The sequence below is a fragment of the Dasypus novemcinctus genome, chromosome 8, assembly GCF_030445035.2.
Source record: "Dasypus novemcinctus isolate mDasNov1 chromosome 8, mDasNov1.1.hap2, whole genome shotgun sequence".
Taxonomy (NCBI): domain Eukaryota; kingdom Metazoa; phylum Chordata; class Mammalia; order Cingulata; family Dasypodidae; genus Dasypus; species Dasypus novemcinctus.
The window spans coordinates 18,682,349-18,826,527 of record NC_080680.1 but is presented as its reverse complement, the minus strand read 5'-3'; the positions used below and the strand labels follow the sequence as shown (position 1 = coordinate 18,826,527).

Genomic DNA, 144,179 nt, shown 5'->3' with positions numbered 1-144,179 from the left:
ATGAAGATTTAGGGGGTTATTTGTTATAGCAGCAAATTTAGCCTATACAGATAACACTGCTGCTGGGATAATAACATCTTCAGCTGGGATTTGGAGGATGGATAGCACAGGATGAAAGGAGAGAGCGATCTCCAGTGGGTAGAGCACAGAAAGGAACTTTGGTATATTGACATGACTGTTGGCAATCACTCACTATGTCTAGGAAAACTATGTTACTTGAAAAAGTCCCAACAACAAAATGTCACGTCTGCCTATTTAATAAGCGTTAGCCTCTAACTGGTTGATTTATAAGAGCACCCACCTAAGCTATTCCTGCCTGGGCATTTTAAGTGAAAGTCAATGTGTGCAGCAATAAATTTAAAAATATAATTTTGAGTGTGCCTATTTTCATTTGTAATAGTATGTCATAAAACTTCTTCCTAAATAGCAATAACAAAACAAAATAAAACCACCACCATAAATTGTGTATTCTAGTTTTCAGAAATCACTTAACTCTAACTCTGTTACTGAGTTAAGCCCATGTAAATTATAAACACTCAAAGACATCATATTGCTCAGCCACATATGGCAGTAACAACCCAGCTCTGTTTACAGTTGGGGCAAAGTCAAGTCCATGGCAGCTCTGTGGTTGTAAGTGAAAGTGGGGAACAGAGCACCTCTTTCATTGATGCACAGGAATCTGAGTTCAGGGATCTTTCTTGCCCCTTACAGATCACAGCCCCCAAGAAAAGTGCCCCCTCCCCAAGTAATAGTCCTTCCTTTCTTTCAAACATGGACCAAGTGCCCAGTTTTCTTTTGTTCTTTCTCCACAATTCCTCCCACATAAGCCTGTCTCTGTACCTTCTCAAAGAGGAAAAGGTGGTTAGTTAAGACCCAATTTCTGTTCTGATGCAGCTTCAGGGAGTAAGAACGATCAATAGTGTTTCTGAAGGAAGTGGATGTGGCTCAAGTGATAGGGCTTCCGCCTACCATATGGAAGGAGCCAAGTTCGATCCCTGGGGCTTCCTGGTAAAAACCAAAAAAAAGAAAGTGTGCCTGTGCAGCAAGCCAGTGCCCACATGGCGAACTGAGTGCCCATGAGTGCCCGCGTGGCAAGCCAAGTGCTCTCATGGTGAGCTAAGTTCCCATATGGGTGCCTGCACGACAAGCCAAGTGCCCACATGGTGAGCTGAGTGCCTGCACAGTGAGCCGAGTGCCTGCGTGGTGAGCCAGTGCCTATGCAGCAAGCCCAGTGTCCGTGCAAGTAAGTTATGCAGCAATATGATGATGCAGCAAAAGGGAGATGAAGGAGAGACTCAAGGTGAAGTGCAGCAGAAACCAGAAACTGAAGTAGCACGGGTGACAGGGAACCTCTGTCCACATCAGAGCCCCCAGGATTGAATCCCAGTGAATCCAAGAGGAGAAAGGGAAAAAAAATGAGAAGGGAAGGCAAAAAGAGAAATAGATACAGAAGATGACACAGCGAATGGACACAGACAGCAAAAACAGCAGGGCAGGGGGAGAGGAAATAAATATATTTATATATATATATATATAGTGTTTCTGAGCAATCAGTCAGGGATCCCCAGAGAAACAGAACCAACAGGGTAGATTGTAGATGGAGATGCTGATGATGTAGATGGAGATGGAGATGTTGATGATGTAGATGATGTAGATGTAGATGTAGATGTAGATGATGTAGATGTAGAGGTTGATGATGTAGATGTAGCTGTTGATGATGTAGATGTTATGATGTAGATGATGTAGATGTAGATGTTGATTATGTAGATGATGTATATGTTGGTGTTGATGATGTAGATGATGTAGATGTAGGTATATATTAAAAGTTTTATTTTGCCTGCCAGAAGCTCCTGGCAAATTTAGTGTTTCATGGATTTGGAAGAAAGACTGAACAGGGTTTTGTCCACATATTGCCAAGTTTATAAGGTAGGGGGAAACAGGCATTAGGCCATGGACAACCACTTGTTGGAGTTGCAGGAGGAGAAAAAGCTAGAGTGACAGCTCCTCGTGCAGTGGTTGGGAGGTGAAAGTGCAGACAGCATCGGTGCTATGTTAAATAGCAACAGAGAAATTGCAGAAAGGGAAACTTGCAGGCTTCCTATGACATCTGCTCCAAATGCAAAACATAAGTATCTGGATGGAGAGACAGATGAAGACAAAGTGGAAAAATACAAGGATGAGCTGGAAATGCAATAGAAGGAAGAGAATTTGCTAGATAAAGAAGAGATTTACTAAGCTTCTACCAGGTTTCTTAAGGGGACATAGAGCTTAAATGATTATTGTCAACATTTTGCAGACCTGGGACACAGACTTGAGAATCTCATCAGGGATGTGGGTTTAGCTGACAGATTTGAAGAATACCCTAAACTGAGGGAGCTCATCAGAATTAAGGATGAGTTAATAGCTATATGTAATACCCTTCCTATGTACATATGAGCAGATATAAATACTTTTGGTATCAGAGAATTAACACCCAAATTCAATGTGATACTTCTTTAGAAGAATATTACTGAGAGACTGGCATCACTGCTAATGAAAAATGCCGGACTTGGGATAGCATTATGAAGTTGGAAATTGATGAGCTTGCAGCACCTCAATCTTTTATTTTTCTCTGGTGTGGTTCCTGGGAGGGATGGGGCCTTGGAAGAATGCATTTACACAAGTGGAGCTACAGAAGCTATGAAGATATTTGTTGAATTAAAACCAATAGAAACAATCCTGCAAAGACTAAGACTTTAGATTCAAGGACTGTCTTCCAAAGAACAAAAGAAGACTGTGTTATGAGAACCAAAGATATTGTTAAATGTAGCACAGATGGGGACTTCATCAATGCTATTGTTGACATTGACTTAATTATCACATAAGAACTTGAAATTGGCAATATAGAAAAACCTGTAGAAATATTCAAATACTTGAACATGTTTGCCTTGGTAGAAGAGTCCTTCAGCTTTATGGAAGAGATAATACAATTCAACCATGGTGGCTTACTGTTGGATCAACTCTTACAAATAGCAACTACAATGCAGAAACATATTATATGTATCCTATTTCAGCACCCCTAATTCCTACTTGACTTGATATATACAGAAGAAATTGAGAGCCTTTGACCAAAGTCACCTCCTCCCAAATCTAAATCTGATCATGGAAGTGGAGTTTCCAGGGGTAGAAGGAGAGATGGGACTTCTGCTGGCTGTGGAAGAGAAAGAAATCAATCTAACCTCCCAGGAGAAAGAGTTTGCTTTAAAAGTGGCCGCAGAGGAGCCCACAGGGATGGCTCTCCACTTCAATAACTTATGAAGACACTGACCCTATTAATTCCCCGCTACCTTCTTAATTTCAGTTTGAGTTGCAATTGGGAGACTTATTTTAGAACCTAATTTGAGCTTGCACTTTGCTTTAGTTTCTCTAATCTGCAGTAGGACTGTCTCAGCCAGCCTCCCTTGCAGTTGTCACACATGCTATTTTGTCTGGGATCAATGAGTGCTCACACCCTTTGTCCTGTGCATGTAACTCAACAGAATGGAACAACGCAAATACGTTCACCTTCAGAGGCTGACTGAGTTTATTCTGATAGGCTCCAACTAATTGCAAAGGCTTTTGCTTTTTAGAAATAGCTGGAGTGAACTGTGAGAAAGACCTCCTCTGTGCTGCTGACAGGAGTTGAGACAGTGCACATCCTGCTACTATTGTCACAGAAAATGGGAGTCATTATAGAACAGAGTTGGGACAGATGGTAAAGCTCTGTCTGGATTTTAAAATTTTATTGATGAAACAACAGAAAGAGATAGACTCCTTTTTCTTTTCTTTTTAATCTTAAATAAACTCAGGAATAGTTAGAGTATTTTGGCAGACTAAAAAAAAGAAAAAGCTCATTATCATAATCTTAACTTTGCAGCTACACATGATTCTTCACCAAGCCTCCTTAGAAGCAAACAAGGACAAGCAGCCAAGTGCTAGAACATTGGTGCGGACTTGAACTTGGATTGACCTTCAAAGCACTTTTGTATTCCTCAGCAAAATAAATGTAACTGCAACAATAGCAAAGACCCCGGTTTTCAGGTGCTTGTGTTAAACATTTTGAGGAATAAAGTACTCAGTGAGGAGGAAAAGATTTGTATCTTTAAACTTGTTATAGAGAAAGTGTAATGTGCAAGCCAATTACAGAAATCTCTCAATTTAAGAATACAGCTTGGAAAATAGAACTGCAGTTGCCCTTTATTAAAACCGTATGGTGTGTTGTTTGTCTTTCAGGGACTGGTGTTGCCCATCAGTTTGTTGTATAAGACTTTATGCTGTCATTTCTCTTTCTATATTGCAACTCATGTTTTGTTTATTTGTTTTTTTTTGAAAAAAAGGTTTGTTTTAAGGAATTGGCTCACACAATTGTAGAGGCTGACAAGTCCAAAATCTGTAGGGCAGGCCAGCAGGCTGGAAATTCCAGTAAGAGTGGATGTTCATGTTTTGAATCCAAAATCCTCAGAAAAGGCCAGCAGTCTGGAAACTCAGAGAGGACTAAATGAGGCAGAATTTCTTCTTCTCTGGGAAACCTCGGATTTTGCTCTTAAAACCTTCAACTGATTGGATGAGGTCCACCCATATTACTGAGGGTAATCTCCTTTACTTAAAGTAACCTGGTAGTAAAAGCTAATCATATCTAAAAAGTATACCTTCACAGCAACATCTAGGTCATTGCTTGACTAAACAGCTGGTTACCATAACCTAGCCAAGTTGACCCATGAAATTAACCATCACATGCACTCACTCTACTTCCTTTCCTTCTCCATCTCCCAGGGAAATGGTTAAAGCAGTAGCAGCAGCCAGAACTTTAATGGTCCCAGGAACTCACATGGTGTCATCCAGACCATCTCCCTGCTGACAGCACAACACCTGGCCATGCCTACTGGAAACAGTGGCCCAGATCCCCAGGGACCCAAGGGGTCCTATTCCTAGGAACTCAGAATTATTGGCCTCACCTGTATAATGATTCCTTTTGCTTTATATTCTGCTTGGAGTGCCTTGGAAAACGTGTACACAAAAGCCTGGAGCAATGAGGAAAAAGACACCTTGTAGGGAGCCACCCGCTGTGAGACCTATTTACAACCTCTCACAACATGGCGGATCTCACAACACGGCGGATCTCACAACATGGCGGAGTTCACAAATCTGCGCTGTCATTTCCTTATTCTTCTTCCTCCCTGCTTCTTTGTTCTCCCCTTCCCGCTGCAACTCAGGTGACCACAGCAATACGCATGCGCAAGGTGCGAAACTCTGCAGACCCGGCATGAACTTTCAGCCAATCCCCTCCTTGGACGTCTGCCACCCGCAAAACCAGCCTATCACCTATGTACATGTTCCCTTCCCTCTCTATATATCCCCATGTTTTACCCCCAATAAACGAGGCTTGATCAGAATCCTGTCTTGCCTCCATTCTTCGTGTCTCTTGTCCCTGTCTCTGTGTCGTTTGCTTTGTTTCTAGATCCCCAAGCTTGGTCGGACGGGAGACGTCCTGTCGTATTGGCCTGGCCCGCGGGCGGGTCCGGGTCAACACCTAAGAACCAAATACTGGCTTTCACCCATCAAATTCAACGTATTCAGATTTCACAGTGTCCCAACCTACCTGTCTTACCTTAAATGCAGCAGTTTGTCCTGATGTGAGTTAGTACTTCATTTTTACCAAGATGTTCCCCCTGAAACATCTTTGTCTGGGAAGAACTCCCTCAATCAGTGGGAACATACATTTTGCAATAAGTAATGCATACTCTACCCAGAGGAGGCTCTTCCTCATCTAGAGCATCATCTACCTCCACCTTCCACCTTCCGCTAGGGTTTGTTACATGATTGGGCATGGAGACACCAGCCAGGCCTCCAGGATGAGAAGGAAACTATCATTTTACTTGTTAGCAGGAAAAGAACAAGGGTTCCCAGCCCAAGAGGTAAGTGGTGGCTATAATCCCACAAGGGCTGAGTTTGCCAAGCTGTGTTGCTCAGGGCTTCATCTGCCCAGAGGCAGCTTACTCTAGTTTTCACAAAGACACAGTGTTGGCAAGCTCTGTCGTGAACATATAAGAGTGTCTCCAGGCAAATCTTTCCATAAACTTGCCGGATAATCAAAAGAAAAATGCCAGTTAGGAAAAATAAGAGGAAGAAGGTGACGATTTTTTACACACTATCACTCACCTTGGAAGCTGAATACATAGTATATAGAGGCCAAGGAAAGAGGGCTGATCCGGAAGACAAGTTCAAGATAAGACCTTTTCCCCTAAAAGGCAAATAAGAAAAGTTTCCATTAGTTTGTTGCAGGCTCATATCTTGTCTAGAAAGAAAACAAAGGGGTTCCTGGAAACTCTCTGAAAGCTCCATTTTCTCTAGACTTCCCCATGTACTAAGCGCTCAGCTGCCAAGAACCACAAGTGGAATGTCCCCTACGTCATCAATTACGGCATCCTCACAATGATGTCGCTCTTGTGGTCCATTTCCCCCAGCAAGCACTTGTCACTGGAAAGAGAAGCCCTGCTACCACAAAGATCTCCCTACCAAAATACAGATCACCAACTCAGCTTGGACGAAACTCAAGAAGAATCTTTCTCTCTCAAATGCGACCACACGCGCTCAAGGGTCCCTTCTCACCCACAACGGGACAAATGTCACAGGGTAGAATTCAGTCTACAGGGTCTTACTTTTCTTTTTGAAGTTCACAATCCTTAATCTTTCCCAATTAGATGGATTCAATCCAGGAAAGAAAAAGAAAAAAAAAAAAAAAAAACACAAAGAAACTGCTAATTAGAATACAGGGCCAAGCCCCATTTTCCCCTAAGGAAAATCAGATTTTTAACCATTTGCTTTTACTGAACACCATCTGAGGAAAATCAGCTTCTGAATGGGCATTATAATAGTGTGAGGAAGATATAAGCATGGGATAAATGGAGAAACTGATAGGGCAGCAATTTCTACCATTAAACTGGATTATTCATTCTGACAAAAGCTGAAGTTCATAATCAAATGGAGATGGTCTTGGTCTCAGGCTAACTTCCGAAGTTTCTTTTTTGCTCAGCATGAGCTCATTTTTTAAAAATTCAATATATTCTGAAACTGCTATTCTCTTCCTCCCTCCAGTATATGTGACATTCTGCCCTGCACATATCCTTGACTGCTTGCAAAGCTGACCTGGCCCAAAACATTATACTTTCTCCCATAATCTTCATTTTCTTTCATCATAGTTTTTATCATCCACTATAGCTGGAATGAACCTATTCCTCCATCACCAAGTGAAGCTAAAAGGCAGCGGAGGGAGACCATGCGGCTCCACATTTTTTTCAAATAAAGACTTTACCTTGATTCCATGTGTTTCAGAATTAGCTGTGTCATCTATGAGAGAAGAACAAAATTAAGCACTGACAAAGGAGCTAAGTGACAATGCCGTGGGGTAGAACTTGGGGAAGCAGAGGCTGGAGGAAACTGGGAAAAAGCTTAGTCTTCTCAGAAGACACTGGAAATCTGTCCACACTCACTGGAGGTAATTCTGGCAATACTGGAGCCTGATTAGCACCCTGGGAAGCAACCTAGACAACCCAGAAGTTGTCCAGAGATCTCTGGTTTCTTCTCCAAAGAGCCGAAATCTTCCTGGAAAATGAGGGCAGGAAAAACTGTGGAAAGTTACTCTTGACTGTGAGATCAACACTAAGGTTCCCAAGATGCTCTTTATTCTGGGGCCAGGCAAAGGTTGACTGGCCATCATGAACCCCACCCATGAGTCAGAATTGAGGGACCATCAAGAAACTAACAAGCATCTAGGAGCATCTCATGTACAAGGTATGAGATAGCAAAGGACATCTCTTCAGCTCAAAAGCAGCAGCAGCAGCAGCCTGCAGGTAGTCTGGGAAGTAGCTTGGTGGACAGAACGTGTCTCCACAGCCTGCCTGTTGAAACCACAACGGTACTGAGAAGCCCCACCCTCCTCCCAACCTATGTCTCACTGAAAACTTCTTCTCTGCCAGTTTTGGAACCTAGATAATCCTCTTTAAGAGCTTTACTCCTTGCAATTACAAAGAAGGCATAAATTTTAAGAATTAAGGAAGAGGAGCCATGAGCAAACCCATGGACTGAAATGTTCTCTAAAATATAATTGACTAGAATCAGGCCCACCCTGGGAGCTGGTTAAGATGGAGAAGATCCAAAAGGAAGGAGGAGAAGAGAAAAAAAGGAGGCTGGGGATGAGCAGACAAACATTGCCTACTTATCTGTTGGTCTAGGGGGCTCTGCAGTAGCTTCTCAGTAAGCTCTGCCCTTCCATTGCTCCCCACTTCATAGGCCAGGACCCCTCAACCTATCTCAGAGAGTTTCCAGATGTTTTCACTAAGATGGGGTAGAGGAGATCTCTGGAACCCATTGGATTGCCTTCTGAAACACTGGGTTTTGAGGGAGGTGAGAGAAACGTGAGGGATTAGATTATGTCATCACCTTTCCCTGATTCTCCCAACTTCACCAAAGGTATCATTTAGGGCACTATTGGACAGCACCAGAATGCCCTCAAAGATCTCCCAAGTGAATTCACTAGACTTTTTGGGTGAACAATCCCAATCAGAAAAACAACGATGGACTTTTGGGCCCCTGTCTCAAAGCCCCAATTGTTTATTCTCTTATCCCACCATCCCTCTGCCTTCAAACTCTTTCTCCCATCTATGTTCTTGATAGAGAATTCTACTAGTCCCAGATGGCTCCTTGGGAATAATTAAGAAATGCTAGTGATGCATCCAACCAGCATGGCTAATTGGACATGATGTACTTGAAAGCTAACCTTCAATTTATTTTCTTTGTTACTTAGGACATTTAGTATCTACCAACACATAAAATTTTTTAGCAAATAAAAGCATTTCTCTGCTAAAGGAGTCAGAGGGTTGTCAAATACATTTGGGAAACCTCCATGATCAAACAGACCAAGACTGCAAGATAAATGTGTAAAATAACATGAAATATTTTAGTGGTAAGGCTGTCGACAACAGATGGACATATAAAACTTAAAGTTGCATCATCTGGAGAGTTAAAAAAGTCATTGATTGGTCAGCATAAAAAGAATGTTTGTACCCAATAATAACTTAGCAGGATACTATACAATACCAGCATACCTAGAAGAAAAACAACCAATGGTGAAAATAATTGTCAGCCCATCTTATCCACCTGAAAATAATTTTTGTTTTTGGTCTGCGTGGCATCCACCCCTCTTCATATGTTGGTAGCAACCTAATTTTCCTTTGGGAAACCAGTCCTCCTCCAGTGTCAGTCCACATTGTTTAGATGAGTGAGACTGAGCGTCCTCTGCTCCCCAGCCAGGGTCTCAGCTCCCAGAAGTCAGGAATCATACCTTATTCATTACCACAGCTCCACTGGACCTTCCAGAGTGGTCACTAGGACTGCCATGGGCAGTTGTGGATTTTGTGTTCTGAACAAGGTGCCCATTCACAAGCCACGTACTCTAGCAGAGGTGGAAGGCTATGTGCACTCAGAGGAAAGGGAAACATTTTGTTCACACAAACACATTATCTACTCATAAATTCATGCAACCCCTTTTTCTAAGGGGCGCCTATTCCCTAACCTCATAAAGGCGCTCTCTAGGATAGCTTTATGGTAGTCACACCATAAATGCTTACACAGACGATCCTAATCAGAGGAACTGCGTGCTAAATGGTACCTAAGTCATAATTTAGCCCAAACCTCTTTCACTAACAGCTGGACAATCTGAAGTTCAAGGGAGTAAAATAACTTGCCCAATGCTGTCCAACTTATCAGTTAACTAAGCTGGGATTAGAATATAGGTGAACTTGAGCTTCATTTCAGCTCTCTGTTGTTTACTGAACAACAAAGGCCCAGAAAATCCAACCCATGCCCCCTGTCACTTTTCTAAAAGCACTAATTTCTGAAGACTATTTACAAAGTCTATTTACAGAGACTAAAATTAGAGGAAGGTATTACATCCAAAAGCTAGCTGCTTTGGAATCCTGAATATATTTCAGCACTGTCTGTTCTGACATAGGATTCTGATTCTAGGAAGAATGAATCCATTACTGTATTTTCTTGATGAAAACAGAATAAAACAATTAAAAGTCAATGTCATGACCTCCTAATCAAGAATAGTACAGTTTCAAAGAATTCTGCTCTACAGTGGAAGGGACCATCCTCCTGGGTTGCCAAATCCAACAGCTACTACATTTTAATGAATTTAGCACATATATTGATCACATACCTTGACTACTGAAGTGATGTTACAGTGGATGACACTCTGTAATAAATAATCACAACCAAGAATTAGCTGGGTCATTTGAGAGACTCTCTTGGGAAGTTGTCAGTGCTAAAGAACCAAGACTTGTAGGTCTGAGCAAGGCCATTACTTGACCAGCCTGCAAATTAGCCCTTAATTGATGTTCAGTGAGTATGCACTAGAATTGGGTAACATCTGACATCCATTCTATGATTCTACCTGTATGCAAACTTAAAAGAAGTCAATATAAGTGTTTCCTCAAAAATTTAGAGAGGAATATGGACATATTTTTTTCAAAGGGATATGTTCAACTTCCAGCTAGAGGTGGAGGGCTTAGCGTATGTAGCTCTAAAAGACAATGAATAGTGTAAAGAATAGAAAGGCAAATGGTTATATAATACAAGGTAGAGATTCTGGGCTATAGAGCCCAGATAAACAAACTAAATCTACCCAAGAGAGAGAAGGAAGGAAAGAGGGATAGACACAGACAGACACAGTGAAAGAGAAGCAAGAACGAAGAAGAATATATTAATGTAGAGACAGTGGCTTGAGTCAGAAATGGAGAGTGTTGTAAACAGGAATCATGGGGTTAGCTGTATTGTCAAGGGCTTGGTCAGGATGCACAGTAATGTCCAAGCCATTTGGGATTATACACCAATGCAGAAGACCCGGGGCTTAAATAGGACAAGTGATAACTTGACCAGGAATTGAGCAATTGAACCAGTAGTAGTCCTTTCAGAATTGGTATAATCCCATGACCTCAAAGGTCAGGGCCTGGGGAAGGGTCAACAGATAGTGCCTTCCAGGTCTGTTAAATGTATTAAAAACCTAATTGTGACCAACAATGGCAGCCATGGGTCTAGCCAAGTTTGCTGAACTTACAATACCCCAAACCAGAGAGTTGGCATCATGGACTTGCCTCAACTGAAAGTTGAACAAATCTTATCAGCTGGGAAGACAGAGAAAGCCAAAGAGCTGACCTTCTCCCAGTTACATCCACAACTATGAATTTGATGGCAGAATTACTTTCTTATAAAGCAGAGAGTAGAGCCCTAAATGGATGGGACAGTGAGCAGGTAAGTTTGATGTGCAGAGAAGGGAGAAGACGTTCTTATCCAGGAGATGGTCACAAAGAGTGGGACCCCTGACTGTGTATCAAGTACCAAGATTTAAAAAAATGGGGGTGAGGGGAGTACTCAAAACATACACCATGGAGTACAGAATTTTGTCAAGACCTTTTTATTACCCCTCTCAGGTCCTGGTCGTTATCCAACCCTGGAGTCCACAACCTGGGTGAGAGAGACTATACATTTAAGAGCACTGTCCTACCTGGATTTCATCAGGTGAATCCAGGAAATGCCTTGGGAGAAAGTCTGGAAGCATCCCAACATTGTTGACTGTTACAAAGAGGCAAAGCAAAGATGTGTCAGAAGAGCAGTTGGCAAATGTTTATTAAAAGCCTTAAAAATATTTATAGTCATCCCAGGAATTCTTCTCTCAGGAAGTGTCCCTAAGGAAATATGTACAAATAGATTTATGTGCAAGGTTGTTCACTGAAACATGGTTTGTTAACCGTGAGGAAACTGGAGGGAAAATGGTTGTCTAATAAGAGAAGGCAGATTAAAAGAGTCAGGGGTGCATTCATGTGGTGGAATTCAATACAGTCATTAAAAATTATGGCTGCCAAGAATTTTAAAGACATGGAAAAGCATTTGTGATGTAAATTTATAAAAAGGTCACAAAACAGTATGCAAGTTGCTGCAACGCGTTTGAATCTGGGAAACATGGAATAAATCAGACACAAAGGATGAATATCACAAGACTTCATTTGTATAAAATATCCAGAATAAGCAAATTCATAGAGACAGAACATAGATTAGAGGTTACCAGGGATGGGGGTAGGCGGGAAAGGGTAGTTATTGCTTAATGGGTACAGAGTTTCTGTTTGGGGTGATGGAAAAGTTTAGTAAGGGATGGTGCTGAAGGTAGCACAACAGTGTAAATGTGATTAAAGTCACTAAAGTGTACACTTAAAATGGTTGAAACTGCAAATTTTATGTTTTTTATATATATAACCATAATAAACTATTTTAAAGTTTTAAAGTATAATCTCGGTTTTGATCATATGTGTGCATGTGATTTCATGGGTCTAGAAGGATATGCACCAAAAAACTATCTCAGATGTTGGAATTTTAAGAAATTTATATTTCTTTTACGTGCTCATCTAGTCTTTCAATTTTTCTTCAACAGTATGTTTTACATTTTTATTAGTAAAGAATGTAATTATTTTTAAAATTCAGCAGGAAGTTTAGAAATCAGATCTTATTTCCCTTCCACATATAATACAAATATAACCCTCTGTATTTGGTTATAAAATATCTTGTCTACAAATCATCACACAAAAATATTACATTGTTTTCTGAATAAGAAAGAGAATACAAATAACAGCACTTACTCCCCTATTTCATGGAGCAACCATGAAAACTTTTATGCTAAGCTAATTCCTTTAGGCCCATGTTCCCTGCCAATTAATTATCAATTCAGTGGGGAAAAAAAACATTTTGATATCAGAAAATATATCTGGAAGACCAAAATATGTAACTTTGATACATACCAAAGCCATATATACATTTTTTAGGAGGTACCAGGGATTGCACATGGGAAGTAAGCGGTACACCCACTCCCCTATACATTTTTAATACATAATGCCTTTTCAAAAAATTGAGCTTTAAAATTCAGCCTAATGCTACAGTTTAAAATACAGACATGGATTAAGTTTAAGCTATCACGAAATAACCAAATGTCACTAATATATTACAATAAACTCTGCATTCCACAATTTGCTTACCTAATATTCCAATTTCCAAGCCTTCAAGGTTTTCTTGAATATTCTCATAAATATCGTCTTTGGTAAAATCCGCTTGTATAATCTTCACAGCACTCCCTGTAGTCTGCTCTGCATTATAGACATGTATTTTTTTTTAATATACTTGCATCCAAATCCCCACCTTCCCATGGGGTTCCCACAATGTCCCTGTCCTACCTGAGCAGATGCTGAAGAGGACAAACCTGAGGCCCCAATTAAAAATAAGAAATAGCCCCAAGTAAAAGCCAGGAGGGGCTAAAATATTTGTGAATGATGGTTTCTATGTACTTCTGAGTGTTCCTATGGTGACAAAGCTACGCATTAAAATAGATGAATGCAGTGGTTCTCAAAGTAGGATCCCCAGACCAGCAGCCTCAGCATCTCCCAGAAACTTGTAAGAAATGGACATTCTCAGGCTCCAACAGAATGATCTTTTTTAACAAGCCCTCCAAGTGACACTGACACAGGCTCAAGTTTGAGATCATCTGGATTAATAAGGCCAAAGTCAAGTCTGATGCTACTTCTGCTCAATAAACGTCACGTTCCCTCCGTCATAGACAGAGCAATCCTTTGTACAACACTTCAAAGTTCATAAAGCATCTTCACATACAGTATCTTCTTTTAATCTTCCTTACAACCTTGTAAAGTAGGTATTATTATCCCTATTTTACAGAGAAGAAAATTAGGACTCAGAGAAGCAAATGACTTGCCCAAGGACACCCACACAAAGGAGGACCTCAGTCAGGTCTGTTCACTCCAAATTCAATGCTCTTCCCAGCTCTCTGTGTTAACTAGCCTTCTGCAGCTGTTCTCAGGCAAATATACAGGCTACAAACAGATTTCACCAGTTCTGCCTGCTTAAGCTTGGCGTTAGAGCCAATATTTCTGGGTCAAGTGACCTTGAGGCAAAATTAGGAGGAGGGTGTTTTCAGTCCAAAGATGCTACTTGCTTTTCAAAAGGATGACAAAAAGCATATTTCAGCATTGGAAGGAAAACCCCAAAGAATGTCTTTGTCCTAGAAGTCAGTTACTTCTAATAACCAGACCCAGAACAAAGGCAGAATTCATCATTTCAAGGGCACCGAGCCTCCTTGGTGTGACTGAACAGCCCAACACCTCCTACATCCATTTCCTATCCCATATTTTCCCAGGGAAACCAAATCCCCCAGAGAGCCTGTCATGAGCTTCATGTGTCTTCATAATTGAACACTTATCATTTCTTTACGTCAAGGAGTTGAAATGTATTAAAATTCAAATACCTAAAAAGGGATATTATGATCATTATTAACTAAGAACCATTCAGAGTAGATCAAAATAATCTAACACTATGATATAAACGGTGCCTCTTCTCAGGATTGGAGTGTACCACCTTCACAACCATACATGGAGGCCCTGGATCAAATCTATTTTTCTCAAATCTGACAAGCTTTTCTTATTTTCCTGTAAGGGGCAGAGCATAGACTTGGGGAAGTGAACTCCCAACCACAGATCCTACTCTTGAAGGGAGTAGCAGGAGCAGCCAGGCAGCTGGGGCCTTTTGGGTGAGGGGTTTTTGCAAAGGGATGAAGGCACCAGACCAGAGGAGAAAGTGGGTCTCCCTGTGCCAGAGTCTGCTCCTACTTCTCCGGATCCAAAGAATTTGCTGGTGAACTAAAACCAATACCAGTCTTGCTCTTAGCTTTGTAAACTTGGCTTCCCCCAGGAGGGCTGGTGCCCCAGCTCTAGAGAGCAAGTAAAGGATTGTTGACCAGTATCAACAGGCTAAGGACAGGAGTAGACTTGGCTGGTGGGCAACACAAACATCTGTCTATCTCTTGGGGTTACTCACCAATCTCCATGGCAATGGCCTGTAGTTTTTCCAGGGTCCGGCTGATAAGCACAAGGTTGAGTCCATGTTTTGCTAGCTGGGATTGGGGGTGTGAGAACCAACAAAAGGCAAAGTTGAACAGAGAAGGCTTATATTTTAAAGGCAAATTGGGTAAGAACATGCTTTTCCGGGGTCTGTAAAAGCCTCTAACTACCATATCTGCCTTTAACTTGCTCTCTGCATTTCAGTGCAGGTATAAGGGTCTATAAAAATAAGCATTGTTTTGTGGGATTTCTTTTTATTAATCCCATATAAATGTCATTATAAGTATTGTCTTGCAACATAAGTATTATCTTGCAACATTTTTTTTATTAGAGAAGTTGAAAATTTACAGAAAAATCGTGCATAAAATACAGGGTTCCCATATACCACCCTATTATTAGCACTTTGCATTGATGTAGTACCTTTGTTACAATGGATGAAGGCACGTTTTTATAATTGTATATTAACTATAGTTCATGGTTTAACTTAGGATTCATTATTTGTGTTATGCAGTTCCATGGATTTTTTTTAAATTTTTATGCTAGTAACATATATACAACCTGAGGTTTCCCCTTTCAGCCACATTCAAATATATGATTTAGTGCTGTAAATTACATTCACAATGTTGTGCTATCATCACCATCATCCTTTACCAAAATGTTTCCATTGTCCCAAATAGAAACTCTGTACATTTTAAGCTTTAACTTCCCATTTCCTACCCTGACCCCATCCGTTGGTAACCAATATTCTAGATTCTGACTCTATGAGTTTGATTCTAAGTATTTCATATCAGTGAGATGACACACTATTTGTCCTTTTGTGTCTGGCTTATTTCACTCAACACAATTGTCTTCAAGCTTCATCCATGTTGTTGCATGTATCAGAACTCCATTCCTTCTTACAGTTGAATAATAGTCATAAATACTATATATCATATTTTATTTATCCTTTCACCTGTTGATGGGCAGTAGGGCTGCTTCCATCTTCTTGGCAATTGAAAATAATGTCTCTATGAACTCCAGAGTGTAAATATCTGTACAAGTCCCTGCTTTCAATTCTTTCAAACCCAGAAGTGGGGTTGTAGATCAAATGGTAATTAACTTTCTGAGGAACTGCCACACTCTCATCAATATTTGATATTAGCAGGGAAGCGGATTTGGCCCAACAGATAGGGCATCTGCCTACCATATGGGAGGTCCAAGGTTCAAACCCCAGGCCTCCTGACCCATGTGATGAACTGGCCCACGCATAGTGCTGATGCGCACAAGGAGTGCCATGCCATGCAGGGGTGTCTCCCCCGTAGGGGAGCCCCACACGCAAGAAGTGTGCCACATACAGAGAGCCGCCCCGCGCAAAAAAAGTGCAGCCTGCCCAGGAATGACACTGCACACATGGAGAGCTGACACAGCAAGATGATGCAACAAAAAGAGACACAGATTCCGGGTGCCACTGACAAGAATACAGACGGACACAGAAGAACAAACAGCGAATGGACACAAAGAGCAGACAATGGGGGGAGGAGCGGAGAGGAAGGGGAGAGAAATAAATCTTTTTTAAAAAATTTTGATATTAGCAAACTTTCAAAAAAAGTTCCCAACTTGCTACCCTTATTGTTTTAATTTGCATTTTTCCACTTATATTGGGGCTCCAAATCTTTTTTCTGGTATATTTATGTATAAATTACCTGTATTATGTGTCCATTTTCCATTTTCTACTGGATACTTTATCATTTTTCTATAAATTAATAGGAGCCATTTATATATTCTGTATACTAATTATTTGCCTACTAGGTATGTAGCAAGTATTTCCTCCTTTGTTTATGGTGTCCTTTATTATATATGTTATATTAATTTTGTCATGAAATTTGTAAATATTTTCCCTTCCTAACTTCAAGGATATAAATATATTCTCCTATGCTTTCATCTAACCCTTTGTAGTTTGACAATTTGTTTATTTTTTTTGAATGGTATGAGGTTGAAATCATCTAATTTTTTTTCAAAATGGACAGCTAATTTTGTCTAGACAACATTTTTCAATCTGTCCATTCTTTCCTCAATGATTTGAAATAAGTTAGTCATATGTTAAATTATTATATGTACATGGGTCTGTTTCTGGTTTACCTGTTTTATTTCATTGATCTATTTGCCAAAATCTGATTAATCATCACAACCTTATGAGGATTTTATATCTGATAGGGGAAGTCCCACTTTTTTAAATATTTAAAATATTTTTATTTTATCTTATTTGTTTAATCTTCCAAATAAATGATAAAAAATTTCTAGTTAAGTAGTAAATTGAAATTAGAGATATTTAGAGGAAGAGTTACCTCTTTGCAATCATCAGTTGTCTCATCCATAAATATGGTATCCATTTATTCATATCTCATATGTCCTTCTAAAAACTTTTAAAAGTTTCTTTATATAAATCTTGGGCATTTCTTGTTAGGTTTGTATTAGTTAGGATAACATTAGATGCTATAATAAATAACTCTAAAATTCCAGTGGCTTAACACAATGGAAGTTTGGTTTTCATCTTATCTAACAGACTCTGGTCCATGGTTACTCAGGGCCCACATCTGAGAGAGGCTTTGCCATCTTCGTTTGGCTTCTAAGACTGCCCCTGGCATTAACATCCAACCAGTACAAGATTTCACCACCTTTACCAATAAGTGACACATACCACTTCTGCTTGGGTTCCTTAGCATTCTGTTGAGGGAGGGAGGGAAACATAAGGTATGACATGGGCGGTGGACTTGGTCCAGTGGTTAGGGCATCCGTCTACCACATGGGAGGTCAGTGGTTCAAACCCCGGGCCTCCTTGACCCATGTGGAGCTGGCCAATGCGCTGTGCTGATGCATGCAAGGAGTGCCGTGCCGCATAGGGGAACCCCACGCATAAGGAGTGTGCCCTGTAAGGAGAGCCACCCAAGCGCGAAAGAAAGTGCAGCCTGCCCAGGAAAGGCGCGCACACATGGAGAACTGACACAAGATGACGCAACAAAAAGAAACACAGATTCCTGTGCCGCTGACAACAACAGAAGCGGACAAAGAAGATGCAGCAAACAGACACAGAGAACAGACAACCAAGGTGGGGGGGATGAGGGGGTGAGGGGGTGGGGGATGAGGAGGTGGGGGGGAGGAAGGGGAGAGAAATAAATAAATAAATAAATCTTTTTTAACAAAGAGGTATGACATGAAGGTAGCTTCAATTACACTGTGATGTTCAATTTCTTAAGCTGAGTGATAAAGAACACATATATATATTGTGGCAGTTTGATGATTATGTTTGTAAATTGGTCTTTCCCTCTGGGTGTGATACCCTTTGATTATATTCAGTTCAGCTGAAATGCCTCTCATTAAGTTATGTTAAGATTAAGGCTTTGATTCGACCATGTCATTAGGGCATGCAGAGTTGAGCCCCCACCTCCTTGGTGGGCTATAAAAATGGATGCTCAATCAAGAACATGGTAGCTAGATACACAGAAGTAGTTACACAGAGAAGATACACAGGGAGAGAGAATTTTCCAGCTTGACTTCAGACAGCCAGTGTCTCCTGGGAGCTCATCAAGCACCTTCATTGGACACCCTGGTTTGCAGCCTGCCTGCAAATTTTGAACGTGTGCATTCCCATGGTCACATGAGAGAATTTTATAAAATCTTATATACTGTTTACAGATATTTTCTGTTGATTCTGTTTCCCTAGAGAACCCTGACTAATACATATATATACTGTTGCTTGATAACCTCTCTGACTTTCTCTCTCATTCTCTCTGTCTCTGTCTCTCTCTGTCTCTCTCTCACACACACACACATGCACACATGCACACACACACACAACCATGGCATGCTACAATGAACTTAGGATATTCAAAGTCTGGATCAGATATTACAGGACTGAAGCCAAGCAGCATTGGAATAAAGCAATGCATCCAGGAGAGCATAAAAATAATTAAAAGCTTCTGTTTTCATTTAAGGCGAGATGAAAGAGAGCAAACTTTGACTGCAGCTGGAATAACATAGACGAGACATTAGGAAGAAGAATTTCCTTGCTGAAACTGGCGTAAGACACTTCCATATATAGCTAAGTAAGTGTGTAATAATATTTAAGAACAGGGCAAGGCAGTTATTTTTCTTGGGTTGGGTTGGTCTAAGGCAGCACTAGCAAAGTGATGTTAATCCAAAGACTGATTCTGTGTCACTGCCAGGAGCACTAGCTTGAGAAGGATTCTGACTGCCCTTGTCTATTCTGGGGGTAGGAGCAGTGCCAGCCTCCTGACTATCCCAGAAGGTGGGTGATGGCACTAAAACTGCCCCAGTGAGAATGAATAGAACCAGATAGCCATTAATCATGGATTTGGGTTCTAGCATACTCTGGGTATTAACAGCCAGCAATACATGATTACACACATCCAAATGATAAAAAGTAAAATTTGTAAAAGTTCATGCTGACAAGTGTTTAGTGACTAAGATACTCTCAAATCCTCTTGGGAGGGGTACAAATTGGTTCAGTCATATAGAGAACAATTTGGCAATGGTATCCAATAGTTCAATGCGCATTCTCGTTGAGCCAGCAATCTCATTGATAGAGACTTACCACTGGACATGTGCACAAATATATGTGCAAAGGTGTTCCTTACAATATTATTTGTAAAAGCAAAAATGGAAGTAAACCTTAGTGCCCATGCCTAAGAAGCAGGTAACCAAGGCATGGTGCATCCATGGGATGGGACACCATGAAACCATTAAAAAGAACGAAGGCCATCTGTATGCCTTTGCTGTGGCAAGATCCCTGTGGTATATTACGAAATAAACAAAGCAAAGTTTAGAACAGGGCTTATGGCTGTATAAAGTAGGACCCCATTTGTGCTAGTGGAGGCAAAAATCAAACACATAGTATAAATTATGAGTGGACCACTAAAACCCTTCTCCCTTTCTTTCTGGGCACATGCCAAGCTTTGGCTGACTTGGTGTGGCTGCTGGGCTGAATTCAGTCCAATAGGAGGTCAACAGGCCCACATTGGGAAATCCTGGGTGTGCCATGTTCTCTCTCCTCTTCTTCCCATTCTTACAAGTCTTATCAGACATGCTTTGGGCCAGCTGGGCCCTGAGCCTCAGCAGAGTTGCGACTCCTACTCCCTGGTTCATTGGACTTACCCAGGTCAGCTAACAGGGAGGTGAAGATGGTCAACCCCAACACCAGGGAATCAAGAGTGCCTACAACTGTAAGCAGAAGAATTGCATCCATCATCCATGTGGAATCTAAGCCCCCTCTTGATCTAGAGGTGGAGTGGACCTCACCATCCCAAGGTCCACAGAATGGAGGAATAAAATATGGACTAGAGTGGACTTACTGATATTCTACTAGAAAACTATTGTGACTAGTGATAGAAGAAATTGTAGCATTGAGGTGGAGAAAGAGTGGTCACAGTAGTTGCTGAGGGCAGGGAGAGGGAAGAAGAGATGTGATGTGGGGGCATTTTGGGGACTTGGAGTTGTCCTAAATGATATTGCAGGGTCAGATGCTGGACATTATATATCCTGCCATAACCCACTGAATGTACTGGAGGAGAGTGTAAACTACAGGGTAAACTATTATTTATGCGGTGCAGCAGTGCTCCAAAATGTGTTCACCGAGTGCGATGAGTGTGCCACAATGATGGAGGAGGTTGTTGGTGTGGGAGGAGTGGAGTGGGGGCGTGGGTGATATACAGGAACATCTTTTATTTTTTAGTGTAACCTTTTTTTGTGTGATGCATGTATCTTCAAAAAAATACAATTTACAAAAATATGGAGTGTGGGGGTGGGGAGTGCGGGATATGGGGCTCTTGTGGGTTTTTTAGGTTTTTTAATGTAACGTTCTTTGTGATCTATTAACTTTAATTTTTAAGAGTGTGAAAAATAAAATTAAAAATTAAAAAAAAACAGACATGCTCATGGCCCGGCTTCAGCCAGGAAGAAGAAGGCAAAGGCCTGCATGATGAATGAGAAATAAGACAGAGGGAACCCGGGCAGAGCCGCATGCCAACCAGAAAAGCTTCCACTTTCTTTGAACTCTTTGGACCATTGGTAGGGCTCTGCTCCTACAACCAGCCTCAGCATACCATCAGCCTCCATATCAGTATGTGTGAGTGGACACAGTCATGGTTTTCTTTATCTCTTTAGGAGGGAATCTTGAGACAGAGAGGGATAAGATAAGAGCAGAGGTGGAAAGAGGACTTTAATTCCCTTTTTTTGTGCCTTTCCATCTACCGTTTGAATTTTCTAAGTTTACATCCACACTGCTTTTGTCTTTAACAGGAATAATCTGAGCAATGAGATGGTGGCTTCTTTGATGTTTTCTTCTTCATAGCACTTTGATTTAACTTTGATTTAGCTGCATAAATACAATTAGTCATTAAGGAAAAGCAAATTAAAATCACTGCACAGCTCTCAGAGTGGCTTAAATAAAAAATAGTGACAACGCTAAATGCTGGCAAGGATGTAGAGAAACTGGATCACTCATACACATTTACAGTATAGGAATGTAAAATGGGTACAGCCAACCTTGAAAAACAGTTTGGCAATTTCTTAAAAAACTAAACATACCATGATTGTGTGGTCCCACAATTGTACTCCTGGACATTTACCCAAGAGAAATGAAGACTTGTGTCCACACAAAAACCTATATGCAAATATTTATAGCAGCTGTATTCGTAATAGTCAAAAATTGGAAATAACCCAGAAGTCCTTCAGTAGGTGAATTGTTAAATAAACTGTGGTACCATGGAATACTACTCACCAATTAAAAAAAAAAAGAACGAATCATTGGTACTTGCAGCCACTTGGATGAATCTCCAGAGAATTGTGCGTAGTGGGAAAAACTCAATCCCAAAAGATTACCTATTTTATGACTTCATTCATATAACATTCTTGAAAGGACAAAAATTATAGAAATGGAGACCAGATGCTAAGACGGGGTGGGGCAGGAGGGCAATGGGCATGGCTATGAAAAGGACCTGTTCTGTATCTTGACTGTATCAAAGTCCTTCTCCTGGCTATGATATTGTACTCCAACTTTGCAAGATGTTACCATAGGGGGAAATTGGTAAAGGGGGCACTGATACCCACTGTGTTATTTCTTACAGCTGCTTGTGAATCCACAAATTATCTCAAAATAAAAAGTTTAACAAAAAGAAAAATTAAAAAAGAAATAAATCAATACATAAAAATTAGATGACAGTGCTTTTAGAAGGGGTTGGGGGGAAGTGGACTTGGCCCAATGGACAGGGCATCGGTCTACCACATGGGAGGTCCGCGATTCAAACCCTGGGCCTCCTTGACCCGTGTGGAGCTGGCCCATGTGCAAGGAGTGCTGTGCCACGCAGGGGTGTCCCCTCCATAGGGGAACTCCATGCACAAGGAGTGCACCCTGTAAGGATAGACGCCCAGCGCGAAAAAAAGTGCAGCCTGCCCAGGAATGGCACTGCACACACGGAGAGCTGACACAACAAGATGACGCAACAAAAAGAAACACAGTTTCCCGGTGCCGCTGATAAGGATAGAAGCGGTCACAGAAGAACACGCAGCAAATGGACACAGAGAGCAGATGACTGGAGGTGGGGGAGGGGGAGGGGAGAGAAATAAATAAAAAATAAAAATAAAATAAATAGAATAGGTTGGGGGAATGTGTGTGGAGTGGATGGATGCTACATGGGCCTAGCCAGGCCCAAGGCGGGCTTTGGGAGGGCTGTGGGGCTGATTGGGCTGGTTTTCCTACAGGCGGGAAAACAGCACATCCTTCCCAAGGGGGCTCTGCCGGTGACTGGACAGAACTGATGGGGAAACCCAGGTGGCAGGTGATAAATTGGAGGATGCCTTTCCCTCACCTCAGCCTCTTTGGTTGTTGGAAATTCTTGGGTTTTCTCTTATAGCCTCCAGTTACTGGAGGTGGAGACAGCTTTAGGTCTCTTTCTCCAGAACCTGGCCACCACAGGGTGTTACAATACAAGCAAGCCTCAGGCTGAATTCTACCACACATTCGGGGAAAAAAAACTATTAGTAAGCTGGCACAAAAACAGACATGAACCTGTTCTCAGCAGCTTGATGAATTCCCAGCTCTCTGTCCCTGAGTCACTCCACGAAGTATTCTGCCTGAAGACTCACCCAAGTGGATGTGATAATATTCAGAGGCAGGGTTCACTCAGCCTGAGTGGATCACGTGGCAGAATTCCCCATGAAGTGGTGGGACACGGGACCAAACCATAGTTCAAGGTCAAGAGAGGTACTCAGCTCTCGAGACAATTACACCATCATCCACACCAGGGCGCAGGTGTCTGTACAATATTTCTAACCTATCCACATATCTTGACCTGCAGTTCATCAGGAAAATTATAATATCTGTCAGGCTAATGGGCAAGTCCTCTAATGAAAGGCAAGGCAACTGAAGCACAGCTAATGATAAACTCTGATTTAGGGTCTTCAAAAATTAACTAAATACCATTTCACACCCAATAGGACGGCTATTATTAAAAATATAATAAGTGCTAGCAAGAATGGGTAGAAACTGGAAGTGTGTGCATTGCTGGTGGGAATGTAAAATGGGGCAGCTGCTGTGAAAAACTGTTTGGTGACTCATCAAAAACTTAAATACTGAACTACCATATGATCTGGAAATTCCACCCTTTACATACCCAAAAGAATTAAAAACAGTGACTCAGATAGCGACTTCTACACCAAAAATAGCAGTATTATTCACAATAGCTAAAAGATAGAGGCAATCCAAGTGTTCATGACAGATGAATGGATAACCAAAATGTGGTGTAGACATACAAAGAAATATTACTAGGTCATGAAAAAGAATGAAGTCTTGATATATGCTATGACATAGATGAGTCTAGAAAACAGTATGCTAAATTAAATAAGCCAGATATAAAAGGCAAAATACTGTATGATTCGACTTATGTGAAATATCTAGAATAAGCAAATTCATAGACAGAAAGTAGATTAGAGGTTACCAGGACCGGGGGGTAGAGGGAATAGAGAGTTATTGCTTAATGGGTACAGAGTTTCTGTTTTGGGTGATGAAAAAGTTATAGTAATGGAAGGTGGTGATGGTAGCATAGTATCGTAAAAGTAATTAATGACACTGAATTATACACTTAAAAATGATTAAAATGGCAAGTTTTGTTATATATGTATTGCCACAATAAAAAAAAAAATTAACAACTAGATTCATCCAGAGTTCTGGCATATTCAGAGAGCATACTCAAATTGGGTAATTTGAAGAGAGATTAATAAAAAGATGATTTATAAACCACAAGGGACAGTGCAACACCCTGGGGCTAATAGCAGAGCAGTTGCCACATGTGATCCTGAAAGGGCTGGGAAATGAACAGTTACCTGAACCTGGAAAAAGAGAACTGCTTCTATGCCGAGGGCCACTCGATAGGACTGCCACCTTCAGTAAAGGGGCACAGCTAACCCTCCATGATCCCCAGGAGTAGGAGAATTAACTCAACCTTACTCTCCTCTCTTCCTCCCACCTCTTCCCCATGCTCCCCATTGGCCAAAGCCAAAGGAAACCATAAGACATGGAAGTCCTTTAGCGCAGATCAACCTCCTGGGGCTCAGAGCATGCCAGAAAGGGAAAGAGAGTGGTTCCAGAGGGCCATATAGGAAAAAAGCACAACATGTACCACCCCAGAGTGATCCCGGTTAGGGACTTCAAGAGATAACCAACTGCTGCAGAAATGTGGATTGAAACTAAGTGACTTTAAATATAAATTTACCATTGACCCAGCAATTCCACTCCTAGGGAACCTACCCAAAAGAAATGGAAAGTTACATTCACATAAAGATTCACACATGAATATTCATACCATCATAGCCAACAAGGGGAAGCAACTCAAATATCCATCAACTGGTGAAGGAATAAACAAAATATGGTATATCCATATAACATAATATTATTCCACAATAAAAATGAGAGAACTACTGGTTTGTGCTCCAGGATGAGTGAACCTCAAAAACATTATGCAAAGTGAAAGAAGCCAGACACAGAGGTGACCTATTATATGATAGCATTTATATGAAATATCCAGAAGCCATTAGTGTAGCCTGAAAGTAGGAATGGGACCAGGGATTAACTGTCACTTGCCATGAGAGTGAACAACTCAGTTAATTTACTAAAAATACTAAATATCACTGAAATGGATAAATTTTATGGTTTATAAACTGTACCCCAATAAGGGAGTGCAACATAAAGTTGACCCAAATGTCCCAGCATCTATGCTGAAGTATTTTTGAGTAAATTACATTCATCCTAGCAGGTGACCTTCAGCTATAATTCTGGACTATTTATGATGACATCTGCCAAAGTATCATCACAAGTTCTGCTCCTGGCCTGGAATCTGTACAGTGAGGTTTCACTTTATGAAAAGATAATAAAAAGTATTGAGACACATAAAAGATATACTTAAGGGTGATAGTCTGCATTTGCTGTTCCCTTTAAATAGTTGATTTTCTGGTATATTTACACATGACTTAACAAAAAAGTTTATTAACTGACACTTTAGCTGGAACCCAGCTGTTTTTTAACATGAAAATTAGCTCACAGAAAAACCTCTAAAAGACTTGCAAGTCAATTTTGACTGACCCTTGATAACTTTCATTCTGGCCACACTAAGCAAAGGAGCGGGTGGTGGGAGTAGTTTCCTTAAAAGAAGGACATCTTAAGCTCTGCCTGTCTCCTGTTTTCGTTGGAAAAACAGCCACCACAAAAACTGAAATCAAGGAGTGTCTCAACTCAAGGCTGACCCCTGCCAAGGCATCTCTCTCTCTCTCTCTCTCTCTCTCTCTCTCTCTCTCTCTTTCCATGGAAAATCCCCCACCCCCACAACCACCGCTCACTTGGAACGCATTAAAAGGATGGCTAAAGAAGTAAGCACCTTTGTCTCACAATTCACTTCATCAACCTTCTGAAGGGGAGATTGTCCATTAAATGGAAAACAATTTGCATTTCTGCCTAGTGGGCTTCCAGGCTCTCCTTCTTAATTGTGCCATTTCTCTTGAGAGCCATAGACATTTCAAAGGTCCCATGTGAAGTGGTCTGGGCAAGGAGGGGGCACGGCCAACACTTGATTGTCTGGGTGGCCATTGTTCCTTTTGTCTGCTTGGGCAGGACTCAGTCTTATTTCCAGAATGTCCAGGCTGACAGGCTCCATACATGTGTGTTCCCATCCCCCTTTCCAGACACTTAAGCTACAGAAGCACTCCCTTTCCCAGAATTCACCGGCGGGCACCATCCTAAGAAAGAATGACTGCTGCAGCGATGAATGGGCCTTGTTTATCCTCCGCCTCTGTGTCCCAGCCTCGGTCAAGGAAGGTGCCTGTGGCTGCTAATCTATAAGGGGTGGTGGGAACAGGAGGGGATACAGGGCTTCCACTGTTTGGCAGTGAATAAAAGAAAGGACTTGAATTCAGGTGCTAAAAGGAGTGGAAAGGGAGTGAGAACGAGGGTGGGGTTGGAGCAGTGGCTTCAGAGATAGGACACACAGGCCCACTCTTACCCTTCCTCCCTGCCCACCCCTTTCACAATTTTTCCCCCTACTTTAAGGAACCTTTAAAAGTCCCTTATCGGGAGGCAAAGCCTCTTTGCCATTCTAAGTACAGAAATAGATTAGATTTAAAACACATTATAGAATAAGCTTCCAGAAAATGGAGTAGAAGTACTTTTCCCTATTCCTCCCTCTAAGTGCAACTAAAAAACCGAGACATTATACATGAAAAAAAAAAAAACCTTAAGAAAACCCTGAAAGGTGGAGAGAAGAAGGCAGATGAGCTAGTGGCCTGGGGACCTAAAGACCCACAGACAGTTCCCTTGGTTTTCTTTGGAATCATATATCTCAGACTTGTTGCCGGTGAAGCCCCAAACTCTAACAGGTACGGGAGGGAAAAGTCTGCTCTGTCTAGTCAAAGGACCAGGAAAGAACCAACCTAGCAAGATACTAGAGAAGAGTTTTAGACAATAACTACTCTGCTATGGTCAAGCATCTCAGAAAAAAAATTATGCTCCCACTCCCACCCGACTCCAGAGGCAAAGGCTGAGTGGGGAGCCTCGACTCCCTTCCTCTGCAGGTCCTTGTAGTAAGGAGCCCCAGACCCTGCCAGACTGGTGTCCAGGAAGACCAAGGAGAGAGCCAGGTCATCCCCGCCACTCCCCTAGATGTCGGGAGAGATCTGAATGCCCCCCTCCCCTAGCAGTAACAAGGTACCCTTCCCTTCTCCCGCCTCTCCTCTCCACCAAGCCGCCTGCCCCTCACGATGAGAGAGGAGGCCTAGTGGAGAGTCAGGACTTTCATCACCCAGTAGTAATGAGGCTACACCCCGTCCCATTGCCCAGGAGCCATTGGAGGCCTTCTGAAGAGCTGTAATGAGTCACCCCTGCCCCTTCCAGCCAGAGTGAATCAGCATAAGCCTGGTGAGGAGCCAGAACTCCCACTCCAACCAGCTGTAACGGGGAGGCTCACCCCAATGGAGGCCTGGTGGCAATCTGGACCTCCACTCCACATGGCGGGAACAAGGCAACCTCCCACCCTTCCCCTGCCAAAGCAGTGCCAGAATAGACCTTCTCGTACGGGAGATTTTTTAAAGATCCAGAGTCTCATAACATAAAGCCAAGATTGCCCAGGGTTCGACTGAAAATCGTTCTTTATTCCAGAAATGAGGAAGGTGTCAATGTGATTGAGGAAAGACCGTCAACAGACACCATTATCAAGATGACAAGGATTTTTAGAATAGCCGTCATAAAAATGCACGCATGGGGGAGGGACTGTTTGCTTGGGACTATGACGGGTGTGGCAAAGCCTTCATCAGGGTCTACCATCTGAGCTGCCACAGGCTGATCCACACTGGAGAGAAGTCATTTGTTTGTGAAGCTAGTGGCTGTGATAAAAATTCAACACAACATCCAACATGAAGAAACATTTTGAGTGCAAAAACAAGTATGTATGTGATTTTGAAGGTTGTAAGAAGACCTTTAAGAAACATCAGCAGCTGAAAATCTACCAGTGCCAGCACAGCAATGAGTCACTGTTCAAGCGTAACCATGAAGGATGTGGAAAACCCTTTGCTTCACCCAACAAGTTGAAGGCACATGAGAAGGAACTTAAGGGCTATGTATATACAAAGGGATGTTCCTTTGTTGCAAAAATGTGGATGGAGCTTCTGAAACATGTGAGAGAAACCCATGAAGAGGAAACAACATGTTATGTATGCCAGAAAACATTCAAACACAAAGATTACCTGAAGCAACATATGAAAACTCATTCCCCAGAAAGGGTTGTGTGCTGCTGTCTCATGGAAGGTTGAAGGACATACACAACTGAGCCACGTTCTCTCTTTTCCTGAGGGAAAGTGCCCATTTATGTGTGAACATGTTACCTGTGGCAAAATTTTGCAATGAACAAAGTCTCACTAGGCATGCTGATGTACATAATTCTGACAAGAAAATGAAGATTGGGCGGCGGACTTCATCCAGTGGTTAGGGCGTCCGTCTACCACATGGGAGGTCCGCAGTTCAAACCCCGGGCCTCCTTGACCTGTGTGGAGCTGGCCCACGCGCAGTGCTGATGCGCGCAAGGAGTGCCGTGCCACGCAGGGGTGTCCCCCATGTAGGGGAGCCCCACGCGCAAGGAGTGCGCCCCGTAAGGAGAGCTGCCCAGTGCGAAAGAAAGTGCAGCCTGCCCAGGAATGGTGCTGCACACATGGAGAGCTGACACAGCAAGATGACGCAACAAAAGAGCCACAGATTCCCACGCCGCTGACAACAACAGAAGCAGACAAAGAAGAAGATGCAGCAAATAGACACAGAGAACAGACAACTGGTGGGGGGGAGAAGGGGGAAAGGGGAGATAAATAAATAAATCTTAAAAAATAAAATAAAGGAAAAGCTTTAAAAAAAAGAAAGAAAGAAAATGAAGATCAAAGTAAAAGCATCTCATGAAAAATGGAATTTGGCCTCTCATCCTAGTGGATATATACCCCCCACCCCAAAAAGAAACCAGAACAAGGCTTATTTTTGTCATAAAATGGAGAGTCACTAAATTGTATTGAAGAAAACATGCTCTCTACAGTTGCAATACTTACCCTCACCTAAATAGCCGGCTACTTTATTTAGAGGACCACAGACCATGATCTTAGTTATTTTTTTCTCAGAAGCACATTTCTCCTTATTAAAATTATAGATGTAGAAAAAAGCAATATATGGGTAAGGGAACGCAGTTTAAACATTTAATAATACTAGTAGCTTACTTTGGAGACCCACGAAACTGCCCTCACGTCAGACACCAGCCAAAAGTTCCCAGACCACCCACACTTCTTCCCAACTGACTACAAATTTGGGGCTTCCCATCACACCCTCAGGTTCAAGAATGTGCTAGAATGACTCACAGAACTCAGGAAAGCTTTATAGTTACAATTACAGTTTTATTATAGCAAAAATGATACAAATAGAAAGGAGTCTGTCTTAGTTTCCCAACCGCTAAAGCAAATGTTATGCAATGTGTTGGCTTAACAACAAGAATTTATTGACTCATGGTTTCAGAGGCTGTAGCATTCTGGCTGGCTGGAAATCCTGGGGTTCCTTGGCTTTCCCACCACACAGCAATATCCTCTCCTTTCTCTTCCAGGTCCCATTGACTTCTGGCTCCCCCCCCTCCACTTCCCCCCCTTCTTTTTTATAAAGCCTCCAGTAGTAGAATTAACAGAAGTGGATGTGGCTCAAGCAGCTAGGCACCCACCTACCACACAGGAGGTCCTGGGTTCAGTCCTGATGCCTCCTAAAGAAGACAAGCAAGACAGCAAGCTGATGTGACAAGGCTGGTGCAGCAAGTTTATGCAACCGAGATGATGCAGCGAAGAGACACAGCAAGGAAACACAATATGAGAAACAACAAGCAAGGCATGGAGGTGGCTCAAGCAATTGGGTGCCTTCCTCCCAGATGGGAGGTCCCAGGTTAGGTTCCCAGTGCCTCCTAAAAGAAGACCAGCAGAAAGTAGACAATGAGTGCAAACAACAAGGGGAGAGGGAGAAATAAATAAAATGAATCTTAAAAAAAAAAAGAGGTCTGCTTAAGATCCATCCCAGTCATTTTGCACACCTTAACTAAAAATAACATCTTCAGAAGGTTCTATGTACAATGAGTTCATACCCACAGGGATGGGATGAAGATCATGTTGTGTTTTTTTTCTGGAGTGCATGATTTAACCTCCCACAGAGCCAAAAGAGGAGAGTCATAGGGTGAGGTCTAGGAGGACCTCAAGCATGAAGTTTCAGTGTCTTCTCCCTGTGGCGTCAGGACACGTCACCCTACCGGCAGCCACATCAATGTGTCTTATCAATTAGGGGATGCTCACTCAAGCTTGGGACTCTGTCCAGAGTTTTTACTGAACTTTCATTATGTGGACATGATTGATTGAATCAATGCTCGCATGGCTGAATTCAATCTCCAGGCCCTCTCCCCTCCCTGGAGGTCAGGGTCAAACCCCAAGCTCTAATCACATGGCCAGCCCTCCCACCTCCCACCCTAAGACTGACAGTGTGGCCCTACTCTGAGTCACCTCATTAGCATGAACTATCAGGTGCACTCTAGGCGCCTTCCACTAATAACAAAGGCACTCCTGTCACTCAGGAAATTTCAAGGATGTAGAAGGTACACCTCAGGAGTCAGGACAAGGACCAGACTTCATTTTGGAAGCCAAATCCCTTACTATCCACTGCCCCATCCCATTCAACCCTTACAAAATCCCAACTGGGATTGTCATTACCTCTATACAATGACACTGGAAATTGAGCCAGTGAACATCCAAGGCAAGATTTGAACACATGTGTGTCTGACTCCCAACCTTGTGCCCTTAACCATTACAGTTCCCAGCCTCCCAGACTCCAAACTGCTTTCCTCGTTCAAGGAGAGAGGAAAAGGCCCTCTGGAAAAGAGAGAACCCTGCATAAAGGAGAGATTGGGAGACCAAAAAATTGTTTAACACAGTTTTAGAAAAGAACAAAAAGAAAAGAAGAGAAATCTCCTACAAGGAGAAGAACCAAGCAAGAACTAGTCAAGAACAGAAACAGAATTTTAGAACTCGAAGGCTCTTGGGCAGAACATTTTGTGCTGGTAAAGATCCTGAAGCCCAAAAAGGACACATAACCTGTCCCAAATCTCCCGACAGGGTCAGGTTGGCTCAAACTAACTGGAACCCACATCTCCTGACTTCCAGGTCTTTGCTTTGCTAGGAAGGAAGAGAGGGAGGGAGGGAAGAGTAGCTAAGGAGAGCTTACACATGGGGAACTTCTCTAAATAGAAAGAAAAGTAACTGGACTTAAGATACCAGTTGTCAGCATGAATCTGAAGAAAGAATCTGGATAGTCAGAAGGAACTTGAATCGCTTGGCAATCCAGAGAACTTCAGGTAAGGTCTTAGACCTTTTGGATTAGTTATTAGGCCCTTTCCAGAAACCTGGTATAAGCTGGGAAATAAAGAAGTAAATAGTTTTAAGACAAATAGCTAGAAAATTTCTCCTTCTGATTTTGAGGTAGGGAGGCATATTGCTTTGGAACCAGTTGCCGAGTGGTCTCTTCAAACACAACTCTCAAATATGGCCACTCATCTACTGAATGTCGGCCACTACCCGTTGTCAGTAAATTGTTACCATGAATTAGGATGAGAGGAAAGAAGAACTCTTTAGCTGAAAAAAGCAAAGTTGAAGCAGAATGTCAGTGCCAAAATGAATCATCAGAAGATGGAGGATGGTTGGCTAACCTGAAAGTCTAGTACTCAGAGTTTTTTAACTGGCATGGTTCAGGTTTGTTAACATCCAAAAAGTTTCTGTCAAGTGCCTCCTATGTGCCTTGCACTGTGTCGTTTTGCACAATATGGTTTGGCATCTGTCATGATGAGGGAGGTTAGTACAGGAAACACGGGAGGCCACTGGTCAGAAAAAAACCATAGCCATCACAGCTGAGACCCCGCAAAGAACGTGCCATGAGAGCCCGCAGGGAAATCCCCTGAGGGAAAGCCACTGATCCAAAGTAGTAACCCTTACAGCTAAAGCCGGCCAAGAACCTGATCATGAGGTCCTGTTTGAAACTCCCAGGATGAAAAAGCCCTGGATACTGAATGCTCATTTTGCCAGAGTGGGTGGTACCATTGGGTAGAGACCCAAGTAGTGAGAGTGGGGGTGGACCCACATCCTGGGGAGGACTAATGCCATCAAATAGAGGGAACCGTATCTCTAGAGAGAAAGGGTGGCTCCCAGGGCATTGGGGCAGTTGAGCAAGTTGGGCCCTGAACACTGTTGCAAGTGTCTCTGGATGTGGCTCCTCGGGAAATGGAGGTTGGCTGTCACTGTGGGCACCAAGGGGAGGGGAAAATGGATGTTAAATGTGTGGAACCAAAGTAAATGTGGGGTAAGAGAGGAGTTTTGCGAGAGTACACAAGGATGGATATAAAACATGTAATATTACACCATAAATATATAGGGGACGACAGACTAATAATGTAAACCATAATGTAAAACATAGGATAACTAAAAATTTAGAAAACTGTATATCCTAAAGTATGGACCACAATGTAAGCACAGATGTCACCTTGTTTGAAAGCTATTGTCTCAGAGTCTGTACATCACTTTAAGTAAATATGATATGAATAGGTTGTAAGAATATCGCTGTGGAAGGGAAAAGGTTTTATGGTAGATGTGTGGGAGTACTGTATATTGTATATATGAATCACTGTGGTCTAGGGCTCTTGTGAAGAGAAGTTCAATAATTAGGGAAAAAAAAGAAAAAGATAGGATGTAGAATTTTTCCAAGTCAACACGTATTCTATATCTAACCTTTAAACCCTTCGCTATATTCCATTTTACTAGTAAGGGATCCTGACATTATATGGGGCTTCAATTTTCAGGAAGTTTTGGATCACAGAGTGGTTCAACAATGGCAGTGGAGGAATACTGGTATAGGACACTATTGACAGGTGGTATATGGCTGACAGGGAGCTATACAGGGCATATGTCCAGGGTGCATGGTAATGTTTAGATATACTCATAGTGGCAACAATTAAAAACTACAGTTGAGGGGGTACTGGGTTCCTGGCCGGGGGTGCTCTGTGGTGGTCCCTAGGGGAGCAGCGGCAGTCCCCCAGGTGCAACGGTAAGGACCAGGAAGGAATGAGGGTCCAACAGTGAGAGCATGATACTAACGACTATGCTTGTGAGCCTATATGCCTGAAATAAGAACAAGGCCTAGAGCAGCACTGTGCCTGGGAATTTCCTCCTGACAGCCTTCATGTTACTCAAATGTGGCCAGTCTCGAAGCCAAACTCAGCATGTAAATGCAATGCCTTCCCCCCAGTGTGGGACATGACACCCGGGGATGAGCCTCATTGGCACCGAGGGATCACTACCAAGTACCAACTGATGATGCAACTGGAAAATGACCTTGAATTGAAGGTTCAATGCGGATCAGCAGAATATCCCTGTCTACATAAAATAACATGACTTTAAAATGCTGTTTGACCTAATGTAAGGGGGAAATGGAAAGGAGAAATGAGTTTATATGGCTACAAGTCTCTAAAAAAGAGTCTGGAGGCTGTCAGAAGGATTGCCCTTATGCACAACTGAGCAGACTCTAAGAGACAGATAAAGTAGATACAACCCCAGGTATTCGTTCCTTTGAGGGCTAAAGAGACCCACGGGTTCTATGGTCATGGCAGATGGGGTTCACTGCCATGTCAGATGGCCCTTCTTTGGAGCTGGTGTTTCTGCGTGATGAAATCGGACTCAGATGGGATCTCTTTTCACAAGACTTTCATGCTACTTTACTGGAATTGTAGTTGGTGTTGGGGTTTAAGATATATTTAGGGGATTTGAATCTCTGGACTGACAATATGATAGCCAGGCCCTGAGCCTCAACAGACTTCAGCTTCTACAATCTGATTTATTGGACTCACCTCACTCAGCTAAGATGGAGTTGAAGAAGGACAACCACCACACCATGGAGCCTAGAGTGCCTACAACTGAAAGCAGGAGGATTACATCCAGTATCCATGTGGAATCTGAGCCTCCTCTTGACATAGAGGTGCAACGGACACAACCAATCCAAGGTCCACAGAGAAAAGGTGGCATGGGAGTGGGAAAAGTGGACATGGTGGCTGATGGGTATGGGGAATGGCAGGAAGAGATGAGATGTGGAGGCGCCTTTGGGACTTGGAGTTGCCCTGGATGGTGCTTCAGGGGCAATCACCGGACATTGTAAATCCTCCCAGGGCCCACTGGATGGAATGTGGGAGAGTATGGGCCATGATGTTGACCATTGACCATGAGGTGCAGAGATGCCCAGAGATGTACTTACCAAATGCAATGGATGTGTCATGATGATGGGAGTGAGTGTTGCTGGGGGGGGAGTGGTGGGGTGGGAGTGGGGGGGTTGAATGGGACCTCATTTTTTTTTTAATGTGATATTTTTACAAAATCAATAAAAAAAGAAAAGAAAAGAAAAAGCCCTGGATAATTTCAAACAGAAAGTCCTCCCAATTGACTCCCTAAAGCTCACAGGGGCAACATGAGTGGTCTATAGAATGAACCAACAGGAAGGCAGAAAGGCAACCAATCAGAACAGCAAATAGCTAGGGTTCCTTCCCAACATGGGGAAGGGGGAGGTGGGAAGGCCAGTGTTAAAAAGGCCCTGGCCCCAGCACCACCCATTTCTCCCTGTAGCACACCCGCACTCAAATCTCTAGTGTGTACTCTCACTTTTTCTCATTTCTCAATAAACTCTTTACTCCCTTGCCTACCCTACGGCATACGTTTAAATTCCTTTACGCGACATTGCCAAGATCCTAGAAACCCAGAAGCCAGCAACAATGATGTAGACATTTGAGGACAAGAAAATACAAGGGGTAATGTTGTTGAAGGTACTTGTTATAAACCTTCACCTATCGTGAGGGTTTTTTTTTTTTAAGATTTATTTATTTATCTGCCCCACCCCCTCGTTGTTTTGCTCTCTGTGCCTTTCCATGGCACCAGGAATCGATCCTGGGACCTTCCAGAGCAGAAGAGAGGTGATCAATCCCTTGCACCACCTCAGCTCCCTGGTCTGCTGCATCTCTTATTGTTCTCCACTGCGTCTGTTTTTGTTCATCATCTTGCTGCGCCAGCTCAGCATGGGCCAGCACTCCTGCACAGACCAGCACTCCACGTCGGCCAGCTTGCCATGCGGGCCAGCTTGCCTTCACCAGAAGGCCCTGGGCATCGAACCCTGGACCTCTCATATGGTAGATGGGAGCCCAATCGCTTGAGCCACATCCACTCCCCCTGAAGTTGTTTTGATATGATAGTACAGTGGAGTAGGTGTAAATTACTACAACTTTAATGGAAAGCACAAGAGCCTTAAATATGTTCACATGTGGCTTAAAACAGTAGAAACATATTGTGTTAAAGTTCTGGAGGCTGGAGATCCAAAATCAAGGTGTTGGCAGAATCATGCTCCCTCTGAAACCTGTTGGGGAGAATCCTTCTCTGCCTCTCCTAGCTTCCAATGGTTTGCCAGCTGTCCTAGGGGTTCAGTCTCCACCTCTGTCATTAGGTGGCGCTCTCCCTTGTGTCTGTCTGTCTGTACCCAATGATCCCCTTCTTCCAATGACACCAGTCATATTGGATTGCAGGCCCACCCCACTCCAGGGTGACCTCATTTTTAACTGGCCTGATTCCTCTGTAATGAACTTATTTCCAAAGTCTAAGGTGATAGCGATTAGAACTTCAACATATCTTTTTTTTGGGGGGGGGCGGGGTCACTTGCAATTCAAACTATAACACCATCTACCTCTCTATATATAGATCAAGCCTGGAACAAAATACCCAAAGATACTAAATATAGTCCAGTGACTCTCAGCCCTATAAAAATTATAATTTATATGTTTTGTAATGCTCCTTAACCTTCTTGAAATGAAAGTCTGAGATTATATGTCCTGCCTAAGCAAATATTTTTTTTAACCATAACTATAATGTAAAGCAGAAATACAAGGAAAGTAATTTATAATGCTTTTAATACTGTGTCAAAGTATATAAATGTTTATGGCACAATTACACTAGTAAATAATAATGTCCCCCGAAATTCCTAAAGCAACCCCCAGGGGACCTTACCTTTTGAATATCACCGTATTAAAAAAATGTGTCTTGGGAGTTGAGATTGTGACTTTTAAATTGTCTTTTTAGTAGAAAAGAGTTTCCTTCTTAAATGGATGTGTACTACTTTTATAATAAGGAAACTAGTTTTGGGGGAAGATGTTACAATGACTATAGTGTGTTCAATGCAAGGGGAGAACAAAGTCTCCAAGAACAAAACTCACCTCGAAGGAATAAGCTTTCCCAATCCCATCTCCTGCTCCAGTAACCACTGTGAAAAAGCAGAAATGGTTTTAAATGCTAAGCTTCATCTTTAAACTTCTCTTTCTCACTGGCAATATTTTCTTGCCAGCATAGGGGCTAAACCACTTAATATTAAAAAGCAATATTACTCTGTGCTCCTGCCTCGTTCTGCTGAACTGGTGGAGTTACCAGCACTTGACGATCTCTTTCCAAGGATTGTTTTTAAAGGAATTGGTAAGGCCATGGAAAAGACACTCCAAAATAATAACACAGCCAGGGAACATTGCATTCAGACCTCATAAGGATTTAGAGAGTTTCAAGTCAAGTCCTAACTCCTGAAAGGCCAGCAGTGTACTTTCTCTCCTTAGGAACATATTTGTCATTGTCAGGACATTTCAAGGTTCCTTCTAAAAGTGAGGTTGTGCCCTCTTCCTGCTCCCACCCCCAAAGGCCAGCAGCACTCACAGCCTTTGGGAGTTAGGGAAATCAGCCAAGAGGGAAATAAAGAAATGCAAAAGGGTAATGTAATGAAATAAAAGAAACTGAAATTGTTTCTACTCAACAGATCTATCAATTACTACAGAGCAATCAGATCGGTCCTGTAGTCCTTTTACACTCAACATGACATAAGTACTTAATGGTTGAGATCTAAGAACATCGTTCATGTGAGTTTCACAGGTTCAAAGTTCACTACCAGTATTTACTTAGATGCAATCAACCTTTGCACCAACAAGTGAAGGGTATGCTTTACTTGAGAGTGAGTGCAGGTCAAATTGTACAAGCTTCAAGCAATAACAGAAACACTCTCCTTTTAAGATTGCTAATGAGTTTATATGTTTATTTACGTACTTCAGAGACAATCCTTGCATACTACTGTTTCCTGTAGAAGAGATATTATGCTTAGGGTTGCCTTCCAGCTCACCTTCCTCTCCATTGCAGGGACTCTTCACAAGCACCCTATACGGGGCCTGTACTACAGATAATAATGTCTGATCTCTGTTCAGTGCTTACTTCTTTACTACTGGAACCATCATTATCCATATTTTAGAGATGAGAAAGTCAAAGGAGAGAAAGTATTTTAAAATGACGCTAAAAGTGATGACAACAGGATTTGAACCCAGACTGGTTCAAACTTTGGCTTCCCAAGTCTACAAAGAGCTACTAATGAAATAATTAGGAAATCAACCACAGAGCTCAGGTTACTCTCTCTAGGGTGCTCACAGAGTTTAGACTCTACTTATTGCCCCCACTCAAAATATATTACCTCCCTGATATCTGATTGTGGTCAAAGACATTTTTTTCTGTTAATAATAATTCTATTCAATAGTGACTCAAAAATTTTAAAAAACAAGTTAAAATTATGTTTGTTTGTTTTTAATTTGAGTCAACAAATTCTCAGAATCTCTAGCCCCATTTAAACATTTTTGGAATGTGTATTCTTAGAAGTCGTTGCTCTACCATGTTGGGAAGCAGTTTTGCAAAGTTCTCAGTCCACCCAATGTGTGACCATTTGAATCAAGGTGGAGCAGGGTGTTTGGAGCTAGAACACTGAAGCTATTTAGCAAGGTCATTGGAGATAGCTACCCTGAGAAGGAAGAAGTATTCACACACATACACTGCAAATGCAACAAACAACAGTTAAAAATCCATTTTGTCATTCCAAACCATTTATCATGTGGTAACGTTTTCATTTTCCCTTGCTAAGGTTGTAGGGTTGCCAGATTTAGCAAATAAAGATACAAGATGCCTGGTTAAATTTGAGTTTCAGATAAACAAGCATTAATTTTGAGGATATGTGTGTCCCATGGAATATCTGGAACACAATATACTAAAAAATGTGGATTGTTTATCTGAAATTTAAATTTAACGCATTGTTCTATATTGTTTTCAGCAGGCCTCTAAAGTTATTTACAATCTCTTCTGCTCAGCCTGGGCTGGTATTTCTAATGCAGCTTAAATTCTTCTCTTTTTTTAAGTCATAGATTTTCTTGGTGCCAACCAGGAAATGTAAGCCTCTGCAAAGACCTTAGCCCTTCATTCAAAATGCTGAAACCACAGCCTCATCCCCTTTACCATAAGCCGAGTGATGGGTTCTGAACTATAGCATGGTGGTCTCAGTAGATAAATTTTGTCTTATGCCAATGTTTAATGGATTTCAGGCACACCAGGCCAGATGCCATATCTAGCTATCTTGAAAACATAACTTCATATGGATCTTTGTTGCCTTGATTTGGTAACATCCTCACTACATGAAAGGGTTTTAGAGGTTTTTTAAAAAATAAAGTAAATTAAAATTATTTAGATTTGAGAAATTTAAAACACTCTTTAACTAAATGGTGCACCCCGAGGTTTTATAAATTTGGAAAAGAAGTTGCAGAGACTTCTGCATTATTTAATATTTGTAGCATCAGAGAACTCCAGAAAGAGGGAAACCCAGTGGAGAGAGTTAAAAAAAACAGACACAGGTGAAATCTGAATAGAGTTCCTGCATAGGAACACTCTTCATTTCCCACTTTTTGTTTTCCTAACAAATCACTCCTACTTTCTGCTCCCCCAAATACAATCACCAAGAGGAATCACATCTTTGCTCCCAATGGGAAAAAGACACAATATATTTTTTAAGACGTAAATTAGAAGGAGCCAGGAACAACAGAAAACGAGAAATGGAAACTTTCTTTACCTGCCCACTGTCCCATTGACTGTAAGAAAGACCTTGGCAAAACCTTCCAGAAGTGCAGGACAATATATCTGGAGAATCTCACACACTTCACCAGGTAGACCAGGCATACCAACAGCCCTACAAACACAAAGAACTCTTGGAAGACTTCCCCCATGACTAGACTGCTGTGCCAGGCTTAGCCGCAGCCACCCCTCAAATACCTTCTAAGGCATATTTGTTCCAGAGGCCTGTCTCACCACTGCTCGTGAGCCATTGGCCACATTCCTTTAAGCTGAGGACTGTTTAGATTAAAGTAACTTCTTTACACAATCTACTGAATGAAGTGTTCTTTCTCATATCTCTAGAGCACTGTTGGGCTTTTGTTACTGTAGAGAAGCTCATGAAGAAGTGAAAGGTGAAAATGAAGAAAGATACACAAAGCCTGGACCCAAAAAATAGAAGCCAACCTGGTGGTTCTAGCCTTCACAATCAGGAAACTACTGAAATCCAAGTCATTCATTTCCTTTATTCAGCAAATATTTATTGAGCACCTGTTGGGTTAGATAATACTGTTCAAGGCTTTGGGAAAATAATAGTAAACAATACAGGGTCCACAACATGATGGAGCTTAGATTCTACTGGGGGAGACAGACAATAAACAAATAAATAAGCCGGGCAGGGGCCTATGGGAAAAAAATGCCAATGAGGCATTGGTTAGAGATGACTCGGTAAATACTTTAGAGAAGGTATTCATCAAAGATTTATGTGCCGGGGTGGCATTTTGAGCTAAAATTTGAATGACAAGAAGGAGCCAGCCCTGCAATGATGAAGGTGAAGAGAAATCCAGGCTGAGGGAGTGGCTAGTAAATACAAAAGCCCTGAGATAAGAGTGACCCAGGTATCTGAGGAATAAATAGGAAGGCACAGTAGAAGGGTGAGTTTGGACAGAGCAGGGGAGGGAAGGAGTAAGACCAGGTCAGAGGGGAGAGCGGAAGCCAGATCCTCTTGGGACTTTAGTCTAAGAGCAAAAGGAAGCCACTGGGGTTTAGGCAGTGGAGTTATGTAACTGAATTATGTTTTTTTATAAGATCACCCTAGATGCTGAGGGAAGATGCCATTTGGGGGGTGTGGGTAAAGGGTGGGCATGGCAACAAAAGCAGGGAGAGTTAGGAGACAATGACAGTCATCCAGGAAGAGTGTCCCAGAGTTCAATCTCTCATCCTCTTCTCTCTTCTACCTGCTCACTTCCTTCAGTGATATTATTCAAGATCTTGACTTTAAGGACTCTCTGTATGCTAATGACACACAAATTTATAACTTCAGCTGGTTACCCAGGCTGGTCATCCAGGCTTGCCTATCCAACTGCCCACCTGACATCTCATTTTTGAATGCCTAATAGGCATCTGAAACGTAGTATGTCCAAAACTGGATTCTGACATTATCTCCAAAACCTGCTCCTCCAGAGCCTTCTCACTCTCAGGAAATGGAAACTCATCTTCCAGTTGTTCAGATTAAAAACTCTGGCAATATCCTTGACTCCAATGTCTCTCTCACATCCCACACCCAGTCTGTCTCCTGTTGACGGACAACTGGATTTGTTTTCAGTTTTAAGTCATAATGAGCAATGCCGTGATAGATATTCTTATACATGTACTTTACCACACTTGTACAGATTTCTCTCTCTGTCCGTGTGTGTGTGTATGTAAGATTATTATTGCCTCAGACGTGTACAACTTTAATTTTACTAGTGCATCAGTGAAGTCCACTCAGTAGACACAGATACAGCAATTTGAACAGGGAATAGTCAAATATTCAATATAAAAATTATTAGCTATTTACAAGTAGTTACTAAAAAGGCATAAAAAAGATCTCAAAAGACTATCCAAGGATTGAGGGAGAAAGCCCAATGGATGAAAAAAATTACTTGGAAGGGAGACCTCATACCAAGGCTGGGATTCAGAGCTTATTGGAGAGGATGTTTGCAGCTGACCAGATGGTGAGAAAAGTTCTCTGGGTTGCCCTGGGAAAGAATTAGTTCACAGTCAGGAAGCAGAGGCTGGTGAACAGGGAACCACTGCCTGGGACTGGTAAGCAGGAAACCCCCACTGCGATGCTGAAAAAACTTGCTGGTAAACTACTGCCTGTGGAGATGTGTTACTGAAACTCGCTGGGGTATCCCACGTGCCAGTCAAACACCACTGGAGCAAAAAAGAAGAAAAGCACACCAGAGCTAGAAAAGACACCTCTTCCTTCTGCAGTGTCCCTCCAGTGCCCTCCAGCTGGCAAAGGAGAAAGGTTTACAGGGTCATCTCCAGTGTCAGGAGCAGGGCAAGACAGGGTTGATTTGGAGCTGAGAGGTAATGAATTGATAACTGGCACCACTGGACAATGCCAACTGTTTCCCAAAGTGGTTGAACTAACTTGCAATTCCACAAGCAATTATTTGAGAGTTCCTATCTTTCTACATGTTCACAAATTCTCAGTACTGCCAGTTTTCTAATTTTTACCAATCTGGAGAAATGTACGGTAGTGTTTCATGGTCTTATTTTTTCATTCTTTGATTATTAAGTATGAGCACATTTTCGTGTGTTTATTGGGCATTTGAACATCTTCTGTAATGAATTGGTTCTGTATGTTAGGTAATATTAATATCTCTTTCACAGATGAAAAAAACTGAGGTACATACAGGATAAGTAACATTCTGTAAGTAGGATTTGAACACAGGCAGTCAGGCTCTAGAACCCATATCCTCTAACCAATATGCCATGTTGCCCAGTATTTATATACCCATATATTTGTAGATCATTTTCTGGATTCTCTATTTGTTTTCCCTTACACAAGCAAAACACTATCTTAGTTACTGCAGTTTTACAATGTCTTGATATGTGGTAGAACATGATCTCCTACTTTTATCTTCCTCAAGAACATTTTGATTATTCACAGTTCTTTCCACTTCTGCAAATGTTAGAATCTATTTGTAAAGGTCCACCAAAATGTCTGCAGGGATTTTTATTGTAATTGCATTGAATACACAGATATTAATTTGAGAAAAATTGGCATTTATTTTTACACTATTGAGTGATTCAACTGTATGTATGGCATATTTCTCCATTTAGGTCTCTATTGTCTCTCAATAAATTTTTTTAAAAGATTTATTTATTTATTACTCTCCCTCCTCCCCCTCCTCCACCATTGTCTGCTCTGTGTTTATTCACTGTGTATTCTTCTGTGTCTGCTTGTCTTCTCATTAGGCAGCTCTGGGAAACGATCTTGGGACCTTCCAGAGTGGGAGAAAGGCAATCACTCTTCTTGTTCTGCTGAGTCTTCTTGTTTTCTCTTCTCTGTGTCTCTTATTGCATCATCTTACTATACCAGCTCTCCACATCGGTCAGCTGGCACTCCTGCATGGAGCAGCATTTCTGCATGGGGAGGCACTCCCATGAGGGTGGCACTCCTGCATAGACCAGCATTCTGCATGGGTCAGCTGTCTGCCAGCTTGCCCTCACCAGGAGGCATCGAAACCTGGGCCTCCTATATGGCAAACAGGAGCCCAACTGCTTGAGCCATCAGTTTCCCTCTCAACAAATTTTTATAATTTTCTCCAAAATTTCTTACACTTGAAAGATTACATTAAGAAAAATAGCAAAAACATACAAAAGCAGAAGATGGCAGAATGAAAAGCTTCAGGACTCCATCCCCACACAAAAGTTTTAAACAACCAGTAAGACTTGCCAGAAAAATCTTGCTCAAAGTTTCAGAAAACAGGGCAAGTGCTGAATCAAGAAAAAGTCTACTTAAAAGCAGTAGGAGTTCATGGCACACTGACCACCACCCCCCCTCCATCCCCTCACTGGGTCAGCATGGAGCCAACCCATTCTCCCTGTGTGGATCCCTGATCCCACTTCCAGAGGGAGCAGAAAAACCCTCATGCACATATGGGAGTTTGTCTGTTTGGCCCAATTTTTCTGGTGGCGGACTGAGATACTTGCTATCCAAGAATTTGCCCTGTGTGTTAAAAGAGGCTACCAGAGTATTCTGTGGAAGAGCAGTCAAGTGGATTCCTGGGGCAAGGGATTGCTGGCTGTAGAATATAGAGTGCAGTGCCCAGGACCATGTGGAAACTGTGTCCATGGAAAGAGGTGACATTTGTATCTGCATAAATGGGGGAATCCCTAGGGCCAAACACGCAGGCCAAAGACAAGATGCATACGCAGTAAGGACCAGGCAAAGAGAAGATTAAAGCATGAGAAATCATCATTGAGGAGGACCATACCTGGGATCTACCAAAGACTTTTAAAATTGGTTCTAAATTTGTTCAAACAGCCAAAGGAAAATATGGACAAATAACTAAAGGAAACCAGGAAAACAATAGATGAACACAGAGAGAATATCAATAGGGAGATGGTAATTATGAAAAGGCACCAAACAGGGCTGAAGACCACAGTAACAAATTAAAAAATTCCCCAAAGGGGTTCAACAGCAGATTGGCTTTATCAGAAGAAAGAATCAGTGAACTTGAAGATAAGACCATTGAAACCATCCTGTCTAAGGAGCAGAAAGAAGAAAGAATGAATAAAAGTGAACAAAGCTAAGGAACCTGTGGGACACCATCAGGAGGACCAGTTTCACATTGTGAGAATCCCAGAAGGAGAAACAAAAAGAGACTATTCACAGAAATAATGGCTGAAAACTTCCCAAATTTAACAAAAGACATAAATATACACATCCAAGATGTCAAAAACTCCAAACAGGATATACCCACATAGAACCCACACTGGACCATGTTAGAATCAAACTGTTGAATGCCAAAGGTAAATTCTGAAAAATGCAAAAGATAAACATGTCATAAACAACAGATCCTCAATAAGATTAAGTGCCAGTTTCTCATTGGAAACCATGGTGCAAGAAGGGTAACATATTTAAAGTTATGACAGCAAAAAGTTACCAACCAAGAATTCTATATCTGGCAAAACTGTCTATCAAAAATGAGGGATGGGAAGCAGCTATGGCTCAAGCAATTGGGCTCCCATCTACCATATGGGAGGTCCAGGGTTTGATACCCAGGGCCTCCTGGTGAAGGCAAGCTGGCCCACATGGTGAGCTGGATATTTGGAAACCACATATCCAACAAAGTTTTAATATCAAGAATATATAAAGAAATCCTGCAACAACAAAAAGACAATCCAATTTAAAAATGGGCAAAAGGCTTGAATAGACATCTCTCCAAAAAAGGTATACAAATGGCCAGAAAGCACATGAAAAATGCTCAACATAATTAACCATTAGGAAAATGCAGATCAAAGCCACAATGAGATACCATTCCACTCCAATTGGAATGGCTGCTATTTTAAAAAATGAAGAAGAAAAAAAAAGGAAATGACAAGTGTTGGAGAGGATGTGTGTGGAGAAATAGGAACACTCAAACATTGTTGTTGGCAATGTAAAATTGTGCAGCCACTGTGGAAGACAGTTTGGTAATCCCTCAGAAAGCCAAGTACTACCAGAGACTCCAGTAATCCCACTACTAGATATATACTCAAAAGAATTGAAAACAGGTACTCAGATATTTTCACACTGATGTTCATAGCATCATTATTCACTATTGCCAAAAGATGGAAGCAATCCAAGTGTCCATCAGTCAAAGAATGGATAAATAAAGTATAATATATACATCCAATGGAATATTATCAAGCTATAAGAAGAAATGAAGTCCTGATCCATGCAATAACATGGATTAACCTTGAAGACTTCATGCTGAGTGAAATAAGCCAGACTTAGGGCAAATATTGTCTGATCTCACTAATTAAAAAATTAGAATAAGCAAATTCATGGAGTCAGAAACTAGAATATAGGTTACCAGGGGACAGGGTGGGAATAGGAAATGGGAAGCTAAGGCTTAAAATATACAGGATTTCTATTTAGAAAGATGGAAATGTATGATGGTGATGGTAGCACAACACTGTGAATGTGATTAACAGCACTGAAATATATATCTGAAAGTGATTAAAAGGGGAAATGTTAGATTGTATATATGGTAACAGAATAAATTTTTTTAAATCCATGGAACTGCACTACACAAACTGAGCCCTAAGTTAAACAATGAGCTATAGTTAAGAGCACAATTATTAAAATGTGTTATCATCAATTGTAACAAATGATCCACATGAAAGCAAAGTGTTAATAATAGAGTGGCAAATCAATGCCTGCATTTTATGCATGATTGTTCTGTAAACCCACAATTTGTCTAATAAACAAACAACAAATTTTAAATGTGGAATGGATTAAGACATTCCCAGATAAACAAAAGTTGAAGGACTCCATCATCAGTAGACAGGCCCTTTAAGAAATGCAAAAGAGGATTTTGAAGGTTTGAAGGAAAGGACAACAGACAATTGACTGAAGTCACATGAAGAAATAAAGATATACAGTGAGAGTAACAACATGGGTAAATATAAATACCAGTACTATTGTATTTTTGGTTTGTAACTGTACTTTTTACTTCCTATAGGATTTAAAAGGCAAATGCAAAAATCAGTGGTTTGGGACTCATAATGTATAATATATATATATAATATATAATATATGTCACATAATGTGTGATAATAATTACATAAAGGTGGGAAGATGGAGGGTTAGAGGAACATAGTTAAGTTGCTATTGAAGTTAAGTTGGTATCAAAGCAAATAAGGTTGGAAAGTGAATGTGGCTCAAGAAATTGGGCTTCCACCTACCACATGGGAGGTCCCGGGTTCGGTTCCTGGTTCCTTCTGCAGAAGGTGAGCTGACACTACAAGATAACACAACAAAAAAGACACAACAAACCAGGGAGCTAAAATGGCTCAGGTGACTGAGCACCTCTCTTCCACATGGGAGGTCCTGGGTTCAGTTCCTGATGCCTCCTAAAGAGAAGACAGAGCACACAGCAAATGCACGCAGAGAGCAGCTGCAAACAAGGTGTGTGTGTGTGGTGGGGGAAATAAATAAAATAAATCTTTTTTTAAAAAAAGCAAATAAAATTGTTATAGATTTAGGATATGAAATGTAAGGCCCATGGTAACAACAACAAAAAAAATGTATCAGAGAATAAGCAAATTCATAGAGACAGAAAGTAGAATACAGGTTACCCGGGTTGAAGGGCAGGGGAAAGGGGAATTTCATGCAAAATGAGTATAGAGTTTCTGTTTGGGGGCAAGGGAAAGTTCTAATAACAGATAGTAGTAAGGGTACTGCAACATTATGATTGTGATTAATCCCACTAAACAGTATGCTTAGGAAGTGTTGCACTGGGAAGATTAATGTTTCTCTAGGTTTTCACAATTTAGAAAGACAAAAAGAGAGAGGGAAAAACTGATGAGATAATGACAATTCAATGCCATACATGATAGGATGGGATCTAAGAAAGGAGGGGGGAAAGCTCAAAATGACATTATTGGGACATAAGAAAAAATTGGAATATAGAATGTAAGCTTTATATCGACATTAAATTTCTTTTTTTTTTTAAGATTTATTTTATTTATTTATTTCTCTCCCTTTCGCCCCATCCCCACCCCCACCCCCACCCCGGTTGTCTGTTCTCTGTGTCTATTTGCTGCATCTTCTTCTTTGTCCGCTTCTGTTGTTGTCAGTGGCATGGGAATCTGTGTTTCTTTTTGTTGCGTCATCTTGTTGTGTCAGCTCTCTGTGTGTGCGGCGCCATTCCTGGGCAGGCTGCACCCTCTTTCACACTGGGTGGCTCTCCCTACAGGGCGCACTCCTTGCACTGGGGCTCCCCTACGCAGGGGACACCCCTGCGTGTCACGGCACTCCTTGCGTGCATCAGCACTGTGCATGGGCCAGCTCCACATGGGTCAAGGAGGCCCGGGGTTTGAACCGTGAACCTCCCATGTGGTAGACAGACACCCTAACCACTGGGTCAAGTTCGCTTCCCAACATTAAATTTCTTGAACTTGATAACTCATTTAAGTTGATTACATAAATGAATGCCCTTGTTCATAGGAAATATACATGGAAGTAATATGTGGTCAAGGAGCATGATGTGTACAACATCTATGAAATCTTCAGAAGATAGATGAATGGAGAGAGAGAGAGAGAGAGAGAGAGAATGATACAGCAAATGTGGCAAAGTGCTGGATTATGTGTCTGGGAAGTGGGTAATATGTTGGAGTTCTCCATGGGTTATATTGTTTTTCTAACTGTCTGGTAAGTTTGAAATTATTTCAATTTTTTAAAAAATGTTACTCCATTAACAAATAACTGGAGGGTCGTTTCTATAGTCATAAGTGTGACCTTGCCATTTTGTCTGGCAATGGTGGAAAGGCTGGACAGGTTGAGCCCATCACCATAAGAGTCCCTCTAATTAGCAGGTGATCAGAAACAGCCTAGGAGAATAGAAGATGGAGCAAATAATTCTTGGTTGCCTTTCAGTCAAGGCAGGTTTATCTCCCTTCAACTCACCATTGCTTCTTTTACTTACTATATCATATACTATATTCTTCTGGGATATTCACTCTTCCAAAGGAAGCTACCTACAGACAAACCCAAGTCTGTGTTGCTAATATCCATCCTTTATCATGCCATAGCTGGGTCAAACTCTTACAATTCCCCACCCACGGTGGGGATGGAGTGAGACAAGGGAGTTGAGAATTCTCAAGAATGTTTCAGGTTAATTTACCTAAGAAGAGAGAGCATGATTCTCATGGACAGTTAATGTAAGTGCCTTAAAAAAATAGATTGAAGGAAAAAAATGAGGACATCATACCTCTTGCCCCTTAATTAGATGGTACATTTATTTATTCAAGAAGTGCTTTTGGACCACCCATGATGTACCAGGCCTTCTAGCCAAGACAGATTTTTAGAGATGGCTTTATGGGCATGCATTCCACTTTAAGAATAACAATGTCTTTTTGTCCCAGGGTCAAGTTTGAAGTCAAATTGCTACAAGCTTTTTTGTATCAAATGCTGCTACTGTTTCTCTCCCCTCTTTTGAGGTAATTTATTCTGTTCATCCTTATCTATACTGAAAATGTTCATTAAACTAAGGCTCACTACCAAGAATATACTATATACCTTGTTCCAGAAAGGTAACAGGAGGAACCTCAGATAACAGGAGGAACCTCTTAAAGCAGTTTTGGAGACCCCAGAATTGTGCTGTCCTATACAGTAGCTATAAGCTTTATGTGGCTATTTAAATTAAAATAAATTAAAATTAAACAAAATGTAAAATTGAGCTCCTCAATCCTACTAGCCACATTTCAAGTACTACGTAGCCATATGTGGCTGGTGGTTATCAAATTGAACTACACAGATGTAACACATTTCCATCAGTGAAGTTCTTTTGAACAATACTGACCCAGAGCATTGCAAGCCATTTTACATCCAAGAATTTATAGTTACCAGATGTTCTGAGACAAGAATTTCTCATTACTAAAAGTAAAATATAAAATAGGGATATTAATATTAAAACATGGCTTTGAGGGCTTTATTGAGTTCACTGAGTTAATAAACAGGGTTTTCTCAGATACTGGGCTGGGGAAGATGATGCAGAGTATGAATGTATATATTATGTAACTATTGACCCATTCATCTCTAGTAGTTCATGACTGAAACATAGCAACACTTCCTAAGTATACATAAATGAGATAATTTAGCCTTAGCAACATGCCTATAAAATGCTCTATTCCTTTTCCTGGGCTTTTCTTTCAACGCTTTGAATATATCATCCCCCTGCCTTCTGGCCTCCATTGTTTCTGATGAGAAGTCAGATGTTAATCTTATTGGGGTTCCTCTGTATGTGGTGAGTCTTTTTTTTCTCTTGCTGCTTTCAAGATTTTCTCCTTGTCTTTGACTTTCAGCCTTTTTTACTATGATATGTCTTGGTATAGATATCTTCACATTTATGGAATTTGATTAATGCTTTGCATCAAGTTAGGGCAGTTTTCAGCCATTATTTCTTGGAATATTTTTCTACTCCTTTCTCTCTCTCCTTTTCTTGTGCAGATTGTTGTAGTTAAAAGGGTCCCACATTTCTCTGAGGTGCTGTTTTTTTTTTTCATTCTGTTCATAGGATAGTATCATCTCTATTGATCTATCCTCAAGTTCACTGATTCTTTCTTTTGCCAGTGAAAATCTACTGCTGAACTCCTCAAATATATTTTTAATCTCAGTGATTGTACTTTTCAACTCCAGAATTTCCACTTGATTTTTTAAAAAATAATTTATCTTTATTGATATTCTCTATTTGATGAGACATTGCATTATACCTTCCTTTACTACTTTACATGTGGTTTCCTTTAATTTTTGAATGTGTGTGTGTGTGTGTGTAGTGGCTATTTTTAATCTGACATCTGGTCTCTCTCACAGGTCCCCTGTGAATGAACCACATCTTCCTTTTTCTTTGTATGTCTTACAATTTTTTTCTTAAAAACCAGACATCTTAGTTAATATATTGTAGCAAATCTGGATAACCCCTTCCTGGGGCTTGTTTTTGTTGTTGGTTGGCTATTTGTTTTGTGGCTTGGCTAGATTATTGTAGTGAAGTCTATTCCCCCACAGCCTTGGATGTGTGCACTGCCACCCTGGGTGACAGTGGTTTTAGTAGGACTTTCTTTGACTGTTTCCCTGATCTCTCTTTTGAGCTGTCAGCTTCATTTGGTATCAAACCCATCCTGTTAAGCTCCACTAATTGCTTACCGATAGCTCTACTGTTTTTTTGACAGTGCCCTGGGCATAAATTGCTCAGCAGTCTGATCCAATTAAATTCTGGCAAGGGTATTTATTGAGGCCAATATTTGAGGTTTGCTTGGATCCCCAGAGAGGTTTCTTTAGCTGTCTCTTTCCCTAGTTCTCTCTGGTGAGCTGGCTGACTTGGCCTGTTGCTCTCATTTTCAAGAGCACTCTTAATACTTGAACTTCCTCACACTCTGTTTCAAATAAAGCCAGTTCTTTTAGGGAGCACTTTGGAGTTTTGTTGTTGGTTTTTTGGTTTTTTTTTATGGACTGCCTCTTCCATGGCAAAATATCTGAGTCACTACTCTGGGCATTGGTTGTGATAGTAGCTTCTGGTCATCTCAGCTTGCTTCTCCCAGGATGGAATCTCTGCCCTATGAGTAATCTGGGGCAGGGCAATCAGACACCTCATATTCCCAGCATATGGAATATGGACTGGGTGGAGGAAGGGAGCCCCTGACCTCTCAGTGACACTAAACAAGAATTTAGCCTCTCCATCTTGGAGAGGATGAGAAATTCTGGCAGTCTTCCCTTCCTAGTGAGATACAGTAACCCTTGACTGAGAGGTGAAAAGAGGATCCCTCTCTTCTCAGCCACAGATACCTGGAGTGGAGTTTCCATCAAGCTGACCTAGGGGTGGGAGGAGAGTAAGTAAGTCATGGCTCAAATGTCAGAGTCTCTTACTGTTCTAATCAAGTTTTAGTATATTTTCTTGAATAAATGTTTCTTCATTTGCTATGTGCCCTTAGGAAAATTCCCAGAGACTTGGAATGGTTAGGTTTTTAAAAATAGTTTTTAGCAGGTGTAGTAGTTCGATACGGTTCATTAATTCCAAAAATAGACACTGGCTTTTGTTTGTAAACTGGTCTGTACCTGTGCATGATTAAATTATGATTGGGGGAAGCTTCTGCCTACCATTTGGGAGCCTGGGATTGATCCCTGGGGCCTCCTGGTGAAAAAGAAGAAGAGAAAGCATGCCCACATGGTGAGCCAGTGCCCACACGAGTGCCTGTGCAGTGAGCCAGTGCCAACGTAAGTGCCTGCGTGGTGAGCACAAGTGCCCATGCAAGTGCCCGCATGGTAAGAGCAAGTGGCCAGTGTCCGCCCAAGTGAGTCATGCAGCAAGATGATGACATCAAAAGAGAGACAAGGGAAGAGTCAAGGTGAAGCACAGCAGAAACCAGGAACTGAGGTGGTACAATTGCCGGGAATCTCTCTCCACATCAGAGGTCCCCAGGATCAAATCCCAGTGAATCATAAAGAAGAGAAAATGAGAAGAGAAGACAACACAGCCAGCAGAAACAGCAGGGCAGGAGGAGAGAAAGGGGGAAAAATAAATCAATAAATCTTTTTTAAAAATTATGGTTAGACCTTTGGTTGGGCCACATCAGTAGGGTGTTGATGGGGGTATATAGGGACCTCATGCTTTTTTAATGTAACATTAAAAAAATAAAGACAAAAAAAATATTACTACTAAAAAAAATTATAACTAAATCGGTATATGCACAGGCAGTCAGTTTATCACAGGTGTATCAAATAAAATCAACCTCTCATGAAAAAAAAAGTAGAGTGTTGAATCCCTGCCCCCTGGTGGGTGAGGACTCACAGATAAAAGACGTGGCAAAGGACAGAGTTGGAGTTTTGAAGCTGGAGTCTTGAGCTGGAGTCCCGGGAAGTAAGCACACAGAGGAACTTGGTTGTGAGGAAAGAGAAGCAAGTCCTGGGAAGAGAGGAACCCAGGAAGCCTGAACCCTGGCAGACGTCAGCAGCCTTTTTGCTCCAACATGTGAAAATAGACTTTGGTGAGGGAAGTAACTTATGCTTCATGGCCTGGTATCTGTAAGCTCCTACCCCAAATAAATACCCTTAATAAAAAACAACCAATTCCTGGTATTTTGCTTCAGCACCCCTTTGGCTGACTAATGCACCAGGTTGCTTGTTTTGATAGAGCATGGGTCCACAGAGTTCCTCACGCTGACATCCTAATTTTTCATACACTCTTAAAACACACACTGCAGGTAAGCAGTCAGAGAACTTGAAGAATAATAAGACTCTGTGCTGACACAACTGGGGAGTCACATCTCTCTTTTGACATTTGATTTAGGAGGATAAGGCAGTGAAGCTTAGCTGCCCTGTCCCATTGTCTCTCTTTCTCCCTCTCTCTCTAACCTCTCCCTGTCTCTCATCTTCCAGCTGCAAATAGCGGGCCTCCAGGGCTGAAAATGTCTCCCCCTTTGCCACCTCAGGCCTCAGATGTTCCTGGACTTATCTACACCTAGTCAGGCAGCAAACCTCCACTCGTATGATGACAACATAGAAAGAGAATAAATGAATAATTCCCTGAGACAACATACTGGTCTGGAATTTTCTCTTTCTCTCTAGGGTAGGGGTTCTTATTTTTTGAAGGTGTCATGGACCAATTTAGCATTCCAGTGATGATCATGGCCTCTTTCTCAAAATTATGGTTTTAAATGCATATTGGACAAAGAATTACAAAGGAAACCAATTACAAAAAAAGCCTCACAATATTTTTAAGATTGTGAAGTACTAAAGATATGCCTATTTGTGAACACACTAAATAATAAGAACTAGCAGCGGGTCTAATGACTATCAAAATAGTGAATAGGGTGTAAATGATTTTTTTTCTGAAAAAAAAAAACTAATTTACTATGAAAACATCTGTTGGAAATATTGGGGTTTTTTTTTCCTATTTCAGTTTGAAATATTAACTTGTATTGGTAACAAAGTCACAGGTACAGGTAATACAGTGGGTTTGCCTACATGCAAAATGGAAGGAAATGCTAAGTGTTAGAGGTTAGGAAAAACCAAGATGTAGCCTTTCCCATCCAAGTTCACCAGCTTCCTAAATCCCATCCATGAATCCCAGGTGAAGAGCACCTGCTACTGCAAGGGTGGTCCGGACCACAGGTGGTGCTTCCCAGACCACCTGGGGACCCGACTGTAATGCAGCTGTCAGCTCAGGGTGTGCACCTGAGATTCCGCATTTCTAACCATGCCCAGTTGCTGCTGCTACTGCTGCTCCAGGGAAAGGCTTATCATGACGACGATTTGAAGAGCGAGTGGGGGCGAGAGTTAGAAGGCACGCAGATGGCTTTCCCTGCCCTTCCAAGTCCCCAAGAACAACTTGGAGTTTTCTGGCTTCACCCTGAAGGAGCATGATTTCTTTTTCCATGAACTTCAGTATCTGATGACAGAAAGGAAACTTGGATAGAGATTCTACACTGCTGGATACCCTCTGTTTCCTAAAAACTACCAAGCAGCAGCAGCTACTGGGACAATTTGCTGATCCTTGGGACACTCCAGCACTCAAAATGTATGCACAAATACACATATCTAATTGCAGAAAATAAAAGTGGCTCCAAGTAACTAAGCTTTAAAAGTTGAAGTGACAATGCAAAAGGAAAAAAGTAACAAAAAACGTTGAATTATTGACATATACTGTCTGCATTTTAGCCTAGAGAAAAGAAAATGTATTTAAAATAACTCTTTCATAAAATGGGTCCAATTTCTTTTGACAAACTCAGCTGTCACAAAATTTCATTGCCGTTGTACTTCTAGGTATTTAATATAGAGAAAAAATATTAAAATGGCAGAAAATAGTCCAAGTAAAGTGTCACTTTTATTTGTAGTATTAATACAATAGTTAGAAGTCTGCAAAATACCACAGAAGTTAAACTACTCTTCTTTTCATTAGTGATTTTTATGGGTTTTTTTAGTAAGAAAAAAGAAGTCCAAGGCCTCCGTCACCAGGCTACACTTCTTCAGCCTCCTTGGGCCCCACAGATCCCTTTCGTACCACCTCTCAGCATCCAGCGCCCCAAAATAACTTATTCAGAAACAGGATGGGAACTCCCTTGACCACCACTCTGTGGGGTGCCTGGTGAGCACCACTTAGAAGGAGTTGTGACAAATAATTGCAACCTTCAACGCAGCTACAAGGGCTGCAGGGCTGCTCTTAGAGTGCCCTCTGCTGGCCACACAGACGCAGGCAAAAAGGTCTTTCCACACTTGCCCACTGGTAAAAAGAGTCAATTAAGAAAAGGCCACGACAGGCATTTGTTATGAAAGCAAAAGACAAAATGCATAGGAACTCCTGCCCCTTGGAGCATCCTGGCTATGAAAACAAAAGGCTGACCATGTTAAGACTTCAAAAAACAAAACAAAAAATCATCTTAAGAATTCCAAGACGTGAAAAAAATATATATAAACAGGAAAAACAAAGTTTCTGGAAGAAAGCAAAAGCTCATTTTTGTTTGTTGGTTTGGTTTGGTCACTGAAAAATGAGGAAGTCATGGTTACAGTTTTTCAAATTTTAGCATTTTTGGTCTCTGGGGTTTCAGAAAGGAGGTCGATAATGTGACAGAAGGCAGACACAACAGTTCGGGAGCTCCTTCCACTCCCGGATGTAAATAGAAAAAAACACGTCAACACAATCATTCCTTCGATTGCTGCCCGGGCCTCACATCTAACTCAGCTTCTAGAAACTTAGAAAGTTAGAGGTAGTAGGGATTTAAGGAGCTAGCTGAATTTCACTGGTTAAAATCATGGAAACCAGAATAACGAAGTATCCAGATGAATGAATAAACAAAATGTGGTATTATCTATGGTATGGAATATTATTCAGTAACAAATAGGAATGGAGTTCTTCGAAACACTATGCTAAGTGAAAGAAGCTAGACACAAAGGGATCTATACTGTGTGATTCCATTTACATGCAACCTCCCGAATAAGTCAATCCAGAGAAACAGCCAATGAGAGTGATGGCAGGGGAGGAGGGAATTGCTGCTTGATGGTACCAAGTTTCTGTTTGGGCTGATGGAAAAGTTTTGGAAATAGACAGTGAGGGCAGTTGTAGACCGCTGAGAATGAAATCAAAGCCACTGAATCGTATACTCAAAATGATTGCAATGGCAAGTTTCATGTTACATACAGTTCACAACAATAAAAATGTAAAAAAATAAATAACTAATGGAGGCCAGGATGGGCACCGTGATTTGCAAAGGTCTTCGGAGGGTAACGGCAGAGGTGGGATGAGAAGGAAAGGCTCTGGCCTCCTGAGGGGAGCCCCGACCCCTGCACCTCGCACACCCCTGACTGGGCCGGCCCAGTGGATGGTAGCGGTAACTCATCCACCCGGAAAGCCTTACTGTACAGCCCCTCATCTGGAAAGTCGGGCCAACCCCGGAGAAAAGGCATCTTTGGTTAAAATCCTTGTGATCTGAACCTTAAAACCCAAGGAATGGAACTTGGAAACAGGGGGAGTGGGTTTGAGGAGAGAACTAGGAGCTACTTGAAGGTCTACAGGGCAGACCCTGAGTATTTCTTTCCATTAAGTTATTTAGTAATTTTTCCCAAGGTCTTCCAACATGGGTCACCAAAGGGAAAGCTAATTGTCCCTTCAAGGCGGTGTATTTTTTCCACACCGTAAATAACTGACTCCCTGTTTTCTGCCTGTCTACAAGATCACCCTACGAAGCATACATATAAAATTATTTTTTTCACTTTACTTTGATGACTAAGGAAAAGATGCCAGCATATCAGGTTAAATCAAAGCTAATAGCCTGGTTGGCAGCTAATTTGCTAAAGTTACTAAAATAAAGATAAGCCCATTTAAACAAACAAACAAAAAAAAATCTCTCTCTGGTGCTTTGCTTTGACTGGGACTTTTGAAATTAAGGCAAAATTGCTGATAAGAAAATAATCTTATCCGCCTCGCCCTTCTACCTGCTCCTAAAGCACCAAGTAAAAGGCAGCACAGTTGCACAGACAGATGCCTCAGTAAGTGCGTGCCACACGTCTTAAGTGACATAAAAAAAAATAACGGGCCTAGAAATCTACGCAGTTTCCTTTGGGAGCAATCCCTGTAACTAATGGCCTGTTTTAAAAGCTTCACGTCAGCTTCTTGCAAACACAGTTCTCAGGGCGCGTGATGATGCACCGTGTGAGGTAGATGCTTCTTGCATTGGGCAGGCATGCTTGTCTTTCAGGGGGTGGGGGGGTCCCGTGCCCGCAACGCCAGGCTCCACGGTCCTGCGTTTGGAACGTCTCCCCCGACGGCCCCAGGCTGCAAGTCAGAGGCAGCCACGGATTCTAGCTCTTCAGATCCGCAGGGACGTCCTCTTCTTCCACAGGCTGGTCAGGCTTCAACTGGCTGCGGAGCGTTAAGAAGGAATACCTCAGGCCCCCTGCCATGCTGAAAGGAGGCAAACAGAGAGAGAAAATAAATCGCCGTGGGAATTCCGCCAGGGGGACGACGCGCCGTGCCTGACATCTTGAGAGAGACGGTCCGCTTCATTTGGAGGAAATTACTCAGCCCCCTGGGGTTCTCCTCAGGTTTGTGGGTTGCTCTAGGTGGACCTGCCTACTTATTTACAAGTCTTTGGGGGTAGAAAAAGGGCAGGTGAAATCTGACACAGAAGGTAGAGAGAAAATAAGCACCTGGTTTTTACTGCACGAATGCTGCACCTTTATCCTAAAATAGCACCCCATGTATGAGGTGACAAAAGTGTCTGGGTCGGTCCCCACAGCATCCTAACACACAGCACTCTGGCGGAGCACAAGTTTGAGACCCACCGCAGAGGAGTCACTGCAGATAACAGGTGACTTTTCTGTGAGGACGACCCCTGAATTAAATTCAGATCTCAGCCCCTCAGGTTTCATTACACACATCCCCATGACCCACATGGGGGGGGGGGTCGTAAAAAAGACAAACTGGGGGATTTTGGTAAAATTATTTTACAAATCATAATGTCAAAACAGCTACCTACTGGCTTAAAAACGTAACATTTCACTTTGCTCCTTTTTCACATATCACATACCAATCCGAATGTTTAAAATTCTTACTTTACTAAAACGAGTTCATTTAAAAATCCCACTCACCAAATATTTAGCCCTACAAAGTTTAACACGGAGAAAATGTAGTCTCCACCAACCAACATCCCAATGTAGGCAATGGATACATTCTGCAGAAAAAGACAGAGGATTAATCACTTTCAAAGTAAAGGATTTAGGGGGAAAAGACATAGATATGGTGAAATTCAATACTGAACATTTTGGTTACTTTGCACAGAGACTTGTACACAACAAGTGTTCACGAAATCCTGACAAAAAAAACCCCACTACGTATGGCTCTATAAGGAAATGAAATAAACTATGGTACAATGATAAGAGAAAAATGCACTATTCATTCCTCCCCTTCTAGTTTAATATACAGAAAAAAAGATATGAGTTAGTTTGCAATGAGCTTGCCAGATCTCATCTCTTTACCATCACCGCATAGTGAGTGTTAATCAGCTTGATCCTAAACTTGAACAGATTAGAGATGTCTAATAAATTCCAAGCAGTACTCTGACCCAAGGTATCTCAGGAGACCTCTGGGCAGCCAACGGATAGGTGTACTGTGAAAACTGCGAGTTTTTCTCACTCTAAGGAGCTGGGGTGAATAGAAAAACAAAGCAACTGCAAAATGGAACTGGGAACACCCCCATCCCCCTATTCATTTCTAAATACACACACACATATGTATTCAAGTATATGTGCATATTCAAATATGTATATATCCAAATAAATTCATTCAAATACACACACTTACCTGTACAACATACCCACATACCAGTCTACAAGTTCATTATTGGGCATAATCGGGGTATCTACTTCAATCGCCAACAGTTCTTCACAAGGATTCCCTTTCTTAGTGGGCAGGTTTTCCCAAGAAAGCAAACTGTAGCTCACATCATATTCTCAGACCATCTCCTCCCACCCGCCCTCAGTGAAAAGCCATAACTTTTGTATCTTTTTTTTTTTTTGGTACCTGGGAGCCAGCGATTGAACCCAGGACCTCCCATGTGGGCAGCAGGCGCTCAGCCACTTGAACCACATCCACTTCTTCTCTTTTCTTAAATAAGCAATTCCTCCCCCAGTTTTCTGGATTAGGAGATGGGAAGAGGGATCACCCAGGCCCAGCTGAAAATGTCATCAGCCTGCATTCTTACTACACCACTGGCAAGAGCAACAGCAACGGATGAAATTCAGCTTCTGTTCCAAATATCTGATTCACAGTCCATTGCCCCAGCTGGGTTCTTCATCCCACTGACCTTGATGGCTCCAACCACTGCCGTTGTCAGGGCCGAATTGTAGTAACTGCACAGGACTGTGGAGTACATCAGCAGGAACCTGAGAAGGAAACAAACTGCAGTGGGACCATTGGCAGCTTGATACTAATAACAGAGTGATCGGAGTCATTTTAGTATTTGTTTATTAAAAAAGAGAAAGAAACACCTATCATGGAGATTTTATAACCCACAACTCGGAACATCTCCTTGTTAACTCACTTATTCCACAATAACAGCCCAGTCGTGGATTAGCCAAACCGTTGGACCTTTGATATGCTTCTCATTTTGTCAGTGCACTTCTCACTTGTGTTTCCACGAAAAGGGAATAAGGGGAACGAGATTTTTTTTTCTAACGACCTGGAATCGTTAGTAGTTTATCAAGCTCTGTTGGGACGGTTGGTTTTAATTCTCTCTGTGCATCAAAATCAGCTGGTGCACTTTTTAAAACACAATGAGAGGCAGAGGTTCTCATTCATTCCGTTTGAGGTGGGGCCCAGGCCTCAAACGTGGTTCAAAAGCGCCACAGGATTCTATTGTGCAGCCAGAAATGGGAAGCAATGGCATTAGAAGGAGAATGAGCTGAGCGATTGCTGGCTTTGGAAAAAGGAATCAAAATTAATGGGACCCTATCACCAAAGTTCATTCCGGCATCCAACATTGTCCAAAAAGTACTGACACTTACCTGTCAATCGAATGACTATTGAACTGTCACCAAGAACAAGACAAGAAAATATGTATACACAGGTAAAGAACGAAGATCCAAGCAGAGGTAATGAGTTCATTCCAATCAAGTGGCAAGCAACCTAGGTGGGGTACAAAATTCTATCCACCCAAATCAGGTGATTAAATGTTGAAAGGGATACAATCCAAACTGACCAAGAATGAAACTTCAGAGATGACTAGAGAGCACAAAAGGTATTGGATTTTAAAGCTACACCCCAGATAAAGAGGTTAGATCACCTATTGACAGATCAGAGAGAACCTAATTAAGAAAGGGCTAAGCCTGGAGTTGAGGCAGACTGGAAATCACACCGTCTCAGGTACCAGACTCAAATCTCTGACTGTTGGTAACAGAATTGGGGTCACAAACTCTCACCACAGTAACCTCTGTTGGCCTGGGGTCATAAACCTGCCTGCCCTAGTTGGATATATTTATTACCAGGAATGGTAGAGGGGGAAAAAAAAAAATCAAAGATAATGTACATCGAGTTCTTCATTAAGTGGAGAAATAAACTTAATTACCAGCTTCAATGTCATAATTTTCAGAATAATGTGTGTCTTTGTTACTGAGGTCATTTAAACAATTTGACAAGTAAAAGAATCCCATATCTTAGCCTTCATCGTTTTCATTGTAATTTGAACAGTGGGGATATAGCAAAGCTTCCTGCAGCCTTCCTAAATCTGAGAGCAGCCTTAAACCAAGGACAGTCATGGGCATTATTTTTATTTTTCTTATGAATTCCAAGACCAGGGTTCCAACCATGCAACATTTTCTCCATCCCACATTTTAATGAAACCACCACCTCAGCGCAGTAAAAACTGGCAGGTACAATGGATCTAAGATCCCATTGTCCATCTACCAAAAGTGGGGGGCAACTAGGACACTCACTCATAGAGGGGCTGAGCGAGGAGAGACCCGGCAGGTGACATTTTGAAGTCGAAATTTTGCAGAGAAGGCCTCAAGACAGAAAGACTGCACTTCCTAGTATAACCACTAGATGTCCCCAGAGAGGCTGACTACAAAACCACCAGGATCAAAGTACTGTCTTAAAAAATATTTTAAGAACCATAATCCATTTCTATATGCAAATAAGTACCTATACAGTGCTTGAGCTAAGACTGAGTCTTCCATTAACTCAGTACAAAGCAAGCTACACCACCTTTAACAAAACGTCAGCCTCCACGTGACAGTAGTTTCAATTTTACCATCTATGGATTAATAAATGCAAAGATATTTTAGAGCATTGTTGAATTCCTGGTAGCTTTTTTCCATCCCGTACTTTTAAAAACAATTAATATCACCTGTGTACATTTGAAAAATAATAGCACATATATTTAGCAAATCCAGACACCAGATGTCAGTTGTGTGTTCTGGCTTACTGGACCCCCTGGGGTGGAGGCGCCCAGGTGGAAATCCATGGACCCTGAAACCCTGCTCAAAGGTCTCTTCCTGTTTCTATAAAGGGCACCCCCCCCCCAAAAAAAAAACCTGATTTACCCAAGGTTGTATGACAGTCTCGTGGCAGTCAAAAACATAATTCAAATGACCTCGTTTATAATTTGTTGTTGACTGCCATTTCATGCAGCTGCGCAAAAAAGAAATTCAACACAAATGTTCAAATAATAAAGAGTCACTTTTACACTCCTCTCACCAACCACAATGGTACTCAGGCACGTTATTCTCCTATCATTCCAGATTTCAAAGAATATTAAAGAATCTTATCTTTCCTGCCTCTGGTAAGAATTTACTCCTCTCTCTAAGGTCTGTGGTATGCAGGCATGCATCAAGTCATTGGATAACTATGGTACATCTTTCTGCAGTATCAATTTTCCTCTAATATTTGGCATGTCGGGAGATGAGAGGGGTCACTCGGGTAGTCAAGCAACAAGCAGAATCCTTGTACACAGTATCTTCTGCATTATCAGTGAAGAGTCAAAGAATTTTTTTTTAATGTGGCAATCAGGGAAAATTTGATACTTTTATATTTCTATTAAGGAATATATTACTGCTTCAGTGGGATCAAAGGGCCTGCTACTGGGCAGAAACAGATGAGGATAATCTTCTCAGGGGTCTGAGGAGCTGGAGCCAGCCAGCCAGTATGACTGAACTACAACCTGTCATTTTTTATCGAGAATAAAAAAGACTTGCAGAGCTAGCTTTGAAAAATCTAGTTTGTTAACTAATTCTTGGCTCTATTTCACTTTTGACTGCACTAAATTATCTTGGCTCCCACAATCCAGTTTACCTTCCAGGCATAATTTTACTCCACCATCCATCAGCCATATGGGATCTAAGCCCCCTCTCAATTTAGAGGTGGAGTAGGCATTGCCATCCCAGGGTCCTCAGGATGGAGGAATAAAATATGGATTAGAGCGAACTTACTGGTATTCTACTATAGAATTATTGTGACGCTAGCAATGGAAGAAATTATGTCACTGATGTGGAGACAGTGGCCATGGGAGTTGCTGAAAGCAGGGAGAGGGGAAAAGAGGTGTGATGTGGGACCACTGTCAGGACTTGGAGTTGTCCTGAATGATACTGCAGGGACAGATGCAGAACATCATATATACTGTCATAACCCACTGAATGGACTGGGAGAGAGCATAAACTACAACATAAACTATAATCTATGCTGTGTAGCAAAGCTCCAAAATGTATTCATTAAATGCAATAAATGTACCACACTAATGAAAGGAGGAGTGGGGGGGGGGTGAGGTATATGGGGACCTCTTATATTCTTTAATGTAACATTTTGTGTCATTTATGTATCTTTAAAAAAAAGATAATTAAAAAAATACTTTATTTACAAACTCTTGATTCACAAGAGTACCATTTCCTGAAGCTGAGTCCTTCAACATAATGCAAAAGAAGTGAAAAGTCTGCCACCGCTCCCTGCGATGGTAATATCGCATTATCTATCATCAATAACCCCTCAGCACTAGATCCCTATCAGTCCAATAGAAATGTTGGATTAGAACTAGGCATTCTTTCAATAGACTTTTGCCCTATGAACACATGGTTCCCAAAGTCTTCATCCCAGCGATGGCACATTGGACATAACACCCACTATGGGACTATTTCTAGGGTTACCAGCTCCTTCTCTACAGGTGGGATGGCAGAGGAGCTTACAATGGACAGTGTTGCAGGTGAGCATTCCCCAAATCCACACAGCTCTAGAACTCATGAACCTCCGTCTTTGGATTCTATGAGCAGCCGCCTTGCAGAAGACATTGTAGAATATGGTAGTGTGATACCCATTCATGGGGATGGCCTGGAGCTCCCTGTGGTCACGGAGGCAGACCACATCCCAAGTTGAGTCAACGGGATGTCTGATAGTGCCCTCAGGGACTCTGTCCACACCGCGGCCATGAGCAACAACGCTGTAAGCATGGCACTCTCCTTCTCACACAACGTTGGCTCCCTAGAATCCGTTTCCCTCCATGAAGTTGGCCTCAGCCTAGAACCTGTGGCTATCTCTTCCATCATCCAGGAGGTTGCTATGGGGACAGGTCATGTAAACGTGTCTTCAGACAGTCTTTCTTTTGTACCACCTTCACTGCAAATGGAAGATTCCAGTTCAAACAAGGAAATTACGGCAACCTTGTTTACAGCTTTTGAGTCTGCTTGGCCTTTTTCTTTTGGAAATGTGGGTAGTAAACTCCATCATCCCTAACAAGTTTAGCCACAAAGTCGGACATCGATTAAGGAAGTATAAAAAGGAACTCGCTGTTCGGGAGGGGTGGGGAAAGGCTGCCTTTTCGGCATCCCATTGGCATTCTTCACATACTTATTTAAAGTGCTAATTTTTTTTCATTTTATTTTCAACTTGGGATAGCAGTTTGGTAGTTGGGAAAAAAAGAAGCTTGAAGTGCAAGCCTGAAACCAGTGAAAATATCTAAGATGCTGGAGGTTCAGAACCTTCTGAAGCCGAGGGCTGAGTTGTTCATGTGATACATCTGAAATGCCCCTTGAGCACCTGACAGAAGAAAAGGGGCGCCCCAGTACCAGTCGTTCTGAAAACCAAGGATGTGCTCAGAAGCTTACAATGACTTCTATTATTGTGGGGATGCAGATGACCAGTCTTAGTGTTCTTAGCATGAGAAACAGAGAAATACAGGATCCTGAACAATCCACCTGCAAAATTCGACACTTCCTTCCAGAGCAGTTTCAGAATTACAACTTCACCATTGAAGGCATAACGTATATGCAACAGAAGAAAAATGGTTAAAGCCATGGGCTATAAGTAAGGCTGAATCTGTTTGGGATGGAAAAAAGGACAATCAAGATGAACAGGCTGCCTTCAAGAAATGGAAATCGTTATCATTATTATTATTAGCTAACACTTATTGGACATTTCCTATGTGTCTAGCACGGTTCCAGTACTCTTCACTATTCACTCATTGAATCCACACAACCTCACCCTGTAAAGAAGGTACTTTAGCTCCTTCCCATTTTAAAGATAAGGAAATTGATGTTCAGAGGGATTAGGTAACTTGTCCAGGGGGGCAGAACTAATCCCAGGCCATCTGATTCCAGAGTTCAGGCACTTAAACAGAATGACACCACCATTTTAGTGTCCACAGAAGACCCACTTAAAAAACTGAGGTCTACCTGATTTTCTTCCTAAAAGTTGGGTGAAACCTGGAACATTAATGATTTCATCGTCTTTACTGATTTATTTGTAATCACTATGCCTTTAAAACATTCATTTGCAAATGGCTATTGAAAAAATAATATATTAAGAATCTTTAACAAGAGGGTATTTGTTTTCGTTATTAAATGGGGTAGGGGGAAATGTATGGAATTCTACATAGATGGAGTCCAATCTCTGATGGACAAACCCCAGAGAGTAAGAGCTCACATCCAGGCACTGCCCTTCCCATCACTCACTGGGGGCAGTTGACTCAAGAGGGTTTACAACCCGTTTGGAGCTGGCCCACGCGCAGTGCTGATGCACGCAAGGAGTGCCCTGCCACGCAGGGGTGTCCCCCGCGTAGAGGAGCCCCACGCACAAGGAGTGCACCCTGTAAGGAGAGCCACCCAGCGCGAAAGAAAGTGCAGCCTGCCCGGGAATGGCGCCGCATACACGGAGAATTGATGCAGCAAAATGAAGCAACAAAAAGAAACATAGATTTCCGTGCCACTGACAACAGAAGCAGACAAAGAAGACACAGCAAATAGACACAGAGAACAGACAACCGGGGTGGGGGGGGGGGGAGAGAAATAAATAAAATAAATAAATCTTTAAAAAAAAAAAAAAAAGAGGGTTTACATCTTGATTTCCTTCATGGAATAGCGAAATAGTAAAGTGCAGTTAAAAAGGGGGGAAAAAACAAAATCTGAAGTTTATAATGAAGTGAGAAAAACTGTTCATAAGTGAATATGGGCCAGGGAAAAGCACTGGTCTGTTTGATATGGTTTGAATTATTATTTTTTAAGAAAAAAGAAAAAAAGATGTTTTGACAAAGGGTGGTTCACAATATGTCTCAGTAGACTTTTTTGCAAAGTCAAATGTTCTCAGTCAACAACTGGGCAAATTATAAATATTTTACTAAACGCATGCTTCCAGACATGGCTAAGAACTCTAAAGGACCTTCCCATTGCAGAAGAGTCAGTGCCTGGAAAGGACACACACTATTTTAGATGTTGTTGGTCCTGAAACCAACGAAATCCCTACTTTAAAATTGGGAGAGGGAACTGGGTCCAGAGTAATAAGTAAATAGGGCCAGATAAGAGTCAGAGCAGCAATGAGTCAGACTAAGATGGGGTTGCCTCAGGGTGAAGGCTATAGCAGAACAGCACTATCTGGAAATTGAGCCTTGAGTCAAACTCTAGGTGGGGATGGACAATGTAGGACACTAAACTCAGACCCTCAAAAGACCTGAAGGGGCCCAAGTTTGTGGCAACCTCTGTCTACCAGTGAAATTCTCCCCACAGGAAAGTTTCTCATATTCTCAATTCATCCCAGAGGACTGATTAAGATCAATCAATGTGCTCTAAATCACAGGTCACCCAAATGCATAAGAAAGCAAACCACTATGATAGTAAGCCAAAACAACAAATTACATCTTCAGATTTTCAAGAAATGCAGATATTAGAATCATCAGATATATAGACTAGCTACGTGTAACATCTAAATAAAAGGTACAGTTCCAAAGGTCGCTGATGAAAGAATGTTAGGTCTAACAATGATTGAGGTGATGAATGGTCAACTATGTGATTATATCAAAACCACTGATTGTATACTTTGGATGATCTGTATGCTTTATTAATATTGTTTCAATACAATTGATTTGTAAAAAAAGAAAGAATGTTAGGAATGAACAGATAAGTTTGAAAAATAAAATTATGGAACTTTTACAAAGAAAGAATAAAATTGTTAAAATCAAAAACTTCATCAACATGTTAAACATTAAATCAGACACAGGAAAAGAGAGAATTAGTGAAGTGGAAGATGTACATAAATGTTTGTATGGTATGTGACTACATCACTGCAATTAAAATCAAGTTTGAGAATTGAAGAGTGGTGATCAAAGATCATAAGTTGTCTTAGCTCATTTTCACATATTGAAAATTGTAGTGTTAGTGGTAAAAAAAAAAATAAGGAGGAAATCATCTTTCTTCACAGGAAAAATACTTTGATAAGTAATTCCTTGAAAGAGTAATTCAAAGACCCTTTCAATCTGGCATAAGACACAGAAAACTGTGGACACATGGAGCCTAGCCCAGGAAGAAGACCCCAGAAATTTCCAACAATGGTTGCCTCCAGATAGAAAGACAGTGCTGGAGGGCAGTGAAGAAAAGAGCGCAATTTATGTTCCCTGTGTATTCTTTTGTGCTTTCTGATTAACTTACTAGTTGCATGTATTGCCTATTCATGAAAATTAATTTCAAAATGTTAGAAGGTAAAAACTGAAACAAGCTACATGACCTCTCTTAAGGATACACCTAAAGAAATTTCCGAGAACAAAAGCCCAAAATTATTGGATGATACTGCAGCCTGGATATCTCTCTTCAGAAATTTTCCTGAATATAGCAGATACAGCACTACAGAAAATTGCTGTCTCTTGTAGCCACACATTTATGTGACATAAGGGTCTTGGAAAAATTAGGACATTGACAGAAACAAAAATACAATAATGAACTTGATATGTCGGTTGACTTCACCTCAAACTAACTTTCAGATATTAATAGACAATATTATATTATGGAGTGGAGTGTGACATTAGCATGACTTTCAAAACAAAACAGAGTTTTGTACTGTGCCCTATGTTCCCAGGTCCCATGGAGTTCAATCGATCAATTCCTCTGCTGCAGGGGTACTTTACAGAGAAAGTCGGAGAAGCACAGTGAGATTTTTACAAAGTAGACTGAACGCATATTTTAATTTGACTTGTCAAGAGATACCATAGACCGAAGTTTCTATTTATCTATGATTTCTTACCCCAAAAAACAGGAAAGAAGAAATTGTATGATAAATAAAACATTCTTCCACTGGTTGAATTCAGTAGCCTATTATTAAAAAGAAAGAAAAATAGTGATTAGAGTAATAATGTTGCAGTTTAAATCTACAGGTTTTATCAAATTGTACCTTTTGGTACAAGAACCACCTTCCAAACAAAAAAATACTATTTAAAAAAAACTGTGACCTTGGCCAAATGACTTTTCCTCCCTGAACCTCAGTTTCATTCTACAATTTGAGGGTGATAGATAGAAAGACCTTCCTCAAAAGGACGATATGAGGATTTAGTGAAACTGCTTAGAACCTTGCAAGTTGGCAAGTACAAAATGCTGTATAAATGCTGTAAATGTATGAGTGTTGTACAAATGTAAAATTACAAAATATTGTACTATTCTTGTGGCTATTTTAAAATTTTACTAGTCACATAACTAGGGTTGGATTTAGTCACATAACTAGGGTTGGATTTACTTTTTAAAAATAATCTTAGAAGAACGTTTTTACCAAAGTAAAGTTAACATGCTTCCAGAAAGCTTTAAATCCATAAACTGTTTTCAAGAACTTGCAAATGTTTAGGAAGTATGGTGAACCAGTAAACTATTATCTGCTACTTACAAAGCATTCAGGTAATTAGGATGAAGGAGTTGGTGGACAGAGAAGTGTAAAGCTCAGTTTCTACTCTCCAGAAACTAAATCCCTAACTGAGAAAATAAAATCAACCCCCTTGAAATGACAGGAAACTATAAAAAGAAGTATTTAATTCATGATTTGTCCCTTGTCTGCATCTAAAAATGACTTTAAGGTGAATCAAGACTGTGCATATGTGTGTGCTGAATAATGTGAGTAAATATAAGTTCTACTCATTTTCTATTAGGCAATATTTTGTTAGCCAAGTTTCAATAATGCTATATATTTAAAATAATTTAAATCTTTGTAAGTTTATAAATTAAATTTTAAAAACTCTCTTCTCCAATTAGTACTTGTCATGTTTTACTGCCTTTGTTTACCTAATAATACTTATTAAGTATTAAGTATTAATAATATTAAGAAAACAAAGGCATCTCTTATAAAGACACATCAAGGTAACTGTTGGAACTAATTGTTGGGTATACAGGAAATTGTCATATGATTCTCTTCCTGTATATGTTTGAAAGTTCCCATCACAAGACTTTTTTTAATACTTACTTGGAAAAGAAAAAAATATAAATTTGTCTTATTGGCAAGCCCCAAGCCAATCAAGGAGACAGAATACACCCAAGAGAATCAGTATCAAAAAAATGTATGCTAAGACCAAAATAAAACAAGACAAAAACTATGGGAAACACCCAGAGTCTGAAAATTAAAATAAAATGGGGTGTAAGAAAAAAAAAACCTAAGTTCCAAACTTCAAACAAAGAGTAGAAAAACTTTTATTTACTGAAAGTGCTGGGAATATGTGTGCAATCAATTAAAAACTACATACTGCTGAAAGCACAGACATTGAGTAATTTTCATAAAAATATTTGACTTCACCTACTTACATGTTGGTAGATTTTCATTTTTCTTTGTTTCTTTAATAATAATGACTCTGTACTATGGTATTTTTTAAAATACTGTAACATTTATTTTAAATTTAAAACATAAAGATAAATAACATTAAAGTATTGTTGCCTTTAGACTTGCTGTTTCAGTAAAAGTATGTTGGAGTATGAAGCTTTTTTACTTTAGCAGCAAACAGTGGATTTATGGGGATTTTTAACCAGAAAAAAAGTCCCATTATTTGTCTCTATTTGTCAACTGTAACACACTAAATGTACTTTGAACCTATTGCAGTGATTCAAATGACTAAGGAAAATTCACCCACTGAGTATTTTTCCAAAGGCCTAATTTGTTAACAAGAGGAGCTGTGTCCTGACTCCATTAATCAGAGATGGAATCTAGGTAGTATTAATAGATCTTTTGACTCTGTAGGGTCCAAGGTCCAACAGTGAATTCCCAGCACAGGTTGTCACGCACAAGAATTTCACCACAATCTCTGATCTTCTCCAGCTCTCACCCCAGTCAACCAGGAAAAATGACTCATCAAATTACTCCTTCCGCTGAAGAATTGGAGTCAACATTTTGCTTTTAAAATTTCTGTAAAGTCAAGTGAAACTCAGCAAATACAAGGCAATTTATAGTGCAGTCTAACACACCTCGTCCCATGAAATCACTTCTTTAATATCCTCGGTTCACAATCTACAATGGACTCAGCCGTGGTTAAAAGTGACCAGTGGTCAGAAGTCTGTCCTAATTCACCCAACACAGAGCCAGGCAACGTTAGTGAAGGTTTCACTGTTTTGGTCTTCTAGAGAGTTGACGCTGCAGCCTTCCAAAGGCATTCAAACTCCTAACAGGGAGTGATTTTTCAACCAGGGTGCCCCAGCACAGCCTTGCTAATTGTTAGATATTCAGTTACTTTCCTGTACGTGGGTAAATGACTCCTACACAGGATCCCCGTGAACAGGCCCCACTCACACATCTAGGGCCCAGCAACTAAATGCCTGTCTGGTGGGGGGAAGGTCCGGCGGCCAGGATTGGGCCCACCGCGCCTAGTTTCTCCTATAAACCCAACACCTCCCTGAGATACCAGCAGTGCATCTTAGAAGGGGTTTCGCAGGCACGCTTCCTGAAGAGTGCAGAGCTTTCCCATACTTCAGGGTGGCTGCTAAGGGTGTGACTATTCAGGTTTCCTGTGTGACTCGCACCCCCCACCCCATCCCCTATCACCCTCCCCTCCGCCCCTCGCCGAGCCTAGTATTTTATTGCTAATGTACCATTCTATTAGTTCCTCACCTAGGGTGCGGCTGATAAGGTAAATAGAACAGATGCCGGAAGGTGGGAGAAAAAAAACTCTCAAAATTCAAATGCAGGTCCTGGGGTAAGTAGAGGGAAAACAGCATGATGTCTCAGATGTGTTTTAAAATATTTCGGAGGGGGACAGTGAAAAAAAAGGGGGTGGGGGTGGGGAGAGATTATAAGTTTTTGAAGCTGGGTGATAGGTACATGAGAGTTTCCTACATTATCGTCTCTATTCTGCAGAGGTTTCAAACTGTCCCTAAAATAAATACATAAATAATCAACTTTAAAACTAACAAAATCCCCTTCTAGGTTTGGTAGCTTTCCCCACCAGCAAAGGGGCATACAAGGGACTCAAACTCAGATTTTATTGTTGTTTCCTCCCAAAATTTCAAGTTCACAATTCTTGTCCCATCTTTTTGCTAATCCCATGTGTCTAAGGACACATGCCAGTGAAGAGATAATCTCAAAGGTATTTTAGAGATCTCAAACTTTCTGCTTTCATGTATATTCCTGGTAACCCCAATTACCTTTATACTTTTTATTTCAGTGAGTACCAAAGGTTACATATTAAAATTGAAAAAGTCCGCTGAGTGGGAGGGTAATGGCAGGCGCCAGCTCACCTGCTGAAGGTCTCCGGTGGAGAAGCTAATAGCAAGTGTTGGGATGATCATGAAACAGGCGTTGTAGAAAAGCACTCCATATTTCCCTAGCTCCTGCCGAAACAAAGAAAGCCTCCTTCAATTTTAGAATTATAAAGCATCAGATTTCCCGAAGCCATTTATGTGTTTATGCAGAGTTAGCATATGCATTCGGGCCACAGAAGGCGCTGCTGTATTATCCTAAAATGCTCCATTGCAAGTGTAATTGCAGAATAAACCCTAGGTTTGCTCTGACACTACAGAGAAAATGGGTGGAGATGGGTGGCCTCCAAGGTCCCGCCTGTATCTGAGAGTCTGATTGTGTTTGTTAAAAGTCATGTTATTCAACATGGAATACCTGAAATAAAATAAAGAGCATTAAAAATGTTAGTATAAACGGAACTCCTTAAAAATACCTACAGTTCCCATTAAAGAACAGCAAGGATAAAACACCAGGTATCTCCTTGTCCAAACTTGCATATATTTGCTTTCCGTCAATGTGGCCCTGCCACCTCTCTACCATTTTCAACAAAGGATGGCATATTGTGCTTCTCAAAAAGCAACAAACCTGTTTTTGTAAAACTGCCACCATTAAAAAACAAATGGTCGTGCAGAAGAAAGCAGTGGCAGATCGAAACAGTTCATGGAAAGAGCCCTGTCTGAGTGGACTCCCCCACTTAACACAAATAAGATCTCGGAACAAAGAAACACATGGCTGGCTCATCCTCCTGGGTTTCCAGGAACAGCTGGGATGGAGATGAGGGGTGGGGACCGGGAGATGAAAGGCAGAGCTCTCCAAAGAAAAGCTTGTCTGTCCACCCAACCCTCCGTAATCTGAAAAGGCAGCGATTTCAGTAAAAAAAAAATGTTACTGCAGGCTGGGCATGGCCTTATAAATCTTCCATTCCAATGATCTCATTCCACAGACCAGGAAACTGAGGCTTAGAGAAGTTAAGGTCCAAAGTCATAAAGGCCAGCATGAGTGGCAAAACGTGAAGCTATAGCCACTTCTCCAGATTCTCAAACTGGAGTTGTTTTCAGAATAAATAACAGGTCTCTTGGCTTCACCTTGGTCACTCATGTTGATGGGAAAGAAATAACTGCTTTTAATTTTAAGTTGCTCTTCAAAATAACGCTCTTTTTAAGTATGCTGACTCTGCATCTAAAACAGTGGCATCTTTTCTTTCGCTATTTAATTTTCAACCCAAAACTTTGCAAGGCTATGAGTAGCAAGAACCTACACGGACAAAATAATTTTTAAAAAGAACTTAACAATGTATAGATCATAGTATGTAAAGTACATGCCAACTGTACAGATTTGTTTTCTTTTTTCATGTAATTTCAGGGGCCAGTTTATAAATCCTAAAAGCCACAGAGTGAGTGTTTGGTACCTTTGGGTCCATTTTCTGTTTGGTATAGACTCCATTGGCTGCTGTGAAGATGTCATTCAAGAATACAAAAATATAGCCTTCCAAGTTAAAAGCCAGGTCAGAACTGGTAAAGAAAACACAAAAGGAGAGATGATTGTTCAGAAAAACAACTCAGCCTCAAAGCCTCACTGTGTTAACTTCCCCTAGTCAAATCTGCGGGCAGTGCTGCCAACCACCTTTACTGTGATGTCTTTTCCCACTCTGTGATGGTGATGGTTAAATCCTCTGCTGTGCCCCCAAACAAAAAAAAACCAGACGGATCAGGTGCCTTCAACCTAATCACGACTGGCCTAAAACCAGAGGACATTAACCGTCTTCCTTTCCCTACAAAATCCCTTCTTTTGCTCACTGGTAAGTCGACATCATAATTGGTGAGTGCAGACTTTCCTAGGGTGAGGGATTGTCCAACCCACCCAGGGGCTTTGCTTGGTATAGTGAACAGGGCTGTCCCCCAGGTACAGCCGGCACGGGGACAGCTGTGAGAGTGGGCAGCCGGGCAGTGGCCGGGGGAGGACAGCCTAATGAGGAAGTGACAACTCCATCTGCTGCCCAAACTGTCACGCTGTGCACCCCCGCCCACTTCCTAGCCATCAAAATGGCAAGGCAGGTATCCCCTTCTTCTTCTATGCAATGCCTCTTTTGAGACACCTTTCAGTTTCCACTTTAAATTTTTTAAAAGCATCAGTATGAAAATAGTTGGCATAAATGTACGGCATAGCGACGAAAGAGAACGATGGCTAGGCCATGCTGGGATTCGGCCACCTGCACTTGATCCTTGCCGGCAGGACCAAGTCCTTATCATCATTATAAAAATATATTCAAACAAGATTATTTCTAACCCAAGAGAAAGGAAATAGATACATGGACAAAAAGTACATCAAAGTCTGGATGCAAATTAAATCAGATTTTGCTTGAAGCTTCCACTTGTAGGATGATCTACAAGTGTATTGGTGAGAAAGCAGATTAATTTTAGACTCATCACAAGCCAGAATTCTCTGGTTTAATCACGAAAAACTGACTTTCTCAAAATAAGGGTCTTCCAAATCTCTTGCCCACCCACATTTGATTTAGTTTCAAGGAGACTCTGCTGTTCCCTGAAAAGGCAGTGCTGAATGAGTAGAAAAGGCCAGACTTCCAGCGAAAGAGAAGAAGGTACTGCTCATTTACACAGAGAACCAGAGGGGAAATTTCCAGAATCCTCAAGTCTCTCACTCTGAGGGCCAGGGGTTCCCAGCAGTGGTGCTTCCACTGTCTGAAACCTTGCTCAGCTGTTGGGGTGTCTTACCCATAATTTGTTTGGGCCAGTAGTGAATGCACACAGAATTCTGAGAAGAATTTATGTGCTTTATTGATCAGCTTCATGGTCAATACTTGTTGTCATCAGAGCTATTCACAGACCTTCTATTTCAGCTTCATCTAGTCCCACAGAGTGAAGTGCACATTTCTGCCCCTTTAAGCGTTAGGCATGACCATGCGTCTTGCTTTAGTGACTAATATGTAAGAGCAAGTGACTCATGTCACATCTGGGCAAAAGCTTTAGGATCCAGCACGAAATTTCTCACATTTCCTTGCCTGAGGAATGACCAAGGTGTTATCCAATCAGTGGCTACTGGAAAGGGAAAATTGAGAATTGCTATCCCAAGCTGGCTCTTGACTGAAAATCAGATGCTTTTTGGAAACACGATTTCCCTTTTCAGCTCATTAGAGTATTATTGCAAAGCAAAATATGAGCTGAATTTCTACTCACTAGTCTTGGAAATGTGCCCAGGTTCACATGAAGAGTATAAGTACCATTTCTCACCAAAGATTAAAAAATGTTTTTATAAACCATTTTTTTTTTGGTGAAAGTCTTCAACAGAATACATGTTACTATAGGGGCCGGGGTTGGGTGGGGAAATGGGCAGTTAATGCTTAAATTGTACAGAGTTTCTATATGGGGTGATGGGAAAATGTTGGTTCTGGATGGTGGTGATGGTAGCTCAACACTGTGAATGTAATTTACAGCACTGAATTATATATTTGGAAGTGGCTACAGGAGGAATTTTAGGTTGTTACATACGTTACTAGAATAAAAATGTAAAAAACAAAACCATAGGACTGCACAGCACAAACAGTGAACCTAAGGTGAAGCATGGACTACAGTTAATAGTACAATTATAAAAATGTGCTTTCAATTATAATAAATGCACCACATTAATGCGAGATGTTAATAACAGGTTGGTACGTGGGAACTCTGTATTTAATGCATGATTTTTTCTGAAAAGCTACGACGTCTCTAGTAAAAACAAGTCAGCTGGCTCCTTGGTTTACAAATGGAGCTCAGAGGAGAGTGGTTGTTCAGGTGAGGCCCGACAGCCCTCTGGGGAAAGGGGATGCCTTCAACAGAGCAGCTCCCCTTTTTTAGCTCCTTTACACACATGACTTCACTTAAACAAAATTCCCCACCACTGAAGCCTGCTCTGAGCACCGCTAGTTAAGGTCTACACTGGCACACTCTCAAAGGTATAGAAAGAGTGTTGAAACCAAGGAGGCCAGCTTCCAAGGGGGCTGAACAGAGCCCACAGCTAAGACAAGGTGGCGAGGAGGGCACAGATAAAAAAGTGGGTGAGAAACCCTGGCCTAGAAAGGGACTAAGCACGTTCATTAATAACAACCATTATTCTAAGTGCTAATATTTATCCCCGTCTTATGTGCTATAATGTTTAAGCTATCTATTTTGCTTCTTGATTGTTCATGGACTGGAAGGAGGTGAGGCAAGGATTCCTGTCCGGGTTGTTAAGGACCGGCGTGCCAATAGCTAGAACGAGGTCTGGCGCACAGCAAACCCTCAGTACCCGTTCACTGAGCTTGGACATGCACCAGTGTAAAGCCTGTGGATGAAGGCTCATTTCATTCTCACATTAACCCCAGAGGTGGATGCTATTTTAATCTCCAATTCACAGTTGAAAACTCTGAGGCAGAGGGTGGTTAAAGAGCCTGTCCCTGGTTAGACACCTAGTAAAGCGAGGGTAAGAGTCCAGGCATCCTGGCACAGCAGCCAACCGCCTTATTTAGTTTGCAGTGAATGATCCAACTCCTCTGGGTCTAAACGAGTCTATGAAAACTAGTTTTACTGAAACTCCTTCGACCTTTTCCTTCTTCCCTCCACTTGAGTTGGTTTTATTTTCAATCATCAGCTTTACAGAGGAGGAAACCGAAGCACAGAATGCCTGAGAAACTTGCCCAAAGGCACACAGCTGATAAGGGGCAGGACTAAGTTTTGAACCCAAGGAATCTGCCTCCACAAATGCTGTTCACCACCAGGTTATGAACGGGGTGGGGGGAGCGGCTGAAGGGGGTGAAAAGAGTTTATGTGCCTGATTTTAAACACAAACTTGGACGTCTTATTAATGAGCAAGGTTGGTATTGTTTCATATCCCAAACATACAAATATATTTAATGATTAATATTTTACCATTGGAAATTACTAAGGTATCACAGAATGCTAAAACAAATCAGCATGGAAGGTTTTGTAAATCTGTTAATATTTTTTAATCAAATTCCTAAGAACTTTCCAAGTAAAATATTTATAGCAAACACCAATATTCAGTAATAGAAGCAAGTCATTTTTTCCCTTTTATAAGGAGAAGCTGTATTAATATCTTATAATGCTCTCCTTATATATTCTTAGAAACATTCCAGTCAACTGGGAACTCAGTTTGACTTTCACAGGAACACATGGGGATTCCACTAACTTCAACAGATTTGTTCCTTGGCTGCTCAATTCAACGGCAGCCAGATGGAAAATGAAAAACCGAGGATGGGGCTGGATCTATTGTCAAAGACACAAAGAAGTTATTGAGCAGAAACAGTCCGAAGTCTTACCCAGCTGCTATGAAAGCACCGACAATGATGGCAAAGACACTGACAATGATGTTCAATGAATACTGTTTCCTGTTTAAAAAAAAAAAAAAAGATAAATAAATGACAAAGAGAGGAAAGGGAAAAGGAAAGTAAAATTTAAAATGTAGATTACAGTTTTTTAAAAAAAGGCAAATAGACATTGTCCATTAACAGTTTTATACCATGCTCTATGTACAAAGCTTTACATAGAGAAAGCATTAAAAGTGTTTATAAGTGGATTAGTAAATCACACCAAATTTAGTTTATTTCTTAAGCATTTTTCTTAATCTAATTATAAAACGATTTCTCTGTTCTCACTAGAGAAATGCTGGGACAAAATACAGGCGATTTCCTGTGGTAGGGCTAAATGATCTGAACATATATTGAGCACCCGAAGATTAAGATAAAATTCAATGCTAGGCTTAAAACATGAAGCCATCATTAAAATTTCACTGCTGCTAAATAATTTTCTAAATAAGCAAAAGCAGGAATACCCTTTCTAGAAGCCAGCCTGAGTTCCCTTATAGCAAATTTATAAAAATTAATTTACACTAATCTGACATTGTAATCAATGCATCAGAATCGATTTCCTTAATTTCCAAAACTCTTGTATATACACAGATAATTTCCCCCTCTGTATTCCAAAATGAGTGTGTCTTCCATCTGGCTCAGAAAACAGATTTGTATCTGGTTTCACAAACATGTATGCTTTGTCTAATGTAATATCACAATTTTAAAAAATCACTCAAATTCTTAGGAAATCACCGGAACAGGACACTTGTTAAGTGAATAAATCATTTTGCCTTTGCGTTATTGCAACTAGCTATTCAATTCAACGATTTGTAAAGATGTCTAATTGGCTAGGAACAAAAATACTGGTGGGAAGAGGAAGGGGATGCTGGAGGAATGGAAGAAAAACACAAACATCACCCAAGTATGATGGTTTCCAGAAGTAGAGTAAGTGGGATGGTGAACTTCCTGAGCACGGTAAACATCGGCAAGCTGTCGGGAAAATAAGCAAGTACAGCATCAGACTCCAAGTTTGTTCGTTTGCTTTTTGCCTGTTTTATGTTTTTATAATAATTAAGCTCGCTAATTTTCTAATTTAAACATAAGGAACGACTCTTCTCACATATGCCACTAACAGACCACCTTAAATAATAAAGGAAATGCAGGTTCAGTAATTTCATACCCCTTTCACTTACTAGCAATTTAAAGCATCGCACTATTTAAATGCTTGAACTGTTTTTCTAGGACTAGTACTCGTGGGCACCATTGGTGGCAGTATGAACCAATATGCCCTTTGGCAAATCCAGTTGGGACTATGTTGCCAAGAGTCATTAAATGGCCATAACCTTGAGCCTAATTATTCCTTGTTGGGAAACTTATCCTAAAGTAATAATCCAAAAGAAAGTAAAAGCCATGTGCACAAGAGCATTTATGGCAGCGGCATTGAGAAAAACATCAAAAGCAACCTCGATGTCAGACAACAAGGCAATGATTAAGTAAATTATGATGCAGCTGCTTGAGGGAACATTATACATAGAATGCTATATTATAAAGGCCTTGCCACTTTTAGAAAATGAATATTAAATAAAATGAGGAAGATATAAACTATGAGGCGTCTATGACCCTAACAAGATATGTCCTGTACAAGGAGAAATACTGAAAATGAGTATTTTTTAATGTGTATTAGAAGACAGAATTATGGGTGAATTTTCCTTCAAACTTTTTGTAATGAGATTACCTTGTCTCTCTAAAAAATTAAAACACAGGGAAAATTTTTAGGTTGTTCATATGTTGCTAAAATGAAAATTAAAAAACAAAACAGGGAAGCGGATGTGGCTCAATTGATAAAGCATCTGCCTACCATATAGGAGGTCCAGGGTTCGGTACCCAGGGCCTCCTGACCCGTGTGATGAGCTGGCCCACATGCAGTGCTGCCACACACAAGAAGTGCTGTACCACACACGGGTGTCCCCCACGTAGGTGTGCCCCACACACAAGGAGTGCGCCCCTCAAGGAGAGCAGCCCTGTGCAAAAAAAGCGCAGCCTGCCCAGGAGTGGTGCTGCACACGAAGAGAGCTGACGCAGCAAGATGACGCAACAAAAAAAACAACAGTTTCCCGGTGCCCCATGACAAGAATGCAAGTGGGCACAGAAGAACACGCAGTGAATGGACACAGACAGCAGACAAGAGAGGGGAAGGGGAAATAAATAAATAAAATAAATCTTTAAGAAACAAAACAAAACAGGGGAACAGGTATAGCACAGTGATTGAGCACCTGCTTCCCATGTACGAGATCCATGGTACTTCCTAAAAACAAAACAAAACTAAACAAAAAAAAACAATAACATAGGACTGTACAAGAAAAACAGTGAACCCTATTGTAAACAATGGACTATACATAATAGTATAACTATAGAAATGTTCTTTCATGAACTATAACAAAAGTACTATACTAACACAAGTTGTAAATAACAAAGTGATATATGGGAACTCTGTATGTTATATGTGATTTTTCTATAAACCTACATCTTCTCTAATAAAATAAAACCAACATGCCATGAATGACAGGGGGAAAAATTAAAATACTTAAGAATCCTTCACCCACTACTGAAACTCAGAGATGCCAGGACACAGTTCAGTGCACGACCAACAGATTGCCAGGGCTGAAAGAGCCCAACTCCCTCTGCTTCTAGACGTGACCGTGAGAAGACAGGAAACCAGGAAGGGAACACCAGAACAACAGCCCAGGAGAGAGACAGTGGCCAACATTCCGGACCAGACCTGAGGAGAGGATTTCACACTATCAATGGCACTATAACCGGAGAGCAGACACGGAAAGAATTTTCAGGAATTTTATATCCACACTTAAACACATCTTAGGAGTCTGGTTTGAATCTCCTTTTCAAAGCAAATGAAAAAAAAAAAAAAGGTCTTACTATTTTCAATTAAGTTCAAAAAATATTTTTCGATGACCCCTTTTAAAAGCAGATAAGGTATACTTCATGGTGAAAAATGAATGCTTTCCCCTTAAGATGAAGAACAAGACAAGGATGTCCACTCTTATTACATCTGGTCAATGTTATACTGGAGAGTCTAGCCAAGGCAATTAGGCAAGAGGGAACAAAGCATCGAGTTTGGAAAGGAAGCAGTAAAACTCTATTTGCAGATAACATCATACATATAGAAAATCCTAAGGAATCCACTAAAATATTATTAATACAAATAAAGGAGTAAAATAGAGTTGAAGGATACAAAACAAATACAGAAAAAAATCAGTCATATATCTATATGCTAGCAAAGAACAATCTGAAAATGAAACTAATAAAACAAATCCAATTACAAAAGCAGCAAAGAGAATACCATACTTGGGAATAGATTTAACAAAAGAAGAGTGAGACTTATACACTGGAAACTATAAAACATTGTTAAAAGAAATTAAAGACATAAATAAGTGGAGAGACAGTTCATGTTCATGGGTCAGAAGACTTAATAGTGAGAGGATAGATATACGCCCCAAAGTGATCTACAGATTCAACAGAGTCCCTATCAAAATTTTAGCTGCCTGACTTTGCAGAAATCTTAGAATTTTACCTGATTCTAAAATTCATATGGAAATGCAAAGGAGCCAGAAAACCAAAACAATCTTGAAAAAGAAAAACATAGTTGGAGGAGTCACATTTCCCAATTTCAAATCTTATTATAAAGTTACAATAATCAAGACAATCTAGTACTGGCATAAGGACAGACATATAACCAATGGAACAGAAATGAGAGTCCAGAAATAAACACTTATAGTTATAATCAACTGATTTTCAACAAGGGTACCAAGATAATCCAATGGAGAAAGAATGGTCTTTTCAGTAAATGGTACTGGAAGAATTGGATATTCATACGTAAAAGTTCAAATTGGGACCTCACCTCATACTACACTCAGTATCTTAAAAAAACAAACAAACCACAATGAGGTACCATTTCATACACACTAGGATAGCTACAATTAAAAAGACAGAGGGCGGCGGACTTGGCCCAGTAGTTAGGGTGTCCATCTACCACATTGGAGGTCTGCGGTTCAAACCCCAGGCCTCTTTGACCCATGTGGAGTTGGCCCATGTACAGTGCTGATGCACGCAAGGAGTGCCCTGCCACGCAGGGGTGACCCTCGCATAGGGGAGCCCCATGCGCAAAGACTGCACCCCGTAAGGAGAGCCACCCAGCACAAAAGAAAGTGCAGCCTGCCCAAGAATGGTGCCGCACACACGGAGAGCTGACACAACAAGATGACGCGACAAAAAGAAACACTGATTCCCATGCCACTGACAACAACAGAAGCGGACAAAGAAGAACACGGAGCAAATAGACACAGAGAACAGACAACCGGGATGGGGGGGGAAGGGGAGAGAAATAAATAAATAAATCTTTTTTAAAAAAAGACAGAAAATAACAAGTGTTGAAGATGTGAAGAAACTGTTGGTGGCAACATAAATGATGCAGCTACTTTGGAAAACAGTTTGGCAATTTCTCAAATGTTACCATATGATGTAGCAATTTTCTTCATAGGTATCTACCCAAGAGAAATAAATACATAGGCCCACATAAAAACTTACACATAAATGTTCATAGCAGCTTTATTCATAATAGCCCAAAACACAGAGAGTGCACAATGACTGGACACAGTGAGCGTCAACAACAAGGGGGAGGGGGTAAATAAATAAAATAAATCATTTCTTAAAAAAGCAAATGTATAGAGACAGAAATTTGATTAGTGGATGCCTAAGGCTTGAGGTGGGAGGGAAGGAGGAAAGAATGAAGACTGACTGCTAATGGAGTAAGGCATTTGGGGGCACAGATGAAAATTAGGTTTTGGTAATGGTTACACACCCTGTGAATATGTTAAATATCATTCAATTGGGGAAATGGATGTGGCTCAACCAATTGGGCTCCCATGTACCTTGTAAGAGGTCTAGGGTTCACAGCCCAGGGCCTCCTGGTGAGGGCAAGCTGGCCCACGCGGCGAGCTGGCCATGCAGAGTGCTGGCCCACTCAGGAATGTGGTCCCATGCAGGAGAGCCTCCTCATGAGGGAAAGCCGACCCACGCAGAAATGCCAGCCAACGTGGAGAGCTGGCGCAGAAAGATGACGCAACAAGAGACACAGAGGAGAGAAAATAAGAAGACTAACAGAGCAAGAAAGTAATTGCCTCTCTCCCACTCCAGAAGGTCCCAGAATCAGTTCCCAGAGCCACTTTGTATGAGAATACAAGCAGACACAGAAGAACACACAGCAAATGGACACAGAGAGCAGGCAACGGCGGGGGGAGGAATGGAGAAATAAATTAAAAATAAATCTTTAAAAAAAAGAAAAAAATCATTCAATTGTATATTGCAGATACGTAAGTGGGTAAATTATATGGTATGTAAATTATATCTTAATTAAGCTGTTAAAAAATAAGGAGGTAAGTTGCCAGTCTTTTTGCACTGGGCGGCTCTCCTTATGGGGTGCACTCCTTGTGCGTGGGGCTCCCCTACGCAGGGGACACCCCTGAGTGGCATGGCACTCCTTGCATGCATCAGCACTGCGCATGGCCAGCTCCACATGGGTCAAGGAGGCCCGGGGTTTGAACCGTGGACCTCCCATGTGGTAGACGGACGTCCTATCCATTGGGCCAAGTCTGCTTCCCTTCCCATTCTCTCTTAAACTTGCTCCAAGTTTAAACTGCTCATGTCAAAGTCACTAATGATCTCCATTTTCCTAGATCCAACATTTTTCAGTTGCCTTTGTACTTGACCAATCGCTAGCGTCAGACTGAGCTGATCGTTCCCTTTTTCTTGGCTCTTAAGACATCGTATTCACTTGGGTTTTCATCTTCCTCCTTGGCCACTCCTCATTCTCAGTTGCATATTCCTCTTCTTCTCCTATACCATTAACACCAGAATGGCTTGGAGCTCAATCCTTTATTTCTCTCTTCTTTTCTATCTACTCTCCTCCAATCTCACAGCTTTCAATTCCATCTGTATGCTACTGGCTCCCAAATTATGTATCTATCTAGAACCTCTCCCTAAACTCCAGACTAGTATACCTAACTGTTTATTCAACACTCCGTTTGGATGGTCAATAAGCCCCTCAAATTAAACATGTCTAAAATCGAACCCCTGACCTTCACTCCCAAACTGCTTTGCCTACAGTCTTCCTCGTCTCAATAAATGGCAATCCAGTCCTCCTCTTCATCAGACATGGTTCATCAACCATATCATCGTGTCTCCGCTCTCTCTTTCACACTCCACATCTTATTCACCTAGACATAGTATTGGCTCATCCTTCAAAATACACCAGCACTCAGATTGTGGTCTTTAAATATCATTTAACATTAAAAATAACCAGGGGATCCTTGGAGAAATAGCAATAGAAGTCCAAGATGAGCCTGGGTTGTTTTGTATCAGAAAGCAAGGAAGTGTTCAAAGGCTACTGGGGCTATGAGCCATAAGAGCCAACTCAAAGGGGCTACCACGGGCCTGAGATGGGACAATTTCAGCATTAAAAGAATTACTTCTACAATGAATTGAAACATATCAAGTAAATAAAAATCAAAGAGTCCAATATGATAGTAAGAAACAAACAAAAACCAGCCCCCAATGATCACCATTAAAAGGGACAGAATACTGACTTATTACTCTGAACACTTATAAATCAAGCATTTATCCTGAAAAATCGTGAAAGTCTGTCTTTCTTGAAGAATTCTAGGCAATAAATGCAGAAAAACAATAAAATTAGAAAATCACCACTTTGCAACTCCAAATGAAATAATGGATTGAGGCAATGATCATCAATGTCTACTCAAACCATTCAGTAAAAGGCTGATGGGTATTTCCTAATGAAGGGACCAGACTGATCCTTTGAAGTCACTACAAGTGGAATTGATAAATTTACTATCATTCAAAATGGGATACGCCATTATGTGTCCCATGAGATAATGCAGTAGAAAGAATCTAACATCACCAATATTTTATTTGCTTGAAAAATTGAACCTAAATCTGATCAAGCCTCTAGAACCAATGACGAGGTTATGGAAAATATGAGGGATAAAGGAACACTTTACACATTATTCATGCTACTTCATCCTTCTCAATATCATTTGCTTGTTCCTCCTCCCATCAAAGAGGAACTGCAGGCAGAGACCCCAGTTCATGAGGTCTTCAGTGTTAGCTGAGGCCATACTCCACAGCTGCAGGTGAACCACAGCTACGCCAGGAGAATGGGCAGTGAAAGAGCAATCGCATCTACTACCAGAAGCTTTAATACAACTATGAGGTGATCCAAGCATTATTAAGGAAAAATAATTTCCTAATCCCAGAAGGACACAACAAACCAACTAAAATGTACCACTAAAAAACAGCATTCCACATTCTGTTTTTCACAATCGAACTTATTCTTTCCAAAGAAGAAGGGACTACAATTCCACATTTCACCTTCTGGCCTACCTCCTATCTGCCTCTTTTCCATGCTAATTATACAAACAGGTTTTCCTCACCCTTTGCCAAACTTCATTTTCTCATTTTTCAGGTCTTCATTCATGTGTGTTCTTTGGGCTACATATTTCACACCACATTTTCTATTTATTGGCTAGCTTGGTTTCTCTAGACTTTCATCTTCAGTCTTTTCAATGATTTAACAAAAATCATCAATCATTGAACCCTAAAATACACAAATGCAACTGTAAATTTCAGAAGTCTATAGCACATACTGGAAAATGACATCTCATTTATTTATCCCTGCACTAAACCTGACCTATACCAAATCTGACAGAATGTTCTTGCTTTTATAAAGATGTAATAAAACCAGAAGTTATACAGAGCCTTATTCATTTAAATTAATTTTCTCACCTTTATGTCGACAGACATCATATTCTATACTAAGACTTGAAAACAAAGAAAAAAATATATAAACTTTTTGACATTCCTAAAAATATTAGCAAATTAAACTGAAAACTCCTCCTTGTTTCTTTAAACTATTAACTATTACTCTCTTCTATAATTATCCCAGGCGTCATCTTGAAAAATCACACTTGGTCTTTGTACCATTGGAAGGAAACAAGTAAAGAACATTCCTCCCATCAACCATTATCTTGTACTCTACCTTAATTTACTTGTGCTTGATAATCCACTTATGTGGTTTCCAACATAGAGGAGAGGGAGAGGAAACAACTGCAATAAAAAAGAAAGATAATTTGGTTAGAATTCCAATAATGTATTTTTCTTCATATATAAAGGTGATGACATTCACCACCCCCTCATCCAATGATTTGAATCCCTCTGCCTGCAATGACTGAATTTTCCAGAATTTAAAACACATTCATGAGTTTTTCCATGTTAGGTGGAAATAGTTAGGTGGACAGTGATATCCATAATCATGGAAAGGAAAATAAAAACTGGATTGAAACAGCAATCTTGACCTTGCCCACATTTGTGGGCAATTTCCTAAAGGAAGGATAAGGACAAGGATCTTTCTGATGTGGAAACCCCTGGTTTGGTCTGGTGAGTTGAAGATGGGAGTGGATAGTCCAAGGTGAGCTTCAGAGGGCCTGTGAAATGGTGTACAAACTTCTGCTCCCTGTGCATATACGCACTTTTCTGGACAAAGGAAAAAGTTCAAATCTTTCATTGTAACATCACAAAGTTGGTGACCCTTTCAAAAAAGCTGTGTATACCAGTCACATTACTTTGGCATTACCTTATTTGCTTTAAAGGCCTAGAATGATTAAAATATCTACCAAGATGAAATAACACGCATGGAGAAAAGTAAAAAATACACAAAAACAACAAATTATGATTAACATCCTATAGTTTTGCTGACTACAAAGGCAACTTAAAAATTATACTTCTAAAAAAATTATACTTCTAATTTCCAAGATAATACACATTTTTAAAGATGTGTAATAGCAAAAAAAAAAAAGCACTATGACTATCTCAGAATAAATCTAAGCGACATCTTAGAACTATAGGTAAAATTATGAAACATTACTGAGGGGAATTAATGAAGGAGTATACCCTGTTCATGGATGAAAGATTCAATACTTTAAAGGTATCAATTCTTCCCAAATTGATTTATTGCTTCAATGCAATGCCAATCAAAATCCCAAAAGGTTATTTATGTGAAACTTGGCAAACTACTCCCAAAATTCATATGCAAATGCAAAGGGCAAAGAACGAGGTGGACATAATTGCTTTATCAGATATCAAGACTTTTTATGAAGCTATAGCAATTAAGACAATGTGGGAGTGGTGCAGAAAGATGCAAATAGATCAATGGAAGAAAAGCATATAGAACCCAGAAACAGACCTATGTATAGACGGAAAATGTTACCATGATGGAAGTGGCACCACAGAAAAGACACTCTTACATCGAGTCTGAAACAACTGAGTATCCATATGTGGGAAAAATGAAATTGGACCACCACCCCACTGCATACCCAAACGTGGACTCCAGTTAGATTAAAAACCCAACTCTGAAAAACTTTTAAAATATTACTAAGAAAACTATTTTCATAATAGTATAGTAGGGAAGTAGTAGGGAAGGATTTCCTAAATCAGGAAAATAATGATTAACAGTAAGAAAAAAGGCTGATACAATTTAACTACTTTAAATATAAGAATCTCTTTTCATGAAATACATGGCAAAGAAAATGAAAAGAAACAGTGAGGGAAAAATATGTCCGTAGCACTGTATATAATTAACAAGAGGACTGTCTTGAATATATTTTTTAAAACTCCTACACAAATCAGTGAGAAAAAGACATCAAGCCAATAGAAAACTGGGCAAAAGTCCTGAACAGGTACTTCACAAAAAAGGGATAACCAAATGGGCACTTAAAAAAATGAAAAGATGCTCAACCTCATTAGTAAACAGGGAAATGCAAATTGAAGCCAGGAAGACATCATTATGCATCCACCAGGTTAGCAAACTTAAAATGACAGGCATACCAAGGTCTGGAAAAAAGTAGGGCAACAAAGACTTTTGTACACTTTTGTCAAGGCATGCAAATTGGTCTAAGCACTTGGGAGAACTGTTTGACATTACCTACTGAAGTTGAAGGTAGGCACACCCTTAGAGCCAGCAGGTCTACTCCTTAAGATGCACAACAGAGAAACTCGCAAACATGTGCAACAGGATCCAATTAAGTATGTTCGGAGCAAGACTTTTTGTTTTCCCAGCCCAATACTGGAAACAACCCAAATTATCCTCAACAATAGAATGGATTTTTTTAAACCTGTGGTGGAGAGGAGGGAGGAGGAGGTGGAGGAAGTGGTGGAGGAGGCACTGTTTGGGGGGAGGACCTGTCAATATTCAAACAGACCACACCAGGTGTGAGTGCCAGCTAGTGGTCGGTGGTTCAGGAGGCATGGGGAAGGCTGTTTTGACAGTTGAATTTGTTCAGGGAATTTTTGTTGAAAGATATGATCCAACAACAGAGGATTCCTAAAGAAAGCAAGTTGAAGTAGACTACTAACAGTGTATGCTCAAAATCCTGGCTACAGCAAGGACAGAGCAATTTACAGCCACGAGGGATTTCTATATGAAGAATGGCTAAGGGTTTGCATAGTATATTCTATTACAGCTCAGTCTATACTTAATGACTTACAGGACCTGAGGGAATAGATTTTACCAGTTAAGGACAAAGAAGATGTTCCGGTGATTGTCACTGGCAGTAAATGCCACCTGAAAGATAAGCAAGTAATTGGCAAAGAAGAGGGTCAGAATTTAGCAAGATCGTGTTGTTACTGTGCCTTTTTAAAATCTTCTGCAAAGTGAAAGATCAAAGTTAATGAGATATTTTATGATCTGGTCAGGCAAATAGAAAAACACCAGTAGAAAAGAAGAAGCCTAAAAAGAAATCCTGCCTGCTGCTCTAGACCTCCAGTAAAGGAGCTCTGGCCAGACTACAGGAATGAACTCTTGCCTAATTGGAAAGTGCCAGCATTCCAGACATAAAAAAGTAAATCTGAAGAGGATTCTCCTATTTCATATATTATGTGAAGAATTTACATCTTATATTGGTTTGCATAAGTTCCTTGGAGAAAAAAATTGCTCTGTGTATACAAATAGTATTTCTCCTTTGCAATAGCAGTTATAACAGGTGTGAAAATAAATATATTTGACTAATAAGATTATACAAAAGAGCATAGAAGCACTTCAAATGTTAGATATTGCCACTATAATCAGATGACTTCATATTGACCTTTTAATCATGATTCTTCCTTGTCAAGCACTAAAAAGTTGAACCATTAAACTTTAAATCTGTAATGATATAAATTATGAAATTTCCCTCAACTCATTGCAGCAGATAACTTTTCTGAGTCATTGACTTCATTTCATATTTTTAAAATTTTGAAATATTATTCTTTCATTGTATTCTAATTAAAATTGTACTTAATGCTTTTTGGGAAAATGGGTCTTTTATAAGAAAAAACTGGGATAACTGATTTCTATGGCTTTCAAAGCTAAAATATAAAATATACTAAACTAACTCTAATATTGTTTCTTGTGTTTTACTGTCAGATTAAATTACAGCTTTTATGGATGATCAAATTTCAGTACATTTGCATTTGGTTTGTATAGGTTTGTTTGTCTTTTTATTGCTTATAGATTGAAGACCTTTATTTTATACTGACCAGATTGTTTTAAATGTGACAGTAGCCCCTTTCTGCCTGGTAACTGCAGAATATTCATTCAGCTTTAAACCCCACAAAGTGACCAGCGATTTCTCTAGAAACACAGACGTCAGGCTCTTTGTTCTGGATATATTATTTCAACTATACAGTAAACTACATAGTAAACTACCAGACTACATAGAATAGTTTTGTATACTCTCTCTTGATCTTAAAAATTATGTCTTGTTGAATGAAAATATCACTGTGTAATATTTTTATCTGTAAAAGGATAAATTTAATACTGTACCAGCATTTAATTTATACTATTTCACTTCTGCCACAGTTTGTAATTTCATCAAGGGAATCCTATTGCCATTGTTAATTTGCTGGGTGTGAGCCCACCAATGACGTGTCATGTGAAAATTTTCAAACTTGTTTTATAATAGATTGAAGGATTTGAGAGAGGTGAGTAGATGTCAAAAAAACAGAAAAGGAACGTGCCCATTGCTTTTGCTTTGACTATATGAAGTAGTATAGTAGTAATATGGAAAAAACTGCTCAATTTAAAAATTTAGCTGGTTCTAGTGGTGCTTTTCTTTTCCTTCCCAGTTTCTTCCATTTTTCAAAAGATGAGGCTTAAGTAGTACACAGAGGGAAGTGGACTTGGCCCAGTGGTTAGGGCGTCCGCCTACCACATGGGAGATCCGGGGTTCAAATCCCAGGCCTCCTTGACCCGTGTGGAGCTGGCCCATGCGCAGTGCTGATGCGCGCAAGGAGTGCCGTGCCACTCAGGGGTGTCCCCCCGCGTAGGGGAACCCCACGCACAAGGAGCACACCCTGTAAGGAGAGCCGCCCAGTGCGAAAGCAAGTGCAGCCTGCCCAGGAATGGCGCCACACACACGGAGAGTTGACGCAGCAAGATGATGCAACAAGAAGTGACACAGATTCCCGGTGCCGCTGATAAGGATAGAAGCAGTCACAGAAGAACACACAGCGAATGGACACAGAGAGCAGACAACTGCGGGGGGGGGAGGGGGGAAGAGAAGGGAGAGGGAAAAAAAAAAAAGTAGTACACAGAACTAGGGTGATATATTACCTATTTATTCTCCATAGTGAGAAGTAAAACACATAGCTTGTTAGCCATTTAAGTGCTGGGGAAGGAAAGAACCAAGATTAGGTAACCCAAGCCTTTTCTCTGAATATTAAGTAGGAGACCAGTCCCAAAATATCTAAATCATTGCTCAGGGATATAGTACTCTTAAGATGTAACTAGTTGTGAAGATACGTTCATGCACCTTGCTGAGATTTTCCAGGAGCGTGGTCAGCCCATCAGTTAAAAAATTGAAATGTAAAACTCAGATTTCAAATGTAAGTTCTGACCAACCTGAGAAAATGGTAAAATATTGTGAAAAATATTTGGAGATTGTATTCTTTTGAGTTTCTAGTAAAACTGGAAAAAAAAATAATTAAAACTGTGGTCAATTTATACCATGCAAGAATGAAAGAGCTCCAGCTGCACACAACAATATGGATGGATCTTCCCATCACAACATCAAGTGGCAGAAGCAAGATATAAAGGAATATTTAGAATTTTATTCCCATTTTATATAAAGTTAAAAAACAGGTAAAGCAAAGCTTTAGAATTTAAGGATGCACATTGTCCAGAAAATTGTGTTCTTAAGCCCATTTCTGTGCATGTAAACCTATTTATGTGGGACCTTTTGATTAAATTCAGTTAAGGGACCTTTTAAGCAGATCCCTTCTGATTAGATCACTTCAGTTCTGGATCTTTGATTAGACTGTGGAGCTCAAAGTGTGTCTTAATCCTTTTCCTGGAGTCCTATATAAATGGAGAAAACAGAGAAAGAGAGTTGACATTTTACCCCGCCACGTGAGAGAGGACTCCAGGATTGCCTGCAGTTGCAGAAAGGAGAGAGAAACCCCAAGAGCCTGAGAGAGAGGCCACAGGCTGGAATCAGTGCAACAGTCAAAGCTGAAGCAGTGAGGCCCAGAAGAGAAAGAGGAGAGATGAGCCATATGCCTGACTGCCCGCAGCTGAGTTCAGGGAGAAAGTGAACCTGGAGGAGAAGGCAGAGATTGGCCACCATTTTGCCTCGCCACGTGGCAGGAGTCCAGGATCGCCAGCCGCCAAACTGTGGTGAGAGAACATCACTGATGATGCCCTGATGTGGACATTTTCAAAGCCTTGGAACTGTAAGCTTCTACCCTAATAAATTCCTATTATAAAAGCCAACACATTTCTGGTATTTTGCATTGGCAGCCTTTAGCAAACTAAGACACATACAAATTTAGAAAATATACAAAGAAAGCAAGAAAACTGTTACAATCAAAGTCAGAACAGTGAGTAAGGAGGGTTTTGTGATCCCTTTTCATGACCTAGGTAATTATTCATTCAACTTATGTTTGCGTTTGATGACTTTTCTCTATGCATAGATTATATTTCACAATTTTTAAAATGTTTAAGTTGTTTTAAAAATACTTAAAAATTATACTAGATTATAAAATAAGTGTGAGCAATCCAAACAATATTCTGATTTTTCCCACGATGGCTAAGTCAATATCTTTCTTATACTATCAGATAGGCAGCATTTTTTCCCCTCTATCAGTGGATGTCCTTGATTGCTGATTCTTTAAGTATGGCTTAGTGTGTCTGACAAAGAACCCAGCCCTAACTACTGGTATTTTTCCAGGCATTTGAGACATGGCAGTGAACAAGTCACAAAAGGTCCTTAACCTTTCATTCTGATTTAACCTTTCTAAACCCTACTGCCATGATAACCCATTTAAAACCATCTGTTGTATGAGGATGCTGTAATAATTAAATGGTACCTAGCAACTGTTCCATAAAAGTAGTTCCATTCCACATTCCCAGGAGTAAATGTGTTCCTGAAGGAATGGCAAATATCTTGTTTTCAGTTCCATCACGGAAAAAGCTATGTATTTCTATATATATCAAATTGTAATCTTCAGGTCACCCATAGCTTTTATCAACCCAAGCTGAAAATGGAAACTTAGAACATGAGTCCACATACTAGGGACCCGGGGTCAAATTCGGCCCATCCCATTTTAAAAATAAAGTTTTAGTGGAACACAACTAGGCCCATTCATTTATGCACTGTATGGCAGCTTCTCCACTACAATGGCAGATTTGAGTAGTTGAGTAGTTGCAACAGAAATTATCTGGCCCACAAAGCCTAAATATTTGCTATTTGGTCCTTTACAAAAAATTTTGTCAATCTTGATTTACAGCTTTACCATTTCAGAAGACACAAAATATTTATTCATTGTAAATTATTAAGCACTCACTTTTTCCAATGTGACGTAAATGGACAACTGAACGATATAAAATGTTTATTAAGTCTCTGTCCAATGAAAGCAGAAAGGACAGGGTATATACTAACACTCTAGAATCAATTTGTAATTCTGCAGTATTTGCATCTTCCATCATAGCTTCCATCATACTTTTCATCACATACCTTTACAGGAATTTTCTTGTCAAAATCAGGGAAGTGAATTATTTTATTTAGCTTGGACACATACAGTATCATTATGGTGGTTGCCATCTAAAGAAAGGGGGAGAGAGAAACTTCAGGAAAATAACTGGAAATATTGCTTGATGTACAAAGACATCATCAGAAGTCAACAGTTATATTTAAAAACAACTCTAGCAACAACAAAAAAATCCATTTTCCAGGTTCCAGGGAAAAAGAACTATTCCTTGGAATATTAAAATATTTTTTCTTGTCACTGTATGGGTTCCATCAGAAGTATAGGCAAAAGTGTAGCATCAAATAGACTCACACACACACACATTATCTCCAGAGGTTCAGGGAACAGTGACAGAGGGAGAAAAGGTGGCTCTGGTGGGTGAGATCCCACATGGCTCCTGGACTGCATTTTGCACATGCTGAGCCTATGGTCACATCAGAAACCTTCCCCCATAAAGTATGGAGAGGGCAGGAGCTGGAGACAAACAATTAAAAAAGAAGCTCCACACATAAACACACATTTTTTAGATCCAATATTCTCATAACACAGATGACAAAATAAGAAAACGAATGTAAAGAGGGATTTATGTTTCTGTTCAGTCTAGCTAGTACTGCAAAAATGTCTCATTTAAATCCTACTCATCTGGAGTAAACCAGATAGATTAGAAATAATTCATATCACTACTACAGAATTAAACATTTTAATACCATCTTCTTATGCAAATATTAGAAGTTATTTGATTTTCTTCAATTTAGAATGTAATAGTTGGTTCCTTCAACATGATTATAATCCTAAACCTTGTTCCTAACAAGTTTACAAACTTAGTGCTTACGATAGAGTTATGTAATTAGGGCACATCCTGAATTATAATTTTGGTTTGTATTTATGCCTTACTTTATAATTACATCCTTATAGAAATACCCTAAGGTTTATTTAAAATATTCTGTAATTCAAACTTTTCAAAATTAGATCTGACTGGCCTCTTCCAACACATTGTAAATCCAAAAGTCTTTACTTTAATTGAGTATAAACCAGTGGAGTGTGAAGAACAGTGAATTGATTTGCCTTGGTGATTACAAAAGACACATATTACATATTCACTGAACTTTTAAAAATGCTTTCTCTATACTATTTTATATTAAATACAAAGATGCTGTTTATGTGTTTGATCTTCAGGAAATACAATGATTCCTTGCTATAATTTTTTCTCCCTAAAAGGATGTGGCAAAGAGCTATTCACTTATTAGCAAAAACATTTGATCAGAATATATGTTTTATTTTTAAATAAGTTAAAAATACTTTGTCGAGTCAACTATATCCTTCATACTGTCCCCAGGTTCTGTTTTCATGACCAATTAGCAAAAGAATAAAAAGAACTAAGAATGAACTACATTATTCCTGCACAAATAACTTGTAGTTCTCATGGCTAGATTTTAATAACCAAAGGTAGCTGTTTATATTTGATCCAGAGGACTAAAGAGCTAAATTCAGTACAGCAGTAGGAAAACCTTACTGTGACAAAAAAAAAAAAAAGAGTACTCTTGTCCTTACTGATTCTCTATATAAAACCTTCAGAGCATGTTAATTTTCACACTGAATTATATTTTAAATTTTTCACCTAGTTGACTACATTTTACTATTTTTTGATTCCCAGAATATGACATTATCAAAAGGTCAAACTACTTGACAGGCTTTCTTACAATGACAATGTAAAATCATATTCTTAAATGTCACACAAATTCCCTCTAGTGATATATTCAGTGTATTCTGTAATAAGATTTTCTCCTTCTTATTAGCCTGCAAAACCAGCATTCTCAAACCATGAACCCTGCAGCTAAAAGTCATATAAATGACAGCCTTTTCCAAATTCACAAAAAAAAAACTTTGGTTAACAATTTTCTTAATTTTAAGTTTTTCCTCTTATAAATTAAAGCAAAAACAAAACTAAAAAAACCTTTTGCTCCTGTTACTGCTTTTCTTCTGGAAAGCCCCAAGATATAACCAAAAGAATAAGCAAGTCACAAACTAGTATTAATGGGAAATTTCAAAAACAGTTAAATGGGCTTAGTGTGACAGCTTATCCAAGTTTACTCTTTTTAAGATTTATTTTCCACCCTTACCCTTCTCCCACCCTGCTGTTTTTGCTGTCTGCATTGTCTTCTCTCTCTCTTTTTTTTTTAAAGATTTATTTATTTCTCTTCCCTCCCCAAGTTGTCTGTTCTCTGTGTCTATTTGCTGCGACGTCTTCTTTGTCCGCTTCTGTTGTTGTCAGCGGCACGTGAATCTGTGTCTCTCTTCTTGTTGTGTCATCTTTTTGTGTCAGCTCTCCATGTGTGCGGCACCATTCCTGGGCAGGCTGCACTTTCTTTTGCGCTGGGCGGCTCTCCTTACGGGGCGCACTCCTTGTGTGTGGGGCTCCCCTTCGCAGGGGACACCCTGCGTGGCACGGCACTCCTTGCGCGCATCAGCACTGCGCATGGGCCAGCTCCACACGGGTCAAGGAGGCCCAGAGTTTGAACCGTGGACCTCCCATGTGGTAGGCAGACGCCCTAACCACTGGGCCAAGTCTGATGCCCTGTATTGTCTTCTCTTCTCATTTTCTCTCCTCTAGAATTCACTGGGATTCAATCCTGGAGACTCCTGACTCGAGGAAAGGTTCCCTGTCAATTGGACCACCTCAGTTCCTGGTTTCCACCTCAGTTCCTGGTTTCTGCTGCACTTCACCTTGACTCTCCCCTTGTCTCTCTTTTATTGCATCATCACATTGCTGCATGACTCACTTGCGTGGGCACTGGCTCACCACGGGGGCACTTGTGCTCACCACGTGGGCACTTGCACTCACCACGTGGGCACTTGCACTTACCGGTTCACCACACAGGCACTTGTGTGGGCACCAGCATGTGCACTAGCTTGCCACACTGGCACGCATTCTCTTCTTCTTTTTCACCAGGAGGCCCCAGGGATCGAACCCAGGTCCTCCCATATGGTAGGTGGAAGCTCTATCACTTGAGCTACATCTGCTTCCCCCAAGTTTACTCTTAAGAGGGAAACCACCAGGAGGCAAACTGCAAACATGTTTCATTTGGTCCATAGAGTTTTGTAAAAAAATTTGAATTTATTGCCAGTATTTACAAATTGAGAGACTTGAAAAAAAACAGAAGTCCTGATAATAATGGCATGGTGTGCCCCAACCCCATCCCTCCACCCCTTTTCCTATCAAGTAACCTTGGCTTAAACTTAATGTCGAGGAGCAGATGTGGCTCAAGCTGTTGAGTGCCTGCCTCCCACATGGGAAGTCCCAGGTTCTATCCCCAGTGCCTCCTAAAGGAACTTAAACTTAAAATAAATAGTTGTTTCTTCCACAAATACAATTGTTCCTAAGTTGTAGAATGATATAAAATGTGTCAATATTTTATGTTGTCGCACCAAGAGTACCATGAGCCTCTGGTCTTCTGCCATCTTAATAAATTTGCAAGCCACCATTTTAAATAAAAGCACTTAAAATTACATCATCTGCAATGAACATTAATTAAGAGGTTAATTTTTATTTTTACTTACCTGTCCAATTCCAAGAAAAATTGGTGATGGGAAACTACAAAAAAAAAAATAGAATAATAAGTAATTTTAGCAGCCAATAGAAATTTGAAGAAATACATATGAAAAGAGTTATTCAAAAGTTTTGGACTTTTTCTTTTCAATCTTGGACCTCAAATTTGTTCATTTTTTCATTTATTTCTTTTTAATTTTTCAAACTGGTATTTGCTAAATTTAGCCATTTTCTCTTGCCCATTGAAGCAGACCAAGGACTGGCTACCTAAAAGCCATTACCTCCCTCCCCACTTCTCTCTTGCTGTCTCCCTCTATATTTGGCTGAGAAGCCAAATATTTTCTTTCCCAGACTTCCTTGCAACTATGGGGTGGTCATGTGACCCAGTTCTAGCCCCACGAAACAAAAGGAAGGGTCTCCTGGAGAGATTTTGGGATAGATATCCAGCTCCCAGGTAAAAGGGAAAAATATGAAAACAGAATTTTCCTTTCTCGTGACTTGATCACAGCCATAATGCTGGAGCTGCTTGCCAAAATTATTTTGCTCCCATGAGATAAGCACAAGAGAGAGATGTAATCAAAAGAGCAAGATTCCCCAAAATAAAAAAACAACAAAAAAGAAAAAAGACAAATAAAAAAGAGCAAGATTCCCATGCCATGTCACTGAGCAGTTAAACACCCTCTGCAGGCTTTCTGTCATACAGTAAAAACAAATTCTGTGTTTTAACCAAAAGAGGTACTAATTCTTATCACTTTAAGTGGAAGGTGTTTTCAAAATATTCCTTTTCCCTTAACAGCCACTCTAGAGAAAATATGGAATAAATGTCAATATGCTTCAGAATGATTAAATCGTGTATCTGACCCCTTCCTTAAACCATACACAAAAATTAACTAAAAATGGATCACAGACTTAAAATGTAACTTCTAAAACTATAACACTCATAGAAGAAAACATAGGAATAAATCTTCATGATATTCAATTCCACTTCTAGGTATATACCCATAAGAATTGACAACAGGACTCAGACACTTGTTCACTAGCATCCATAACAGCATTATTCATGATCGTCAAAAGTAGGAAGCAACACAAATGCCCATCACAGACGAATGGATAAACAAAATGTGATATATCCATACAATGGAAGATTATTCAGCATAAAAAGAATGAAGGACTTAAAGATACATGCTGCAAAAAGAAACTTGAAAATATTAGCCTAAATGGAATAAGCCAGACACAAATATTGTATGGTTCCGCTTACATGAGATATCCATAGAAATTCATAGAAACAGCAAATTACAGATATCAGGGGCAGAGGGGAAGGAGAATGGAAAGTTATTGGGTATAGAGGTTCTGTTTTGGGCCATGGAAAAGTTTTGGTAATGGATGGTTGTGATGGTAACACAACATTGTGAATGTAATTAATGCCACTGAATCATACACTGAAAAATGGATAAAACGGCAAGTTTTATGTTATATATATTACCACAAAATTTTTCTAAAGAAATTAAATTGTTCAAACAGTAAAATGAGAAGAAAGGGGAGCATATAGATCTAAAGAAACCAGCCAAGGAACAAAACAACCTAATTGCCATAGAAATAAATACATTTTAAAACAATAAGGAACTGAAGCAACACTGCTGAAAACTGAATTACCAGCACTTGAGGTAATCATAGTGAATGCAGAAAAAAAAGCAAACTAAACAATTAGACTCTAAAAGATAAATAAATATGAAAGGCAGACAAACAATACTATAAAAAGCTAGTTATGCATAATGTGAAGAACTCAGTAAAGAGAACAGGAGATGGATTCAAAGATAAAATATATATTGATTTCCTTCTCATGGTGGGGGAGGGGATAAACCAAATCTTCAGAGCTAAAAGCACACCATGATACAGGAAAATATGTTAAAGAAAGATGAATACAGCAGCCACGAACTCTTCATTTAAAAAAAACTATCTAGAAAAGAATGGAATTTCACCAATCAGTGGTCAAATCAAAACAATGATTTCAGGAATGGAGAATTTATGGTAAAAGAGTTATGGCTGATCATTGTATCTATTTCAATACAGAATGGATTCAAACAACTATGGGATATAACATACAAGTATATGTTATGTTATAAAACAAGATGGAGTAAGGGGAGATGAGAAGTATATGGGTGGTCTCATCTTTCACAGCAGGGAGGCCACACATACTACCAAAAATGGAAATATGGGTTTAAAAACAAACATAATGACTTCCACATATTAATGTTTTTCATGACCCCTTAACTCTTGGAGGGAATACGTAAGAAATATTAACTCTTATAGCAAAGAATTAACACATTTGGAAGTCAACGATTATTTCATATGAACTTCAATTTCTCTTTATTCATTCAGTTTACTTAAAATTAAGTTTCAAACATACATGCAACTTGCAATCCCCATCTTAAGAAAGCCTACAGACTTGTGACTGATGGTGGGACAACCCCTGATATGATGCAATATGAAGTTCACAGGGTCAACTATGAAGTAGTCTTGCCAAGATTGTTTAATCTGAATATCATCAAGCCTTTAGCTCTAACTTTCAGATTGAGGATAGAGAATAAGTTAAGCAAGACTACAAAGAATAAATCAGACAAATTGAAAACAAGGGATATTTTACAAAACAACTGCCCCAGACTGTTCAAAAAGTCAGTATCATGGGGTGGGGGAGCCAGGGAAGGGGACTGTTCTAGATTACAATAAACTAAAAAGACATAACTAGGGAAATGGATGTGGCTCAAACAATTGGGCTCCCATCTACCATATAGGAGGACCAGGGTTCAATGCCCAGGGCCTCCTGGTGAAGGCAAGCTGGATCATGCAGCCAGCTGGCCCACACAGAGTGCCAGCCCATGCAAGAATGCTGCCCCACACAGGAGTGCTGGCCAACGCAGAGAGCTGGCGCTGCAAAATGACACAACAAGAGACATACAGGAAAGAAAATAAGAAGGTGCAGCAGAACAGGGAGTTGAGGTGGCAGAAGAAGTAATCGCCTCTCTCCCACTCCAGAAGGTCCCAGGATCAGTTCCCAGAGCTGCCTAATGAGAATACAAGCAGACACAGAAGAACATACAGTGAATGGACACAAAGAGCAGACAACGCGGGGGACAGGAGCGAGGAGGAAGAAATAAATAAAAAATAAATCTAAAAAGAAAAAGACATAACTATATGCATTGCATGAACCATGACGGTATACTGATTCAAATGTTAAAATGAATTAAGAAAACATCTCAGAGAAAACTGAGATAATTGTGGTTGCTGTATTAGATTATTAATTAGATTATTATGCTTCTTTTGAGTGACAATGGTCCTATGCTATGTTGAAGTATTTCAGAGTACAGTATTGTGTCAGTTTGGTATTAGTTATGAATTTCAAAAAGAGATATTTGATTATGTTTGTAAATTGGTCTATTCCTCTGGGCATGATACCCTTTGATTGTATTAGATTTAGCTGAGAGGTCTTTGATTAAATTATGTTAAGATTAGGGCTTTGATTTGACCACTTCATTAGAGCACGTAGGGTTGAGTCCCAGATGAGATTTTTTCCCCCATGCCATTCAGAGCTGCTCAAGTGGTGAAGGAAGGAAGCAAACGGTAGGATTAGCATGGGCTGAGGTTGTACCAGATACATACAATCCAACATGAGACAGGGAAAGGAGCCACATGCACTTCCAAGAGTGTCTCTCAGCTGGACTAGGAGGAAGTCAGGACAGGAGAAGGGTCTTGGGCAAGAAATAAGGGGGGAGGGCAGGTGGCCAGAGTAGGCACTCTGCAGTGGCGAGTCTAGAGTGGTGCTATTGCTTGTGAGGACCAAGTTCTGGAAGTAATGATGGGAAGTGGGGTGGAGGATAATTTGTTGGAGATGAGGTCAGGCATTAGAGACGTGGGTGTGGATGGTTCAGCCACGTGGCTCCTGAAGTCACCCAGAAGGCTGACATGAGTCAGGGGACAGAGGAAGACTAAGACTCTTCGTAACGGAGAAACCAGGAGCTCAGGAGCCAGTAACAGTGAGGACAGGAAGGGAGTGGTAAATCCAGACTCTCAACAGAGCACAAGCTAAGGGGACCTTCCTCCTGGCCCAGTCCTGTGCCGTAAGATATGATCCAGCTCCAAAGGGACTGTAGGGAGCATCTTCAGAGAAAACCCAGGTTTTCATGAAAGTAAGAGAAAATTAGAAGTTGTCTGTATTTTTTTAAAATAGACTCCCAAATCCCACTATTGGAGACTCTCATTCAATAGTTGTTGTTTTTTTCTCTCTCTCTCTCTTTGTTTTCTTTTCTTTTCTTTTTTTTTATTCAATAGTTTTTATAAAAACTTCTCTAAGTGATACAGAATGCCAGGCAGGTTTGGAAACCGCTGACTTAAACGATCCCAAAGCCCTTGCATCCATAATGAAGGAAGCATTTATAGCTGTTCAACACTGAGCTGTTGAACTCAGCTGTTGAATTGAATACAGCTAAGTTCATTATTTTTGTTTTATTAGTAAATTCTTTTGTGTCATAGAAAATAGTTACGGGGAGGTGGGGGAAGAATCCAGACCACCTGCACAAATTTCATGAATCTGACTTGAAGAATCACTAGTATAACCAACTGGCCATTAAATCTTAGATGAGCTTGTTTTCCCTCTTACCCCAACAGGGTCTGACAGCTCACATCCTTCAAAGACCTCTCTGTCCAAACAGATAAATCTGGCATCACAATGAATGAAAATTAACAAATAACTAAGGCCACCCATCATTTTGAGCCCCAACCAAAGCAATCTGCTTAAAATGGAAGAATAAAAACATACGCCAAGCTGTATTCCAACGACCCTAGGAATTAGGTAATCAGCAAAACATTCTATCCTCAAACAGCTAATGCTCAGATCAGATTTCGATAGTTTTGTTGTTGTTGTCTCCATGCTTAAAACCTTCCAAGGGGTTAAACCTTCCTTTAGACTAAAACTAAAACTAGTATTTCCTAATCAAAGTCTCTCTGTTTCCACTCTGGTCCCCCAGTATCTACACTCAACACAGAAGTCAGATCATGTAACTAACTACGTGGCTTGAGAGGTGCCAGGGGCTCCAAGCTCCCTAGAGCAGACCCTGTCAGTGGGTTCCAAGGCCCTAAGCAATTCATCACTCTTTGAGCCCTTCAGCTATTATCCCTACTCATACTCTTTTCTCTTTCGGGCATGGAATGTTCTTTGCTCAGCTCTCTGTGTCACCCATGCACTCGCCCCAGCCAGGTCTTGGCTCAGATGTCACCTCCTGCTTGAAGCTTCACTAATCACACTACCTATGACCTCAAACTCTTTCCCATTCCTGCAATCCCTAACTTCCTTTCCTGCCTAATTTTTTCTCTCCAGGGCCTTAGCCACTTCTGACATAATATAAATGTTACTGGCTTATATACTGGTCCACTAGGATGCCAGCTTCTTGATGTTAAGGGAGTGTGATCTGTTTTGTTTCTTTCTGGCTCCCTAGCACCCAGTATAGTACCTGGCACATAACAAATAGTGCTGAATATATGCAGGATGGCACGCTGCTTCTTCACCTCCTCCCCTTCTAGCCCTGTTTCTCCAGCAGGCGCAGCTCATACCCACTTCCTGTTTGCACATGCTGCTCCCCTCTGCCTGGAATGCTCTAACACCTACACACAATCTAGGAGCCTCCGCTCCGCTCCCAGGCACTCTCCCTTCATATCTGAAATGACCTGGTTTATTCAGGAACCTACTTGTTGACTGTCTATCTCCACCACTGCAATGGGCTCTCCAGCGCTGGGGCTTTGACTGGATCACTAGCTGCTTCCCCCAGTGCCTGGAATGAGTTTGGCACATAGTAGGTGCTCAGCAAATATCTGTTGGAGGTATAGTCAGCAAAGCGCTTGGGGGGTCTCAGTTTTTTCAATAAGAACGCTGAAGACACTCTTGCCAGGTCTCTCTGGTGGCGAAAAAATCTAATTTTACATTCAGGCAGCAGATAAACAATGTAGTTTACAAGGAGCCCTCACTGATGCCAGCCCATGGACTGGCATTAAGAAGCCTGCCGATAATTAACACAGGTGTTATTATCCAGCTTTTTTATCTGAGAAAACTGCTGACTATGGGATTGGCCCCAGATGGCATAGCTACTAAATGGTCGAAATCCCCAGCTCTTTCAAAGCTGCCAAAAGGCCAGCTACATTAAACCGGATTTTCTAGTCCTTACAAATAGGTTCAAGATCACACATTTGCTGGTTTACTTCACACTAATCCAATAAAAGTGCATCATATGACCTACCCATTGTTTTCCCCTGTTTACCGCGAAGACGCTGATAATTTGAGAATGAATCGTCAATCGATGCGAATAAACTGATCGGCTTCAAACTGATCGCTGAACATCTAGACTTGTAGGAAGAATTATTCACCTTTAAAATCCACATTCGATCACTTCTCTCAGCTCACTGCTGCATTTTAAAGCATCTGGATGCAGCTCTACGCGCACAGCAACTGCAGGCTACCTTGCAAGAGTAAGCCGTGGTAAAGTGTGCCCGCGCGCACTAAGAGTTGAATTACTTTGTCCTTGTTTTAGTGATTTTAGTTTTCCAAAGCTGCGAAGGTTCCGGTTCCTCTGAAAACTTGGAAAACGTGCCGAACTCACAGCGGGTCACGTCGGCCCCGAAGTGAGCCGTTGCGACCTCCTGGATCTCTGACCTCATCCGCCCACTGCCCTTGGCACCGAGGGCACCGGCCAACGCCGCGGCGCCACCGCTCCCGGGGACAGCCCCTGGGGCTCGCCAGGTCCCGGACAGGTAGCCGGCCGTGCAGACCCCCGCCCGGACCCCTCGCCCGCCTCACCCATACGTGGTCAGCAGCGCCTTGTTGACCAGCACGATGAGGAAGGAGCAGGTCCCGTAGAGGAGCGCCGACAGCAGCCTGGCCGCCCGCGAGGGCAGGCGCGCCGAGGCGGGGTCCGCGCCCTCGGCCTGGCCGCCGGCCGTCATGTCCCGCGGGCCTGCTGGGACCCGCCGCCCGCCGGGCTCCGCCCGCACGCTGGCCGGGCCCGGGCCCGGGACCCCACTTCTGTCCCCGCCTCCGGGCGGGCCGGGAAGAGGGCGCGGCCGAAACAGGAAGAGCGGCCGCGCGAACCCCGGGTCCCCGCCGGCCCCCCGCGAGCAGCGCGCGGCCCGCGCCACGCCCCTAGGCGCGGAGGGCGAAGGTGGCAGGGCTGCTCGTCCTTGGACCTGGAGCTCATCCTCAAAAATACCTTCGGAGTCTAGGGAGAAAAGAAACGGGTTTGGAAGAGTTAACAGACAAAAACTGCTCTCTTGCGGAGAAACTTCTCTAAGTGTAGGGTTTTCGTGGGTTTTTTTCCCCAGAACAATCATGCATAAAATACAGGATTCCCATATATCCCCTATCATTAGCACCTTACATTGGTGTGGCAGGTGGTTACAATGAATGAAAGCACATTTTAGAACTGTACTAACTATAGCCCATGGTTTAACTTAGGGTTCACTGTGTTATGCAATTCCATGGATTTTTATTTTTATTCCAGTACCATGTATACAACATAATAGTTTCCCTTTAACCACAGATATATTTCAGTGCTGTTAATTATATTCAAAACGTGCTATCATCACTACTATTATTAAAACTGTTCAATCACTCCAAATAGGCACTCCCTTTCTCCACCCCACTCCTACAATTTTAATTTCTATTTTATAATGCATTGATTTTGTGTCTACAGTCGGATAAGTTTTGACAAATGCGTACACCTGTGTAACCATTGAGTCACTACATAGAACATTCCCACCAACTCATCAACTTTCTTCTCTGCAGCTTTGAAGCCACCCCGCATCTCATTCTAATTTGTTTTTTCTAGAATTTCACATAAACGGGATTCTATCCTAGGATTTCATACAAATGCCATATAAATGAAGATGTACTCCATGAAAGTTCCTTTTGCCAAGTGCATTATTTTCAAGATTCATCCATGATGCTGCGGGTCCCTTTTAATGGCTCAGCACTTTCATAATTTACCTCTTCACCAGTTAATAGACATGTGGTTGTTTCCAGTTTGGGGATGTTATGAGCAACGCTGCTATGAACATTCATGGGCAAGTTTTTGCACGAACACTTTTTCATTTACCCTAGGTAAAATGGGTGGGTGGTAGGGTAGGTACAAAGTCTCAGGGCTTTTCTTGCCACTAGATAATTTATGGCAGGTTCTCCCCTTTTCTGAGGCCCCAATTTTTATGGCCTGGATTGCTAGCAATTATCATCCATCTCTGTTGTTCATGTTAATTTAAGGGAAGCCTCCCAGAACTAGCCTATTTTGGTCAGAATTTCCTGCTCCAGTCATTTTTTTCAAATATATGTCTCATTTTTTCATTCTAATTAATTTAGCTGGAAAAGCTAAAGATTTCAAGTTAAATAGAAGTTTAAGCCACACTGTATGGAGAATGGCTTGGACAACTGTTTTTCTATCTTAAGCACAATAAGCAAGAGACTAAAAACTGAGAAAAAGGTAAGAAAAGCCCAAATTAACCAAAACAAGAAAACACACATGACACTGTTTAAAATAAAAAATGAATTCTTATTAAAGTTGACCCCAAAAATCTAAACTTAGTCATTTTAGTTAATTTCCTCAAAAAGATAAATTAAATGTTCAGAGTATCCAAATAAGTTTGGACTGCAAAACTATTTTAAAGTGACTTTTCATGATGACCTTAGTCATAACTGTAATTCATTTCCTTCCATTACATACTGCCCAAACCTTTAGTTGCTGGCAAAATCATATTCTTACCCTGTTGAAATTACAACTCACAATGAAGTGTTGCTTGTGAAATTCTTTTGCACTAAGTCTGGACAAGGCTACTAAAGATCTACCAAGAATAAATGATAAAAAAAGGAAAACTGATTTGCTTTTAAGTAAACAGGGAGAAGGCTTTGAGTAGATTCTTGGGTGGTAACAAGAAGATTAAACACATCCTGAATATTGGTGAGATGAAATCCCAGTTCCTTATTACTCTTAGAAATGTAAGGTCTGGAATCGGGCTGGCAATAGTTTAATACTTATCAACACACGTGTATTTCTGACACTGTAATAATAAACGAGGCAGGAACATTAAAATTTTAAAGTAAGAAAGAGCAATTTACACTATTGTTGCAACTATGAAAAAGTCATGCCTGGGATAAGACCAGAAGGAAATAGAAAACATGTCAAAATAATGTTAAAATGTAGAGCTGCATGTGCCTTTTCTATTTTTAACTTTTTTGTATCATGCTTATTATATTTTTGCTAGGAAAACAAATTTTAAAAGTTTCAAGAATGACCATGTACTTTAACTTAAAATAAATTTTTATTCAAAGCATCTCTTAAAATTACAGCATGTTTGTTCTTATGCTGTTAACTCTGCCATGACTCATGAAACACTTCAAAAATTTGAATGTAAACCACATTTTTAAAACAAAAAGCAGTCTTAACACACCTCAAATTTTAGATGCCAATGTATTCTGTCCAAGTATATAGCTTATATCAAAAAAGAACATTTTAAATGTTTCTATAGTAAATAGTTGTGATAATTTCTTAAACTGTTCCAATTATACAAATAAAATATGTTTGTAAATATAACTATTATGGTTGAAAAAGCTGAGTGGAGAAACAAACAAACAAACAAAAACCCTTACTTTTGAAGACCTTAAATGTTGTTATCTGTGAACCGGCAAGCATTCATATTTTTAAAATTCTTACTGCCCTTCCTTCTTGAGGTAAGTTTATCAAATTTTAACTTTCTCAAGACTGATGAGTGTTGCTTTTATAGTTCATTTAAATCATATTTCAAAGGAAAAATTCTAGAGGAAATGTTGAAACCTAAACCAAGAAATTCAGAAACTATAGTCTCCCTTACCATGCTTTTAAGTGCTCCAAGTTAAAATTCTATATACCAGATTACAAACAAAATTCTTAGACCATTACAAATATAAATTCTCTCATTACAAAAAAAAATCCCTCAAGATTTGTAATTTACTGTACAGAGGAATTACATTTTTAAAGTATGTCCTCATCATACACATTATTTGTTACTGTCATATCTTCTTTTACACTTTTGCTACTTTTCTTTTTAAGACATTTACATACTTCCCCTTCCCCATGGCTACATGTTTTAAACCATCTGTGTACTGCAACACATTGGGATTTTGGATAAAGAAGCCTACATCCTAGATAATGTTTAAACTAACAGCGGTATCTTACTGATACTACTTTAACTCAAAAAAGAAAATAAAAGACACACTGAAGAGCCCATATTTTCCTCTATTATTCTGAGATTTACTCCAATTAAGCAATCTATAAATTACCATGCTATGCATGTTATTTAGTTTCTGCTTAAAAAAAAGCTAAAATGATCAAGGTTTAAGCCTACAAAAAGGAGGTGGACTGCTCAGCTGCTGATTTTTCTGTTCATGCTTCAGTACATAAAGTGGTGTTTAATAACTTCATCTATTTTAGAAATGGTTTAAAACCAACACTAGTTAATACACTTGCAGTTAAAACTATCCCAAAGCCTACTTATCTGAATAGCTAATATTTCTGCAGTGTTTAACTGATAACTAAATTTAGTAAACACAAAATAGCTTGGCATGTTATTCTGAAATAAAGCAAGAAGGTGGCTTTATGCACTGAAAATATAAATATGGAGGCTTCCATTTGCTAGTAATTCTAAACAAGCAGTACAATTAAAATTTAGTGTTTGCTAACAAAAGATCTACAATTCACTAAAAAACCCTGTAGATGTCCCTTCTATTAAAAAAATCCAAGTGCCAAATCTCATCACAGGGCACGTAATATGTATTAAAAAATCACCAATTACCATGTTACCTAGACTTTGCAAGATTAATCACTCAATTTCAGCAAATGAGAAATATGAAATGTGCAAAAGTTCCCAAGTTAACATGTTAGGAATGACAAGTGCTTTTCAAACTTAATCATCATAGTGAGTTGTAAAATCCCAGAAAGATAGAATAAGACTGATTTTACTTCAATTTTGAAAATTCTGAACTGTTATGCATCTTACCAAGATCCTCAAATATCTATTTTCTTCCATTCCATAACTTAGAACGCCTCCCAAAATAGTCAGTTTCCCATTTCTCTTGCCTTACTGGGCACACTATTTTGCAATTTAAAAATATATATCTTACACACACATCTTATACTTTCTTGCTTGCTTCAGTGTTTACAGTATTGTTAAGCATAGTAATATACATTGTAAAAATGATCTTATAAATAATCTATTTCAACCTTCTTTGGCTATATGTACCATTCTGTTTTTTCCAACAAGTGTCTTATTCAGAAAGTGCTTCCTGTGAGAACTGCTTCCAATGAATGCATTAAACTTGCAAAATCTAGCTTCCCACAATATGTAGTTTTCTACCCTGTCCTGTGCAGTCCCATATTTACAAATATTTTAAATTTTACAACAAATCCATTTCCATATAAAAAAAAAGTGCAATTCTCTCTCACCCCATAATCTGGGGTGATAACATTCTTCATAAATTTCTACAGAATAGCAGCCTATGATAAGCAAATAAGGTGCTTAGCTTATGCCCAAGGATCTACTTTTTAAGGAGGCTGGGCAGTACTTTTGTACAGCGGAAGAGTCCGTGTCCGGGCTACTGTCGGAGGGGAGCTCCTGTCAGGTTGGCGAGCTCTATGAGGGCAAGGGCTCCGTGCAGGCGCTCCCGCTGCTCTTGCAGCCTGCGCTGGGCACAGATCTTCTCCTCATCATCATCCTCGTCAGACTGAAGGTATTCCAGAGGATCCTGCTGCTCCAGGTCGGCCTTCGGCACGAGCTTTCCCTTCAAAGTAGGGGTACGCTGCTCTCTCGTTTCCCAGTACCTATATGAAATAAGTATGCATCAGAGTTCCATGCCATACTTGAAATTCTCAAATGTTTACTTTTTTTTAAAAAAAAAAAAAGAAGTTCCTCACCACAGTATTATTTTATGTTTAAGCTTATAAAGTTATCAAGTGATTTCACATATAACACTTACATTTCCCATGTACAGAAGAAAAAAAGAAAAAGTTGAGGGACTTGCTCAAGTTCCCATAATCAAAAACTGGCAGTTCTGGGTCTCCTGCTGAACTCTATAATCATACGCTTTGGCCTTCAACTATAACTACCTTAAAGATCATATCTGAAATGAACTAGAGTAAAAATTTAAAATTGCAGAAAAATGATGTCATTAGAAATTTACCCTATCCACAGAGATATGGTAACTTTTTAAGGGCCGAAGTACTGTAAGAAATACTAAGGAAAAGAATGACAGTTAACTATGTAAAAATGGAAACCCACAAAATAGGAGAAAGCAATTACTGCCCAACAGATACAGCATCATTATTCTATTTCAGAACATACAGTAATTCACAAGACAATGCAGACATTCAACCCTTTTGGTAACTAAAGAAATGCAAATTTAAAAGACAGTACTATTACATGCAAAAATGTCCATAGCACTTGTACTTGAATGCTCATAGTAGATTTTGTAATAGCCAAAAACAACCCACATGTCCAGAAATAGGTAAATGAATAAAAAAGTTGAGGTATAGCCATGCAGTTGAATACTACTCAGCAATTAAAAGTATTATGATAAATCTCAAAATAATTAGAGTAAAAGAAGCCAAATGAACAGGAGTTCGTACCATATGACTCCATTTGTATTAAACTTCATATACAATTTATTGTATGTCAATTATACCTCAAAAAAGCTGGTAAAAATTACATACAAAAATAAATAACTACCAGAATACTCATATCAGAAAAGTCTGGCTATACCCAGAGGTATTTTAAACAATGCAAATGGTCCCATATGACTTGAAGGATGGCTAGAAAACAAGAAGGGCAAAAGATAAGTTTAGCAAGGTAAGCAGGGACCAGTAAAGAAGGGCTTTAAATGCCATAATAAAGCATTTAGACTATATGGTGAGGATCATACTAGCATTTTATTTTAGAAAGATCCTTGGAGACTGAATTGAGAGTTTAAGTGGCTGAAGTTAAGAGTCATTAAGGAGGAAGAATCCACATAACTTGGCCATTGAGCAGAGTGGGGAAAGGTAGTATGAAGACAAGGATAACCAAGAGGTTTCTAGCTTGGGCAAAATTAGAGATAATGGAGCAGTGAGGACCAGCCAGGAGGAAGAGGGAGGGAAGCGATGGAGATATTTAGTTTAAGGTGCCCATGGGACATTGCATCCAAGTAGAAAATGTCTGTGAAAATGCTGACAAACTTTCCTTAACTTGCATAATCAAATAATATTGTCAGATTCTGTTATCTGATTCTTCAAATAAAACAGAGTTTATCCATCCAAATATTTATCAAGGCTTACTCACTGTGCTAGGCTGAGGATATAGGGGTAAATAAGACAAATATAATCCCTGCCCTTACAGAGCTTACTGCCCAGCAAGAAAGATAGACAGTGAACAAATAAATAAGTCTGTGATGGATGTTTTAAAAGGGAAAACACAGTGTGTTATAAAAGCATTTATTGAATCTAACCTTGTTTAGAGGGTTGGTGGGCAGGCCAGGGAAGGCTTTCCTGAAGTGAGGTTTAAGCTGAGTGAGAACTGAAGGGTGAGTCAAGAGTGCCCAAATGAGAGGGAAACACACTCCAGGCAGAGGGATCAGTAGGGACTAAGTGATAGAGTGGGGTTGAGAAGCAAAAGCCCAGGGTGGCTGGAGACGGTGGTGTTACCAGAGGTAGGCAGAGCTGTTGCAGCACAATTAGGAATCTGGATGTATTCTAAGTGCAAGGAAGCCAGTGAAGGTGGGGAGAGGCATGACCAGATGTTGCTGGCTTATACACAACTGATGAATCCTTAAATCAAAATGTCCTGAGAGGAGATTTGCTACTTGTCCCCTTGTTGGCCTTACAAAAAGTTCAATGGGTTCTATTTGGATCTTCACACCAGAAAAACCTCTAATCTCTATCCTTGTTACAATCAGCACATATATAACTATAATGTAAAGAAAATGAAGAGCTTGCACTGATGACAAATGAAAAACAATACACTTACAGCCTTCTTTAAAAGCAATGTAATTAAAAAGATACATATTGACCAAAGGGGAAAACACTTTCTTTTCAAATGAACTGCAAAAAAACAAATACATTGTGGTCAAGGCACTCCAATTAGTTAATGTCATAATAAAGTCTTCTATCATACATTGATCCTAATCTCACTCATTACAATTCTGTGGTGTAAGGAAATAAAATGCCATTTCAAATCATTTTATAAAATGTGTATCAAAGCAACTTATGTGAAATGAGAGAATTATGAAAGTGCCTAATATAAAGCCAAGCCCCCAACTGAGATTTTTACTGTGGACCAAATACAGAGTGCCTTACTTTGCCAACCACTCGGCGGCAGCTTTGTTGTCCGCAGCCTGGTGCTTGCTGAGTGTGTCTGTGGGCTCCTCTCTCTTCAGCCTGGCATAAGGGTGCTTCGGACAGTGGCGGTTTGCATGGGTGAATCTGCTTAGGCAGCCTTCAAAACACAGAGGGAAACACTCATCAGAATCTGTCCATTCAGCAGACATATGGAAAAATGTTCAGTTTCATTGGTATCCAAGAAAGGCAAGTTAAGACAGTGAAGTTTAACGTTTTATAATTTGGTGGAAAAAAGAAACCTAAGTCCAGTATTATCAATGCTAGAGAGGGGGATGGTAAGATGGTTCTTTCACGTTACAGACGGTGGAATGCAAATGTGTCAACACCACTGGGAAGTGTTTAGCATGAGTCATAAAAATCTTCCAAATCTCTGACCCAGTAATTCCTTTCTTGGAATCGATCATAAGGAAATATCTCAAAAGACGAACAAAGTATGAAAATATTCCCTTCAGCTTTATGTATAACAAGCAAATTTAAGAAACAAATATTCGATATCCAATAAGCAAATTCACTAGATGAAATAGTAGACATTTACAACATTTGTTAAAAAAAACAAGACAATTATAGAGCAACAAGACAAACCTGTACTAAATTTCAAATATAACTATGTAAAAATATGCATAAGAAAAGTATCTCACAAGATATTACTAACAGTGGCATTGTTAAACGATGGTAAAAATTTTCCCCTTTACTAAAAATTTAAATAATAATGTGCTTACTTCAGGTTAATAGTTTAAAAATTCCAAAACCCAAATAAAAGACAACTTCTAAAGACAGTATTTACTCTAAGACTTTTTCTCCTGCCTGTAACTGCAGAGTATTTTTATTACCCTTTAGTATTTTCTTCTATAAGAACACTCTTTTAAAAATTCAATCATTTCAAAGATACTCAGCAGGGATCATAATTAGGAAGGAAGAAAGTCTATGATGTTTTATAAAATCTACATCAAAAATCTCTCCCCCTAAAAATTCAAATAAAAGACATTAAGTTTTAACTCACAACTACTTATTCCATAAATTTAACTTCTAATACCATACCATTTTCTGAACAAACAAAAGGTTTCTCTCCGGTGTGAAGACGCTGATGTGTTTTGAGTTGCCCACTTTGAACAAAGGCTTTTCCACAGTCTGGATAATCACACAGATAGGGTCTCTCACCTATGTAGACAAATGTTATACATTATTTCTGAGAAAACAAGGTAAGAAAACGGAAGGGGTAAAAGACAGAATCAATCTATATATAGGTCAGACCACAAACAAATATTAAATACTTCATAGTCTCTACAGAACTACAAATGGAAACGCTAACAAGAGTACTTTGAAGATATCAATGAGTTATCCACTTGAGAACTGTTTTCTTTAGGCCTTGAGCTTTTAGATACCCAGGCTCAAATCCTTGAAGTTATTATCTTTGGCTTATACCATTTTATGTGCTGGTGTCTCTACTGCTACTTTCCAACTGCAATTTCCCCTGATGAGACTGTCAGCCCCTCCCACTTAATATTAACAGTGGGAGTCTTCCAGCCGGTCTCCATAGCATTTCCAGAGTAGCTGTCATAGAACTTTGCTTTTGCCATACCAGCTAACCCCTAAATCAGCCCAAACTCCACTACACTTCTTGGACAACTGAAAATCTGCCTACTGACTAGTAGGTCACAACAGACTCTATCTACACTACATGCAATCCTACTGGGTTGGGGAGGTATCCTGACTCCTCTCCTGGAGACTCTTTCTAGCCATGAGGTCATTCCTCCCAATTGTTCTACTCCTTGAATATCCTATCTTCTCTGTCCATTCAGATCTTCCCAGTGCTGTAGGTTTTCAGTGGAACTCCTCCAAACACCCCCATCTCCACATAATTGAGCTGTCCTTTCGCTAACTTAGTGTCCTAGGTTGTTTATGTATCATGCCAGACTCTTAATGCAGAGATTTCTAACACCTTATCCTCTATTTAGATTTCCTATACACAGCACAATGTGGGACTCAGAGAAAGTGCTCAATAAATGTTGCTCAGTCATAATGAAACTTATTTCTTGAAAACTTTCCTTTACTGAACAATAATATACTATGAATAAGTTATAAGATTATCGCTGTGGAAGGGAAAAAGTTTTATGGTGGATGTGTGGGAGTACTGTATATTGTATATATGAATTACTGTGATCTAAGACTCTTGTGAAGAGAAGCTCAATAATTAGGAAAAAAGATAGGATGTAGAATTTTTCCAAATCAATACGTATTCTAGATCTAACCTTTAAACTCATCGCTATATTCCATTTTACTAGTAAGGGAACCTGACATTATATTGGGCTTCACTTTTCAGGAAGTTTTGGATCACAGAGTGGTTCAACAATGGTGGCGGAGGGACACTGGTACAGGATGTTATTGACAGGCTATATATGGTTGACAGGGAGTTATACAGGGCATATGTCCAGGGTGCATGGTAATGTTTGGATATACTCATAGTGGAAACAATTAAAAACAACAGCTGGGGGGGTACTGGGTTCCTGGCCAGGGGGGCTCTGTCATGGTCCCTAGGGGAGCAGCGGCAGTCCCCCAGGTGCAACGGTAAGAACCAGGAAGGAATGAGGGTCCAACAGTGAGTCCCTGATACTAATGACTATGCTTGTGAGCCTATATGCCTGAAATAAGAACAAGGCCTAGAGCAGTACTGTGCCTAGGAGTTTCCTCCTGACAGCCTTCATGTTACTCAAATGTGGCCAGTCTCGAAGCCAAACTCAGCATGTAGATGCAAGTGCATTCCCCCCAGCGTGGGACATGACACCCGGGGATGAGCCTCCCTGGCACCGAGGGATCACTACCAAATATCAGCTGATGATGCAACTAGAAAATGACCTTGAATTAAAGGTTCAATGCAGACCAGCAGAATATCCCTGTCTACATATAATAGGAGTTTAAAATGCTGTTTGACCTAATGTAAGGGGGAAAATGGAAAGGAGAAATGAGTTTATATGGCTATGAGTCTCTAAAAAAGAGTCTGGAGGTTGTCAGAAGGATTGCCCTTATGCACACCTGAGCAGAGTCTCAGAGACAGATAAAGTAATACAACTCCAGGTATTGGTTCTTTTGAGAGCTAAAGAGACCCACTGGTTCTATGGTCATGGCAGATGGGGTTCACTGCCATGTCAGATGGCCCTTCTTTGGAGCTGGTGTTTCTGCGTGATGGAACTGGACTCAGATGGGATCTCTTTTCACAAGCCTTTCATGCTACTTTGCTGGAACTGTAGTTGGTGCTGGGGTTTAAGATATATCTAGGGGATTTGAATCTCTGGACTAACAATATGACAGCCCACGCCCTGAACCTCAACAGACTTCAACTCCTACACTCTGATTTATTGGACTTACCCCACTCAGCTAACATGGAGTTGAAGAATGTCAACCACCACACCATGGAGCCTAGAGTGCCTACAACTGAAAGCAGGAGGATTGCATCCAGTATCCATGTGGAATCTAAGCCCCCTCTTGACATAGAAGTGCAATGGACACAACCAATCCAATGTCCACAGAGAAAATGTGGCATTGGTGTGGGAAAAGTGGCCATGGTGGCTGCTGGGTGCGGGGAATGGGAGGAAGAGATGAGATGTGGAGGCGTTTTCGGGACTTGGAGTTGTCCTGGGTGTGCTTCACGAACAATTATGAGACATTGTAGATCCCCCCAGGGCCCACTGGATGGAACGTGGGAGAGTATGGGCTATGATGTGGACCATTGACCTTGAGGTGCAGCGATGCCCAGAGATGTACTTACCAAATGCAATGGATGTGTCATGATGATGGGAGAGAATGTTGCTGTGGGGGGAGTGGGGGGTGGGGGCAGTGGGGTTGAATGGGACTTCATATTTTTTGAATGTAATATTTTTTAAAAATGAATTTTAAAAATTTAAAAATTAAAAATAAAAAACAATTATATACTGGTTCACCTATTTGACTCAGAAAATAGTGAAATGACAAGACTGCCATAAGTTTCTCTCTTTTTTTTTTTAAGATTTATTTATTTATTTCCCCCTTCCCCTCCTCCCGCCCTGCTGTTCCTGCTGTCTGTGTTTCACTATGTGATCTTCTGTATCTATTTCTCTTTTTGTCTTGTCTTTTCATCTTTCTCCTCTAGGATTCACCAGGATTCAATCCTGAGGACCTCTGATGTGGAGAGAGGTTCCCTGTCAATTGTGCCACCTCAGTTCCTGGTCTCTGCTGTGCTTCACCTTGACTCTCCCTTCATCTCTCTTTTGTTGCACCATCATCTTGCTGCGTAACTCACTTGCACAGGCACTGGTTCACCACGCGGGCACTCGGCTTGCTGTGCAGGCACTCAGCTCGCCACATGGGCACTGGCTTGCCACACAGGCCGTCACATGGGCACTTGACTCTCCATGTGGGCACTAGTGCAGGCACTCAGCTCACCACTTGGGCACTGGCTCGCCATGTAGGCACGCTTTCTGTTCTTTTTCACCAAGAGATCCCAGGGATCAAACCTGGGTCCTCCCATATGGTAGGTGCAGGCCCTATCACATGAGCCACATCCGTGTCCCAAGTTTCTCATTATTTAGAGATATACTAAAGGGTTATAATGGTTGGATATGAGCTAATAAAACACAGGATATAAGGGAATTATTTAAAATAGTAAGAAAAAAGCTTTTTGAAGCACATAATATTAAGAGCTTACCTACACCTTACGGATCTTGGGTCAGTTCCCTGGTATATGGCACAGTAGGTTTAGGCTTAGGAGTCTCAGGTGATGCACTGCTCAAAGGTATGCAGTGCCTTGGTGGTAGGTGGTCCAGGGCTGGGGCTCAGGGCTCTTTTTATTATACCACATAGCCTTGAATCTTAACTACACTGTCAGTAAGTGCTCTATGGTCTATGAATCAGTTATTTGCAGTATTTTAAAGTAGACTGGGGAAAAACACAAATATTCTCAAAATCAGATATTTCATTAAGTAAAAATTTTACTGAATAGTACCCAAAGCTAAAACCTTTAGTCACTTTAGTAATGATTCAAAATTACAACTTCACACTTTTTTAGCCATGTATAGTAGCCATATTTTAAAATGTAAAAAGAAGTATTACTTCTGGCATTCTCCAAAATTTGTTTGCCTTACCTGTATGAGTCCTTTTGTGAGCCTGGAGCGATTTCTCCCGAGGAAACACCCTATTACAGATGTTACAACGGATTCTGCTGGATGAATGCTCTCCTTCATTTATTAAATCCCGGACAGTATCTGCTCTGGGTCTACCACGTCGGATTCCATCCTGTTAAACATTTTTATCAACATTAATAAAATTTCTGGACTCCACCCATTAAAGCAAAATATCCTAAATTTTAAAAAGTCTTTCTTGAGTGACCTCAGCAGAATTGGTGCAGTAAGTAGGTCCAAGGGTCCATACTCCCACAGAGACACCAAAAAATTGAGCAAATCTGTCAGAATCAACAACCAAGCAAACAATGAATCAAGAAAAAGGCAACTTAAAAAGAGGTAGGAAAGCTTTGTGGCATTTTTACTTGCTTTTGCCCATCCCCCTCCATGACTTGGTAGTGCATTCCCAGGGTAGGACCCTATCCCTTGTTCCAAGGGAGCAGAGTAGATTTTAGTTTCAAAGAATTGTTTTTCTAGGTTTTTGTTGTGTTAACATATATATATAAGTGCAATTTCCCATTTTAATCATTTTTAGTGTACCATTTAGTGGTATTAATTACATTCACAATGTTGTGTTACCTTCACTGCCATCCATTACCAAAACTTTCCCATCACCCCAAACAGAAGCTCTGTTACCATTAAGCAATAACTCCCCATTCTCTCTCCCTCCAGCTCCTGGTAACCTCTATGAATTAGCTTATTCTAGAAGTTTTATAGAGGTGGAATTATATAATATTTGTACTTTTTGTCTGCCTTATTTTACTTGGCATAATGTGTTTGAGGTTCATCCATGTTGCAGCATGTATCAGAACTTCATTCCTTTTTACAACTGAATATTTCATTCATTGATATATTCCATTCCATTGATAAATCACAGTTTATCTATTCAACTGTTGACGGACACTTAGGTTGTTTCTACCTTTTGATTATTTTGAATAATGCTACAATAAACCTTGGTATACAATATTTTCTCCAACTCTGTAGGTTGTCTTATCACTCTCTTGATACAAAAGTTCTTTGATGTGGAAAAGTCTTAATTTTGATGAAGTCTAATGATCTATTTTTCATTACTGTTGCTTGGGTTTCTGGTATCATATCTAAAAATCCATTGCCAAATTTAAGATCATGAAGATGCTCTCCCTTTTCATCTAACAGTTTTATGGCTTTAGCTCTTAGATTTACGTAGCTGATCCATTTTGTGTTAATTTTTGTGTATGGTGTAAGATAGAGATCCACTTTGATTCTGTTGCAGGGGCATATCCAGTTTTCCCTGCACCATTTGTTGAAGAGACTATTCTTTTCCCATTGGATAGACTTCACACCCTTGTTGAAAAATCATTTGGCCATTGGTTCATTTCTGAACTCTCATTCTGTTCCACTGATGTTTATTTTGACCTGGCTGGGAGCTACCTAAAGAACTAATGGGAGATATCTGTTTTCGTTTCTCCCAACTCAAATGCTCTCATGGGCAGAAAAGCAGCTATGCAGAGGGCATTCCTTGAAACCAGTATAAGGCAAATAACAACCTGCTGCCACCTGGGGCACAAAATTTCAGTTGAAGAAAACATTAGACACACTGAAAGCTAGGGACAGTTTCTTTGAGAAAGTAGGGCATTGAAAAGTGGCCATAAAACTTGCTTGGCCAATAAGATGTGGGTGCAATTGACATGTGTGACTTCTAAGCAAAAGCTTAGAAGATTTTAGTCTCACCATCTCTCCTTTCTCTCTGCCTTGAGACCTGCATGTCCCAGGTATGGGATGCTCTGTCAGCCTGGGTCCTAGAATGACAACAATGTGGAACACACCTCATCATTAAACACACCTCATAGGGCAGAAAACATGAACCATGTTGTTATAAAGCATTGAGATTCTTAAACTGCATTCCACACCATACTTTAGCCTAAGGTAATTTATTTAGGCACTTCATTAACAAATATTTGTTGAAGGAATAAAGATGTCAACAATTCTTTGTTGTTACTGAGACTATAGAAAGAGGTACATATTGACCTCTTTTCCCAAACTTGTTTAATTCCTAAAGAAGTTTCTATTTCTAGTGAAGCTAGGAACTGGCAAGGTCCTAACTGGATCCTGACTTACTAAGTCCAAATTAGTAAATCAACTTGTGGCAATTATTGATGGTTATCAAATTCTTTCATCTTCTTTCTTACTTGGCTATCTTTCTCACTAGTCACATTTAGTTCTTGGCTATTATCCTCACTAGTCACATTGAAACAACAAAGAGTCAGCAGAGTGATCTAACCAGAAGTAAAACTAGAGAATCAACTGCCATCATGTATTAAGCCACAATAACTTCATGGAACATTGCTGGTTATGTTTCATATCACAAACAATTTTTAAATCTTCTCAAATGCAAATAAGAATAAAAATTAATAAACAAGAGAATAGAGCATCTGTGATCCATAACAATAGTTTTGATTGTGTTAAGAAAGAAATAGTACATGAAACCAGGTTAATTAAAAACCTTAGTGTTAGTGGCACAAGTCCTCTGCCAAAAAGAATCCTTTCCCTAATATTTTTAAAGACATAAAAACATAATATTGACTCCGTCACAATTTTAAATAACTGGTTCATTAATATAAAAATTTTAATTTTTTTCTATTACTTTTTTTCCCTACTTTTGGTAACAAAAATATTAACCAGCATGTCTAACAGTGAGGGAAACACAAAAAATTAGCCATTTGGCTCATTTCCAGCAACTCTAACATTTTTAAAGACCTTATTTCAACTACAAGCGATACATTTCTATTTTCCAAATGAGAAATGGACAGCTTAAAATTAAATACAATATAATACAACGTTCTGGTCATATGCAGGTAAGGCTTCACACTTAAAGCATTCTTTCAACCAAGAGCATAAGGCAAGGGCAAGTAATCATCTAATGCCCTAAATAAAGAGTATCTTCTATGATATGTAATGAAAATAATTAGTGTTCAAGAGGACCCTTTTCCTTTGGGCCTAGATGAAAATAAGGAAACTATATTTGTAGGTATATTTTGACAAGTACATAGTGTTAATTCATCAGCAAACAAGTGCACCTGTAGCCTAAAGAACAAATCTTGTCAAGACTGCTTTGATGATTCACCAGAAAAAGCAATGTTAGCATGAAATTCTAGAACGTCCTATTGCTATTTTGTGGAAACTGCTACAAAATAAGCTACTAGAAAGAAGCAAAATGATTAAATTTGCCAAAAAGTTTTCCTTATTTGAGTGAATTTAACTTTTAAGTCAGAATCTACCTCTGGAAGGTAGATAGTGATTTTGAAATTGTTTCCTTAGGCTTCCAATATCAATAAAAAGAGTTCTTTAGTAAAATTTGGGTTATTTCTTCAAACCATTTATAATAATGTACACATTGAACTAGGTTTTAGAAAAAGTTATATTTAAACTTGGTGTTCATGTGATGACTAAAATACCTAAAAGTCCTTGACACATTTTTATACAAGTAAAATTCAAATAAAATGCACAAAAACAACCTAGAAGGGAAAAGAAAATAGGTCTCAGAAGATGTGTGTACCTTGACAAGAAAATGAGAAAATGTAATGGATCACATTTCCCTTTTCATATTCATTCATGTGTTCTAATTCCATCCCCACCTTGACCTATCTTCACAACTTTCCAAGCCTTAATTTGAATTTATCTGTTGTTTTGTGTGTACCTTTATGAAGCGCCTCAATTGAGAAACAAGTAGGTTATGAATAGTATATATTTCATAAGTTTACTTATATCAGCTTAATATTAAAAAATAAAAACAAACTCCTGAATTCAATTTGCACAAGACATACACAGGAGTAATATGGTATAGGGATGAAGAGCAAGGGGGCTCTGGAAGGTTCCAGGCAGTTCTATTAGTTCTGCCACTTACCATATGATCTTAACTACACTTAAGTCAGGGCCTCTTTTCTCTTAATCCTCCATCAGGTAAGCAAAGATCAAATGGATTAAGAATTCAAAATGCTCAACATAGAGTGTGGCACTTTACTGCCAACACTACTAAGTGCTTACTTTGTACCAGGCAATAAATGGTGGCTACTGTTAACTTGATGTTAACATGGTGGTGATCAAAATTTACTGTGTAATAATCAGCTATTTGTAAGGAGACTATGTGCAATTCAGATGTTTGAATGGTTCAACTGATAGAAAGGGAAAGCAGAACAGGCAGCTGGTAGAGCCTGAAGGGTGAATGGTGTGTGAGGCTATGCACAGAGAAGCTAGTCCACGCGGAGCTTACAGTGGAGAAGTAACCTCATGAATGCAGTCTGAGTCAGGGCACAAGGGTGCAAGGTGGAATATTCTACGGACGTAGACTCTGCTCCCTTCCCTCCCTGAAGAATTCTATAACCTAGAAGATAGTGTTAATATATATTTGCACCTCATTAGTGCTAAGCAATCTTGTGACGTAAGTCCAAAATAAGTTGGTAGATGGGTGTTCTTCCCACAGGTAGGGGAGACAGTGTTGGGCAGGAGCAAACAACAAAGCAAAAGAAAGGCTGACACTGGATGTGCAGGATTCAGATGTTAACACCTCTCCTGGGAGCAGTGGACACAGACAGTAAATGAAGACAAGTGCAATTCTCAAACCCACGGCAGTTAGTGTCTCTAGCTGGCCACTGGAGGAAACACTGAAATGAGAGAGAGTGTTGCTAGCACTGGCAATATTACAAACTTGTCTCCCAATTTTCCAAAAAGTGACCAGAATCAGTCAGCATGATTCATCTACGTGGAGATAAAGAACTACAAGTACTTTAGCAAGCAAAACAAAGTAAAAGGTGCTGGAATTCTAACTTTATTCTAGTACAGTGAACACAAATCCAACTGGGTAACTCCCTTAAATAAAGGTATATTCTAACCTTTACCTCTTAAGATGAGGAAGGTAATGAATGGTTTTTGGAGCTGCACTTGAATTGCTTCCTCAATGAAAGGAAAAATTAAAATCAAAGGTATATTCTAACCTTTACCTCTTAAGATGAGGTAGGTAATGAATGGTTTTTGGAGCTGCACTTGAATTGTTTCCTCAATAAAAGGAAAAGTTAAAATCAATTCAAATAATTATGAAACAGCTGCAATATGAAAGACTGAGAAGAGAAATATAAAAACGCTTTTTCACTTTTACATGTTCTTCATAACTTCTATATATTTTACCTCTGAAAAGAGATGGACAAATGGAAATAAAATGCAAACCCATGCATTGTGTTAGCAAAGTAGGTAAAAGATTTATGTGAAGGTAAGTCTGCTTCAGGCCAAAAAGAACTAAACTATAAATTTCATTGCCTGTGCTTACATTAATCATTTTGGATAACTCGAAATTAGATGAAGTTACAACTAAAAATAAAATCATAAATGCAAAATCTTCCACAAGTATTTGTGCATATATGCCTTTTATGTTGATCATTTATATAATCTAATGTATGTTTTTTTAAAAAAGGACTAAAACATATGTTAACAGAAAAATATCTAGAAGACCCAACCATCCTAACAGGAGCTACACAGAGCCAGTCAACAGTCCTTCACTAACTCACTCAGTGCTAGTATATTTCCGCTTGTTCTTTCAAATTTGTACTGAGGTATAGTTTCAACTTGAAATGTGTCAGAGTGCACAGTCTTAAAATTTTATATTTCTTCAGTAACAATGCCATTAATAACAAAGTGTATCAATTTCCTCAAGGCCCAAACAACACAGTTTCAACATCTTTGCTACTTGCATGTAAACTAAAGTGACCTAAACTAGTTTCAATATATAAATACAGTATCTGCCAATATAAATACACTTACCCACTAGGTGATTTATATGTTAAGTGTTTAGGAAAACTTTTATCTGTCCCCTTAACAAGTGGGATCTGGATATTAACTTTTTATTAGTACCATTCATTCATTCATTCCACAAATATTTATTGAGCACCTTGCACTTACAGAGCATTAAAGTGAAATGGTCTATCAGATAGAAATGGTCCGGCTCTCTGGCACTTACAGTCTATAGAGCTAAGTCAACAAAGAGGCATCCCACGAACATTAAGCGGTCAGGACAATTACACAAAAACTCGACCGTAGTCCCAGCTCTCCCACTACCTAGTTGTGGATCTCAAGGAGAGCTCCTCGCCCTCTCTAAACCTCAGTTGGCTGAGCTGTAAAATGTAGGTTTGAACCACTTCCTTTCCAGCTCTAACAATGTGTTGACCGCGAAGAATTCGAGGTTAGCGACTACAGCGTCCTGTTCCACTCTGAGCTCTCGGCACCTAGCAAGCAGCAAACTGGGTGAATCAAAGGCAGCGAAGGCCAAACTTCCGCTGGGGAACACGCCAAGTCCCTTCTTGCATTTTCGGCGGTCTCTGCCTGATGGGCATCTTCTGGCAGGGACCGGCAGGTCTGCGGTGATGGCGCAGAATCTGCGCACCGTCCTCCCCGCTCCATACTCATAACAGCTCAGAGCCCACAACCCCTGCCCTCCGTCTCTGGTCAGAAAAGGACTCAGGTGTCGGCCGAGCGTCTAGCAGGGGCCTTTGCCCACGCCTCGTCTCCGTCCCCGGGCTGCGTTCCTGCCCACTGCACCTGCCAGCCAGGCACCTCGGGTCCCTCCCGCCGCCCTGGGGACTCGGGTCACGTGACCGCCGCCCGCCCCCCCCCCCCCCCCGCGGGGGCCCGTTTTTGGCGCGCGGCAGTGACGTCAGCGTCCTGTCAGCCACCGCCCCCGCCCCGGCTGGCGGCCGGAGCGACCTCGCGTTTTAAACTCGGCCCCGCCCCGCCCGCCCCGTCCGCGGGCGCTGCTGGCTCCCGGGCCACGCCGTTAACGGGCCCTCGGCTGCCCCGCGCCCCGCCCCGCGCCGCTCACCTTGAGCTGGCCGCTGTCGGGACTGCTGGCTTCCTCCTCGTCCTCGCCTCCCGAGGCGGCGGCGGCCGAGGCGGCGGGCGGGGGCGCGGCCCGGCCCCGAAGCCCCGGGTGCTCGGCGGCGGCGGCCGGCGAGGTGACCGAGGCGGCGCCGCCTGCGGCCCCGGGGCTGAGCGTCACGTTGTGCGCGTTCTCGCCCCAGCGCCACGGGTACACCATGAAGTCGCTGAAGCCGGGGCTGGTGGGGATGAGCGGCGGCGGCGGCTCCGGCTCCCCCCCGCCGCCGCACGTGGGCTTGATCGGGGTGGTCCTGATGACCGACACGAGCACCCGCTTCGGGGAGTCGTGGCAGAAGATGACAGGCTGCGGCTGCGGAGTGTTGTCCGCCATCGCCGCCTCCACGCCCCGGATCATCGCCCGGCCGCGATCCGCTGCGCCCGCCGCCCCCGGGCCGCACTCCTTGAGTCCGACCTGCCCCTCGCTCCGCTTGCCCGCTCCGAGTCGCCGGCTTTCAGCCCCGCCGGCTCATGGCAGGTGGACGTTTCCCGGAATCCCCCTGCGCAGCGGCCACCAAAGGAGTTCAGCGGAGCGGCTCCGCGGGCACCGGGCAGGCAGAGCCGGACCCCAAGCCCCGGGCGAGCCTGCCCTCGGCTCTTTGTACTCCCCAAGGCAGGCTGCAGCGGCGGGAAGCAGCAGCCGACCTGGCCCTCGCGGTGACAGGAAAGCAGGACGCGCGGCGCCGAGTCCCCCAAAAATAACAACCTGCCGCCGCGGTCCCTGCTCCCGCTTTTCCCGCGTTACATTTCGCGCCTGGGCGGAACCAATCACCGCGAGGCCCCTGTCCGCTGGCCGCAGCGGCGAGTGACAGGTCGCGCGAGCCAATGGCTGGGCCTGGACTTCTTTCTAGCATAGCGGGCGGAGCCGGGCCTGCGCGCGGGTCCTTTCTGCCACGCTATTGGCCGCCGCTCTTATATTTTTTTCGGCGTCGAGGGCCAACTGAGTTCGAAACTTCAGAGCAGCGCGCGACGTAGGCGCTGACCCAGACACACCCGCCCGGAGCCCCGCCCCGTCCTCTTTCACCGCGGTTTGCTAGTGTCTGAGACGCCCGCGGAGGAGGGGGAAGGAGGCAAGAGCGTTGCCGATTGGACAGTCGGGGGGAGGGCGGGGCTGGGGGGCGGTCGTTGGGCGGCGGCGGCGGCGCGCGCCCCGCTGGGCCCCGCCCGCCGGCGGCTGTTGGGCTGCGGTTCCCGCGCGCCTAGAATTTAAAGGGCTGAGGCGGAGCCCGCCGCCCCGCCCTCGGCTCCCGCCACCAGCGCCGCGGCCCCTAAGTCTTTCGGTCGCGCCAGCTCCTCCCCGACGCCCAGGGATGCCGCGTTTCTGACTGGAATTCCGTCTGCCCGGCCCTTCGACTCGCGGAGAATCCGCTCCGGTCAGCGCCCTCGGACCTCCCCGGCGCTGAGGCTGGGACTTGGGCCCGGGCCTGGGGTTCCCGGCTCGGGGGAAGGTGGTCTCCCGCGTCCCCGCGGGCGGCTCGCCGCGCGCCCTCACTCCCACCCTCTGGCTGATCCGCAAAGGGCCCTGAGCACCGCCCGCCCTAGTCCCCAACCCCGACGGCCCCCGGCCCGCCCTCGCCGCGGTGACCCCACTCCGAGTCGCGGGGACCCTGGCCCGTTCGGCGAAGGTCCCCCCCACACGCCCCCGAGGGCCGGCGTGCGGGCGGGAGGCACCACGCCGCCCAGGAGGGGGCAGAGCTGAAGGTCAAGCTTACAGCCGCTCGAGCGGGCCACGAGGGACGGCGCCCCTTTTGTTCCTTGCGGTGTTCCTAGGCCGAAGCCTGACTCCAGGCGGGCGCTCGAAATGTGCTGAGTGAGTCCATGACTATCCAATAGTGAAGGGTCAGAACTGGCTCTGAGAACACACCTGCCTGAGTGCTCTACGCTCTGCCGCAATGCTTGAGCCGCGGCTGTTTAAAAACAACCGAAACTCCTTGTGTACTGATATGGAGCAATCGTCAAAATAGATTTTTAAGGGAAAAAAAAAGTATTAATAAAACATGTTATCCTGTGATTCAATTAGTGTAAAAAAAATAGTGGGGAAAGAACACGCTTTTACTTTTAGATATACAAACCATCTCCGGGAAGATACAAACGAAAGTGATACATCAGCTGACTCCAGGGAGACTGGGAAACAAGTGAAAAGATTTTAAAAGATAACAACATGGAACTCTGTATCTTTTGAACTTTGAACCAAGTGACAGTATCTTTTAAATAAATACTAAAGTAGTATAAGGCTACCATACCTGGGGGCCTACTATAATAAAAGCATTTATCTGTTGCTATACATGTGTAATAAGCCAGCTGGATGCTTCACTGACATTCTACCCCCTCAACAATTCGTTAAGTTAGGTGTTACTCCCATTTTGGAAATGAAACTTGAGGCTTGCACAAGGACATGTAGCTCAATAAATAGTAACAGATAATATACCCTTTGCAAAATTATTCCTCTCAGAGTCTGCTGAGCCAAAGGAGGAAGAGGCAGAAAAATTGGGTGTCCCACATTTCTGAGTCCTACTTCTCATATTCCAAAACTTTCAGGTTTTAGGGGCAAATACATTTTCGTATTGTAATCCAATATTTTGGCTGGCCTTTGTCCCGGGCAGTCACCCCTGGTTCCTGAGGGATACCCTCTAAATCTTTGACATTTCCAACTTTAGCATTGTCTGTTATTCATCACGGATCTTCCTAACCACACCTGATAAGTTATGCTAAGAGATGATCAGGGCTGGCTGTGCTAAAAGGAGCAACCCTGTGATTAGAGGGTTAAGGCTTTGAGCCAGGGCATATCAGCCTGACAGCTCTAGAGAGGGAGCAGCGGGTGGGTGTAGAATGAGGGGTTTGAGGGGTGAGGCTGTAAAAACCCCAAGAAAAATTCTGGACACTGAAGCACAAGTAAGCTTCCCTGGTTGGTAATGCACACATATGCCAGGAGAGCAACACAACCTGAATCCACTGAGAGAATACAGACCTTGCCTTGTGTGTCTCTCATTTTGGCTGGTCCTAATTTGTATTCTTTTTGGTATAGTAAAACTATGATGGTAAGTATAGTACTTTCCTGAGTTCTGTGAATCATTCTAGGGAATTATTGAGCCTGAGAAGTGGTGGGAACCCCCAAATTTGTAGCCAGTTTGTCAGAAGTGGGGTGGCCTAGGAATCCCAGAACTTGTGACTGGTGTCTGAAGTGAGGGAAGTTTTGTGTGGTCTATGCTCTTAACCTGTGAACTTGACCTTACTTGGGAAGTTAGAGTCATAACTGCATTGTTGTTGCTGTCCAAATTATTGCAATGGTTTATCTGGAAAGCTTAAACTTCATTTCCATGTAATTTAGTAAACATTCCTTTTGTTTTTATCTTTTTTAATTTTTTAAAATTTTATTTTATTTTGCACAAATATACTGGAGAATCATGCAATGCTACCAGCATTGGATACAATCCTGGGCCACAAGTCTGCACACTCCTTTGCAACTGGTCCTGTGATGGCAGAACTTTTTATCTCTCCTTTATTGTTTACTATGACCCCTGTGTTATCTTCAAAATAAAGGAACACACCGTCTTTTCTCCAATACGACTTTCGTTGTCAAAGGACCACTGCTGGATGGACCTTCTTTCTGAGTTCTGGTTTGCTCTTCTTGGCTGTGGCCTTCACCACGTCACCCACACCAGCTGCAGGAAGTCTATTCAGCTGTCCCTTGATCCCTTTTACAGAAATAAAATACAGATTTTTGGTGCCTGTGTTGTCAGCACAGTTGATCACAGCTCCTACCAGGAGACCCAGGGAAATCCGGAATTTTGCACCGGAAGACCCACCACGTCTTCGCTTCGACATCTTGAATGCCGGAAAAGGACAGAAAGGAAGTCTTATCATTTTAATTTTAAAGTAAATGGTACAACTAAATTGTACAACTGTACAGTTTAAATTGTATTAATACCAAATGATTGTACCATATATTTATGAATCATTTGGAAGGGAAATGTAATCCATCTATTTTATACTTGAACAATGGTGATATATCTATCATGGACATCCAAATTAAAGGTTGAGCAAGATCCTGCAAATTAAGCACCAACCAAAAGATTCTGTTTAACATTCATAACATGCCCCAGGGTGCAAGATGAATCACCCAGAGCTCTGGACACTGACTCCCTGCTGGTAAAAATTAGTCTTCATCAGCAGTAACCTGGCAACTTGGCTTACTTTCTGCCACAAGAGAATGAAAGGCATGCCAGGAATGTGTGAAATAGGCAGGTGGTGGTTCCAGGAGCAGAGCTGAGGTCATGCAAGATCTGTTTGGCTCTGTTTTAATGCAACTAGGAAGCTGTCTGCAGTATGTGGATCATATTCTTCATCTCTCTTATACCCTAGACACAGCAAATGGTCCATAGTCTATACGTACTAAGTGTGAAGAATGCTAAAACCCATTTCAGGATACTTATTGTATTGTTACAGTAGTCTTTCCAGCTTTTAAAAATATATGCTTCATTTAAATATCTATATTAATTATATATATTTATATTATATATATTATAATAATATATATATGCCCCTTCTGATAAAGAACTGTACCTCAAGTCCTCTTTTTTAAATGCCTTTCAATGTTTTGGGATACTTTGAAATATGAATAAAACAAAGAAGCATTTATTAAAATCTGAGTAAAGGAAAGTAGCAAGGTAATTTTTTTTTCACATTGAACACATGATAGCAATGAGAGCACTTGAAGCTGCTTGATTGCTACAAAATTTTCTATCTTAGTTATTGTGGGAGACTGCATAACATCAATCCTTTTAAGTGATTTGTCCTTTGTATTAGTCAGCCAATTATCCTTTGTATTAGTCAGTGCTGATGCAAAATCCCAGAAATTGTTTGGCTTTTATAAAGGAAATTTATTTGGGGTAGGAGTTTACAGATACCAGGCCATAAGCATAAGTTACTTCCCCCACCAAAGTCTATTTTCACGTGTTGGAGCAAGATGGCTGCCAATGTCTGTGAGGGTTCAGGCTTTCTGGGTTCCTCTCTTCCAGGGTCTTGTTTCTCTTTGAGTTTAGGGTTCTTCTCTTCCTGGGGCTTGCTTCTTCCTGGGCTCAGGGTTCCTCTCTTCCTGGGGCTTGCTTCTGTTTCCTCTGTGAGCCTTCTTCCCGGGGCTGTAACTTAAGGCTTCAGCATCAAACTCCAACATCAAAAACCTTCAACTCTGTCCTTTGCCATGCCTTTTATCTGTGAGTCCTCATCCACCAAAGGGTGGGGACTCAACGCCCTAATGATGTGGCCCAATCAAAGCCCTAATCATAACTTAATCACACCCAGGTACAGACCAGATTACAAACATAATCCAATATCTATTTTTGGAATTCATAACCATATCAAGCTGCTACATCCTTATAGCTAAAAGTGCAGATAAAACAGCTTTACAAATTGATGTTGATGAAAATGCGATAAAATGCCTGATGACTTGTTTTGGGATTAACAAAGATATTTTACTACAAAACTTCTTCCAAATAATGTTCTCTATATTCCCTTTGGCAATAGAATCAAACTTAAATTCCATAGAATCATTTTACAAGGGAAATGGTTTCCCATAATCTTCTGATGGGATTTTTAGCTCTAACATCAGGGAAGTATCTGCATATACCAGATACATTTTATATCCAAATGATCCTTCCCCAAAATATTTCCATGAATTTTGCCCAAGAAAATAAGAAAATATTTTGAGCATCAGTTTGTCATATCTGCTGCCACAAATGATCGATCACCTCACAATGAGCAATGATGATGTACTTTTCTTAGAAGTAGCTCTTTTAGTTTCAAATATTAATAGAAGATCTAAGGGGTTGCAAGAGTAAGCCTGTTAGAGCAGTTCAGAGGACAAAGAATCATTTAAAGAAAACAGGTGTCTCATGGGCCCCTATGTCAGTATTAGAACTTGGAACTAGTCATCAGGAACCTTCTGGGGACAAATGGTTTCTGTCAGCTCCTTACTCTGTAGATGTGCTTCATTCTTTTCTCACTGTTGACCCAGTGCTTTGCTTCCTAATGTACATGGCTAAAGATGTACACAACCATGGACTCAGCTCCTGAATTAGGTTATTATTTATATTCAAGACATGTTGAAAACAAACTGGAATATCCAAATCTCAATTTCAAATTACTAAGAAAAAGAATTTGGTCTAGTGTGGGTCAGGTGTTCAATCAGCAGACATAATCCAGTAGTAAAAAAGGTGAACTGGGGAAGCAAACTTGGCCCAGTGGTTAGGGCGTCCACCTACCACGTGCAAGGAGGTCCGCGTTCAAACCCCGGGCCTCCTTGACCCGTGTGGAGCTGGCCCACGTGCAGTGCTGATGTGCGCAAGGAGTGCCTTTCCACACAGGGGTGGCCCCCGTGTAGGGGAGTCCCACGCGCAAGGAGTGCGCCCCATAAGAAGAGCCGCCCAGCGCGAAAGAAAGTGCAGCCTGCCCAGGAATGGAGCCACACACACGGAGAACTGACACAGCAAGATGACGCAACAAAAAGAAACACAGATTCTCATGCTGCTAACAACAACAGAAGCGGACAAAGAAACAAGACGCAGCAAATAGGCACAGAGAACAGACAACTGGGGTGGGGGGGGAGGAGAGAGAAATAAATAAATAAATCTTTTTTTAAAAAAAGGTGAACTGGGGCCTTTGTGATATGAAGGGTGGTTCTCAGAAAAGGGGGAGGTTGCCTGTGGGCAGCACTAATAATGAAAAAGTATATCCTTTTTAGTAATCTATGTATTTTTTTCTTGTTAGAGACATTGTAGGATTATAGAACAAACATGCATAAAATAGAGGATTCCCATGTACCACCATATTACTAATGCCTTGCATTGGTGTGGAACATTTGTGACAATTGTTGATAGCACATTTTTATAATTGTACTATTAACTATAGTCAATGGTTTCCATCAGCTTCACTCTGTGTTGTATAATTCCATGGATTTTTAAAAATTTTTTATTCTAGTAACATATATACAACCTAAAATTTCCTCTTTTAGCCATATTCAAGTACATAATTCAGTCCTGTAAACTATGCTCACAATGTTGCGCTACCATCACCACCATCTATTACCAATATATTTCCATCAGTTCAAATAGAACCTCTACACTTTAAACCTTAACTTCCTATTCCCTAACCCCATTCCATCCTCCGGTAACATAAATTTTAGATTCTGACTCTATGAGTTTGCTTATTCTAATTATTTCAAGTCAGTGAGATCATACAATATTTGTCCTTTTCTGTCTGGCTTATTACTATTCCACTCACCATAATGTCTTTAAGGTTCATCTACCTTGTTATATGTATCAGAACTTCATTCCTTTTTACAGCTGAATAATATTCCATCATATGTATATACCACATTTTATTTACCCATTCATCAGTTAGTGGACACTTGGGTTGGTTCCATCCTTCGGCAGTTGTGAATAATGCTGCTATGAACATCAGTGTGTAAATATTTAAGCCCCTGATTTCAATTCTTTTGGATATATATCTAGTAGTGGGATTGCTGGGTCATATGGTAGTTCTATACTTAGCTTTCTGAGGAACCACCAAACTGTCTTCCACAGCAGTTTTACATTGCCACCAGCAGTGAATGAGTGTTCCTAGTTCTCTGCATCCTCTCCAACACTTGTTATTTTCTATTTTTTTTTAATATATATATATATATTTTTTTAAGATTTATTTTTTTATTTATTTAATTCCCCTCCCCTCCCCCGGTTGTCTGTTTTCTGTGTCTTTTTGCTGCGTCTTGTTTCTTGTTTCTTTGTCCGCTTCTGTTGTCGTCAGCGGCACGGGAAGTGTGGGCGGCGCCATTCCTGGGCAGGCTGCTCCCTCCTTCGCGCTGGGCGGCTCTCCTTATGGGTGCACTCCTTGCGCGTGGGGCTCCCCTATGCAGGGGACACTACTGTGTGGCAGGGCTCTCCTTGTGCGCACCAGCACTGTGCATGGGTCAGCTCCACACGGGTCAAGGAGGCCCGGGGCTTGAACCGCGGACCTCCCATGTGGTAGACGGACGCCCTAACCACTGGGCCAAAGTCCGTTTCCCTATTTTCTATTTTTTAATAGCAACTATTGTAATGGGTGTGAAGTGATAATCTTATTGTGGTTTTGATTTGCATTTCCCTGATGCCTAATGATTTTGAGCATCTTTCCATGTGTTTTCTGGTCACTTGTATATCTTCTTTGGAAAGATGTCTATTCAAGTCTTTTGCCCATTTTTTTAAACTTTATTTTTGAAGCAGTTTTAGATTACAGAAAAGTTACATCAAAAATATAGGGGATTCCCATATATTGCCCCTTTTTAAAATTGAGTTGTTTGACCTATGTTCCTAATTTGAAGGATATTTTCATATATTCTGGATACTGGACCTTTATCAGATATGTTGTTTCCAAATATTTTCTTCCATTGTGTCTGTTGTCATTTTACTTTCATGATAAAGCCCTTTGAAGCACAAAAAAATAATTTTGATGAGGTCCCATGTATCTGTTTTTTCTTTTCTTGCTTATGCTTTGGGTATAAAATTTAAGAAACTGTTGTCTAACACAAGGTCCTGAATTTGCTTCCCTAGTTTTCTTCCAGAAGTTTAATAGCTCTGATTCTTATATATAGGTTTATGGTCCATTGATTTTTGCATAAGGCAAAGGTTTTCCTTTTTTTTTTTTTTCTTTCTTTTTTCTGGCAAAGGAGATCCAGTTTTCCCGGCACCATTTGTTAAAGAGACTATTCTTTCCTGTTACAACCCAACTCCTGAAGGGCATGAGTTGTTGAGTCCATGAGACCAAAGAACACACCTAGCATTTAGTCAGACATAAGCTTTTTTGGGACTTACAGACAGGAGAGAATCTCTGAAGGTGGCGGTTCAGAGAATGAAGATAGCACTCCACAAAGAGATGAGAAAATAAGGGGTGATATATAAGGGGCTTGAGAACAAGGGCATTCCATAGGGTATGAGAACGGAGTTCCTGCTAGGGTCACATGAAACATACACATGGAGTCTGGTGATGTTTTCACTACACTCATAGGAAGGACATTTACCAAGGACATTTACTGCTTTGGGAAGATTATAGTTGATGATACCATCTATGCATTCTTTCCCTCTGGGGAGAGTTGTTAGCCTTTAACTCATGTCTAGGTCATACAGGCAGTTACTTGCCGAGGACTTAGGGGGACCTGTGCCTCCACAATCCACCCCCGCATAGCAGCCTACATTGGCCATAGGACAAGTGTTACATCCACATTCCACATCAACAGTGTAAAAGCCAACAGCTAGAGCTGTTTTTCAGTGACAATTGCAATTTTACCTGGCACAAAAATGGGCAATGGGTGGAACCTCCAGGGGTTGTGCTTTAATCTATATCTAACCTTGGTAGTAAAATCACACAACTCAGGGGGTAACCACCCCACATTACAGATTCCCACTTATCATTCCATGCAGACAGGAGTGATGCGATCCATGGTGACAGACTCAACCGTTAACCATCCTAAACGATTATATACAGCATAACCTAATAAAATCCTGGCCTTATTCACCTATTCCCTCACAAGGGAAAAATATAATTACAAGTCTCATTGAAAGACAGCAGCTGAATCTTAGTCTTCAATGAGAAGGTCTTGTTCCAAACTTGTTTATGGGCCGTATTTTGCCATGCCAAACAATGTGTTCTATACTGTCCAGTTTGCAGAAGTTACAGTCCAAGGAAGGCCAGTAGCACCCAAGGTTGGTAAGTCTGAGCAAACCCAACATTGGGTTCAATTGTGAACATGGGTTACTGCCAAAGTCCACTGGAGAAGAGTAATGGCTAGAGCACTACAGGCAAAAAGAAAGATGTTTACGGGAATCAATAAGGGACAAATAATGCTGGTTTAATAATATGCAAGCAACATTTCCATTAGTAGATAACAAAGAAGTCCAGGATTTTGAAATTGGACCATGTGACCAGGGTCTTTGGTGGGCTTTATTCTGACTAGCTGCCTTCCGTGTTTCCTATACTAACCTGCCTCAATGCCCTTCTCAGAGAGTTCACATCCTTATTCTTATGGAGGAGCTGAAGCATGATGGTCCTTCTTCTTTGCTGCTTCCTGCTGGTTAGGGGCAGAAGAACTCGCCTGATGAGGTGTGAAACTCTGGCTATTCTATTGAGGTTGAGTTAAGGCAAGTCTGGCACCATGGTTGGAACTAGATGAAATCCCCGCATGACTAATACCATGTTCTGGAAGGTGTTAACTCTGGAAGAAATAAACTTAGTAAGAATTTTGAAGATATAGGGTCCTACTAAAGGGATAAAGAAAATAGTGATAAGCAGCCCCAAAATGGGGGGCAGCCATGACATACTGGACCATGGGAATGAGAAAGGCCAGGTGCTACCAGAGATAACATCTTTCCAAAACTAATGGGCTTGATCTTGTAAGTTTCAAATGCTGTCTAGGAAACTGCCACCCCCAGTAACCACAACAGGGGTTATCCCTAGGACAGCTAAGAGAGATAAAGAGAGGCACTGCCCTAGACATAAACTCACAATATAGACAACAACAAAATAAGCATATGCAAGCAAAATAATGACAATGCTTAAGAAAGCCATTCTTTTATCTTATAGGTACATTCATTAATTACTTAGATAATGATTTAAGTTTACAATGACTTTACATGTTCAATATCCTTCTGCATATGATCTTGAATAGAAGATCTTGAGTGAATGTATTATTATATTATTATATTCATCAGGTATATACGTACAGCATTTAATACTAATCAATTCCCAAGTCCCTCTTTGAGCTGCTGCTAATAGATCTGAGCTCCAAGTTTGCAATACCATACATGTTGTCTCTCCATGAGAGCCATTTGTGTCTGTTTAGGTTCTACTTACATTGCTCTGGTAATTATTGCCCCACTTGGTATACCCTTCACACAGTTAGCATACTGCAGTACAATTGGCCCTTGGAGGGAAGCTCAGTGTTTCACGGGCCTGGTGCATAGCACCCTTTGGCACTATGAGACAGAGCAAGTCTGGAGGCAATGTCCATTGTAAACCTGACCATATAGAGTCATTACCAGCTGCTGCAGAAGTCCAAAACTACAAGGTACTTTTCTTCAACTTCAGGAGTCATGTCCAGAGATGAGGTAGATTCTTTTATTATTTTAGGGGTCTTAGTGATCAACCTCAAAAGGAGAGGCACCATGCAGGGTACTGGAGGCCTGGTTTGAATGCACAAGAGTTTGACAATACTGAAGTATAGCTCTTAATTTTTATACACTTTCTAAATACTTCCAATGCAGTTTTTTTTTTTTTTCATTTCTCCCCTCCCTCCATCCTCCCCCATTGTCTGCTCTCTGTGTCCATTCTCTGTGTGTTCTTCTGTGTCTGCTTGTATTCTCATTAGGCAACTCTGGGAACCAATCCTGGGACCTTCCAGAGTGTGAGAGAGGCAATTACTCTCTTGTACCACCTCAATACCCTCTTCTACCACATCTTATTTTCTCTCCTCTGTGTCTCCTATTGTGTCATCTTGCTGCATCAGCTCTCCGCATTGGCCAGCACCCCTGCATGGAGCAGCTTTCCCACACTGGGCAATATTCCCACACAGGGCAGCACTCCACCCAGGGTGGCACTCCTGCATGGGCCAGCACTCTGCATGGGCCAGCTCACCACATGGACCCGTTTGCCCTCACCAGGAAGCCCTGGGCATCGAACCCTGGACTTCCTATATGGTAGATGTGAGCCCAATTGGTTGAGTCACATCCATTTCCCCTAGTGCAGTTTATAGTATATTAAATAGACTTACTTTTAGTATTTTACTTTTTACTTTTACATCTTTACCAAGATTATGTTACAACAGGCAAAACAGTGTAACCGAGAGATTTTGATTGTTTTCATAGCATAATTTTTCTAAGAATAACTAAAAGTATATCCAACAATATCACCATGCAGATCAGTATTAGAATAGACAATGAGAACTTTTAAAAATCTTTAAGAATTTTTTATACAATCCCCAAATATATAGGTAAATTTACATTAATTTCTTTTTTATATTTTCTCTTTTAGAAAGACACTGTTTACCACAAAGAAACTTCAACAGTATTGGGAGAAAACTTTTTTTTTTTTTTTTTACTTTAACAAAGAGAGAAAATCAAATTTTAGTTTTGCATCAGTACACCATTCGATAAACAAATCTTGGTTAGCATAGTGAAGCAGGCTAGTAAAATAGGGAATCAACAGATGGATCTGGAACCTAACAAGAAGTCCATGTGGATGTCAACAACCCCAAGATGGCTGCTGGAAGACTCTCTACAAGATTCTGCCACTCAGAAGAAGACTTCCTCCGGAAGCCAGTGGAAGCTCTGGATATTCCCCAAGGACTTTATCACTGGATCCTCCTGGGAGATTGATGGGAGAAATAAGCAATCAAAGCATTGAACAGCTGGAACTCCTCCCCTGCCATTAGCAAAGGGGTGGGATAAGTAGCAGTTTAAAAAGTGGCGCCGCGTCTGAGTTCGCTCTCTAGTCTCTGGACCCAGACTCCAGCTGCTTTCTCCCCTGCTTGGATCACCATGCAAATAAAATGTGGACATTTATAACCTATAAGGGGAAATTTTAGCCTGTAAATCAGCCCACTTTATCACTTTTCAGCCCCTTCCTCTCTACCTGGGACCCCTGATCTGTTATTTTCTCCCATTTCTCTTCCCTCCCTAGCTGAATAAATTACCGGCCTAACTCACCCTATGTGCTCTTGAAATTCATTCCTCCAGCATACTCAAAGAGCCTAAACAAAACATTGTCATAATAAATTGAAGCTCTCCAACAGGTTATTCTTTCTGCTATAAAGTTACCTTTTATTATTAATATTAACTCCTAGATTTCAACTTAATATTGATTTCCCAGAATCGGTCATTTATAATATAATCTCTCAGTTCAGAAAATGTTTTTACAAACTTGCCTTAACTATCCATAACCATATAGACTATAGTTACCTCATCTCAAGACAAATTTCATTTTTACAAAACACATTCCCTTACATAATCTAACCTTCCACAATACTTTCTACACATTTCTATATTCATTTAAGCCTTGTCTTAAATATTTCCACCCTGATTTTATGAAAACCAGCCATCTTATCTTAGGACAAAACATATTCCCTTAACGTGTTTATCACATTTTACTCAACATTAATTATGAATTCACTTCCACAAAACTTTTACTTCTTTCTATATCCACTTAAGTCTCATTTCCTTCATTCTGTCTGTAAAGGAAAGAATCTTCATTTAAATTTAGGCAAAAACAATTTTAAAAAGAGGTTTGTAATCATTTCATTAGCCAAAAACTTACAATTTTCATGATCTTAAAGCTTTAACACATGTAATGCTAATTATTTTATTAGTGTCCTATAAACCTAGGGAGATTACACCCAAGCAAGAAATGTTCTTTTTTCTTCCTTCCTCCACAGGAGACTAAAACCTCTTTTTTCTACAATATAATTCTAAAATTGTGAATAACCTTAAAAGCACACTGACTGCCAGGTTCTGGAATATTTTATAATTGTTTAATTTGTTTTAATCATAATTTAGAAAAATATTTCCATAACTTCAAGAACTTTTTCTTTACTTGTTGAAATTTGGCCATTGGATTATTACTGTCATCTCAAAAGCTGTTAAAATTTAATTGGGGAATTATAGGACAGACTATACAAAACAAGGTTTATTCTGTAATATCCCCTCTGTACCTATCATTTTAATTTCCAGGCCTAGTAGACAGAATTCTAGGCCAAACTTGCATCTCCCCTATCTTTCTATACCCAGCCAATCCCTTCAGTTCCCTAAACTAGTTTAATGAGGAGAAGACCCTGAGGGTATGATAGGCTATTGAAAGATTAAGGGAAATTTCAGGATAAACTTTTAGTTTCTTTCCACTAGTTTCTTAATTCAGATTTTATGTCACTTTTAATCCTGTTTGGCTTCTCCAATGTGGGCTTCAGGGGTACTCATTTACCTACATTAGCACCCATTCACTTTTCAGCAATTTGAACAGAGCTCTTTTAAGAATTTTCATTTGGTAATTTAATATTGCCATCCGGAGGTATGAAAAATACACACTGAACAGACAAGCACAAAAAGAGTTAAGACATATCAACAGAAACATTAAAATTCACTAATTTGACTCAATTCTCATTCCTTTGGTATGGCTGTGTCCAAGCTCTCCATCACTTCACATCTGATTTTTACTGCCTTTGATCTCCTCTGGAATTAGTGTTGTCTGTAATATGCAAGCTCATTCTTGAAAACACTTTTAAGTAACCAGCAACAGTTAGGAATACTTGAACTGTATAAATGCAGTTAAGTGCTAATTTAGCAGTTTAGACAGACATTTAATACATATATTCTGAATTATTCTTCAGGAGTACACAGACTCAAAGTTCAGGAGTAAGCCATAGATTGAAAACAAAGTTCTTTTTAACATGATAAAATTTCTGATCAAAATAAAATGTGAATAAAACTAAAACATTTGTCAAGATAATATCCCGTCAAACTTTTCCAGCTTACACAATTTTTCAGTATAACTGATCTTCAACTCAGCATAGGCAATTGGTTAAGGAATCTTTTATCTCTGCCTGTGTTGGGCGTATATACTTTCTAACTTTAACTTTCCTTCTAAGCAGCATACAGAGGACTTTGCTGCTGCTTCTGCCTTGGTAGCCTCCTGCCAGTCTCCTAACAAGGGCTGTACAATAGCTGCCACTATCTGACAGTGTCCCTTTTCCTTATTTAAGTGCAGCTGCTCTGCTATCTTCTGTATCACAACCAGCGTACCTGCTGGAGTTTTTTGGGCATCCCCTTATTCTCTCAGTGGTGCCCACTCATGCTGGAGGGCAGCCACGCCTCCCCACATGGATGGTATAGGCCAACCCAGGATTTCCCCCACAGATTCTCCTTTCCCTGAGCTCATGCCCTCTACTGCCAGTGGTCCTTTGGTCTCCCGACTGTCTCACCAATTGTTACAACCCAACTCCTGAAGGGCATGAGTTGTTGAGGCCATGAGACCAAAGAACACACCTGGCATTTAGTCAGACATAAGCTTTATTGGGACTTACAGACAGGAGAGAATCTCTGAAGGTGGCGGTTCAGAGCATGAAGATAACACTCCACAAAGAGATGAGAAAATAAGGGGTGATATATAAGGGGCTTGAGAACAAGGGCATTCCATAGGGTATGAGAATGGAGTTCCTGCTAGGGTCACATGAAACATACACATGGAGTCTGGTGATGTTTTCACTACATTCATAGGAAGGACATTTACTGCTTTGGGAAGATTATAGTTGATGATACCATCTATGCGTTCTTTCCCTCTGGGGAGGGTTGTTAGCCTTTAACTAATGTCTAGGTCATGCAGGTGGCTATGTACTGAGGACTTAGTGGATCCTGGATCCCCATATTTCCTAATTGAGTGACTTCATTCTTTTCTCAAGATGGCTTTAATATTCAGTGCCCCTTACCCTTCCCTATAAATTTGATGATTGGTTTTCCATTTCTGCAAAGAAGGTTGTTGGAATTTTGATTGGGACTGCATTGAATCTATAAATTGTTTTGGGTAGAATTAGTATCTTACTGATAGTCTTCCAGCTGTGTGTACTTTAATAGTAAATCATAAATGTGTATTATATGTCACAAGTATTCTTTCTCATTAATTTAAGTAGCATCCTTGTATTCAGTTTCATGGGTGCATGATAACTTCTTGAAAAATCCCCTACTTTGGAATTTCAATTTGCTGGTTTTATAAACAATGCCCTAGTGATCATCCATATAGCTATGAATGCATAATTTCCTTGTTATATTTTTCTGAGTAGATATGATAGATCAAGAAATTCGCCACACTTTTAAGCCTTTTGATAGATATTTGAATATTATTTAATCTTACTTCCCTAATTTGAACTCAATGCACTTATGTCCTATGTCTCTTTTTTCATTTTCTCTAGCAGATGTCAGATGGCATAGCACATGAGTAGGTGCTAAATTAACATTTATTAATGGGCTGACTAACTTCACGAGCAGTGGTGATGTAGTTAGGAAAACACTAAAGTACATGAAAGTTGTTTAATACACAAACAGGCATAACAACTGATGATTATTTAGACTGATTATGAATTGAGATTTGATGCTTAGGAAAAGGACAGACCTTAAAAATATCTGTAGTTTTTCCATTTACCAAAATTCATTTGTTTAATCAGAGGGAAAAAAGTAATGTGCCAATGTACCATATTGAACCATTATTACCCTGAAATATAGTAGGAAGCTACATGTTCCTCCTTTCTTATATTCAAAGTGACCCATGGCACAAACTCCTAGTTGACTACCCAGATATCTATTTTCCCCATCTTTCTTCATAATAATATCCCTCTATTGGCATAAGACTGTACCCAGCTAAAATTCTCCATCTACCATCCTCCCGTGCAACTAGATGTGGTCATGATTACTGAACTGTCAGAGGATGTTGTTAGATAGAATTTAAGAAAATCTCTTTAAAGGATAGGTGGAATTTCAGGAAACTTCTTTAAGGACACACATTTTAGTCTTTTCTTTCCACTTTTAGCCTGAAATGTGAATGTGATAGTTAGAGCTCTAACAACCATTTTGAAAATGAGAGTTAAGTGTTAAGAACGGTACAGTGGAAAGACAGAAGGGATCTGTGTCCCCAGTGACTTAATAAGACAGCCTTACCTGGCTAGACTGCCCAGGTTTGGATATTTTTTGTGTGAGAGAGAAATAAACTTTGGTATCATTTAGGCCACTTTTATTTCTGGTCTATATTACTATTAATAATAGCCAAAAGCCATACCTAACTGGTAGAATATCTTCATTCAGGTTAGATTGCCACTGACAGCTCTAATGATAGGTGGTCTGGTGTGACACACAGCCGGCTGTCCAACTAGGTTAAGAAGACGTGCAGTCTCCACAATCTCTTCCCCTATTTTCCATCTGGATGCAGAGAATCTAGCCAAGGTCATTGAGGCCTTAGGAGATATAAGAGACACAATCTGGAAAGAGGTAGTATCCCCTCTGGAGAGGAGCTGCCAGCCAATTACCATGGGATTTTATATATAGGAATAAGCATCTATCAAGCCTGAACTATCATACATTTTTTGGTTCTTTTTTTACAACAGCCAGGGGTGGAGGGGGTGATCTAACCTTCATATTAAAGGCTGTATAACTAGAGATCCATTAGAGATCCATGTCATGCAGCTGAAAGACATTTGGTAAAACTCTTTGAAAAGTTGGAAGGAAGACCAGAGGTCAACTGAGTCAGCAGCTTTAGGGAAAGGAGATGATAAGCATTAAGTGTGACAACATATGCCAGCTTTTATTTTCTGTTTTTAGCATTACAAAAAAGAGATGGACTTCAGAAAAGAAATGCCCAGCTTGCAAGCAGAAATGAAAGAAATACAGAAAATCCAAACATTTGGGGTCTTGAAAGGTTTCAAAAGCTGACTGTTTCTAGACCCCAAACAGTAAGATATAAGACTGAGAAAGGGTTTCGGATGTCAAACATCATCCCTAAGGCAAAATTCAGGTTAAGGATGCAGCATTCTCACCCACTGTTTCTGATAGCTTCAATCTAGTCCCCATTGAGTTAAGAAAGCAAAGTGGGGGCACAGAACCAAAGAAAAATTATATATTAGCCTTCAGAATTCTGCCTAAGAAAGAAATTTGGGTGTGGTTATAGGCACACTGTAATACTAAGTATTACAAAGAATCCATAACCACAAGGGGTCACAGAGACATGGACAAAGGATTTCCTTCCAGACAGGAAAATTAGAATCCATTCGAGGAAGACCCCTCTCCTTGTCAAGGCTTGCACTGCAGGGTTTTGTCATTGCTATGGACCAATGACTGCTGGGTGTCTCAATTTTTTTCCTATCTGAATGGGTACTTTATTTTGTCTTGGTTCCATCATTATACATTCGGAAGCAGATAACTTCCTGCTTTATAGGTTGCTAAAGCATGAGGCGCTATATTAGTCCTTTGTGAAGAGGACTTGGTACCATCTGGATGTAGTAAATTGGGTGGAGCTTTGGAAGAATTGAGAACGTATTATGTGTGAAAAGAAGGATGCTCTTCGGTGGCTGGATGTATAGATTTGGGAGAGGTATATATCTCTCCCAAAATGAACTAAAAGTTTCATTTTCTGACTAAGGAATACATTTCGTAGCACTGAAACTGAGTATTGAGAATTAATGAATAACTAGTCACTGAATTATTATATAGAGGTTTTTTAACTTTTAGTATGTTAATTTTAAAGTAGTAGAGAATTAGAAAGGGACAGGATTTCCTCCTCTCCAAGAAAAATAGCTAGAGGACAGGCAGAAATGGCCTGGGAAAAATGTCCTAGAATTTAGGACACCAGGGGAAGGCTAGACACCACCCAGAAGAGAGAGGGGCACAGAAAAGAATCATGATGGAAAGACTGTGAGTGGAAGCTGCAGCTGCAGCCGCTGGTGCCCTTTCCCCAACATACGAGCAGACAATATTTAATTCTCCAGCCTCAGGCCAGTGGCGACAAACAAAGGGGGACACAGGGATCCACCTCTCCAGGAAATGGAAGAGAGAGGGATGTAGCCGAAGGCTGATTCTGCTTTTGGCCCACAGATTTGGTCTGTTGGGTCCCAGGGGCCCTTCCAGGCTAGTGGGGCTGTACCATTATTTGCCCTGAGAACCAACATGGAATTAAAGAGATCTATGCTCTCAATCATCCTCCCTACTGACCAGAACAGGTTGTTGAGGATGCAGAGGGAATTATTTCCTACCTAGGAAAAGGGAGGGTGCTGCCAGCAAAGGTTGGAGAACTGCCTCTGAGAAAGTTTGAATTATGAGGCTCTTGGCCCCAGGCAGGAACTCTGTCACAATGATCCAGTCCATGTTGCAGCAAACACACTCTGACCAGGCATTGAAATTAGAGGGTTCCCAAAGAGCGTCATCTCCTGACAGATCAAAGAAGTGCATATTGAGGAAATTAAAAGTAAATAAGAGAGGCTTTTTTCCAGCCCTTTCAGCCTCCTTCTCCAAGGCCCTAGGAAGTGGGTCTGTAACCCATTACTGGGTCCAGGGCCCAGATTTTAGCAAAGAACAAGGACAGTCCTAAAGACCCAGCAGAGGTTAAACCAAGAATCAAAGAACAGCATTAACAAACAGCCTCCTGCCACTAAAACCCTATGAAAGATAGAGAAGTAGAGCATCCGAGTAAACTCATCCCCCTAACCAGATACCTAGACATTAGCAAAAAATTAGCAAGCCATACTAAGAAAATGGAAGAAATGGCCCATGAAAAGGGATATATTAAAGCCCCAGAAGAGATGCAAGATTTGAGACAACTAATCAATCAGACGTGCACAAATTTCCAAAATCAAATTAATGAGTTGTAAGACAATATGGCTAAAGAGAAAAAGGACATCAAGAAGATACTGAGAAAGCACAAAGTAGAGTTTGAAAATCTGAATAGTAAAGTAACAGAGCTCATGGGAATGAAACACATGATAAGTGAGATAAAAAACACATTAGAGGGAAGCGGATTTGGCCCAATGGATAGAGTGTCTGCCTACCACACAGGAGGTGCAAGGTTCAATCCCAGGGCCTCCTGACCCATGTGGTGAGCTGGCCCATGAGCAGTGTTGCTGCACGCGAAGACTGCCATGCCATGCAGGGGTGTCCCCCCTGTAGGGGTGCCCCATGTGCAAGGAGTGTGCCCCACAAGGAGAGCTGCCCCACACAAAAAAAAGTGGAGCCTGCCCAGGAGTGGCGCTGCACACATGGAGAGCTGATACAGCAAAATGACACAACAAAAAAAGTGACACAGTTTCCCAGTGCCATATGACAAGAATGCAAGTGGACACAGAAGAACACACAGCAAATGGACACAGGGAGCAGACAACAGGGGGGACAGGGAGAGAAATAAATAAACAAATCTTAAAAAAAAACAACACATTAGAGGTATGCAACCTAAAACTCTAAATGATAAAAGTGCAACAGAAGACAGAACAGCTGAAATTGAAGAAAGAAAAGAGCAGAGAGAAAAAGAGAATGGAAAAATTTGAGCAGGGGTTCAGGGAGTTGAATGATAACATGAAGTGCAACAACATACATACTATGGGAATTCCAGAAGGATAAAATAAAGGAAAAGGGGCAGAAAGACTATTTGAGGAAATAATGGCTGAAAATTCCCCCACTCTCATGAAAGAAATGAATATTCATGTCCAAGAAGTGTAGCATACCCCAATCAGACTAAATCTGAATAGACCTAGTCCAAGACACATAATACTCAGAATGTCAAACATCAAAGATAAAGAGAAAATTCTGAGAGCAACAAGGGAGAAGCAAACCATTGCATACAAAGGATGCCCAGTAAGGTTTAGCATGGATTTCTCATTAGATACCATGGAGATGAGAAGACAGTGGAATGATATAATTAAGATAAAGAGAAAAATTGCCAAGCAAGAATTCTTTATCTGGCAAATTTTCCTTCAAATATGAAAGTGAGTTTAAAATAGTCACAAATAAACAGAAACTAAGAGGGTTTGTAAAAAAGAATCTGACTTTCAAGAAAGTATTAAAGGGAGCTTTACAGCCTGAAAGAAAAAGGCAGGAGGGAGAGACTTGGAGGAGAGTGTAGAAGACAAGAGGAGAAGAAAGGATAGCCAAAAGAGTAAAGCAGCTAGAGACAAACATCTGAAAGTTATTTATTTGATTCTAATACTATATTTTATAACTGCTAACCTTTAAATTGTAGCTGGCCTCTGTTTTCATTCCCTTATCTTACTGTGCATGGATTCTGCCAATCCTTAACAAGTCTGTGTTGACCCACTTTGTTAAACTTAGTCATGTTAATTAGGTGATTTACAATTTTGTCTAGTTTATGTACTACCTAGCTGGACTTTGTCAGTTCCTAGTGGATGTTAATTAAGCAATTTATGATCCAGTTTGTAACCTGTAACCCAGTGCTTACCTCAGCCAGCCTCTGGGACCTGCAATTACGTACTTCCAATTAAACAAATCAATCAATATATCTTAAATCCCAACATCATGATCCCCACCCTCTTGTGTTTGGTTTTCATAAAACCCAAAGTTTCTCCAATTCAGGGAAAATAGATTTGAGAATTGCGTCTCCTATTCTCCTGCCTTGTGCAAATGCAATAAAAACTCTTTCTCTCTTTGAAGCCTTGATGTCTTGAGAGTGGTCTTTGATTGCATTAGAGTGATTGCACAGATGTTTTGTCAGGCATCAGCACTCTGTGTATCTAGGTGGGGTCATATGACACGTTATTGTCAATGAAATGTGATCAGAAGTGATGTGTGTCACTTTCAGACCAGTGACATTAAAAATCAGGTAACCTATCTCCTCCCTCACTCTACCCAATCTCACAGTCAGATACTGAGGATCTAAGAGATGCAGCCTAAACCTTAGGTTTTTGTTCTCAAAATGTGTAAGGCACCAGCATCAGCAGCATCAACGGTTTTGGTTTATATTTATTGCCTGACTTTACTCCCCTGGCCGTAGCTTCCTAAGCCATGGGCAGAATTTGGAATTAGGTCTTAGAAAGCTAGCCACTCTCTGTGAGGGGCTAGAATGTTGACAGGCATGTTGAAGAGCTATGGGTAGCCATAATCTGCCATGTCAATGGAGAAGTGAAGAAAGATAATCTAGAGTGAGAAGACAAGTCTAACCCACAGAGTCCAGTGGAAAAGACCTGTGGAGACTGTACTTCCTGGCCTCTTAATGACCCTGCAGAACTCTTACCAGGGTCAAAAAGAAGCCCCAGATAGATCCAAACAACAGGCCTCCACATTGGGCCCCTGAAAACTAACAGGTGGGGTCGCCAATCAGAACAGCAAACAGCTGGGCCCATCCCCAACATTAGGAAAGGGAAGGAGCAAAAGCTTTAAAAAAGTATAACCTGGGCCCCACGTGTACATCTCACCCTGTAGCACACCTGCAACCCATGTCTCAGGTTGTGTACTTATCTCTCTTCTTGTTTCTTAATAAACTTTTTACTCCCTTTAAAACTTTTTTAAAAATTAAAAAATAAAAAAGACCCTTCAGGTCCCAGAGGCTCTTTCTAAGTCTTGGTTGTATTTCTGTCCATGGTTTCCAGAAGATACCGGGTTTCTATTTTCTGTAACTTGCAACAACAACAACAAAAAGTCTTAACTAAAAGAGAAATGTGAATACATACATAGAAATATCCCCGGAGGACAGTCACCAAGATAGCAACACTAGTTCTAACTGGATAGTGGGAGAGCAGGTGATGTTTATTTTCTTCTTGTGCTTGTATAATTTTCTATACTTAATATTTATGACTTTTTTAAAAAAGATTTATTTTTTAAATTTATTTCTCTCCCTTTCTCCCCCATCCCCCATTGTCTGCTCTCTGTGTCCATTTGCTGTGTGTTCTGCGTCCTCTTTGCATGCTTGTCAACAGCACCAGGAATCTGTGTCTCTTTTTGTTGCATCATCTTGTTGCGTAAGCTCTCCATGTGTGCAGCACCACTCCTGGGCAGGCTGTGCTTTTTTTTGCACAGGGTGGCTCTCCTTGAGGGGCACGCTCCTTTCTCATGAGGCTCCCCTACGTGGGAGACACCTCCACATGGCACAGCACTTCTTGTATGCATCAACACTGCACATGGGCCAGCTCACCAACAGGTCAGGAGGCCCTGGGTTTGAACCCTGGACCTCCGATATGGTAGGCGGATGCTCTATCAGTTGAGCCAAATCTGTTCCCATTATGACTCCTTAATAAAGTTATATTTACTTTTCAAAGTCTAAGATGCTTCAAACAATTGATGATCCCTGAAGGTTTATGGCTCCCATGCAACCTGCTCACAGATATCTCTGAACTTCAAAAGAATCTCTATTGAAATGGCTGATTTCTTGTAACAGTCCCTTCAGCATTGTACTTCAAAATCTTCTAATTTGAAGGCATAAGGTACATGAATGTTACAGATAAATTAGTTTAATTGGGGATGTTTTCAAATGTGCACATGCCAAAGTAAGAAAATTGCTTTTCAAAATATAAATTCCTCGGGAGCGGGTGTAGCTCAGTGGTTGAGCACCTACTTCCCATGTACAAGGTACTGGGTTCAATCCCCGGTACCTCCTTAAAAATAATAATAATAATAAAGTGTGTATGTATATATATATATATACACATACATATATATATATATAATTTCCCTGATTCTTTTTTGTATGTCCTTTGCTTGTATTAGCAATATCTAGGTGAATTTTAGGCAGTGGACACTTGATTCTTAATAGGACTTAAACTATTGTCTCTTGTTTGTATCTGGACTTAGGAACAATAGGTCAAATTTTTTACTATAAGTAGAGGTTCTAAGAATTTTTTTGTTCAGGTTTAGAAGATTAATTGAAAAGAATATATAGAGCAATGAATGAGCTTTAAGGGGAAAAATAGGAAGTTTTCACAGAAATTATAATAAGAAAAGGCAAAAAAAACAACAAACATTTACTGGAAGAAACCTTTAAAATAAAAATTAAACAAGAAATTCATAAGTGAACAAGACTTATTATATGACACTAATTCTTCAACTTGGGAAGCAAATTTGTATATGTGAGTAGACACCACAACTGATCTGACTTTGGAAAAGCCTCTTTATGCTACAGACTCAATAACAAACAAACAGGGAATTAGCTGATTGGCTACATAAGCATGTAGTAGAAATTACTGAGCTTAAAAAGTTTCAGTAACTATGCACTTTGATTTATAATGAGAAATCATAAAAAGCTAATTTAATTAAAGCAGGCTAGCTATATCCAAAATAATTTTACAATGAAATTAGGACCTATCTCAGAATTGCTTGAGGAGTAAATGAGATAAAGTGTATGAAATCTGGTACTCAATTAATAGCTTTAAAAAGTGAAATTAGGGAAATGGATATGGCTCAACCAATTGGGCTCCTGTCTACCATATGGGAGGTCCAGGGTTCGATGCCCAGGGCCTCCTGGTGAGGGCAAGCTGGCCCACACAGAAGCTGGCCCATGCAGGAGTGCCGGCTGATGCGGAGAGCTGGTGCAGCAAGATGACGCAACAGGAGACACAAAAGAGAGAAAATAAGAAGACATAGTAGAATAAGGAGTTGAGGTGGCACAAGAGAGTAAT

The 144,179-nt window shown here is 40.7% G+C and overlaps 3 protein-coding genes and 3 pseudogenes across 4 annotated transcripts in view; 3 read left to right on the top strand and 3 right to left on the bottom strand.

The window, feature by feature from the left end:
* HSD17B3 (hydroxysteroid 17-beta dehydrogenase 3) overlaps window positions 1-39,199 on the bottom strand; it is a 45,027-nt gene extending 5,828 nt beyond the window's left edge. The window contains exons 1-9 of the mRNA XM_004470942.2: window positions 39,046-39,199; window positions 36,347-36,393; window positions 14,947-15,022; window positions 13,101-13,208; window positions 11,582-11,649; window positions 10,238-10,273; window positions 7,331-7,365; window positions 6,178-6,259; window positions 4,974-5,039 (exon numbers count right to left, since the gene is read on the bottom strand). Coding sequence (XP_004470999.1) covers window positions 4,974-5,039; window positions 6,178-6,259; window positions 7,331-7,365; window positions 10,238-10,273; window positions 11,582-11,649; window positions 13,101-13,208; window positions 14,947-15,022; window positions 36,347-36,393; window positions 39,046-39,199 — 672 coding nt within the window. The remainder of the gene's footprint in view (window positions 1-4,973; window positions 5,040-6,177; window positions 6,260-7,330; window positions 7,366-10,237; window positions 10,274-11,581; window positions 11,650-13,100; window positions 13,209-14,946; window positions 15,023-36,346; window positions 36,394-39,045) is intronic.
* Window positions 1,951-3,290, top strand: LOC105747339 (N(6)-adenosine-methyltransferase non-catalytic subunit METTL14 pseudogene; annotated as a pseudogene).
* On the top strand, window positions 27,763-29,100 carry LOC139439429 (transcription factor IIIA pseudogene; annotated as a pseudogene).
* Window positions 39,200-53,370: 14,171 nt separating the features above from the next.
* SLC35D2 (solute carrier family 35 member D2) lies at window positions 53,371-100,600 on the bottom strand. 2 transcript variants are annotated; one of them, XM_004470943.5, is made up of 12 exons: window positions 100,382-100,600; window positions 93,552-93,585; window positions 89,981-90,067; window positions 82,972-83,039; window positions 75,762-75,833; window positions 74,814-74,882; window positions 70,911-71,013; window positions 69,502-69,594; window positions 66,047-66,114; window positions 57,864-57,942; window positions 56,650-56,732; window positions 53,371-55,963 (listed from the first exon to the last, which is right to left on the bottom strand). In XM_004470943.5, the coding sequence occupies exons 1-12, from the start codon at window positions 100,525-100,527 to the stop codon at window positions 55,861-55,863; spliced, it is 1,005 nt and encodes a 334-aa protein (XP_004471000.1). In that variant the 5' UTR covers window positions 100,528-100,600; the 3' UTR covers window positions 53,371-55,860. The 2 variants fall into 2 exon arrangements, with proteins under 2 accessions (XP_004471000.1, XP_058157533.1); XM_058301550.2 differs by lacking the exon at window positions 89,981-90,067 and having other exon boundaries at window positions 55,711-55,963; window positions 100,382-100,586.
* Window positions 84,992-85,745, top strand: LOC139439428 (ras-related protein Rap-1A pseudogene; annotated as a pseudogene).
* Window positions 100,601-102,869: 2,269 nt separating the features above from the next.
* ZNF367 (zinc finger protein 367) lies at window positions 102,870-120,505 on the bottom strand. The gene is made up of 5 exons (XM_058301549.2): window positions 119,964-120,505; window positions 113,084-113,234; window positions 109,008-109,127; window positions 107,928-108,066; window positions 102,870-105,422 (listed from the first exon to the last, which is right to left on the bottom strand). The coding sequence occupies exons 1-5, from the start codon at window positions 120,372-120,374 to the stop codon at window positions 105,197-105,199; spliced, it is 1,047 nt and encodes a 348-aa protein (XP_058157532.1). The 5' UTR covers window positions 120,375-120,505; the 3' UTR covers window positions 102,870-105,196.
* Window positions 120,506-144,179: the final 23,674 nt, after the last annotated feature.

Excerpts from the sequence above, each read along its gene's own strand:
- SLC35D2 (XM_004470943.5), bottom strand. The coding sequence starts at position 100,527 with ATGACGGCCGGCGGCCAGGCCGAGGGCGCGGACCCCGCCTCGGCGCGC. Across the intron at positions 75,834-82,971 it reads TCAAGCACAAGTAAATTAAG|CTTGCCGATGTTTACCGTGC; the intron begins GTAGAGTACAAG and ends TTTTCCCGACAG. Across the intron at positions 71,014-74,813 it reads GGTGCTTTCATAGCAGCTGG|TTCTGACCTGGCTTTTAACT; the intron begins GTAAGACTTCGG and ends TTTCTTTACCAG.
- ZNF367 (XM_058301549.2), bottom strand. The coding sequence starts at position 120,374 with ATGATCCGGGGCGTGGAGGCGGCGATGGCGGACAACACTCCGCAGCCG. Across the intron at positions 109,128-113,083 it reads TCACAAAAGGACTCATACAG|GTGAGAGACCCTATCTGTGT; the intron begins GTAAGGCAAACA and ends TTGTCTACATAG. Across the intron at positions 108,067-109,007 it reads TTTTGTTTGTTCAGAAAATG|GCTGCCTAAGCAGATTCACC; the intron begins GTATGGTATTAG and ends TGTGTTTTGAAG.